This window comes from Alosa pseudoharengus, unplaced genomic scaffold (assembly GCF_046254945.1).
Source record: "Alosa pseudoharengus isolate Yale_2024_CS ecotype anadromous, Long Island Sound unplaced genomic scaffold, YU_APseudo_1.1 YU_APseudo_1.1_scf_2, whole genome shotgun sequence".
NCBI classification, from domain to species: Eukaryota; Metazoa; Chordata; class Actinopteri; order Clupeiformes; family Clupeidae; genus Alosa; species Alosa pseudoharengus.
Genome location: NW_027468663.1, coordinates 49819629 through 49963807, shown reverse-complemented (window position 1 = coordinate 49963807; position 144179 = coordinate 49819629). Strand labels below are relative to the sequence as shown.

The window sequence follows — 144179 nt, the reverse complement described above, 5'->3', positions numbered from 1 at the left end:
TGTAACAGCCTATGTGACGGGTTCGCTCCCCCTTGCTTTATGGTAGTTCACATCCCACGGGCGTTTTAAGTGGAAATACTGCCTTGAAGTAGCCTAGGCTACAAGCTACTGTCGCTTCGAAATGGCAGTGGGTAAAATTGCCGCCTGACGCTGAGGTTGCCACCAATAACGCATTTGGCTGTAATTCGTTGTGATTATACAATATCGACGCACATGCCTACAGAAAAAAATACAACAGTGAAATCACACTATATGCGTAGAATAGTAGGGCTATCCGAATGAAGAAAGATATCTGCCTCATCCCTTCACCTAGGCTCCTTTTCCTATCGCCTACAGCATCGAGAAGCCCGAGCATCTTCTGGACAGCTCCTATACGAATAAAGCTCGCAATAGCAAAGGCAACCATGTCCTAGCAAAAAAACACATTGGTATGTGATCGTGCGTAAAACAGCTGTTGTACCATACCTTTTCCTGGGCTCGATTGAGCCGTTTCTGGACGTTTTTGGCGAAAATGCCCGTTTTAATTTCGGCCATGGCTGGTACTGAAACTGAAAGGGACGCTTCAGCACCAACAGATCCGCTCACAGTCGGAGCAGGAGGGGGAGGTACACTTGCTCTTAAAGTCACAGCTCTATGGAATAGGTTAGTAGAATTATTCTTGAATAGCCATTACCGTTTATTAACGAATTAGTCTATTTGAATAATTTACTTAAGAGCCCGGGATATGCATAACCTATCTTTGATGTGATCCGATTTGCATGAGAGAAACTGATTTCTGACAGAATTTCTATGGCTGCGTCAACGTCAAAACACTGATCTTCATCAACATGGATAGCCTGTCACTCTGATGATATTGACATGAAAAAGCCCACACTGTTTTTTACATATCAGTGAGCGCACTCGGTTGAATAGCCTGTGTTCAGGACCTGAAAATAAGCATGCCTCGTTCCAGCATATTTATTCACATTTAGGCCTATAGGCTATCTATATGTCTCACTTTTCACTTATTTAGCCTACTAATCTATTTTCCACTGTTGATACAGTTCCTTTATCTTCATGGGCACACATAGGACGCTCTCTGCAGTGCTTTGAGTGTGAGTGCTGCAGTTATTAGCACTGTTGAAGGCAGATTGAAATAGTCAGAGGTATTTGTCATTAATCAAATATTTAATCATTTTCAAATATTTTCAGTGGTTGCATATACAATAGGCCAAGCCCATATAGTTTCCTGAAATGGCTTTAGGCCTGGCCAGTGTATGGATGTGACATATCTTTTATCAACTTGAATCTAAACACATGTTTTATTTAATCATTGACATTTAATTGTCTATATGATAAAACATGAGTAAAATCAAGCTTGAAAGCGATAAATAGTGATGGAAGAGGCAGCGTGTATAATACTAGGGAGACAGCAGCCTAAATAAGCCTAAATAAGGTTTTGCTAAGAAGCACACATCCTGTTTGATTGTCTGGATGGGAGACGTTAAAAATTCAAAATAAAACCCCGAGAATATACATATACACGTATAAAAGGTATAAATCGCTACTCGCGATGGGAAAGCATAATAGCACAAAATAGCGTGATGGTCTCTTGACATTGACATCAACAATACTCGCGCTAAAAGGTATAGGCTTGCCTGCTCAAAGTGAGTAACACATACATGAATTCATCATCAGCATTATATTTTATAATAATTTTATAAAAATAGCAGTGGATGAAACAGTTATTTGTTGATGAGTGGGTGTCAGAGCAGGGGCACAGAAAAAGCCTTGAATTATGCCTTAAATTCAATATTAAATTCTGCAGTATTAACCCTGTGTGTGTGTGTGTGTTCACCACCTCCTAGGACACTGTACCCGCCATGTGTTTCATGCTGCCCCCCACCGTCTTCATGCTACCAGCCCCAGCCCGATGCCAACCGCCTTGTGCTGCCCATCACCCTCTCCTACAGCATCTTTAAACCTTTACAAAGTTGTATCTGTTGCTGTTCATTCCACTCATTTCCCTCAATAATGGCTGATGCTGATGTGTTTTATACCTACTTCTGTTTCTCTGTCCTTATGGTGCATAGTAGCATTTTAGTGTATGCTTGTATTACTGCTCATAGTAGTAAAATGTAGAAAATGTAAAGCCATGTTGGATGTTGTCTTTTTTTCTTATTGGGGGGTTTTGGGGTATTGTCGTCTGTGGTATAACCAAACAATAAACCAAACTGACCTGTATTGGCATAATGGAATTACACAATGGAATTATTATTGAAAAAAAAATGGGGGGATTGTCGTCTGTGTGGCACCAGCAGGCCTCAAACCGAATGACCTATTGACCTGTATTGGTACAATGCAATTACACTGTCAATTCAAAAGTTGTTAGGCTAAGAAAACTAAAAAATGTCTATCTCCCATATCGGTGTCATCTATTCATCAGAGTTAGGTGAACCGCATTCTGAAAAAAAATTGGGGGGGATTGTCGTCCGCGTGGCATCAGCAGGCCTCAAACCGAATTACCTTTTGAACTGTATTGGCACAATGCAATTACACTGTCAATGCAAAAGTTGTTAGGCTAATAAAACTAAAAAATGTCTATCTCCCAAATCGGTGTCATCTATTCATCAGAGGGAGGGGAACCGCATTCTGAAAAAAAAAATTGGGGGGATTGTCGTCCGCGTGGCACCAGCAGGCCTCAAACCGAATGACCTATTGAACTGTATTGGCACAATGCAATTACACTGTCAATGCAAAAGTTGTTAGGCTAAGAAAACTAAAAAATGTCTATCTCCCATATCGGTGTCATCTGTTCATCAGAGGTAGGTGATGGGTTTTGGTTTGGTCTGAGCTTTGGTGGGGACACTACCCACTAACACCACCATAGATATATAAAATGATTAAAATGTGCTATTGTCCAACTACTATCCATGATTAAAATGTGCTACTGTCCAACTTGATCTAACTATACTGTGTAGCCTACATAATCTGATTTTAATATGTACAGATATGTAGGCTATATTTAACATTTAACATTTATTTTCTATTTGGTCTGTTATGAAATCATGCATTGACCCATTTAAGCACAGCTCAGTTTTAAGAAACTTAAATACATGCATGCTTATTTTGTGAAAAGAAAACATTAAGGCTACATTGACAAACTCTTAACCGTGAGCTGCCTGTATATTCTCTGATTCTAATAATTACAGATATCTAGGCGATGTAAGCACAGCTCAGTTTTAAGAAATGCTTAAAGCCGAAAGACCATGTTGAATTTTGCTACAATTTATTTCAAAACCGGATTACTCTGGAACAGCTAACTATACACGGGAATGCATTACACCTTTGTGTTCGGTAAGGTCTGCTGTTTATTCTGATATAGGCCTATGGTTTGTCATGTGTTGCGTGAAGAGTGTGTAGGCCTACGATATTCCACCGAGACGAATGGATGTGGAGATGGCGCAGAGAATAATTATTAAATCTCTTGAAGTTATTTTTCTTGCGAACTGTTCATCACAGCAAATAGTGGCTAGCTAGCACCTTTTAAAAGCTGAGAAATGGCTCTTTCGTGTGACACATAATGAGTAGCCTACTTCTCGAGAAGTTCCACAGAGAAAAATGGGTGAATTTGGACTCACTTCATATGCCTTGTAGTGCGCCATGCTGCGCAGGAGACTGCGGCTCACTGGTAGTTATTATAGGTAACTTCAAATTAGCGCGATTTACCCTTATAGGCTGCACATTACAATATATGTACGAGATGATCCGCAGCACGAAGTGAGAAATGATTTAACTCTTTGTGTAGCGCATGTGAGCGCTTTTTTCCACATTTCCACCTAAATATTGGTGGGGACATTTCAGTCGTAATTTGACATTGGTGTGGACACGTCCTTCGGTCCCCACGCAAATCTACGCCCCTGTGAACCGCATTCTGAAAAAACATTGGGGGGATTATCGTCCGCGTGGCACCAGCAGGCCTCAAAGCGAATGACCTTTTGAACTGTATTGGCACAATGCAATTACACTGTCAATGCAAAAGTTGTTAGGCTAAGAAAACGAAAAAATGTCTATCTCCCATATCGGTGTCATCTATTCATCAGAGGGAGGGGAACCGCATTCTGAAAAAAAAATTGGGGGGATTGTCGTCCGCGTGGCACCAGCAGGCCTCAAATCGAATGACCTTTTGAACTGTATTGGCACAATGCAATTACACTGTCAATGCAAAAGTTGTTAGGCTAAGAAAACGAAAAAATGTCTATCTCCCATATCGGTGTCATCTGTTCATCAGAGGTAGGTGAACCGCATTCTGAAAAAACATTGGGGGGATTGTCGTCCGCGTGGCACCAGCAGGCCTCAAACCGAATGACCTATTGACCTGTATTGGCACAATGCAATTACACTGTCAATGCAAAAGTTGTAAGGCTAAGAAAACTAAAAAATGTCTATCTCCCATATCGGTGTCATCTGTTCATCAGAGGTAGGTGAACCGCATTCTAAAAAAACATTGGGGGGATTATCGTCCACGTGGCACCAGCAGGCCTCAAAGCGAATGACCTTTTGAACTGTATTGGCACAATGCAATTACACTGTCAATGCAAACGTTGTTAGGCTAAGAAAACTAAAAAATGTCTATCTCCCATATCGGTTTCATCTATTCATCAGAGGGAGGGGAACCGCATTCTGAAAAAACATTGGGGGGATTATCGTCCGCGTGGCACCAGCAGGCCTCAAACCGAATTACCTTTTGAACTGTATTGGCACAATGCAATTACACTGTCAATGCAAAAGTTGTTAGGCTAAGAAAACTAAAAAATGTCTATCTCCCATATCGGTGTCATCTGTTCATCAGAGGTAGGTGAACCGCATTCTGAAAAAAAAATTGGGGGAATGTCGTCCGCGTGGCACCAGCAGGCCTCAAAGCGAATGACCTATTGACATATTTGTGACCGATGTTGACCAACAAAAGCACAAACCATTAAAACATCCATATTTTCATTGATTGTGATACACAGAGGTGTGTTGTGCTGAAATAAACCCAATTTCACTTATCTTAGATGCTGTGGGAATTTTGATGGACAAAAAAGCTTCAGAAACCGCCATTTAGAGAGCATATTTTTGACAAATGTTGATCAACAAAAGTTCTTAAATCATACTCAAACCATCAAAACATCCATAGTTTGATTGATTATGATACACAGAGGTGTGCTGTGCTGAAATAAACACAATTTCACTTATCTTAGATGCTGTGGGAATTTTGAGGCACAAGAAATCCTCAGAAATCACTGTTCAGAAAGCATATTTTTGACCGATGTTGACCAACAAAAGTTCTTAAATCATACACAAACCATTAAAACATCCATATTTTCATTGATTATGATACAGAGAGGTGTGCTGTTCTGAAATAATCCCAGTTTCACTGACCTTACCTGCCATGGCAAGTTTGATGCAACGGACATACTCAGAAACTACAATTTAGATATGTTGGCCAGACAGGCCTAGGTAAGTGTCACACCCATTATTTCCTGAAATGTCAACACGTGGCACACATTTCAGTACAGGGAATGATAACAAACTTGTTTGTGAAATTTGAGACCTCCAGCTGCTTGTATGTTGTCAGGAGGCGGAGCCAAAGATTGGAAAATGTAGATTTCTAGGGGGCGCTATAGAGTCTGTGAATGTGTGAGTTGTGATTTTACTTAGCTCATGTATTTTATGTCATACATAGATGTCACATGCCAAATTTAGTCTGTCTATGAGCTATACAAGTTAGAAATGCTAACCCTAGGTTTAGATAGCCATGTCACCGCCATATTGAAGATAGAATTTTTTTAGTGTAGCGTTGACAGTGTAATTGCATTGTGCCAATACAGGTCAAAAGGTCATTCGCTTTGAGGCCTGCTGGTGCCACGCGGACGATAATCCCCCCAATGTTTTTTTCAGAATGTGGTTCCCCTCCCTCTGATGAACAGATGACACCGATATGGGAGATAGACATTTTTTAGTTTTCTCAGCCTAACAACTTTTGCGTTGACAGTGTAATTTCACTGTGCCAATACAGGTCAATAGGTCATTCGCTTTAATGCCTGCTGGTGCCACCCAGACGACAATTCCCCAATTTTTATTTTTTAATGTCATTCCTGTCCCTCTGGTGAACAGATGACCCCCATATTGAAGATAGACATTTTTTAGTTTTTTCAGCCTAACATTTTTTTTGCGTTGACAGTGTAATTCCATTGTGCCAATACAGGTCAATAGGTCATTCGCTTTATCTCCTGCTAGTGCCACCCAGACGACAATTCCCCAATTTTTATTTCAGAATGTGGTTCCCCTCCCTCTGCTGAACAGATTTGACCCCCATATTGAAGGTATCTTGCACCTTCTCTGTGCAAGCATCCTCTAACCTGGCCTTTTTAGGAGGCTTTCCTGTCAAGGCGAATGAGAGGATTGCTCTTTTATTTTTCAAAGACAGATGCAATGATTAATGCATTCATGGCCAGGATATAATTATGCAATATGACAAAATTTTAAAAGTGACCTATAACACCGACTATGCAATTCACTTTAATTTATTTAGCCTACTATTTATTAACTTTTATTATGACCGCCGCTAGCGAAGCTAGCGAAGCGGTCATATAGGGATTGTCAAAGTTTTTTTTTTTTTTTTTTTTCCCCGTCATCTACTTCCTGAAATTTTGGTCAACGATACCCGGGGCACCGAAACACCGGGGCACATGAAATTTGGTGGGTATGTAGCCCCACTAGACTTTTACGGAAAAATTTCGTTTGGTCCCCGGGGGCCACTCCCCCTCCGCGCTGGGCCCCCCGAAACCCAAAAAATGCAGTTTTTCCTAAATAACTACCTGAACCGTGGCACCGAGGATGAAAAAATTTTCATGGTAAGTTGGTCTCAAGGGCCCACATCAACCTAGCCCATAATCACTCATTTGTGATTTGCACCCCCCCGGTAAAAAATGAAAAATGCAATATCATTCTGCTTTAATCGCCCCTTTCTTCAGTAAAGACATTCAGAACTGTACCATTTTATGTGTATGATTAACCTGACATTCTCTGGGGGTATGCCAAGTTTCGTAGAATTTCATCCTTGGGGGGGTCTAAAAAATTAAGTTATGTGTACATTTAGTGACTGTACACTCATTGGCCTGTAGATGGTGGTGCACACATATACACATGCACACACACACACAGGCACCCACATACTATCGGTATTAGAACAGCCGATACATAATTACAAATTCAGTAGGATTAAAAGAAAGCCAAAATAAATATTCATCATCATCATCATCATGGCTGCATTTCCAGTATTGGCGATAAGTAGTCGTTTGTCCACTAGATGGCGCATCGTTGCAGTGAGACGTAATTTTGTTGGAAGTTAATCTAAAGTGGGTTGGAAAGACACTACGCTTCCTACAAGGACAAGACTGTAGGCTACAGTAGGCCTGTCAAACTCGATTCCTTTTAAGGATCCGGGTTATTCTGAGTCACTCACTAAACTGATCCGGGTTGAACGAGTCACTTGAGTCACTTGGGTCAGTATTGCTAAATCGCAAAGAAATTCAGTCCTACGTTCAAGCAGTGCAGTGGGGTGCTTCATTTCGTTAAGTGCCTTCTCATGTTGGATGTGGATCCTCCATGATTTGAAACCAGGTTTTTGCAGTACTTGCATTTAGCCTAAGAGTTTTGCTCTCCTGGTCAAAGTGCATCCACACATTGTTCATCTTTTTGGTGCTCATGTTCAGAAACTTCGATCTTATTGACAGAGAGGGTAGCCTATATTATAATAATTAATTATTTGTTGTTGTTTTGTTAACAATAGAAAATTTGCCTAGGTCTAATGCTACTCTGCTACAATGTTTATTACCACTACTATATACTAATAGTAGGCTACTAGGAATCTATTCTAATAGGTATTATATGCAGCTAATACTAGGCAACTAATATTATTAGCCTATTAATCATAGCTATATATATATATATATATATATATCATGTTAGGTAGCCTAATATAATATCATATAATATAATATAAAATAGCCTAATATAGCATCAAAACCTCCACCCACTCACGGGAAAGAAAGCAGTTTGAGCCAGACTGTTTATTTATTGTCTTAACCTAGCCTAAGCAATTGACTTTCAATGTAGACATAGAAACAGGATCGTAGAAATGCCCTGCAGTGAATACATTATTATTATTATTATTATTATTATTATTATTACTACTACTACTAGCCTACTATTCTCATTAGGCCTATATTATTATCACCTTGACACGAGTAGAAACTAGGCTACAGATCCACTCATGACAATGTAGCCGGCTGATTCGACTGACTCGCACTCATAACAACATAATGTAACCGGTCCGCTCGGCTGATCCAAATCACCCAGGTAGGCTACCCAGATAGCAAGCATACGTTGGCACAACGGCATATCATCCGTTGGCATGACGTTGTTTACTGACGTTGTGCCAACTTCATTTTGTCCGGTGGGGTAACGTTGTTTTGACGTTGGCACGGAGAAAATCGTCGTGCGTCACAATAGGCCTACAAAAATCCGTTTATTGCAAAACGTTGGCTTATAACCAATTGCCAACATTTTGTTTTTATTTTCCATTGCTAGTCCATACCGTGAAAATGAATGAACATTATACTTTTATTATCATGAGCAATGACTTGTTCTCCAGTAGCCTACAAGCCTGTATGGAAATGATTGCTTCCGCAATTGCGCAGCATGCCTAACAGCTGTTCTAAAACCAGTGGCCTCTCGGGGCTTGTTGCTTAATTCAAGACAGGCAGGCAATATGTTATAAATGTTAATATTATTTATAATATTTATTGACAATAACAAAAATAACAAAGAAATAAATTAATAAAAAAAAAAAAAAAAAAAAACACCAACAAGGAATTGGGGGGTGGGCTGCTCCGGTTCCTCCAGATCATGGAACTATTCTGGAAAAACAAAAGAGTTTGCTCATCGATCCATTTATCAAAACAATGCAAAGTATGTGGGGTTTGCCATATGTGCTTCTTTACTTACTCGGAGTCAGAATCGCTGGAATCCGAATCACTGAATTCCAATTGACGCAGACGCTGGCGCTGAGTAGCTGTGGAGAAAAGGAGACAACCATCAGTGACAGATTGCCCATTTAGGAGGTTATCACTGAAACTAGGCCTAGGAGGTAAGAATGTTTTTTTTTAATTATTTTTTAAAAAATGTTTACTGTCCCCATCTATTATATGAAAATGCGTTGTAACGATCTGAATTGCGTTGTATTGAGGCATGCTAGGCTATATTTTTAGTTGAAAATGCATCTCCATTTGCAAATAGCATTTTCATATTGCAATCAATCGTGAAATGCACAGCATGCACAGGCCTACTAAAGCCACACGACAAAATGTTACCTGAGAATGAATGCACGTGATGTTTGCATGAACCACGCGACATTAGGGGTGGGTTGCACCAACAAGGATTAAGTCTTAACCTGGATTAAATCAAGGTTTATCCATTAATCCAGTTGCACCAAACTTTAAATCTAGTTTAAAAGTAATCAAGATTACATTTAAACCATCCTTTTAATCTTGGCTTAGAAATTAATATAAACCTGGATTAATTTTAACCCTGTTGCTCAACTGCTTTAAACTCAGATTTAAATTTCAGTTAGGGATTAATTTTAAACCTACTGCTGAGGTGGTTTACATTTCTGAAATGGCTGCATATATCAGATGGTTTGAAGAAAATAGAGTCCCACGAAGGAAAATTAGAGACCGTCTCAACCCAATGGAGTTTTATGATGATGAGGAATTTTCAAAGAGGTACCGTTTTAACAAGGAATCTGTCCTAAGGTTAAATGAAAAAACCATGTACGCAATCAAACATGGCAGTGACCGGAATGCAGCTATACCACCTTTGCTCCAACTACTGATAGCCCTGCGGTTTTATGCTACCGGTTGCTTCCAGATGGTGGATAAATCAACCGTGAGTAGGATTGTTGAAAGGGTATCAGAAGCCATTGCAGCTTTAAAAGACCAGTATGTCAGATTTGGCCCAACAGGAGAAACATCAGCTGGTTTTTATAGAAGAGCTGGTTTTCCTGGAGTGCTGGGAGCAATTGACTGCACTCATATCCCCATTAAAAACCCTGGTGGAGAAAATGGTGAGCTTTTTCGCAACAGAAAGGGCTACTTCTCTATTAATGTTCAGGTTGTGTGTGATGAGAAGGCCCTTATCACCAACATTGTAGCCCGGTGGCCAGGATCAACTCACGACAGCAGGATCTTTGATAATAGCCACCTCTGTGCTCTAATGGAGAGAAATGCATTTCAAGGCCACCTAGTAGGTGACAACGGATATCCCTGTCGCACATACTTGATGACGCCTCTTTTAAACCCTCAAACACCAGCGGAGAGACGATACAATGCCAGCCACATTGAAGCAAGAGGTCTTGTGGAGAGAGTGTTTGGAATTTGGAAACGAAGGTTTCCTTGCTTACATGATGGACTTCGAACAAAGCTAGAGACAACATTAAAAGTCATTGTGGCAGTAGCAGTGCTGTACAATTTCGGAAAGAGAGTTTGAGCTGCCAGAGGAGGCTGAAGAGGATCCCCATGAGGACCGTGCACATGGCCAAGAGGAGCATGCCACGGCTAATGGAAATGCTGTTCGAAGAACCTTGATAGATAACCATTTCACTGCATAGTTAAGGTGTGTATGATCAGGTTTATAACTAGATGTACCGCGTAGCGGTACAAAATATGACCGCCGCTCAGTCCTGCACATCCATTCCGCGAAAATAAATCATATTAATGAATTTGTCTCCATCTTCTACTCCATCCCCCACTCTTGAAACTTTTGTGTATGCTTGTTTGGAATGTGTGTTTGCACACATTCCGCACACAAAGTAGCCTACTGGCGCTGCAAAGGTGAATAGATTTGTTTCTGGGCCAAAAAATCTGTAACATTGTTATAAAACCTTTAAAATCTCTAAACAATCACAAGTAGGGCAGTTCATCATAGTCCATCCATTGCAACTGGACTGATGAAAGGTACACCTGTAGGCTACATTGTATTTGGGAAAAGCAGAAGGTAGCAGCATAATGTATTTATTTATTTATTATTAAACTAAAACAATCCCTGTCAGTTCCATGCAGTTTTCAACAGCTATCAAGAAGAGAGGTCATGTCATGGATTTTTGTGAATGTTTCTTCTTCTACATATGCATAGGTTTAGTCATCTAGTTCAAATTATATTCAGCTTTATTGTCAATGCACAAATTAAATACCAGTAGTCTAAAACAAAATGCCGTTTTACCCAGTGGTGCAAATAACTGACATGTCCAAAAGGGCCTTCATGAAATGCGTTGCGAGACTGTTCATACACATTTTAACGGGCAAAGTTGAAGAGCTACTCTCCGTTATTGTTTGTGCAAATAATATGCTGATTCATGTTCCCTTGCATTTTGCAACCATGAGGTCCATGGTTAAGCTCAATCTTTTGACGCAATCTTTTGATTTTCACCCAGCCTAGTCCATGGTAGGCGCCCGATAGAAATATTGTTTAATTTTGCGATTGAGATATCCACGCACTGGCGCCCCCCCTGCGACGTGTTCGCCCCCCGGTTTTAGAGCTATTCTAAATGCAAAAATGCATAGACATTGCATGACAAAACCGTGACTGTTAACAAACTATAAGCTATATAAGGTAGGCCCTATGCTAGGCCTATTACACAACACAAATTGTCACCAGGCTATGCTGGCGACCCAAATAAAATATCCGTTGGAACCAATGGCTTACACCTTACAGTATCAAGCTGCCACCTCTTGGCGAAAAGTTAATAGTTTTGCATATCAGTAGTAATACATTTCACGTAGCTGTGAATCACGGAAAGGGCGAATGAAGTGGACACTTCTAAATGGAACCCAACCCACTGTACAGTAACTCAAGGTCTGTGGCTAAAGCAGCCATAATGAAAGCGTTATCATTGTTTGGATACTTCACACACACGTGTTTTTTAATCGCATAGACTACAACTACCAAGCTGGAATCAAAGCACATCGACTCCCCTCTCACACCCTAAACACGCACTTCGAACAAACAAAAAGCGCCTCAGTCTCACGGAATAGCCATAGGCAAAACTGTATCTGACCGGTGTAACGTTGGTATTAAATCATCCATCGCAAAGAATGATTTTTGTAGCACGTGCAACAAATATGTGTAGGTACAGCCCTGCCCTGAATACATCTCAACGTGCGCTCTAAAACATCTGGTTTAAATGGAGATGTAGATCATCACGGGATCATAGACAGGTTATCTTTCAGGTAGCCTAGGCCTATATATTTTCCATTAAAAAACCATCACGTAGCGAACGTGTTGTGGCTAACTCACTTAGCTCCTGTTAGTAGCCTAGGTTATGGTCATAAGCAAATGAGATGACAGTCGAAAGATACAATTAGTGCTGTTATCGATTTGCTTGGTAGCCTATAAACGCATTTATGGTTTTCTACAAATACATCAATAATCAAATTGGCCTCCATCACTCAACCATGCTAACGGTAACATTATTTTACCTACGTTCTGCTATTGATAGGATTAACGTAGCCTACCTGCAGTAAAAAACAAGCATGTCCGATAAACATTCTCAGATTTATTTCGGCTTCAAGAGGAAATGGGAATTACATTTCATGCAGAAATCATCCTACCCTTAGACGTTCTCTGCGGTAAACTACTGTAGCCTACAGTCTTGTCCTTATAGGAAGCATAGTGTCTTTCTAACCCACTTTAGATTAACTTCCAACAAAATTACGTCTCACTGCAACGATGCGCCATCTAGTGGACAAACGACTACTTATCGCCAATACTGGAAATGCAGCCATGATGATGATGATGAATATTTATTTTGGCTTTCTTTTAATCCTACTGAATTTGTAATTATGTATCAGCCGTTCTAATACCGATAGTATGTGGGTGCCTGTGTGTGTGTGTGCATGTGTATATGTGTGCACCACCATCTACAGGCCAATGAGTGTAGAGTCACTAAATGTACACATAACTTAATTTTTTAGACCCCCCCATGGATGAAATTCTACGAAACTTGGCATACCCCCAGAGAATGTCAGGTTAATCATACACATAAAATTTGGTGCAGTTCTGAACGTCTTTACTGAAGAGAGGGGCGATTAAAGCAGAATGATATTGCATTTTCATTTTTTACCGGGGGGGTGCAAATCACAAATGAGTGATTATGGGCTAAGTTGATGTGGGCCCTTGAGACCAACATACCATAAAAATTTCTTCATCCTCGGTGCCACGGTTCAGGTAGTTATTTAGGAAAAACTGCATTTTTTGGGTTTCGGGGGGCCCAGCGCGGAGGGGGAGTGGCCCCCGGGGACCAAACGAAATTTTTCCGTAAAAGTCTAGTGGGGCTACATACCCACCAAATTTCATGTGCTCCGGTGTTTCGGTGCCCCAGGTATCGTTGACCAAAATTTCAGGAAGTAGATGACGGGAAAAAAAAAAAAAAAAAAAAAAAAAAAAAACTTTGACAATCCCTATATGACCGCTTCGCTAGCTTCGCTAGCGGCGGTCATAATAAATCTATGTTCATATAACATATATAATCTTAAAATAATCATGTGCATATTCAAGCAGTTTAATGCAATAGTAGTACAGTGTTAACTTTATGTTCTTGTGTGTTCTTTTTGTTTAGGTCATGGGATTCAGCACTCATGTAGCCACCTATGCAGCCTACCTGCCTCTTACAAACATTTGCAGCCCAGCCACCTAACCACCTGCTGGCTGATATGCAGACATCTATTGTTTTCATTTATTACTGACCATTGATTAAAGACAGGAATCTGTCTACGAAGTCTAAAGAGAGAGTTACATGTTTTTTTTTTCACCTTAAAAATATGCTCTGATATGGTTGCCTTCATTTCACTGCAATTAATATAAGAACAGAGGTGTAGTATATTGAAATTCACAGAGTAATTAGAACTGTTCAATCAATAAAAATATTTAATTATTTTAAACAGGTCAGATAAATAAATAAAACAACACATTCTCAATTGATATACATAGGCCTACACTTCATTGAAAAGCATCTCCACTGGTTGTAAACCTGTCTTGAGTGTATCTTTTTGAAGCTGCAGTACTTCCTTCTGTAAAACAAGCACTTCTCTCTGCAATATTGCATTTTTAATTTGAATCATATTTTTCTCTTTCTCCAATTTCAATACTTCAAAATGATATTCAGTTAAGTCTCTCTTATGCCTCTTGCTGTTTGAGGGGCTGATTGGAGCTGAACAGACTGATTTCGGGGACAGGGTTGGTCCCTCGCAGATACTTTGTGTCATGATGGCAGGAGCAGAGAGGGCAGGCATCGTATCTCCATCATTGAGTTCTGAAATACAAACACGTTTGAAACTTAACAGTTTGGTACGGCACAATAAATAAATGAAGAAAACGTTAGCTGTAGCCTAGGCTACTGTTAGATGTAACGTCAGGTGGCGACACAGATGAAACATTGTTACACTGAACTAGCCTAGCCTAGTCAAAGTTACAGTTAGGTCTAACGTTACATTTGCGTAGCCAAAACGTTAGGCTAAATTAGGCTACATCGTTAACGTTAAGCACACACATTAAACATAACGTTATTTCGCAAGCTATGTATGCCTACAGCTACATTTGCTAAAACGGTAGCATTAGCCTACAATTATTATATGATAATAATAACGTTACATAGTTGTGTGAACAAGCTCGGCGACTCACCTTCGAAGCTGGATGTTGCTAGCACTGGCTGATCAGCAATGGCATCGTCGTCAAAGGGATTTGGTAAGGGGGTTATTTGCTGTGGAATCATCTGGACTATCTTTGCTGACAACACATCCATTTCTCCAGATGGGGGGCCTCTTCCGGTGAGAAAAGTGTCCCTTCTTTCCTTGGCAGCGTCTTTTTTCGCCTTTGCTTTCAGGTTTTTCCAGCAGGCTTTTAGGTTGTTCACATCACGCTTGTCCTTGATCCCCACAGAGCCATTGAAACTTGTGCAGAGCTTGACCCATGTCTCTTCTTTTTTTGTCAGAGTGTAATTATCGGTTCGTTTGTCTTCAATTATTTTTGCCTGTTGTTCCATTAATTGATATAATAAGTGTTTTTCGTGAGTTGTGAAATTTGAGCTCCGTACTCGCTGCGACATTTTCCTTAGGACAGGCGTTAACGTTAGTCCATAGAACGTTTTAAATATTTAAAATGTATGCGATCTTTGGCTTCGCGAGCGTTTGCTTGCTACTTATGAGACCGTTTACAAAAGTAGGCTTATGATTCAAGAGAATAGCCTAAAATTGTCGCTCGCTTATGTACACTGATCCATCATGGCGGACTATAATCACCGATCAAGGTTTTAATCGCAGGTTAAGGTTTTTATCGTGGATTTGTTAAATCATGCTTAAAATTAAGTGGTGCAACATAGCTTGAATTAAATTTAAACCTAGATTTACAAAACCTTGATTAGGCCTAAACCAAGATTAATTTAATCCTTGTTGGTGCAACCCACCCTAAATTAGCTTAGCTTAAGTGCTTGTCCTGTATTTCTGTTGATATCAGGCAGTTCATCACTCCAAAATGAACATAAGCTCTTTTTCCATCATATATGTATTTATAATACCCTTTCCACGGGTAAAGAGACAGGAATCAGAACTTACCAATGAAGAAATTGAGGAGTTTGCGGCAAATTAAAATGAATGTTAACATTGCAAACCCTCTGTCACTTTGCTTATTGGCTAACTAGGATAACGTTAGCATTCATGGGTTTCATCAGGTCCCTTTCCACAGGTGTATTAATCAAGCACCATGCAGTCTGCATTCATAATCATGGTGCTTAATGTTATACACCTGTGGAAAGGGACCTGGTGAAACCCATGAATAGATGCACATACTCACACAGATGGTAATGTCAACGGCTAACGAGGATAGCGTATCCATAGAAAGATCGGCTCTTCGCCCTCTCGCTATTACTTGTTCCTACCTGTTGATTAACGTTAACATGAAGGGAAGGGGAAATCAGAACTTACCAATGAGTGAATTGAGGAGTTCACTGCCGGTGTTGTGGACTGAAGAGCCGCCCTCACCCCTGCTGCGACAGCTCGCTCGATGGCTCCTGCTATATCCTCTGATACAATCGCCATTTTATCCGCTGGTTCGCTACAGGCAGAGACGGTTGATAAAGCTAGTTCTAGCCTTTGCTACAGGCTTCGTGTTTTTCCTTGGGGAGGAGAACGTCGTGTAGTCGTAGGCTACTGGAGGCGGGGTTAATGATCCATTTCGACATTTAAGTCCAACATTTATATTTATATTTAAATATAAATGTCAGACTATATATATATATATATATAAATATAAATATAAATGTATATATTTAAATATAAATGTCAGTGTGTGTATATATATATATATATAGCCTATATATATATATTTATATGTGTGCTAACATTTAAATTTGATATTTATATTTAGCATTTATATTTAACATTTATATTTATATTTAACATTTATATTTAATATTTCACTTCATATTTTTCCCTTGTACAAAATCTTATCCTAGAAAAATATATTGTAATTTTTACACCAATCTGTCTGTAAATGTGTGAAAAAGAGATCATTTAAAATTGTGGCACTCTTTTTTTACATGTTTTGATGCTAAATGTGCTGAAACTGTGCTGGATAAAACAATATGCCTTAATTTACAAACGGCACCCCATACTGTGACAATTTGTGTTGTGTAATAGGCCTAGCATAGGGCCTACCTTATTATATAGCCTAGCTTATAGTTTGTTAACAGTCACGGTTTTGTCATAACTCCCTCTATGCATTTTTGCATTTAGAATAGCTCTAAAACCGGGGGGCGAACACGTCGCAGGGGGGGCGCCAGTGCGTGGATATCTCAATCGCAAAATTAAACAATATTTCTATCGGGCGCCTACCATGGACTAGGCTGGGTGAAAATAAAAGATTGCGTCAAAAGATTGAGCTTAACCATGGACCTCATGGTTGCAAAATGCAAGGGAACATGAATCAGCATATTATTTGCACAAACAATAACGGACAGTAGCTCTTCAACTTTGCCCGTTAAAATGTGTATGAACAGTCTCGCAACGCATTTCATGAAGGCCCTTTTGGACATGTCAGTTATTTGCACCACTGGGTAAAACGGCATTTTGTTTTAGACTACTGGTATTTAATTTGTGCATTGACAATAAAGCTGAATATCATTTGAACTAGATGACTAAACTTATGCATATGTAGAAGAAGAAACATTCACAAAAATCCATGACATGACCTCTCTTCTTGATAGCTGTTGAAAACTGCATGGAACTGACAGGGATTGTTTTGTTTAATAATAAATAAATAAATACATACCTTTTGCTTTTCCCAAATACAATGTAGCCTACAGGTGTACCTTTCATCAGTCCAGTTGCAATGGATGGACTGTGATGAACTGCCCTACTTGTGATTGTTTAGAGATTTTAAAGGTTGTATAACAATGTTACAGATTTTTTGGCCCATGAACAAATCTATTCACCTTTGCAGCGCCAGTAGGCTGCTTTGTGTGCGGAATTCCAAACAAGCATACACAAAAGTTTCAAGAGTGGGGGATGGAGTAGAAGATGGAGACAAATTCATTAATATGATTTATTTTCGCGGAATGGATGTGCAGGACTGAGCGGCGGTCATATTTTGTACCGCTATGCGGTACATCTAGTGCTAATAAAATTATTAAGCCTATTTGGAGAGAGAGAGATGTTTATAGCCTAAAGCAAGACTTAAAGCAATAAAAATGTATGTGCCTGAAGTTATCAGACATTTATGAGGACGTCATATACTGTTGTCTCATTGCCTATTTTCAAATCTTAAGCATACCAGCTCACGCCTGAATTTAGGCACGGTGCCTGAACACTTTAAGCCTGATAATGTGACAATATGTCTGTCATCGTGTGATAACGAAAATATGACTAGACTGTTCTGAGCAGGTGTTGTCGGTGAACAGGCTGTAACTATTGGATAAGTTCAGACACTCATGAACAACTGATGCAAATTATCTGGGCAACATTTCTCTAACAGCAGTCAAGTTGTCATTGTTTGTGTCAAACAATTTGTGAATTTGTTGTAACATTAAAGGGGTGGTTCAGGATTTTGGACATAAGACCTCATTTCCAAGTAAGCAAGTGTGATATTTATCAGTGGAGACCGTTTTCAACACGTTTCATCCAGCCCTTCTAATTGCAGAGTTCGCAGGTGCTAGGCTAGCGCAAGTCAACGGTATGTGCTAGCCTGCCACTAAAGACAGTCTTACCCACTCTAAACTATATTGTCTTAAGTGAAATCTCATTGTTAAGTAATGATTTTGACATAAATAGATATGTTTTCTTAGAAAATATAAGTATTTTATCATTGTCCCTTAATTTCATCTCAGTCCTGTTACTTTCACCAAATCCCCCTATAAAATAATGGTACAAACTAGAAGTGACATAATTTCAAGGAAGTGACATCATTTAGAAGAAGCAGATTCCACAGTGTAAGAAAGGGTAACTTTCTCTCTTCTTAAATGTCCTATTTTTCATGTTGTATCAGGGTTGTGAGAGAGGGGCAAGCATACAACATCAGTCCTGTTACCATTTTATAAACAATTATTTAGCAATACTGATATTACCAATATCTAGAAGTAATAACCTTTCAGATTACATACCATGTGCCTTCCTAACCTTGACCTGTTAGCTAGAAATGAGCAATTTAGCATGAAATCATCAGTCCTGTTACCATCAGTCCTGTTACTATCCTACAATATTCTATGTAATAAGTGAATGGTAAAAAAAAAATGCATAGCTTGAGATGGCCCAACACAATTTCTTGTCATGTTAAGATGTGTTAATTAAATGGGCATTGAAAAAAATCAGTTTAAAACAATTATATTTTTCACATTTTTAAAGTTGAAAAGGCACCGATTTCGTGGAATGACCCTTGAAACTCTGAGCCTAACTAGTATAACTTTGTATACACTTGTTACTTAGGCCTACTTTGATAAATATAAAATATTTCTGAGTCTGACTATGGCATAGCTTTAGCTCCCCACCCAAGTAGGCTAATGATTAGAAGAAGAAAAAAAAAACAAGCTTGATCAAGGACCCGGTCCGGCCCGGCCCGAGGATAGTGGCTGGAAAGTTCGGGCTCGGGCTCGGGCAGAGAATCTAAACTCTAGCCTATAGCCATGATGAAATAAACGGCCACATGCGCTGGTACTTATGTAAAAATAAAATAGCATTTTGTCAATCATCATAAATAACACATTGGAGACATACCGTTGAGTATTTACTAAAATAATTGTCAACATTCATGCCGTTCGTAGCCTTCAATCTCCATACATAACACAGTGGAGACATACGGTCGAATATTTAATTGTTTATTTTTCAACACGCCAGTCAAAACAGCGAAATCGCAAACAGACTATTATTTTGATAAGCTTTGTACTACTTTTCGGCCGTCATTGCCAAAAGCCGGAAGTAAACCGGAAACATAATTTTGCTTATTTAGGCCAGAGAATGTCTAATAAGGGACTGTCCGTAGACGGGCTCTGTTTAGGCTTAGGCTGCCGTCTCCCAACTGTGTATAATACGACTCCAGGAAGAGGCAGATACGGCTCTGGGAAGAGGTGACTGCTGCTGCCATCTAGTGGATCAAAATGACTTTTCCAGGGCCCAGTTAAAACTTGCAGGGTCAGATATCACATGGGGTTATTTCAGTCATATTCTATTTTAGGAGCCTTGTTCCAGGCAGCCTGAGGAGTATACATGGTATACACATATTCAGAGTGACCTGAAACAATCAGAGCAGAAAGGTCATGTAATCATCATGGGTAGACTGAAAATGGACACAAGTGGTGTGCAGTCTCTCCTGTAGCCAAAAAGAACAGGTGGCAGGAAATGGGGAACTGCTGCGGAGTCCAGTCTGAAAATAACCTCATGAACAAAAATGTTCTGGTGAAAGAAAAAGCGGAGAACCCTGGAGTTGTCGGAAAGAGTGATGGCACACCTCGGGCGAGTGTGGAAGAAGGGTACAAAAGCAATGCAATGCCTGGGAATGGTTCAGAGAGAACACAAGTGAAAAGGTAAATAATAACACATTGTTTATTAACGCACAATATGTCATTTAACTGCCTGAATAATCTTTAAATAGGTCTGCATAAATTATGTTGCCAAAACACTGTCAGCTCACTATGTCCAATGTAAACAACATTTCCCACAATGCGTCTGCACCAGGAAGTGTTTGAAATCGTTAGTATTTTCTGGGATTAGTAGTAGGTGGATTAGCTGACATGCTTTCTATTTTTCACGACTGATTTTTGTGTAAATAACAGAAAATGCATTACCCCGGTAAGACGACACTTTGATACCCCTTACAGTTGCTCTACCCAGTCAAATGCCAAGTTACCTAGATGAATCCAACTAGCTAGATAGCTAGCTAGTCTGCCATGTTTATGCTACAAAAACAGCAAATCTGCAGCAGCAGCCACCGCTAAGAAACAGACAAAACACTAAATAGCCTAACGTTACCTCTCTAATTGTTACAAATGTATATTGTCAAGCCCATTTTAAAATCTGCAAAAATGTAGTGTAATGTAGCTATAGTTGTGAGCTATACGGTTAATGCCAGCGTTTCTAGTTAAGTGAACATTGTGCAAGTCGGTGACGTTTTGTATTGATGCCTGTGGTGATGACAGCGCCGTCCCTAGGAATGAGGTCCATCCGGTGCCTGTGAGGACTATGCCTGCGGTTCATCTGGATCCAGATGGTCGAACAGATTCTGTCAAACAAAATACATGCCTACAAAAGTCAACATTAGGCCTGCCATCTACTTCCCACTTGGACTGTCTGGCCAAAAGAGCTAAAATACAAGAGTGTAACCGGTATTATCTCTGAACAAATATCCTACTTTTGTGTGTTACTTTTGTGTGACAAGTGAAAGTACATTAATGTGTAACCTGTGAAAGAGTTTTTTTTCTCTGCAGAACTACAGTCCAACTCTTTGTTTTTAACCACAGTCTAAGATTTAGGGATGACCCCAACGTGAATTGTTCATCACTGAGAGAGGGCGATGCTGTAGAGAGCTGCAAAGAGACTGCTGGACCAAATAATGAAAACCTGCTTAGACTGGCGAGAAGCATGGACAAGACTACCCCAGCACCGCTGTCAACATCTCAGGACAAAGCCGCTGAACAGATGCGCTCAGAGGAACAGGAGACGAACAAACTGAAGGTTCCCGTCAGCTCCGTAATGCCAGAAGATGACAATAGGTATTCCTGAAACACAGTATAAGTATAAGTATATATACTTTTTTGATCCCGTGAGGGAAATTTGGTCTCTGCATTTAACCCAATTGGTGAATTAGTGAAACACAAACAGCACACAGTGAACACACAGTGAGGTGAAGCACACACTAATCCCGGCGCAGTGAGCTGCCTGCTTCAACGGCGGCGCTCGGGGAGCAGTGAGGGGTTAGGTGCCTTGCTCAAGGGCACTTCAGCCGCGGCCCACTGGTCGGGGCTCGAACCGGCAACCCTCCGGTTACAAGTCCAGAGTGCTAACCAGTGGGCCACGGCTGCCCAGTTGGGTGCTTGAATCTGTGTGAGAACAAACAAAGTGGTTACTCAAAGATTTAAATGTTTTTGTTGTTGTTCTTAATGTTGTTTCCTAGTGAAGAAGACCTGTACAGGGGAGAGGATGAAATTGAGAAGGAGCGAAATGCAAAAGACGACACGTGTCCCAGGATTCAGGCAGAGTGTGGGTGAAACAGTTTCATAGCTCAATGTCTCTCATAAGCTCCACATTTGTTTTAGAAGATATTTTCCTCACTCACTCTTACTCACACTTACCTTTCTAAGTTCTTCTACATAGGACTTCAGTTTTGCCACTAGTAGATTCACTGAACCAATAGCGAATTGCCTAGGATAACAGCATGAAAAAGACTGAAACTCAAACTGTTGGTGTCTTCCTCATGAAGAGTCTGTGTTTCTTTTTGCCAGTGGTTTCAGAGGGTCAGTGCAGTGTGGAAGGCCCAGTGGAACTCCTGTCCTATAGTCAAAGAGAGTGGAGGGGAAACACCGCCAAAAGTGTCCTTATCAGAAAGGTCAGTGCAGACAGAGGGTGTAACATCTTGGGAGGAATGAATGCAATTCATTTTTATTCAATACATTTTGTCTTTTCACAGTTTTTCTGATACCAGAAAAATGAGAAAGAAAAGGCACAGGCACAGGCATTTTGTTGTCCAGTGTGTAATGATTGATTGAAATTACACAGTGATTTGACTACAAGATGTGTTGTTTGAAGGCAAAATTTGCTTTTGCTGCATGTTTTAAATGTTTTGAGAGGGTATGAGCCTTTTGCAAGCAACATGTGTTATTGTGGTCAGAGTGCTTTTGTTTAGACCTGCGTGTTAATTGTTTTGAAAACATGATGTCAGAGTTGACAAAAACATTAAAGGAATCAAGAAAAACTGCAATACTATGTCATGTGAAGATATTCTAGTGGTGAAACCTTGCTATGCTTTTTTCTTTTGGATCCTAGGGTTATGAGATGATATCCTATGATTTTGAGTATCTACGCAGGGTGAGGGGGGACAACTACTGTGCACTAAGGGCCACCCTCTTTCAGCTTCTCACTCAGTCCACTCAACTTCCAGCCTGTATAGCAGACCATGACTTCAGCCTGGTGTGTATCATTTGTAATGACAAGTCAAGTCAAGTTTATTTATATACTGCATTTCCTACACAGAGGTCATTCAATGTGCTTTACATAAACATAAAGCAAACAGTAATAGCAAATAAAAGCATAGGGAGGGCAATACTCAAAGAATAATTTAAAAAGTAAAGATCATAATAAAAAAGAAATCATAAAACACACAAGGAAAAAACATTGAAAAAATAAAGAATAATTCAAAAGACAAAATGAAAGACACAAGATAGAATAATTTAAAGGCAGATTCAGAATTTGTAACTTTTATGCAGTTAGCAGAAGTATAGTATAGTATAGAGTCTTTATTGTCCTATAAGGATATTGTTTTTCACACACATCATTAGATTCCATGCAGGATATACACAGCCTCACACATATCACATATAACATATAACATAACAACCCCCCCCCCCCCCCCCCGCCCCCTCTAGTTTCCCTCCCTCCTCAACACAATACAAGCAAAAAGGTGGACAGTGCAGACAAACATAAACACAAAGAATAGGGGGGATGGATGAGAAGGCATCTGAGAACAGTTTGGTCTTAAGTCTAGATTTAGAACTGGCTACAGTTGGGGCCTTTTTGATACCATCCGAAAGTTGGTTCCAGAGCTGACAGTGTTGCTCTGCATTGAGATAGATGGGAAGACTTATATTCTGTATTTTTCTTTCATTGTACAGTGGCCTAAACAGCTTCTATCGGTAAAGGATCTGGTAGATCAGTGGAGATTCCCCTTTGCTAGTGGTAGAAGCACCACGGGAGGCGTGGAACAACTGGAGCATTATCTACAGCTCCTCAAGAGACGGGTCAGTGCTATATCTGTGTCTTATCAAACACTCTAGTCTCATTCCATTGTGAAGTCGAACAACGTTGCATAGCACGTAAGTGCCTACTATTCTTAGATAGATAGATAGATAGATAGATACTTTATTGATCCCCAGGGGAAATTCAAGCAAATCGCAACATCTTGGTATCCATCTGTAACAATTTCACTTGGATGATGATGGTGATGGGGGCTGTTTATTTAAAAATTCTGATAAAAGACGCTTCTTTCAGCCCGTGTCTCCCTCTCTCTCCTCAGTGGCAGGGGGCAGTGGAGGCCCGCGGGCAGCAGGACAGGGAGGCTCTATGCCAGCAGGTCTTCCAGGGTGGGGAGGAGGAGTACGGGTTGCTGGAGGCCGTCAAGTTCCTCATGCTGCGGACCGCCGTGGAGCTGCACGGCGCCAGCGAGCGCGGCGAGAGCGTGCCCGAGTTCTGCTGGCTCCTGTTTGCCAGAGACTCCTCCCGTTGCCCCAGGACCCTTCTGACCAACCACCTGCTGCATGTGGGCTCCAGCGGAGGGCTAGAGCAGGTCAGAGCCCCCCTGTGTTGGACAGCGAGCTGACGGTTCTCTCCTAGGCATAAGAAACTATTAGAACGATTGGAAATACATAGAATAACTAAATAGTACAAATGGGGATATTCATGGATGTAGAACATTGCTGTTCTGTTTCAGAACCCTGGCCAGTGACAGCTGTGCTTACTGCACCGCTGAACCATCTTGTATTAGTACAAGAGAAGAAAACTGTATGATTCATAAACATTTATAGCATTTTAATTACATGCTAACATTTAAGCAGAAAGAGAATACAATAGTCCATGCTTTTAAAGTGGGTGGTAGTAATAATGATAGAGGCTAGGGGGAGAGAAGGCATCCCTGACTGTGGACTCCTTGTGCTGAGGGCACGAGGGCGTAATGTTAGGTTATTATGGGTCGATGTGCATGTACAAAGGTGTTGTAAAGAGTTTGAGTGGGTTGATGGAGTTAAAGACAGAGCTGAAGTCTATGAACAGGATATATGTGTAGGTGTTTGGTGATTTCAGGTGTTGCAAACAGGGGCGTAGCAAGCGTGGGGGTTATGGATGTTATAACATGCACACTTTTGCTGAAACACGATTCTACTAGCAACAATATGTTAAACAACAATGTGGTTTCCTGTAACTATCAATGGAAACAGCATAGAAACTGCATATAATCATAGTCTTTAAATTGACATTAAGTTGGCTATATGCAACACAATTTATTTATATATTCCCTTTGCATATGTTTGGGTAGACTTCAAATGAGCTTACAGTTCTGTCATTATTCTGTGTCCTTTACATTTATTTAATAGGCATTATAGTTAGGCATATTAATAGCTCAGTGATACCTCGAAATTAGGCTGTTGTCTGTTAGGCAATTTATTGTAGCCTGCTAAACCCATGTGTACAAAACATAATTTCTGAAATGTTTTCTTCATTTATAACATGAGATATGTCTCCATGTAGGGTAGTGTCAAGTAGTGAAGTGATAGCAGGTAGATAATGTAGGCCTACATGTCACATGAGCCACATAGATGAGGGGCGCTGCTTGTTCTGTCCCTCCCAAACTGCATTAAAATGGTGTTACTTATGGAGGTTACTTATTTTGTCATTTAGCCTTATTATCCATATTTAAAGATATTATCTTCCCTTGTTTGCACTGCAGGTGGAGATGTTTCTCCTTGGCTACTCCCTGCAGCAGACTATTCAGGTCTACCGGCTCTATAAAGCAGACACAGAGGAGTTTGTCACCTACTATCCTGATGACCACATAGAGGACTGGCCTCACCTTTGCCTACTGACGGAGGACGACAGGCACTACAATGTTCCAGTCCCTAGAGCACAGAAAGTATCTAAGCGGAACTCCGCAAGCAGGCCTGTATGGCGTGAGCCCTCAGGGACAACACCTATGCATGGACACTCCAACAACACAGGGAAGACCTACGTCTAACTTATTATACCATATATGCCCAACTCTGACAATCAAGAGTGTGGAACTAAATTATCCGATGCAAATCTTCCTTTTAGGATAGGTATGTGTATGTAAGATGCAATGATATGTTTTCGGTTTTAATTATGTGGTTGTATAAATGTATTAGTAGTATTCTGGTAGTGATGGTTTAATCATATGTTTTGTGCTGTAGTTTTAATGTTTACAATGCTCCTTTAATCCGAAACAGATTATTTTTATCCTTTTATTATCATTTTTAAATCTGTTTTTTTTTTTTATTAAGTTGTACTGATAGATACAATATATTGCTGCCAGGAGCCTGGATCTCTTTCAGTGAATGAGTAACAAGAATAAATCAATTTGTTTACCTCTGAGATGAAAATCTATTTCTTCAATTGTGCATATTTGTTGTTGTTGGTCAGTGTTTTTATGTGGGGAGTTCAAGTACTAAATTCATGTAATGTCACCTGCAGTCAGATACTCCATTCCTCACTTTTTGGTTTAACTTTTCTGTCATCGTTATTTTGAAAAAGTAGAACTGCTTTGAAATGCCAGTGAACTTAATCATTAAGGTCACAACTTATCTGGATGCCAACACAGAGGATTGCCACATGCCCCCTAGCAGATATTCTCCCACACTGTAACCTTAACCTGATGGGTCCAGGATATGGTGGAATGTCAAGAGCAGTTGTTGCGAAACTCTGTGTGTGTTAGTGTGCGTTGTAGTCTATGTGCAGTCAACGGTGTGTTTATGAAAGGTTTGGCTCTGTACTTCGGAGAGGCGGTAGTAACAAAAACTGTCCTGTCCTGTTAGTAGTGTCCCGAGACACCCAGCCACAGTCATTGGACAGTGTCTGAGTGTCACAGGACAGTGTCTGAGTGTCACAGGACAGTGGCTAGGTGTCTGGGGACACTACTAATAGGCAGTGTTGGGCAAGTTACTTCAAAAGTGTAATGCATTATTTATTACTTGTTACAGTCCTCTCAAAGTAATTTGTTACATTATAATATTACTGTCTTTGAATTGTAAGGCATTACACTACGTTTACATTACTTCACCAAAATAACAGGAAATATGGATTTGGTGTTCTCAATAGATCTTCATGTGTTCAATGCAGCTCATTACACGGCAGGAGGTGATGTGGTATGGCATAATGACTGAGATAGGCTTAAGGCTAACAAAAGAACAATATAATGGTTGCAGTAATGGCTCATGGGACAATGTAGGTAGGCCCCAAAGGCCAAAGGTCACTCACAACTTAATATAGTAAAATATAGCCATAGTGAAATTGTATGTTGACTTTAAATGGTTCTCATCATTGCTGGTTGCCTTTCCTTCCACTTACAGTGGTGTAGACTTAATGCAAATAGTTTGAGAATAATGCCTATGATCTTTGTCTGTAAAAGCAACATTTTAGTTATTCTCACTGCTTGAAATGAGAAGTATAGCCTAACCATGTTAGATCTGTTGCATGAATGGCAGAGATAACTCAAATTCCCTTTCTACAGTCATCTAAACAAGGCAATCAAATTCTAGGACCAGCATAGATTACTTTTTTAATTCTTGGATAATCTTCTCTGGTGCCAATTGAGCATTTCTCAATTTTGGATTAAAAAGCAAAGTAACTTCAGCTACTGAGAATTGTACCGAGTAAAATATTACTGAAATTGTATTGGTAATGCCTTACATTACTGCATTACAGCAAAAAGCAATGCATTACTGTAATTACATTACTTTTTTAATGCATTACTTCCAACACTGCTAATAGGACAGTACAGTCATGGGACAGTGTCTGACCTAGCTTTCATGGACTTCGGAAAAACCTTTCTCCGAGTGAAAAAATCATCATTCCGCGTCATTCACGTCACTTAATGTGTGAATCAGAGGTCGGAAACTAGGGCTAGATTTTGCTAACAGAGTTGCCCAGTTAGGGGCTCGTCATCACTTTTGTCGTCATGTTGTAGTTCGTTTGTAGTCCATGTGGCCTTTCATGTCCAACAGTTTTAATGTGAACTTGGGAATTTGCCGTTTTTGTCACTTGAAAGCTGCATATCTTTCTTTCACGAGCATCTTACACTATATTTTAAGCAAATACAGTTGTTTGTTTAGGATTAGTGAGTGTATGTTTTAACCTTTGTTGTGGCATCCGTGTTTGTCACACATTCCGATGGCAAAGCACATGAACACTTGCTGTCGGAAAAACAAAGTAGCCATGGGGGCGGTCCTTGTCATTCCGAGGTGCTCTGAATGCATCATGAGCAGTGTTGGGCAAGTTACTTCAAAATCATAATGTATTATGTATTACTTATTACTGTCTTTAAAAGTAATTTGTTACATTATAATATTACTGTCTCTGAATTGTAAGGCATTACACTACTATTGCATTACTTTTAAGTTACTTTCACCAAAATATCTAGAAATATGAATTTGCCATTCTAAATGCAGTTTATTACGCTCAATGCAGCTTGCTCTTCCAATAGAGGGAGATGTGGTTTAGCATAATGAGTGAGCTAGGCTTAAGGCTAACAACAGTAGAATGCAATAGGCGCAGTGCTCATGATGCAATAGAAGGAACAATCATAGTCAGAATTTTGTTAAAAACCGACAAAAGGTCAAAGTCTGCTAAATTGTGATAGAAATACTGTAACTTTAAGGCCTAGGCCTACTCATTAAAATCAATAGAGAGCCTACTATATTGTAAATCAAAGCTTAAAGGAACCGTATGTAAGATTGTGGCCAAAACTGGTACTACAATCACTTTCAAATTACTGTAGAGCGGTGTATCCCCTTCCCCTCCCCTCTGACTGGCAGAGTTGGCAACCGGATGACGAAACACTACTGACTTTGTGATTAGTAGATAGGTGGAGGGTGGCGCATTAGGCCAAAACACAACATGACAACATCACAACTTCACTTTTTAAATGACAATATCCTGGCCAGACTACTGTTGTCAGTGATATAAGTATTTGAAATGAACATGATATCTTAATGTCTAGTGACATATCAGGGCAATTTTATGATTAATTGAAATACATTTTTTACATACGGTTCCTTTAATAAAGACATGTCAAGATGGTGGCCTGCTGGCCATTTCGGTGCCCTAAGTGAGTGGCTTTGAGTGAGTGACATTTAAATGATAACTCAAACACTCAAACACCTGTGTGTTTTTAAACATTAATTTCTGAAGAAATTATGTTTTACCTATATATGGTGCACTGTCACTTTAAGAGCATTGATCTTTACGTTGTCATAATGCCCTTTTGCCAGCTCTTGTTTACAAGCCTTATTTGTTTGAGTTACATTGATAGCACAATATTAACAATAATATGCACAATGTTAAGTTGTTTGAAGCAACCTTCATTGCTTTGGAAATGGAAGTATGCAATGACATGTTGCTTCACATTTCGTTTTGCGAATACAAGTGAATTATGAGCCTGGTATCCACCTAGCTATCTGAATGGAATGCGTTTCAGTCGACTCAGAATATCATGTGCTTCATGTAGCCTAAATGCTTGGAAAACGAATGATTGAAGACCCACCAATTCTAGTACTACGTGGTGATTGAGAGAACCCAAAAGGTATCAAACTTGCATGTAACATCGTGTTAGTGCATTTTGACATTGTAAACGTTATTGATGAAGAGTGAAACGCAGTTTGCAATAAAGCTACTATTCATTGGTTACATTTGGGTGCCCCCTCTGTCCTTTGGTGCCCAACGCAAAGTGCGTGATGCGCGTGGTGGGAGCGGTAGCACTGCCAGGCTACACAATCTTTTTCTGCATTTCTATCCCGTTATTCTCTTCAATTCAAGTTCACAGCACAAAGCTGACATGCACAACAGCATAGTTTGTGTTTTATCAAGAATCAAAAAGATTAGCGTGGCACTACTTTAGATGTTTCATTAATTTACTTGTGCTATTTCGCGAGGCATAGAGAGATCTTTCGGTTTCGCACACAAAGTGCACTAACTATTATGTTCTTCATAGCCTTGTCTCTGACAAGCTGAAAATAATGAGCGTAGGCTTATGTCCATCCCGCAAATAGAGTCCGCCTGCGAGTCTGCTGCAGTCATATTCAACCAGTATCAGGAGATAATGTTCTACTATTTTGCGCTGATTTTTTCTCCTCTGTTGTTCTCCCGTGGTGTTTGCGAATATGTATCAAAACAAAACACCACTTAATTTCGGGTTAAATGCATTGTAACGCGCGTTACTGAAGTTTGTACCGAGTAAAATATTACCCAATTTTTTTTTGTAATGCCTTACATTACCACGTTACCGCAAACAGCAATATATTACAGTAATTACATTACTTTTGTAACGCGTTACACCCAACACTGATCATGAGTGTCACAGGACAGTGCCTGGGTACCTCGGGACACTTCTAATCATGTCATGGGACAGTGTCTGAGTGTCACAGTGTTTCGGGACACTGCTGACAGGACAGTTTTCGCTGCAACTGCTACTTGAGCAGGGTTGATACTGCCTCTTAGTATAAGTATATATTTAAGTAATATAGCACGAGTGAGAGTGGGGTTGGTCATGGATATTCCCACGGGTGTTGTTCGGCCGTAGCCACGAGGCCGGAGGCCGAGTGGCGCAGGCAACAACAGCCGTGGGAATATCCACGACCAATCCCATGATCACGAGTGCTATATTGCTTTTATACAACAATTCTACCACAAACTAAATAATCTGAATACACCCCATTATTGTTTAAAAATGTTAATTTCGACATCTTTCTGCTGTCTGCTATTCCAATGGATGCATGCCCATTATTAATCCTTGGCGATTTTAATATTCATTTGGATAACTCGTCTGCAATTGACTTCCTGTCCTTACTCTCCTCATTTAATATCACACGTGTCCACAGTCCTCCTACTCACAAGGCTGGTAAAGATCTTGATTTAATTCTGGTACGTAACTGTAATACAGACAACGTTTTGGTTAATCCATTACATGTATCGGATCATCACTTTATCAGATTCTCTGTGCGTCTCCTGGATAACCCAGCAGCTCCTCCTCCGATAATTTCGTTCCGGCGTAATCTCAGAAGCCTCTCAAGTGACCATTTTGCAACATTAGTAACATCTGCTTTACCTACTCCTAGCTCATTCTTGACACTTGAGGTTAATGACGCTACAAAGACTCTCTGCTCTACACTGGCATCTTGTCTGAATGCAGCATGTCCTCTTTCCTCAAGACCTACTCGTTCTAAACCTCGCCATCCATGGATGACGAACAGTATAGTCTCAGTACGAAAGGAACTTAGAGCTGCTGAGAGGAAATGGCGTAAATCCAAAGATGGAAATGATGTTAGTAACTACCAGTCTTTGCTGTCATCCTTTTCATCCACTGTTACACTTGCAAAAAAGGCATTCTATCAAAGCAAGATTGAGAGCGCCACTGACAGTAGACAACTTTTTTCTACTTTCAAATCTCTCCTCAATCCTCCACCACCACCATCAACTACTTCACTGTCAGCAAATGACTTTGCAACATTTTTCACTGAAAAAGTTGCTAAAATACGTGCTCAGTTTGATGCTCCTATAAGGAGGGCTTTGCCTTGTGTTAGTATGACCCCATCATTTGACTCTTTCTCTCCTCTTGATGAGGAAGCAGTCTCTCAATTGCTTCAGCGATGTCGTCCAACAACATGCCCATTAGATCCTGTCCCGTCCACTCTTCTACAGTCTATCTCACCCGCTGTTCTACCAGCAGTCACACATGTATTTAATGCTTCTCTCAGTTCTGGAATAGTTCCTTATTCTTTTAAACAGGCTAGGGTTACACCTCTGCTAAAGAAAAGTACACTTAATCCAACTGAGGTGAAGAACTACAGACCTGTCTCCCTTCTTCCTTTCTTGTCAAAGGTTTTGGAGAAAGTGGTCTTCAAGCAAGTTTGTGACTTTCTTCATCAGAATAATCTACTAGACCCTATGCAGTCTGGTTTCAAGAGTGGTCATTCTACTGAAACTGCTCTTCTGTCTGTGACTGAAGCATTGAGAGTAGCTAAGTCCTCTGCTCAGTCATCAGTATTAATTCTACTAGATTTATCTGCAGCCTTTGATACTGTTAACCATGACATTCTCCTATCTGAACTGGGAATTTCTGGAAAAGCTCTTGACTGGTTTGAATCTTACCTTAAAGGGCGTTCTTTCAACGTGTCTTGGCAGGGACAGGTATCTAAGTCTCATGCCCTCACCACAGGTGTGCCTCAGGGATCAGTATTAGGACCCTTGCTTTTCTCTATTTACACCACTTCCTTAGGTGATACCATTCGCTCCCATGGATTTGACTATCACTGTTATGCAGACGACACTCAACTTTACCTGTCTTTCCCACCTGATGACTCTAGTGTTTCCCACCGGATTTCTGCATGCCTTAAGGATATTTCAGCCTGGATGAAAGATCGGCACCTTCAGCTTAATCTCTCAAAAACAGAGTTTTTGGTGTTTCCAGCTAAAACAGCTATTCCCCAACAGATTAACATCCAGCTTGACTCAACTTCACTGACCCCAACTAGATCGGCACGAAACTTGGGCGTTGTAATTGATGACCGACTTAACTTCTCTGAGCATATAGCTTCTATTGCAAAATCATGCCGGTTTATGCTTTACAACATTAGGAAGATCAGACCTTATCTGACACAAGATTCCACACAACTTCTTGTTCAGACCATGGTCATCTTTAAGCTGGACTATTGTAATTCACTATTAGCTGGCTTACCCGCTTGTGTAACAAGATCATTACAGCTGATTCAAAATGCTGGAGCACGCCTGGTCTTCAATCAGCCAAAGAGGACACATGTAAGTCCTCTCCTAGTTACTCTCCATTGGCTCCCTATAGTAGCCAGAATTAAATTTAAATCTCTCACTTTGGCCTATAGGACACTGACTAGATCTGCTCCTAGTTATTTTAATTCAATAATCAAGCCTTACATCCCCAACCGCCCACTGCGGTCTTCTGGTGAGCGTATGTTGTGTCGACCAGTCATAAAAACTGGGTCTAATTCCAGACTCTTTTCTTCAGTGGTTCCATGTTGGTGGAATGAACTGCCCAGTGCTCTCCGTTCCTGTGGTAGTTTTGGGTCGTTTAAGAGGGGTCTAAAGACATTCCTATTCAACATATACTTAGTTGTTTAAGCGCTTATGTGTTATGGTTTATATAATGTTGTTTTATTTTAATTGGGCTGTTAATTAATTTGACATTATTGTTTATTATTGATATTCTCCTTAATGTAGTCTTAGCATGTTATTGTTTTTATATTATTGATTGAATTGACATTATTGTTTTATTATTGCCTTTCCCCTTTTTTACATTGCTTTTTTTTATTAGGCTATTGATTGAATTGATATTATTGTGTACTACAACTATTCTCCTTACTATATTTGACCTAGATTTTAATCTGTTCCCTGTTCATTTTTAAATATTATTATGTTGTTTTGTATTTATATGTCGCTTTGGACAAAGGCGTCTGCTAAATCCATAACCATAACCATAACCATAACCATCTTTCTTACGCATCAAAACATAGTTCCCTTTTCAATAGACAGCGTCTTGGTTGCTAGGTAACCAACATTCCAGATCCCTCCTTACGGGTCTTTGTGGTTTAAATGTCTTCTTGAAAGAAATGTTAAAAGTCGGGCTGAAATCACATTCATATCTAGGTTTGCTGCATGCATGTTACAAGGACACTGCAAAAAACGGAAACATAGTCTACATTGCAGAACCACTCAACTTTATTAATTTATGGTTAATAAATGTTACACTACTGTGCACAGCCTGACGTGACGATGCTAGCACGTTAGCAGCGGTTAGCTAATTATGCTAACGTTAGTTATCTACAAGTCTCCTCCAAGTGACAATTGTATTATACACAATGCTGGCAATGCTGAGAGCATCCTCGTTTATCTTACTTACATTGAGTTGACTGTGTGGCTTAATCCACAGATGTGGTGAAGCACTGTTTTGTTATGGTTTGCTAAGGAGTAACCCATTGCTTGAAATAGTGGAGAGCTGGGATGCTGGGAAACAAATAAATAGTTCCATAGAACCCAATTGTTGTATAAACTCTTTTGATCCCGTGAGGGTTATCCCAATCCGGGAAACACACTCAGCACACAGTGAACACCCTCAGCACACAGTGAAGCACACTAATCCCGGCGCAGTGAGCTGCCTGCAACAACAGCGGCGCTTGGAGAGCAGTGAGGGGTTTAGGTGCCTCGCTCAAGGGCACTCCGGTTACAAGGCGGAAGTGCTAACCAGTAGGCCACAGCTGCCTCTTTTTGAGCGTTGGAAGATATTTTATTTAATATTTGAAATGTGATATATAAATTATTTGATTATTTGTCTGATCATACAAGGGGTAGCTGAGAAAATCAGTTTGATATTGAAATCCAGAATTTTCCATCAGATCTTTGTCATGATGACGAATAGGGATGATATCATTTTTATTTTGATAACACTCAAAAGTTATATTATTCTAAGACTGACTTCATCCAAATTCCATCAGGATTGGTAGGCTACCGCTTCTTTTACTGAAGATAAGCCAAGGCCAGTGTGACTATTCTGGGAGGAAAACGGGTATAACCACTGTTGTGAATTCTTTATTTCAAACCAAAATCTAAATAGACATCAGATAGAGACAGAATAGGCTATTAGATATTATACTGCAATGCAGCTGCAGAAGGCACCTTTACATTCGCATTTTCAGATGTGGATTAACTGCTGTAAGTCTACTTCATTTAGTTTTCTGTCAAAATATCAGTAATTGGTGCATCAAATATCTTGTATGCAATTCCAAGAGGCTTGAGTTACAATGGTCTCCTGGCTGTTGGACATTGTATAATGCTCCTAGTAATGGGAAGTGTATTTCATTAAGCCTAAGAGCAGTGTCCTGTGAATCACTTGTTCCATACCTTATATGATTCTGTCCCTGAGGAATCACATTTCACGCGTTAGTCATATGGGCCACTTGGAATTGAGTGTATTTGAACAGGGTGGGCTGGCAAATCACACACTCATTCACACTTCTGTAGTCCAGAACAAAAACGACTCAACATGAATGTTGTCCCACGAATAGAACAACTATGTAGCATTTACATCTTGCATTTGTAATTGTTTTGTGCATTGTTTTGTGCGAGGTACCGCGCTCTGTTGAGTTTGGTATCTTTTTCTATACGCAGCTAGTGACGTCCAGAAGAGGAGTGGCTTTCCTGTGCCGACCCCCACGTGTTGTCAGGGAAGGTTGATGATTTAAGAAGAGTTAACCATGAAGCCAGCTATGGCAGAATAGCAGCAAGCCGACGGAAGCACGGCCTACGAATTATCCTCACCGACTAATCTGTCGTGAGAGTGAGAGAGATATAGAGTGAGCGAGGAACGCCTGCGCGTAATCACAGCGGCTTCAGAGCTCGATTTTATGTATATATTTTTCTCTCCACCGATGGATGAACAATGGAGAAGCCGTCAGCAGAAAATTCTGGTGACCCTCCTCTTTTCCCCTGCAGTAGATCATTGTTTTTGATGCTGTTGTTGTGTAGGAGGGCAGGGACGGACCTGATCTCGTTGGATTTCTGCTAGAAAACACCGAGAGCACCATCGCGCTGCGACTCAGTTTTTCATCTCTCAGCTTCAAGCAGCAGATGTTCGCAGTGCTGTCAGCCCGGCGAAACCATGGTGAAATTTCCGGCTCTCACACACTACTGGCCTCTCATCCGATTCTTGGTACCACTGGCAATCACAAACATTGCCATCGACTTCGGCGAACAGGTATGTTTTTTGTTTATAACATCGTTATTAAACACGGACACTATGGATTTAGCCTACTGCATTTATATTTGGTTGGGTGACCATTGCTGTTTCACGCCCAGAATAGACATAGGCTACGCATTTTATTTGGCTCGTGTAGCTTACTGCAGCAATTGCACCTTACTCAAATGTCCCAGAAGAATTAGTGACAGAGACTACATGTAAACAGCCGTCCCTTGCCTTCCCATGATGCCTGACGGTATTCCGCCGCTCTTCATCGCCACAACACAGGGATAGAAGTCAAATTGTATGCAGGGACCTCCAAAATGGGCAGAAATGCGGTTGGCCTTCCGGTGCATCACAAACAACATACATGAGGTGATCACCTGGGTGGACGTCAGCAGCTGGTCATACAGTGCACCTGCTAACATGTGTCAAGTTGTATTCAGGGGGGGAACAATGAGAGGCAAAATTTTTGAGCGAGGTGATTGTGCAGTTTTGGATGGGCTGATTTTTTTGTAGCCATGCATGTAGTAACCTCGCTGTGAACTTGTTGTCGTTGTCAGACAATGATTTAGGGCCGAAATGCAAGCTGTCATGTGTCCTGTTGTTATTTGGTGTGGAATAAATAAAACCAAGGGTCACATTATTTACCTGACACAATGACAGATATTGCCATGATTTTACAGATTAAGGTAACATACGTTTTGTGCACTTTCATGATTGCACAAACAACATTCAGGCCAAAGTATTTACGTAGGCCTGCCTTATAGTCTAAATGTAGCTAACATGTCTGAGATCACTGGGCTACATTTCAGGTCTTTGAAAGTATGTTTTCCTTGGGAGCTTTAAGCTTTGAGCTTTCTTGTTGAATATTATAGTCTCTCTCTGTGATAGTATCCCCTCTATTATTTGTCTGGTTATTTTTATATAATATTCACCCAAGGTACTTTCAAAATGCTGCAAGTTGGAGACATGAAATGGGATCAACTATTTGGGCACACAATCCACACATATTACCTATTCTTGATTTTTAAGTAAGGGAACCTGGCATTAAAATTCCTAAAATGAGCTCAACACCCACAGTCATCTGAAATGCAACCTGCCAATCAGCCTAAAATAGTCACATGACTTCACTCACCATAATAATTTCATGAGCATTTAAGCCACTGGAAATGTAGGTTATGATAAATTGGCTGAACAACATAAGTCTCAAAATTAGGATTTATTTTGAGGATGGGTTTGGGACTTTTTTTCCGTCAGTGATTATGGAAAGAAACCAGTCTGGTTTCAGCATGTCTCTTGCAGAAGCAAATAAATAGCCTATTGAGGTGACTTCCTCCAGTACATGTGGTGTCATTCATACCACAAGGAGAAGAGTGAGCAGAGAACTCTCAGCAAAATGAGGTCACAGTTTCCTCCAACAGCCGCCGTTTATCTACTCTACACATTGTCGTAAGGCACTAGAGATTAACTGGCTTGTTTCCCAGTCTGGCTACATTGGGTGCCTAGAATGGTGTTAATGCACAGCAGCTGAGTGCTAAGCTAACTTTAAGATCACCACTTTATATGACCTCCTTCTGCTTGACATTGGTATTTAATCTGGCATTGTTAGTGTTGCTAACTACTGGCCTGTGATTTGGCCGGTGGCAAGGACTGGTCCTTATTTGTGTGTGTGTGTGTGTGGTGTGTGTGTGTTTGTGTGTGTGTGTGTGTGTGTGTGTGTGTGTGTGTGTGTGTTGCGTGTGAGTGTGCGCGTGAGTGTGTCATACGTGTGTGTGCATGCATAAGTGCATATCCCTAATAGAAACAGAAGTTCCATGACACAGTTGTCATGCGGTGTGTTGGGATATTGATACCTAGATGTGCTGCCCCATCTGTGGGATTTCTGCTGACTGGTGCAGTGACGGCCCAAAACAGATCCTGACACAGTGCCTGAGATTCCCCGTCAGCTGATGAGAGTTACTGTTTTCACCCGCACCATCAACTCAATATTCACCTTGTGCACCTGACATCTTAGAAGCATTTTCAGCATTATCAGGAGAGTTTGTAGAGATGAAAGTGAATGACCCTTAACCAAAGCCACCCATGAATAGCATTTCCTGATTAGGGGTGGGACACAATATTGACACAGCAATATATTGTGTGACTTGTTTTTGCTGTATGTATATTGTCGATATGTTGCCACCAACTATTGATTTCAACTTTCACTGAAATGTAAACACAGAAATATTATATTCATACATACATTAGCATAAACACTGAAATGAGTCTAGGAACACTGAAATATACATTTAAGAAAGAGAGGTTCTTTTTATATATATAGAGAGAGATTTTCAAGAGTCACTAAGCTAAAATTCTATGCACTTTGTACACTGTTCCAAATCTGTTGTGAATTGTAGTGAATAAAAACATAATTCCAGGTTTTGCCATTTATTCATTAACACAGATATTGTGATGTATTGAAGATTAATCTTTTGCAAGGTATTGAGTTTTGCAGAATCGCTGAACTGTGATATCGTTATCGTGGGCAAATTTTCAGTATCGATTTGTGAGTTACTCTGTGATTCCCAACCCTATTCCTGATGTCTTTTCATTCAGCCACTGCTAGCAATATCGCACAGAAAAACTGCTCATGGCCCACTATGCAAAAATATGCAAGAAATTATAAACATGAATATAACTCTTAGAAGCAAACAGACTAAAAGAATGATACATATACAGTAGACATTGTTTTGTACTAGAATGACAAATACTAGGGGTGTAACGGTACACAGAAGTCACGGTTCGGTTCATACCTCGGTTCGGACATCACGGTTCGGTACGAGTTCGGTACAATGGAGGGAAAAGCAAAACAAAAATGCAGAAAGCATTTTTTTTTGTACATGTCTCAGGCTGTACCACCTAGTGTCATACAGTCTCTTCCCTGAGTTATCTGCAACAGCCTGAAGTGTGTAAGATGTAGGCTAAACAGTACAATAAGTGCCCAGACTCCATCTGTAACTTGTAAACAAAATAAGACAATCAGCTATAAAACTGAAAATAGGCCTACAGCATCTCTTATTTCTGAAAGTGCAAATTACATAGAAAATTATTTTTAAAAATCCACTTAAGCAAGACCTTCAACATCTGTGTTTAGTTGTATATGGAAGGGTCTACAATTTGCCTCAATATTTTTCATTGTGTGTAAAGTAATAATCTAGCCTACTAACTGTGAAAATATCACACTATTTTGCCTTTTTTTTAAAAAAAAACGAAATTGCTCCTTTCATTTCATAAACAGACTACAACTAGAAGTCACGTGACTTTGCCCTTTGACGTTAACTCACCGTAGCATGGTTTGTTTATTAGCCTGGTTAGCATTGTCACTTTATTTTACTGTCTATGCACTTAACACTACCAGCTCCTCATGTGAGAAGTTACAAGTTACCCCAACATAAAGGTAATTACCACGCGATTTACATAGCTTTCTGTCCTTACGAAATCATTTAATTTAAGCCATAGGTTTTGGCCCTATTTGTATGTGTATCCAAAGGCTGCTGAAGCGCAGGGGAAGTTTTTTCCCCCTCGTTTCAGTGATTGGTAGCCTACATCATCTGGGTGATGGCTTCGAATATGTGTAGCATTTTTTCCACTCACATACCCAATGCTGAACAACGCCAATCAGAGCTTCCGAGCTAAGGCGAGGCTACAGATTAGCGTTAGGTGTCGCTAAAGAACTCCCGTAACTCTCGCTACTTAACAGTAATTGCGCATGACATGAATTAATCCGCACACAAGTTTTATGTATTTTTATACCGTGTATTCTCCGTGTAAATTCATGCACCGAACCGTGACGCCCGTACCGTTTCGGTTCAATACGAATACATGAACCGTTACACCCCTAACAAATACCGTAAAAACTGGATTAAAAGCCCCTATTAGACCCTGACCCCTTTAACTGGCCTGGTCTGGCTACAGGTTTGGACAAAGGATGGCAGGTCTCAATTAAAAGCATAGTCTGGTTTTTATTTAAGTTTTTTGGTTGTGTAGAATAAAACCACTTGAAACTCACCAGATCGCCCACTTGAGCCAATCTATGCTGCTTAGACTATACACACAAAAGTTAGAGTAGACCGCCCTGCTTAAAACACACATTCTCCACTGATGAAAGGCAGGCAATATTAACCAGAGTTCCTAAATGTCTAAACGTCTGTCAGTATGGACAAGCTATTGTTAGATTAGTTAAATTCTCCGCAATTCAGTTCATATGACAGATACCATGCGCACCAAAGTAGGCTTTGGTCAAATTCTTTCAGATTTACCAGCAAAGAGAGATTTATCAAATCTGTAAAGTGATAGTGGTGACTTCCTGCCTTTGGTGGCCTTGAAGTCCGAATATGTGTCTACTCCTCGATTATTTATACCGTAATCAATTTGATAGTATTGAGCAAAAGTTTTGCAAGGCCTGGCCCATGGAAAAGAAGTCCTTCCTTTTTCTCTCTTTCTCAACCCACTAGTATTGCATGGACTTCCCTAATTGCAATTGCCCTTAATTGTAATTTCCTGTGGAAGTATACGTCATCTGCAGTAATATTATGCAGCTCTGAAGCACATGACCATAGCCATGCCAGAGGCCTTTGCTGTACTGTGCTGTGCCGTGCCGTGCTGTGAAAGAGCCTTTTGGAGGCGATCCAGTGTCTGCACATACATACATACATACAAACATACATTGGCCACAAGAAAGAGCAGCGCTCTTTAGAATGCATCTGTAAGTGAGGGAGAGCCTGGTAATTGGAGACCACTGTTAGAGACACTACAATTGAGATTAGAAGTTTGTGAAGCAAGGGATGTCATGAAAGACATGCATTGTCAAACGAAAGACAGGTAGGTTATAAACAACAAAGCCCCCATTGTTACAGGACAGTTGGATTCTCCCAAGGGTACGATGAGGATTTTGTTTGGATGTACAGTACGTACAAAGTAGGAGATTAACCAAAAAAGTCCATTTTGAATGTCATTCTAAAATATGCTTAAGCTAATTTTATTCTAAATCCTCTTTGCCACAAAGAAAGACATTTAATACTCAGAGAACTCACTTTAAATCAACCTGGGCTATGTTTCCAATTATTTTCATTATGTTCAATTTTGTTTCATTACTTCATCACCATGACCTTGTGTTTGCCCTGAAGAGAATCTTTGTACACTGGAGGTTCACACCTGTCTAGCTCCTGCAGAGAGGTTGCAGGCTTTGCTTCATCCCTAGAAACATTGTTGAGCAACAACAACCACTGCCAGTGCACTGATCCCTGAGTGAATATGTGTCTTTGCAGGCTCTAAACAGAGGCATCGCAGCGGTCAAGGAAGATGCCGTGGAGATGTTGGCCAGCTATGGCCTGGCTTACTCGCTGATGAAGTTCTTTACGGGCCCCATGAGCGACTTCAAGAACGTGGGGCTGGTGTTCGTCAACAGCAAACGCGACCGGACCAAGGCAGTCCTGTGCATGGTCGCCGCCGGGACTATAGCCATTATTTTCCACACCCTCATAGGTAAGGTTGGCTTTGCTCATCGTTTTCCCCACTGTGCCATTCCTCCTCCATGTTGCCCCACCTGCAACAACTCTCTCCCTGGGGCAGCGGTCCGGGCTGTGGCCGTAGTCAGACTGCCAGCTTCTGTGCACATTGTTTTGGAAGTGAAACCACATGGGGCCTGGGTTTTGGTTTATGCTTCTCCAAACAGCAGCTACTCAGAGGAAGGGTGGTGAGTGGTGTTATAATTGGAAGGGAAGGGTTTTCCCCCCTATCAGCTGCATTTGGTGTGGTCAGGACAGCCCCAGGAATCAGACCAGATGTGCTCAGCATCTGTATTTCCCCCTCTCCGCTCACTGGAACCAGCGCTGGAGTAATGGTGCCACAGAATGAACAGAGTTGTCTGTGCACAGCACGCACAAAAGCCCATTTTGTTTGCTTTGAGATTTTCCCCACTGAATTTCCCCGCTTTGTCATCCTGAATAGTTGAAGGGCACTCAGGAATAAAGTCTTCTTCCACAAAATGACCATACGTAGGCGCTTTTATGCACACTGTGTAATTACCCAGGCAGTACGCTTAGGCTCTTAATCATTCTGCCCACCCTGAACCCTTTCTGTTTATGCGCTCATTACTATCACCCGTTTACATAACTACAGAACTCTGGGAGGTTCTTTTCTCTTGCAGCTGAGAATAACTTGAATAATCTCTCAACATTTTAAAAAAATTACCAGGCTTAAAAATAATATGTGTCTTGGCTAAAAGCAAGGGTCTGTTTGGTGGACTTGGAGCCTACGCTGCCTTAATTTGGTCTTTGGTGCAGGCCGTTGTCCTGACTCAGTGTTGGCAGTAAAGGTAATGTTAATACCTGCACCTCCAGCCAGCAGAGTGGTCAGTGTATGATGTCATGACAGAATGATTAGAACATTAAGAGCATGTTTTAATAACATTTAATGTGACTGATGGAACAAAGGATGTTTGTGATCGAAGACTGGATGCATACCCTGTGTTTTAAGAGCACACTCATAACTGTCATATTATTTTTGTTGTTTGTCTGTCAGTTGATAGACGTAACATAACCTAATAACCTTCTGTTGCCCTCTGCCCTTTAGCCTACACTGATCTGGGATATTACATAATCAACAAACTCCACCATGTGGATGACTCTGTGGGCAATAAGACCAGGAAGGCCTTCCTCTACCTGGCAGCTTTCCCACTACTGGATGCAATGGTCTGTATGTCTCTGCATGCCTTGTATGCATTTACTTAGATCTTGTATGTTGACAGGACCCTATATTCATATTACAGCTGTTCTCTGACTGGACTTAATCTTCACGGGCAGTAGCATTTGAATTGCATGCCACCTGTAGCTCCATAATGCTATGGTTTTAAAATGTCTTCCAAATGGTCATAGCACAAATCGGTTGTTGTTTCAGGCCTGGACACATGCAGGTATACTATTGAAGCACAAACACAGTCTCCTGGTGGGATGTGCCTCTATCTCTGATGTCATTGCTCAGGTAAGAACCATACCTATGTCATTTTCACTATAGAAAGTCGGTACACCATGTGGTACGTTACAGTTGGACTGGGCCCACATCATTAACAGCTTTTCAATAGATTTGTGAAGATAAACTGTTGTAAAGTCAGCCGTGCTAATGAGCTTGACTTTATCACCACTTTGAATTAATAAGCTTTTGCTGAAGGGAAATGGGGAAAGCACTACTCGTGTTTTCCTCTGTTGCAATAAATACTGTTCCAATTTGGGTCATCTCATCCATCTCCCTCTGAGTGTGTGCACAGACGTCTACTGCTCTACTAGTCTCTCTCCCCCTGCCTTTTAAACTCACACACAGGCTTTCACTCAGCACTCTTCCTTCCTTCCTCCCTGTGTTTTTTTCTCAAACACACACACACAGACACGTGCATGTTGACTAACTATGTTTTCCTTCACCCTCCCTACAGATTGTGTTTGTGGCCATCTTGCTTCACAGCCATCTTGAATGCCTGGAGCCCCTGTTGATCCCCATCCTGTCCCTATACATGGGAGCGCTGGTGCGCTTCACCATCGTGGGCCTGGGTTACTACAGAAACATCCACGACAGCATCCCCGACTCCAGCGGGCCAGAAGTGGGGGTAGGTGACCCTGAGGAGACCCAGTGGCCAGGGGCCAGATCCCTGTAGGGCTAAATAGCTGCAGCAGTGCCACATCTAATAATGATGAAGGTGCACTTCTGAAGAGGGCATCTCTTGGCCATGTTGTTGAATAACAGAAAGGAATGCTGTGTATTATTAATGCTGGGAAAGTATTTGCATTGTTTTTTCCTTGCTTGTTTCCCTTGCTTTCCTATATTGTTATGCCTCTTTCTCTCTCCCTCCCTCTCTCTCTCTCCCTCCTTCTCTCCCCCATGCTGACTTACTGTCCTGTGTCCAGGGAGATGCCACCATTAAAAAGATGCTGAGTTTCTGGTGGCCCCTGGCCCTCATCCTGGCCACACAGCGCATCAGCAGGCCCATCGTCAATCTGTTTGTGTCCCGCGACCTCAAAGGGAGCTCGGCCGCCACAGAGGTCAGCTTTTCACACACACACACACACACAAACACACTTTCTCTCTGTGTCTTTCTCTCTCACACGCACACAAACACATACACATACACATGCATCCTCTTTCTCTCTTTCACACGCACACACACCCACACACGCACACACACACACACACAAATACACATTCTCTCTCTCTCTTTCTCTCACACATACACAGACACATACACACATACATCCTCTTTCTCTTTTTCACACGCACACACACACACACACACACACACACACACACAAACAACCACACTCCCATAAACCACACTTGTTGCCACAGGCAGCAATATATGTTTGAGGTGTATTAGTAGCAGCAGTTACAGTACTAGTAATAGTAATAGCAGCAATATTATTGCAATGTTGAAAAAGAGCTACAGCAGTATTAGTATTAGTACTAAAACCCATCAGAAGCATTTCAGTGGCCTGACATTTACAACTTATGAATGAGTGTGAATACACAGTGCTCCTGCTAAGTGCTCTTAGCGGTATAGTAACCTGGAGCTAGTTGTTCAACCACCTGGAATTCAGCCATAGACATTGACAAATGTATGCTGATATGTTGACATCTTAAGCTTGATTTATTCTGAATTGGCATATAAAATGAACTTATTAGACTTGAATTAGAAATTCATTAGATTAATGAAGTGTTGATATAGCCATGCACCCCACTGGAGCATGATGGCAGGTGTAGATCTGCAGTAGCCTGCAGTCAGAATTTGCCAAGTGAATTTACATAAAAAACTAATTCCCAGGCTTGTATCATCACATTACTGAATAGCATTTCATCACTTTGAAGCTCAGAAAATTGCAGATGTAGTTAGATGAGCCATCACGGTTTAGTCAGCAGAGCAGTTGGCTGCCAGGGATGAGGTTGCTGTAAAAGTCCACTCCCCCGATGCTATCTGCCCACAGCGCTATCTCAAATATGTAAACAGAGACATTGTTGTGTCCTCTTGACGTTCGCTCCTTGGTTTGTTTGGAGAAAAGGCCCTACTCACATATTTACGAAGAGGTTTCATTCTGTTCCCTACTGCTTAGACAAAATACTTGGTCAATATTAGTTCACAGAGACACAAAATAAAACAGATTCACAATCACAGATGTATTCACTGGTTTGTTTTGATGAGATTTGAATGTCCCCAGTAGTGCACTTCAGGATATGACGTGACGAAAGCCCTGGGCCGTATCACCAAGGTGGCCATAACTTTGATCAAGTACAGGCTTGTTCGCCCGTCTGCCAGGGTTGTCAGAAACACAGCACTTCTCAATACATTCAGCACTCCTCCTCTCCTGTCCCCACATTCATTTCACCCTATCTGATCCCTTTGAGATCAGTGTGAGCTAAGGCTGTTCTTGACTCTTGTGATGTGTGTTTTGTTTTCAGGCAGTGGCTGTTTTGACGGCGACATACCCGGTTGGTCATATGCCGTATGGATGGCTGACAGAGCTGCGAGCAGTGTACCCAGCTTTCGACAAGGTAGCCAAGTTCATCTATTCACATTATTATCGTGTGCTCTGTTCCATTCCATATCAGATATGCATGGATTGAAGATAGCTGCTCAAATTGGTTCCCGTAAGGGAATCACAGTACACTACAGGCTTACTTTGAATGCAGGATCAACATGCAACCCCCTCAACCTCCCTGCCCCCAACCTGTTTTCCTGATGTTGGAACTGCTTGTGCTTTGAGTCTGCTCTGTGGCCTATAGTGATGTTTATGGGTAAACACAAGCTTAGCTCAACAGAGACAAACCTGCAGCGGGAGCTTCAGGGACTGTAATTTGAAGAAATGCAGTGTGTGCTTAACTGTTGGTCAGTCACTGCTTACCATATAGACAGAAGATACACTGGCAGACAGGGGGTCCCCAACAGTACAACCACTTTGCCCCCCCCCTCTCCCCCCCCAACAATATCTGTATTTTTATGTGAAATTAAATTTAAGATTGTGACTTTATTTATTTATATGTTCCTTCTCTTCTTTTTGCCTTAGAACAATCCCAGCAACAAGCTCATGAACACCGGCACCACAGTCACCAAGTCTGACATCAAGAAATTCACGTTTGTTTGCCTGGCGTTGTCAGTCACGGTATGACCATCCCTACCATCCTTGCTCACTGTCTGAGCAGACCCATCAGTCTGCACACGTTATTGGCCACTTGGTTTTCCTAAAGTGCCAAGAGGTGTGGAATTCCTAGAGGTATTCTTGTTTCCATCAGCAAGGTTTGCCACTGACGCCGCATGTTTTTATGGCTGTTTTTGGCAGAGGTATGTGGGTGGCGACTGTTGTTGGCCGCCATTGTGCTGATGTTGATCTAATTGTCAGCCTGTCTTTATCTGTCAGTCGCAATGAATTAGTAATAAGCAATAAAACCCTCATTAGCAGCACGGATAGAGCCATGGCTTCTGTGGAGGCAAAGGGCAAATTGGCTCAGAGATGATTGGCTGAGGGTGGCATGGAGAAAGTGCAGAGGATCCCTTGGCTTGCTGCATTAAGCACTTCTGCAGTGGATCTAAATGATTCATTGGTGTACTTTGCTTCGGTGGTAATCGAGCTCACCATCAGCTGTCCTAGAAAAGAAGGGTTTAGAGATGTGGTCTCTAACCCTGAGTATAGACCCATGTTCCAGATGGTCTTCACACACAAGGCACGTTTTGTTTTTGCTTTTATGGTGGCATTAAATCTTGGTGTGGTTCTCTTACAGTATCTGATTAACTTTTTTTAAGAAGCCTGTTTGACCTAGTTTTCACATGTTATTGTACATTTTATAGCAACACCAAAGAGTTTTTTTTTACCTTAAAATAATGTTTCCAAAATCGTTTCAGTGGTTCATCAACTCGTAACAGGGTGAACGGGACTTCTGCATTCGCTTCGCGACCCTCTATTGGCTATAACCGCACTATGCAAGTTTGCCAGATCGGGTAGGGGATCTGTAGTTCGATGGAATGAGACATAAGAAACTACAAGTTTGACTTGCTTCTGATGTTGCAATACATGATACTTTCATAAAATCACGCAACATACTCTACCTTGTCTGTGGACATTGTTATTTCCAAAGCCGGTGCTGGATAAACAAATAGCATGCGTGCAACAGAGGAAAAGTGCTTTGGTGTTGCTTTAATGTTTTATGTTTTTTGTATACTTTTTGTAAGTGACATTCTGGTGGAAGTGGTCTTCCATTGTCCACATAGTGACAGAGAGTGTCATGGGTGTTGCTGGTCATTATTAAGTTCAGTTGTTTTAGAGGTTAAAAACATAGCTACAGATGTTTCCTGACAACATCTGCAGACACATGTACATTTATACACAGACAGGGAATATTTTCTCCATCTCTCACTTTCTCTCTCTCTTTCTCGCTGTTTTTTTTTGTGTGTATTTGTGTGTGTTTGAAAAGTGAAGCACCCAAACGAAGCATAATGACTTAACAGGGTTACACTGAGTGGTCACTACTTTCTTCCAGATGTAGGGCAGACTTACTGTAAACAAGCGTGCAAATGGTACCACTGGCAAGGCATGACCTGATCACTTCACTCATGCAACTGTGTGTGTCTGTGTATGTGTGTGTGTGTGTGTTTACTGTATATATCTGGATTTTATGTAAACTTTGTTTCTTTTTTGTTTGTCCAGCTTTGCTTCCTGGTGTTCTGGACCCCACATATCTCTGAAAAGATTCTGGTGGACATCATTGGGGTGGACCATGCCTTCGCTGAGCTTTGTGTGGCTCCGTTGCAGATCTTCTCCTTCTTTCCATTACCAGGTATGGTCTTCACCATATATATGTTTTTTTAATGACAAATGAGTAACAGGCTACGCAATTATTGGCAAACTTTTACATAGCCTCCTTCTAGCAATTAGTTAGCAGTTAGCTCACATCATGTTTGCTTATCAAATACTCACCAGAAATTAACATTGCATGACACTCCTCTGCGATTTGACAGGTTATTTGGGTTTTGGTCAATATTTAACTCAGACATGCACAGACAGTTTCCACAAAAAAGTTCTTATCACCACAGATGTCAACAGACATACAGTTGACACATAGATAAAAAGGCACATGTTTATACATGCTCTCTGACTCTGGTAGTAGCCTACATCAGTTATTTTGTTGTCATGCTGTGTCTGTTGCATTGTAGTGGTTGTAGTGTCCTCCTGGGACTTTACTTTGTTGTCAGTCACACACAGCTACTGCCACAAAAAGTAACAACAATAAGCCTGATTCAGGGTTTGTAGTTACATAAGGTCGGGGTCAGAGGCAGAGCATTGGCTGCATTGGAGAGAATCCTCCCATAGGGAAAGACAACAGGGACTGTGTGGGGTGAGGCTCCAGATGGGACCCCCCACTGTCTAAAGAGGCTCTCATGCGCATAGCGAGAGACACACACAGAGAGAGAAATTCCAGAAAGACTTTCCAGAAAGCAAAAGCTCTCCTGTCATCTCTTATTCACTTGCAAATGTGTGGTGAGAAATGAGAAAAAGCTTTTACCAAATTGGATGAATTTTGTAACATTCTCCCCTGTAGTAGCTTCATGTTCCTCTACAGTGGTTGGAGCCATTGGTTAGGAACTAAAAATGTGTGTGCTACACCAGTGAGAGATAATCTGAAATGACCTCCCTGATATTGAAGTGAATAAACTGCCAGTGAGCAGTGACCTGATTCCTGTCTCACTCTCTCTCTTTTCTGTCTTCCCACAGTGACCATCCGTGCCCACTTGACTGGCTGGCTCATGACCCTGAAGAAGACCTTTGTCCTTGCGCCCAGCTCCGTGCTGCGCATCATTGTCCTTATCACCAGCCTCATCGTGCTCCCTTACATGGGGTGAGTGCATAGGACTTTCTATGTGGTCTTGTACATGGGGGGAGTGTGTACTCTTCCAGGCTTATTGGGCTCCTTTACTTAGGATGAGTGCATACTACTACAGGTTTATTGGGCTCCTTCACGTAGGATGAGTGCATACTATTACAGGTTTATTGGGCTCCTTTACTTAGGATGAGTGCATACTACTACAGGTTTATTCGGTCCTTTACTTAGGATGAGTGCATACTACTACAGGTTTATGGCGCCCCCCTGTGTGGGATGAGTGTGCATACTCTAAGTTTGTAGCGCTCCCTTTCTTGGGATGAGTGCGTACTACTTCAAAATTATAGCACTTGCTTACATGGGGTAAATGCTTACTACTCCAGCCTTGTAGTGCTCCTATACATAGAATGAGTACACACTTCATTAGCCTTGTAGACCTCTATTATATGGGATGCATCTCAGATTTTCTCACAAAGAAAATTGGAGTATAAATTGGAGCTTGTTACATCCTTAGATTATATTATGACTGTTAATAATAACACATGAAGCTCTGATTGGATATTATTTGGACTATGTATTTTATGTAGTGGCAAATAAGTCACAACTCAGTGTTTATAGTCTTTATCTATATTGTCTTTCTGGGTGACTTGATGTGTTCTATTTCATAGTGAACACTCACACTGTCTCTCTCTCTCTCTCTCTCTCTCTCTCTCTCTCTCTGTATCTCTCCGTGTGTGTGTGTGTGTGTGTGTGTGTGTGTGTGTGTGTGTGTGTGTGTGTGTGTGACAGGGTTCATGGGGCAACTCTGGGCGTGGGTTCTCTCTTGGCTGGGTTCCTGGGTGAGTCTACTATGGTGGCCATTGCCGCCTGTTACGTCTATCGAAAACAGGTGAGTATTTTAACAGCATCTCAGCTACTACTGTGTTATGACTATTACAAAACAATATTACACATTTTACACCTTACCCATAAAGCACTGATTTTAACAATCTATCTATTCAAATCTATTTTAAAGCTACCCAACCTCTGATAACAGGAGTAATAGGAAAATGATAAATCAGTCGAGTGCCTAGCGCACTCTATATGTTTTTCAAAATGAACACGGCTCTCTTTCAGCAGTTGTACACCATACTGAATGTGCGGCAGCAATACACATAGTGAGGTTTAATATGTATTCTTCCTTTTGATCTTTGCTCTCAGAAGAAAAAGAAAGATTCTGAGGGAGAGGTAGTCATCGAAGGAGAAGACTCTGCCCCCATGAACGAGGTGCGCCGCACTGGCCGAATGGATGACATTGTGGAGTTGAGGGAGGAAGAAGAAGATGAGGAAGAGGAGTGAGGCGCGGTCCTTCTGAGGACGCATGTACAGGGGCTGCCAGGACTCTCCTTGCATCCTTTGCTGAGGCAGGTTTATTCCACTGGCTGCAGCCTGGCTCCCCCTGCTGGGCAGAGTCAGTATGGTCGCCCCCCCTTCCTATGTACAGTGCAACCTAGAGGAACCTTTGAGTATCTGCAGCAATCACGTGGAAGAAAATTACTTTTCTGCCTGGACATATCCTCATAATAATATTATTAATCAAACACTCACACACAGACACACACATACGCAAAAGTACATATTCACGTCTTCCCGCTGTTCCCTGGTAGCCACCAGGGCAGTGGATAGTGAAGATATTAACTCGTACCAAAGCAATGTTGTGTATTAATTAACTAGTTCCTTTTTGCTGACATTTTATGTGCTGCCGTCCTTAACATTCACGAACCCCCGAAAGAGGAAGAAGATGGTTATAATCGACTAAAATTTTATCTGCTTGGAATATTTTTTTCTCTTTCTCTCTCTCTTTCTCTCTCTCTCGCTCTATCACTCTTCAGACCACATCTCCGAATGTACCGTGGAATTGATCGACAATGAGGTCCCAGTGCTGTAACCTCTGAATTTTTACTTTGCTGTACAAAAAGGACAAGGTTTTCGGCTTTTATTATGAGAAGAAATGTGTACAAAACAAGAAAAATTACAAAATATTTATCTGCAGATTTCTACAGGATTTAAATATAAGTTAGTGGGGAAATCGGATTGATTCTATTGTGAGTGAGGAGTTGGTGAGTTTGGGCCATTTAGATGACTTATTTTTTTATTATACTACAATGTACTAGATGTATACAATGTTATATAAAATTTTGTATGAGCGTGTCAAACGCTAAACTGTGGGGTGAGAGGGTTAACTTAAACTGGACCACAAGTATTTTATTTATCTTCTTTTTTATTGAATTTGGGCACTTTTGTTTGTTTGTTTGTTTGTTTTATCTCAGGATGTACAGTGCAGTAAACCAGTGATGCAGAAAGTACAGTGAAGTCCACTTTCAGACCTACCTTTCTGTTCCAAACCTGTATTACAAGTTTTCTCCATTGACAACAATGCACAACATATTTAAGGTGTCTTATGCCTCTGTATGTTTTCTATAGACTGTAATGAGTAGTGAGGTCTGGTCAAGTTTGTGGGGAGGTATGGCTTTGTATTTTAAAACCCCTGCTGAAGACAGAGCGGGTATCGTACATAGAAAAAAACAAATTCTTGTCATCATTGTCTTCGGTATGATGAAGAAAGGGACAGCTTTATTCTTCAGTGATTAAAGAGTGGTTATGTGATTTGAAACCCGACTGTTATCATACTTTTTATTCCCACCAACTGTTGGTTAATATTTCCAAATGCACATCATATCAGCCTGTTACCATGACTTCTCATGGAAAGGCGATTTGAGACTTTGGTGCCAGGTCTTCACAACTTTCTGAAATGATCGCTGACAGATGGGGTTTAAAAGAAAAATAATAATCCTTTGGTCCCAAAGGATCACTGATCCTCTAGATATAACTGATGATGTTCAGCCATCATCTAGCTGATTACTGTATTTCCAATCAAAATTAGTGTTAATGGCATTCCTTTGTCTATTACTGACAAAACATGTTCTTTATACTTGATAATTGTTTTTCTCTTTATGGTTACATTATTCCATGTACCATATCATTAGTCATGTTTACATGGACATTTTTTTTGTTATTCTGATTAAACTATAGGCTACTGACTGAAGAAAATTTGTGCCGTCTGTTTACATGGGGTACGTTCTATTCCGATCAGGTGCTCTCAAGTGCTTTAGAATCTTTGATCGGAATAGCCGTTGTTGCCAAATCTTCCTTGAGAAGATACAGCAGTCAATCCGAATGACCATATACATGGCTGTTCATTCGAAATAGGAACGGACTACACCACCTCTTTCATTCTGATTAAAATTCTGATCGGATCAGGAATTTCCACTCCGATTGAGGTGTATATATTTTTATTCCGATTGAGACGTTTTTCCGTTTCTGTTTTGGAATAGAAGTGTCCATGTAAACGTGGCTAATAATAATTGACTGTTTGCCAAATTACATAGGTTTAGGTGTTGTGGCCAGTCGATAACAGTAGCTACTCATATTGTGGGTGATAGCAGTAATTACACATTTTGGCACTGATTATTTAGTATTTTATCAAGCCTATATTTACTTGATGCATTCTTTACACCTGTTTTTATTTAAATTATAATAAATTGGCAACATATCAACCAGAGTTCATTTTAAAGAGTGTGTCATTCAAGGGCGTAGGTTTGGTCTGAGCTTTGGTGGGGACACTACCCACTACCCATTATAAGCAATTCCTAATTGTTTTTTCCACACTGTGTTCTTTTTTGTTCTTTAACATTTATGAACCACACTATTTTAATTTGGAATGTAGTAAATGAAGTATACAACCCTACAGCTCCACAAAATTAATAATAATATTGATAGACTTTTTTGGGCGTCCTTATCTTTGGGTTTGTCTATATGTGTTACAACAATTCAACATTAAATCAATTCACCTTAAATATAATAAGTCATAAAAGTACAATGTAAGGCAAATGTTTCCCATGCCCCATGCCAGAAGAGAGAATTTGTACAAGCTAATATGACTATTTAATTAATAATTAATTAATTATCCAGGTCAGATCCATAGTCCATGTCTTTCTATATATTTTGTCTTATATGTATTGGTCTTGATACATTATCCTGGTAATGAGCAGTATTGTTGAGTTAAATTTGTGCGTACACACATACACATGCATGCACACACACACACTGTGCACATGTCTATGTGGTATAATTGAAAAACACATCCTACTGCTTGTGGATTTACATTTCTGTTCTGGCCTGCCAGGAGGTGCTGATCTCAGCAGCGTATTTAAAAGCGGTGCAAATATAGCCTGCTGCCAAACCTCCTGCAGCCAGACCCGTCCAGCACTGCTGCTCTCTCCCACACTGACCTTTCCCCCACAGCTCCACATCCCTTGCGGCAGCAGAGGGAGCTGTGCACTCTCACCCTTCATTAGCATGTGCCTCCACCGCAGCATTAGCCTACCGCAGCATGGGTAGTGGAGAGTAAAGGGTTGCATTGCTAACATTGATAAATCAATGTGATTATCATGTAGTCATGTGTGTGTTTGTAGGTGTGCCAAAGTGCTCCCAAGCTGTCAGTTTAGCTTTATTAAATTCTAGCAAGCATTTATGTAAATATTTCTTCCGGGTACGATGAAACCCAAAAAGACAGTTTCTATTTTGTGAGGCCTGCTGGTGTACATTTCATACACGGCTATTTTTAACCTGGCTATCAGCCATAGCAATAGTTCTATGTGCACCCAGAAAAGGCCATGATAACCCCCCCACCACCACACCCCTAACTGCAACATGCTTCCCCTGACCCTTCCTAAAGTGCCTCATGCAGGCTGAGACCTGGGTATGTGTGGTGTAGTGCATTCACACAGGCTCATGTTTCCAACGTGGTCGCAGCGTCTGGCTTCCCCTTGTACCCACTTGGCCTGCGGACAAACGCTCGAATTGTACCACCTCAGGGAAAACCACCCCTGCTCACGCTCCTGCTCAACCTCCACCCCTCCCAGTTCTCCATCACGTCTTAACGTGGCCCGTGGTCACATGGCATTCTGTAGCAGGCCATGGACCATTCCATCACAACACCTCCACTTCAAGGCGTGGTAAGTGAGATCCTGCCGCTTCAGACATTATAATTATGGCAGTGGTTTGGTTTTGTCCATATGTTTCTTTTTTGCATGTAGCACCCTAGGTTTCTTTCTTTCTCTCTCTCTCTCTCTCTCTCTCTCTCTCTCTCTCTCTCACACACACACACACATTCATAAACAAGTATACATAGTGCACTAAGACACACTCTCCCTCTTTCTCTCTCTCACTCTCTCTCTCACACACACACACTGGTACTAAAAATCGAGATGTACAGCAATGTGTAAAATGACCACTGCATAATGGCAGAAGTATACTTGTGCAATGCAGATACAGATGTGCATTTAGGTTTTACCAAAGTATAGTTGTTGTAGACTCTCTCTCTCTCTCTCACACAAACACACACACTGTGGTTATTTTGTTTTGCAGTATAAGTTGTACATACTGTGCACAATCTCATACTGTGTACTCATACTGTGTGTGTATGCATTGCCAAATCAAATCAGTGATTGAAAGGCAAGCATATGATTCTAATAATCTCTTTTTAGATTATAAAGCATAATGTTGGTCTTTAATCTGTCATGAATTTGTTACATTCCCTCTAGAAAGTCATTATGAATGTTATGCATCCCTTTGCTACTACCAATAGTAATAAAAAAACAGTTTAGGGAAAAGAAACAACAGTTACATTTTGCTATTGCCCTTAAGGGCTGCTGGAAAACAAATACTGAATGGTAGCATCACTACAACGCTAATTTACACTTTTTCAAATAATTGGTTTTCTTTAATTTGCTTAAACATTATAGACGCACCCTAGCGGCAGCAAATTACATTTGCTTCCAGGGCTAGTCTAGCAACTCTCCGTTGGCTTGTGAGCTCGAAAAATTCAACTTCTATCAGGCCAATCAAATCGTGTATAGAGTCGTTAGGCGGGCTTAACATAATGATTGATGGCAGAGTTGCAACGGTTTGGCTTGAATTCCCTGCTACTTGAAAACAAAGAAGATGGATGTTGCTGTTGGCCAACAGTGTGACACGAGTTAAGCTTGTTTTAAGATGGCAAAAGTTTGAACTAGCCAACTAGCTCCGCTGGTGGGAAAACGCATGGGACTCAGCGCTGTCCTATTGCGTGCAGAGGGAATTTGAAAGACAACCATTAGACAAAGATTATCCCGCCCCTCGGACTGAGCACTGCGAACGGTGAGTGCCCAGACCCTACATTTTAATGTGGGTCTGGCTCGTCAGGCTATAAAAATTATACATTTCTATAACATTCAGTTTGCAGGTCTTGGCTCTTTTGACTGGTTGTTTCTACTTCAACCAACTAAATATAAATAAGCCTAAGTATCTTGCCTGTTATATCTTTTAAATACAACCTATTGGTAGATGATGAATGGAAACAAAAGTTGTATCAGGGAATATATACTAACCAGCCTGGTCTGTTTATGATCTGATATCCTGAACATATGCTGTACTGAATCAGGTTACAGTAGTCTGTGCACGTGTAAAAAGACATCTGCCTGTATACGCTACAGTTATAATGGGGTCCATAATATGGGTCTTCCATATTGAAGAGCACACATTCTTTTGTACCCAAAACCCAGTGATACACACAGTGCACAGGACTGACAAAAGACTGAATGTAACTCTCACTGTGAACAAAATAAACACATTTCATATGGCTGTGCCATATCATTTTGCATATCGTATATTAAGATGCCTCTATATCATAACAGTTTTTCATGGTGCAATGTTGACAATATAGTTGGCTGGCTGGTGATGTTTTTGCATTGTGTTGTGTGGAATGTGCATATTTTTTCCCATATGCAATAAGGTGCCAATGTGCAATCTATTTTTAGGGTTTTGCCTTTACCTTTCTGATAGGACAGTGAATTGTGACAGGAAATGAGTGGGAAAGAGAGACAGGGTGGGATGATAGAATTACTATCGGATTCGAACCCAGGTCTCCGTGGGCATTAATGTATAAATATATAGGTATAGATACTGCAGTAACTTGTGTCAGCCACTTTTTCACCGCCAATAGCAGGCAAACTTTGTGCAACAAATCACAGCCAGATTTTCACTCCAAAAGGATTGGCATGTTTCTGACATAGTACACACAGGGAATCCCTCTTATGTATGCTGCTGAGACCTTGAATTTCCCCTGGGGATCAATAAAGTATCTATCTATCTATCTATCTATATATCTATCTCTTTTCCCTGAATGAGTTATGAGTTAAAACATTCATTTTAAAGCTGGAAGCAATCTCATTGGATCTTCAAACTTTCTCATTATGTTACATCCCAAGGTGTTTTTGCCATTATGTGTTGCATCTTAACTTGTGTGGGCTTTGCTGTTTGATCTTTCTCTAGTGATTTTGTCCCATTCCTTTGAGCAGGTATAGTGCTGTTATTGCCACATGAGATCAGATTAGATTCAACTTTATTGTCATTGTGCAGAGTACAAGTACAAAGACAACGAAATGCAGTTTGTGTCTAACCAGAAGTGCAAAAAAGCAGAAAAGTGCAATGTGATATCAAAGTCAAAGTCAAAGTCTGCTTTATTGTCAATTTCTTCACATGCCCAGACATACAAAGAGATCGAAATTACGTTTCTCACTATCCCACGGTGAAGACAAGACATATTTTACCAATTAAGTCCACAGACAAACATAACATTCAAGTAAACAATAAATGAGTAAATAAGAAGGCACATACAATGAAGAAATAAGAGCATCAAAATTGGGTTGAAATTGTGCATAGACAGTCAATATAATAGTGCAAAGTCAGGCCAATAAATGGCTGAGATAGTTCTGTTTGACCTAAGTAAGCAAGTGGCATAGTGGTGCAAGTTATGTAAGAGCAGCAGAAGTGTTGTGTTTTCAGGACAACAGGACAACAACAACAAGTTGCAAAGTGTGCAAGTGTACAAGTGGAGTAGTGCAAGTGGAGTAGTGCAGTATTGGATCCAATATAAGTATAAACAGGTGGTGTATAGACAGGATAATAAATATAGTGCAGTGTAGACAGTAGTATACAGTTGGTTTACAGAAGGTGGTTTACAGTAGTATAAATTAAATATAAATGCAGTGTATTAGCGGTTACCTTATAAGAGCAGAATATGTAGTATGAACAATGTATGAACAACATGTACAGATATGTACAATGTAATGGCAGTACCATTATAGTAGTAAGAACAATATAGATGCAGTGTATTAACAGATGACGTTCATGATGACGTTTTTACTGGGAAATTCTTTTCTCCCATGTGCATGCACAGCTGTGTTGACACAATTTTCGTCAAGAACTCACCTAGCACCACATGTGCGGAACGCAGACACAGGAGCATCCCTTTGAGTGGGGGGGGGGGGTGTGTTATTTCATGAAAATGTTCAGATTCAACTTTAGCCCAGATTTTCTAATGCTCCCATGTCTTGGGAATACATTGATGTGTAAAAATTTCAAATCAAGCCCGAAACCCCCCCCCCCCTACCCTGAAAATTACTTTTTCAACCCTGAAAATGTGTGTTTTTTGCCAACTTTCAAAGTACATAGTGGATTTATGTTCATGCTGGGTCCTTTAAAGGTATTTCATGTGGCATGCAATGCCGTAAGAGCACTTTGCACTACAAAGGGTATAGTGTCAAGGTCATATTTTAGGTCAAAGGTCACAAAAATGGCTCAAAATGCCTATTTTTTGCACCAAAAAACACAATATTCTAACATTTTGTTAAGTTCAATGTAGAGAAATGTTCATTATGGGCCCTTTGATGGTCTTTCGTGTGGTATGTCATGCCATGAGAATAGTTTGCATTATAAAATATCCTATTTCAAGGTCATATTAAAGGTCAAAGGTCACCCAAAATGATCCAGAATTACATTCAACAAGAAACATTAAGCAGAGATCATTACAATGCACAATGTAAAACAAAGTTGACCTCAGTCATAATGTTCTGCATGGTTCACTTCAGCTTGAGCAGTGGAGATGTTTTACGAGCAGATTTACGCAAATGCTGATAACTTCTCTATCACTGTCATTGCTTTCAGTGTCCGTGGCAACGTGTACTTTTCTCCTTTTGGACTGGAGTTGCTCAGTTGCAGGGTTGTATGTATCATCAAAGTCCTTTTAGGCAAGTCCCTCCACTCGGCGGCCATATTGCAACGCTTTTTGGGCACTCATTGGGCATCCTATTCGGCAGAAATGCGCGTGCGCAAGGCTTCACGACACCAACCTTGCTCCAGCGGCGAGTTCACAACACATGATTGGCACGATGTCTTCACAACACACCATATGATTGGCTCAATGTATTCACATCACACCACATGATTGGCTCAATGTATTCACATGTCAACGTTTTGCCGAGGAAGGGGTGGGATATGTGTAGACAACGGCCATGTTGGCGTACATGCATTTCTATGGAGGATTTTTTGAGTGCTGTGTCTCCTCATTAGAAAGTCTCTGGTATCATCTGCTGTATTTACCTGCTCTGAGATACTATCAGTAGATTCAGTGGTGGTGTCTATGGTTGCCTCCCCCATAGCTTCTTCGTATGTTGACCCAACCAATGCTGTATCAGCCCTCTTCCGTTCCTCTTCCTTGTTCTGCATGGCCTGCAGGGCCTTTTCCCTCGCATTCTTTCGTTCCATTGTTCGCTCCCACTTTCTATCAACCTGCTCCTCACAGTAACCTTTGCGACCATTACGCATGGAATGCAAGAACTGCCATTTCTCATCCCCCATCTTGACCCCAAAAGGGTTTTCTTGGGACACTTGTGCCGATTTGTTCTCATAAAAAATGTCAACAGATTTTCCATATCCCCATTGTACTCCTTCATGTCAGTTTTCCATTTCTCACTTTGTTTGGACTGTGGCCAATTCATATTGGCGAGGAAGCGGGTATAACGGCTTCTACACACAGTTGCAAGCTATGCAAATTACTTGAAGTATAACCGTAATTTGATTGGTTGGTGTCGTCCGTCGATTGGCTTGATTGGCCGGTGCCGTCTGTCGGTGCAGCAACAGCTGAACTTCTCAATGCGAGCGACGGGAGAAACGTGACGCAACGGACCCACAATTCAGTTCAGCAACGGATGACGTAAGCCCATGTAAAGGGAATGGGATGCGTCTCCAGCACTGCAACACACGCAACTGTGTGTAGGAGCCGGAGGCTTCAATTCTGCTGGCAATGTATTGCTCCCCAATGGTGTATATGTTGCAGAACAACCAGTGGTCTTTTAAAACAGAGGCGAGAATCTTTGCCGCCATAGACCTGGTTCGCAGGACTTTACCGGCCCTTGCAGGGCGAAGAAGATACATCATGCATTCAATGATATCCTTCTTACGGGGCAAGACACCATGAGGGAGGTCAGATTCTTCCGTATAGGCCACATCTTCAAGTTCCTTCTTGGATTTTGACCATGTACCATGAATACAAATCGCCATTGTTAATTTGTTCGTCAGTACTGGACATGCCAAACTTCAATTATGGTGAATGTGGGTTTTGTCACTGAATAAAAGCCACATCACATGAGACTGTTTTTTAGAAACAAAATATCTTAAGTTGTATGACACTTAACTTTTTCTGCCAGTACAGTGACACATTTCGACAAGAATCATGATTTGATAAAGTGTGGGAATGTTATTGATTTTTTTGGGGAAAAAGGCATTTCGGTGACCTTTCACCTACAATATGACCTTGACATTAGACTTTTCATTGTGCAAAGTACTCTTACGATATAACATGACACATGTGAGATCATTAAATGGTCCAACATGATAATATTTGTCGGTTGTAATAGGCCAAAAGTGGAAAAGTTGTGAAATATGGAAAAAAACACGCATTTTCAGGGTTAAAAAAGTAATTTTGGGGGTGGGGGGGTTTGGAAGAAAATTTCAAAAAAATTACACAGGAGTGCTTAAAACATCTTGTTGCATCAGGAAATCAGGGCTATTGTGGTATTTGGTATTAACACCCCCCCCCCCTACGAGAGTTAAGTGAGCTGGTGGACAAACCCCAGAAAGTACAACATCCTGCCATGTATCCTTTATACTTGTGTATTTAACACAGTTGATCTCAATAGCCAATTTACTTACTGCCTAAAGAACTAATTAGGATTAGCTGTGACTAGATGGAACAAGAATGTGGTAGTGGTGTGTTCATGCACATGGGAAAAACATTTTCCCCAGTGAAAACATAATTGTGAACGTCATCTCATGTGGGTATAATTGGTGGGAAACTGGGAGAAGAGTTTGCTTACAAAGTTTCTCAGGTGTGGGCTTGTTGTCACTTTTGTCATCACGTTGTAGTTCATTTGTAGTCCATGTGGACTCTCATGTCCAACTATGTGAACTTGGGAATTTGACATTTTTTGTAATTTGAAAGCTGCATATCTTCTTTCACAAGCATCTTACATACTTTTAAACAAAGTTGTTTATTTAAAGAAGAAATCGAGTTTTCACACATATCTTTTCCGCTAGCCTGGCCCCGCCCACCTAGATCTTTTAGGGAAATCTGGTCTGGAACACCATCATAACCGTTTCCCATAGACAAGAGGGCAGTCCCAGATGGCATGAACGCACCATAGGATTCTTCAATCTTTGTGAATGAGTTAGGCCACAACAGAGAAGGTTCATGTTCAAAGTGTTTGCCTGTCCAGAGGCAAACACTTTACCATGCCTTCATTAAATAGATGTATCTTCCCTGCCAGAATTTTAAATATCCTGTAAACCAAACTCTGAGATTTGTTTGCAAACACCTTACTAGTTTTGCAAAACATCAGCTTTTTGCAGTAAATTAGCAAAAGATGCATATTTTGTGCACTTAACACAGATCTGTTCATTAATTACAATAGGCTAGTATTAATTATAAGCTGGTTTAAGAGAATGGCTGGAATAAATATGTGTTAGGACAGTTGAGAGGGAAGGCACCTCTATCCCTATTGGGCGTGGCTTTAGCACATGAAGCCAAGAACATACTAAATGGAAGATTGAATTCCATTTGAATATAAAACCTGAATTATTAGAAAGGGATATGGGACAATATAATGCATTAAAAATATATTGTGATATTGAGCAGTTAACTGCTTTAATTGTTTGATAATAAAAACAGTGATTTCAAAACAAAAAATAGGCCTACCGTCAGGTAATCAGTGTAACAATATTCTGAATAGCCTGCCACCTATTTAAATATCTGTATTTAAATACAGTTACTTATATTTTGTATTTTAATACTTCATCCTGTTACAGGCTACTACAACACTCCCCTGTTTCTTTGCGAGCCTACCTGGCAGCTGTCATAATACTGTCAGCCAGCAGGGGGAGATATTGTAATGCTACATCTCGTTTTGTAATTCCAGCGAGTGGTTCGTTGATTACTGTCTGATTCGTTCACCTGTCAGTGCAATGCGCAAACGTACTGGCGGCTGGCGCTATTGTAATGATCTGTGATACACACAACACAACAGGCAGTGCACAATAGAAAAGCATCTTGGTGAGTCAAAAGATGTAACGTCAACGCATGGTTATAGGCTAAATCTTAATTGCATAGTATGTGTATCTCTCTCTCTCTCTCTCTTTAAATGCAGCCACACACTGGCATACAAGGCACTAGATTTAAACACTTCCAGGACACACACGTGCTAGGTTTCGCCAGGAGAGGAGTACAGGCGTAGGCTACATAGACAGTAAAAGAAAGGGTAGCCTACAGACGACTTTGCCGGGAAGCGTATGACGCGGAGGAAGTCTTAAAGAGATAAAAAAAACAAAAAACGTAGACTATAATTGCAAATGGTTAGCCTATGTGGTGTGCATATTTCAATGTTTCGCTCTTTTATATCGAATTCTGTGCTCATGTCATTGTAATTAACCAGTAGTTACATATCCAGGCACTACTGAACGTAACAGTAAACAGGAATCGTTCAGCCAAGCACCTAATCAGACCTATCGTAGCCTACTCTGATACAACCGCGCTGGATTCAATGTGCGTTTTACTATGCCCCGCCCACCAAGTCACGCACACAAAGTCGCTGCCGCCGCCATATAAAGTAGTTCTATATTAAAGATGATTTTACTCCGTGACATAAATATCCAAATATTTAAAACATATTTATTGAGTCGTTCGTCCCTTAAAGTGATACTGTTTTAAAACAAGATTTTTTTTTGACGTTGCTAGATCTGTTTGGCCGGAACCACTGCGGATGGATACAGCAAGGAGAAAAAAAACAATCCGTAGTATTAAAACCCGCGGGAGCAGCTGTTGGTAATATTGCAGCAGTCTAAGCGCGAATTGGTAGAGGTACACTCACAGAGTTTGAAATGCCACTTGAAATGCAGTCCATCTTCTGAAACCGGTGCAGTCAACTCCCACTTTGGAATATTACTTTCACTCGGAATCAACAAGACTTTTTTTTACTTATCTGATATACCTCAATCCTTCAGGTTTACTTGACGTATTTAAATTGATTCTGGTAAGTTTCCCCCCCAATGAAATAGGTATTTTCTAATCATTTAATTTATTGAGTCTGAGGCGTCTTGAATTTTCTTTAAATTGTTGATTATATGGTGCATAGTTTTGGCATTTTGATTACAATCAAACATTTTAAGTAGTAGACTAGCGGGTTAGGTATAGACAATAATACATAAATAAAGTGAACCCTGTGGAGACAGCCCATGCAGTCATGCTTGTGGTGACACTCGCATTTAAATGCCGGTGCTTGCACTGACAGCTTTGCTTCGAGTTAAGTTCCATCCGCTACTTTTGGAGCTGAACAAATGCAATGATTTTTACTTGTAGCATTTTACTAACGCAACCTACAGCTTACCATTGGTGTATAAACACTGTTAACCTTTACAACTTAATTAATGTTGTCTTTCATTTGCAGGCAGTCATGCCACAAAGTCCGAGCATGGCGAGCAAGAATTATGACTATGACTACGACTCCTATCAACCCTATTTTTACTACGACAACGAGGACGAGGATTTCTACTATCAACAGCATGGTCAAACACAGCCCCCGGCTCCAAGCGAGGATATATGGAAGAAATTTGAGTTGCTACCAACACCGCCACTCTCGCCTAGCCGGCGACCCTCTCTCGCGAGTCTCTATCCCTCAACAGCAGACCAGTTGGAGATGGTTACTGAGCTTCTTGGGGACGACACAATGATTAACCATAGTTTGATTTGCGATGAGGACAACGCAAAGTCTATTATTATCCGAGACTGCATGTGGAGCGGTTTTTCAGCGGCCGCTAAACTTGAAAAAGTCGTTTCTGAACGTCTGGCATCATTTCAAGCTGCAAGAAAAGAAGCCGTTGTCACGACTGAATCTACGGGGAGCGGTTCAAATCGACTGAAGTCTAACGTTTGCTACTTGCAGGATATCAATACCCCAGCGTCGGAATGTATTGACCCTTCAGTCGTGTTTCCCTACCCACTGACGGAAACCCCCAAACCCAGCAAAACATCACAGTCGTTGGCTGTGGGCCTACCTCTTGATACTCCACCCAATAGTGGAAGTAGCAGCAGTAGCGACAGTGATTCGGGTAAGGGAACATTTCACTGCTGTAACATTATTAACATTAGCCTACATTACTTCTGACACGTCCCCCTTTTACGCTCTATGTGTATATTTGTGTAGTCTGGCAAGTAGTGTGAGAGAATTTGTAATGTGGCGTGACTGAGTAATTTACTGGCAAATAACGTGTTAAATCCTGGGCTGTCGATGATGGTAGTTGCATAAGGTGCCCCCCCCCCAGAGCTGCGTTTGTCTGGATGAAGATGAGCTCAATGCTGCAATGCTCTCATGGAGGAGAGGGCGGGGACGCATTGTAGGCTGTAGCTTAGTTTGAACAGTGATCAATGTGCAATATTTGACAGTGTATCCTTCTTATTTTAGACGACGACGATGACGACGACGACGAGGAGGAGGACGAGGAAGAAATCGACGTTGTGACTGTGGAAAAGAGGAAATATGTGAAGCGGTCGGAATCAAATTCTTCAGATGCTGCTTGCAGATCGCATCACAGTCCGGTAGTTCTGAAACGATGTCACGTCAATGTTCACCAACACAATTACGCAGCACACCCATCTACCCGAAACGAGCAGCCTGCGGTCAAGAGGATTAAGTTCGAGAGCAACGGCAGCAGGGTGCTTAAACAAATCAGCAACAATCGAAAATGCACGAGCCCCAGGACGTCTGACTCGGAGGATAACGACAAGCGCAGGACTCATAACGTGCTTGAGCGACAGCGACGGAATGAGCTCAAGCGCAGTTTTTTTGCGTTGCGCGACGAGATCCCAGACGTGGCCAATAACGAGAAGGCCGCCAAAGTAGTCATACTCAAAAAAGCGACAGAGTGCATCGTCAGAATGCAGACAGAGGAGCAAAAACTAATTTCTGTTAAGGAACAGTTAAGGAGAAAAATGGACCAGCTCAATCACAGGCTTGACCTACTGAAGAGTTCGTAGTAATGGACAAAGGATGAGGGGTTCCATGCCCTCTGGACTACTGCCTGAAAATACAGTTGCCTCAAGACTGTTCCTCGAAAGCTCTGGCCACTCATGACATTGAAGCAATCTGATCTTTTTTGTATACAGTTTCACTGCCTTGTTTAAACATGGGCTACTGGAAGTCATCACCTCGTTTATTTTGTATTTAATTTTATTTTTAGTATACAATGGCAAGAAGATTTGCTACTGCCCTAAATAAATATTGTGTTTTTGTAAGATTTGTACATATTTGCTCAGATGTATTTCAGATGTTGTATTGATTCTGAATCATAAATGCATTTGTCTATGAAACCTCTTTGACTCATTCGTGACTCACTTTATTTTTAAACATCTCCTGAGGCCATTTTATTCACTGATTACAAACAGGGAATCCGTCTTCGAAGTGTGTCAGATGTGTTTTCCTGACTTGCCTGATAATAATATGCAAACTAGGCTATTGTGCTAATGAACATCCCATTCCTGGCCCGACCCATTGAAATTGTGATTTAGTGGTGGGCAGTTGATGCAACTGACTTTACCATCAAAAAAAGCCTGTCCCTTGGGCTTACATACATGCAGATCATCATACAGTGCTATTTATTATGGACTCTACATTGTGACATTGTGCCTAAAATACAGTGCACCTCATCTTCAACTAGGATAATGCTTTTATCATTTTACGTCACATACAGGTAAGGACAGACAGGCAGATAACTTGTTTCAGAAGAGAAGTTCAACTGCATTTTGGACGTTGAACTGATGCTTGTCAAAAAGGTAAAGGTTAGGCTATCATACAGTGTGTGTTACCAAATAGCACAATTTAAATAAACCAACAATCCTGAATGACCTTAGAGGGACATGCATTCATTTCAACCTTGCTCAAACCCTACATTTTTATCAAAGCTTAGCCTATAGAAAGCTATGCTGGCAATAAACTGCTAATTTTAACATTATAAGAAAGAACATAAACTGTTCTTTTAACATTATGATGAATCCTAGTCCTGAACAGGTACAGGCCATGTCAAATAGACTAGGCTATAAACCTTACTAGAAGACCAGATATGATAATTATGCCTGGTAAACATACAGTACATTAACCTTAACATGCACAGGTGTGCAAACATATACATCATCTTTCAGGCAGAGTAGGATCTCTCTGCCCTATTTCTCTGCATGAGACAGCATCACAACCTAACCCATAACCTGGCATCTCCTTGCATAACAGACTGATACTTTTGTCACTTAGCATGTAGCAATGACTTTGACCAAAGTGCTTGATCAAGTCTCCACTTTTACTCTGGTAGGGCTATCTGAAGCAGTAACTTAAACAATCTATAGGCCTGTGATGCAAATCATAACCAAGGCAGTTGCACTGCATGGATATATCCCTTCCGTATAGTGAAAGATGCAGAGGAGATCAAGAAATATTAAGGCATGACAATAAAGTGAATAGCTTATGCCTAATATAAAATCAAATTCTGAATAATCAAATGTGAAAAAGTTATTCAACTTGACAATGTCCAACTTGCCTGTTATTCATTAAAACCATGACTATACACATGGCCACTATCCCAGGTCTGGTGGTTCAAGTTCAGCACAGCAGACTTGTGACGTCAAGTATCAGACTATGCAAAACGTGCTACAATGCGCATGCTGAGAGAGCACATGGAGGAGAGGACGTGATTTAGCTGCTAGGTAGCTATGTTTCTCAGATCAGATATCTTACCTTTCTGCCGGGGATTCCTTAACAACTATGAATGCAAGAGGTGAAGATATTCCGAATAAAATGGTAGGTAATCAAGTATTATTATTATACTTAAACTGGCGTAGTGTACAACTGCACATGTTACTCTGTATCATTAGAGAGCTGCTAGCTATGGGCTACAGTTGAACAGAAGTATGCTGCTGCCACAGGTGTAACATTAACGTTATTGCTACAGAAACTTGTATGGTTACTTTGTTTGATATCTATTATAACTATCTTTAAATATTGTTAAACTACCAAGTATAAACGAACATACATTGTGACTCACCTGTCTGTCTTTTTATCAGGCGACAACTTTACCTAATGTGTAAAGTTAACGTTAGGATTACATTGAAGGTGATAGTGAGGATTAACGTTGATTTGAAATGTAAAGTTAATAAGTGTGTGTCCTACACATAAGCAGCGGTGTTCGTGTTCGTGACAATGTTTCTAGTATATCTCAAAATGTAAGTGGTAACGTTAACGTTAAGTGTCGAAGCATAACCTCACCGCCCATGTACATTAACTGGAGAGGTATTATTTATATATATATATATATATATATATATATATATATATATATATATATATATATATATATTATATATCCTACCGTTGTACCCCAGTGCTGTAGTGTATTCTTAAACTCACGAGGAGGCATTTCCAAATTAGAACGCAGACCTGGTATCTCAAGGTAGATTGCAGAGCTGAAATGATGGGGGACTCAACGTTTAATTGTCTCTGTAAACTACTTTTTTACAGACTGTTTTTTGCTTGGACTGCTGTCAGTCTCAGCTCTGTGACTATGGGTGTACTGTAGCTCATAAATCTGTAAGGGGAGGAAGACTGGTCTATCATTAGGTGTCCTCACTGAGAGATTTACAAGGGATTTATGATGATGGGGAGCACTACAGAGCTGGACTGCAACTCTTTCACCCCCACTCCCCATCACCAAACTCTGTCACCTCCTGCAGAGATGCCCAGAGCTCACTGGACCTGGCAGTCAGTAGTGCTGCTCACCCCTTGCCCTGGTGTCTCTCCGTAACACACACCAGTCACCTCGTACAGTGGGGCTCTACTGCTACGGGTCGGTGGTTGTGGTGCTGAGCTTGAGTGGCTTTTGTTTTTGCAAGTTGTGTTAATACTCATTTAGTTTTAGGCAACAATCGAAAGAGCTCCTACATCTCTTCACCTCTAAAATGTTCATATGTCCTTTATATGTGAGTACTGCCCTGGGTTGTGTTTATCTTTTGATGTCTGGTCGTCAATGAGGTCACCAGATTATGCTCCCATTTTCTCTCCACGTTATGTATGAGACAGGGTGCTCCAGTGGGATTGCAGTGTCTGTTAGCTGCTGATGTTGTACTGGGTACAGAGGTCATGGCTTCTGAGTCTGGGGCGATCGCATGCATGCATGTGGACCTCGTACAGCGGCTACATAATCCACCCCTGGCTATTAGTCATCGTGCAGGAGGCACGTGTTGTCATGCACACCCAGTCAGCTTTGGCAGGTGTCTCTGCATGCACAACTGATTAGGCTACTCTTTCGCTTGTGCTGGATTGGTCCAGATAACATACTGAGAGTGTGAAACTGGTCAAAAACCGGTCCCATATATGTAAGTCTCAAGAGATGATTGATCTTGTCCTTTCAGTGTGATAAATGGTCATGGCGTGATGTCATGCTGGTCATGGCCCCGCCCTCCTTTGTTTTGTTTTCCCCCAAGCAGTGTTGTGGGGCCCATCACAGGTCAACTGGGTTCAGAGCTGTCTATGTTTAACCTGCACACTGGCCCCTGCAGAATGGATGACTAGCAGTCCGCTCCTGGCAGCAGCAGTGAGGCAGTAAGGGCTGCCAGAGCGGGCTCTAAACATGGCTACTCATGGAAAGCTTGTTCCTAACATGCTACTAATGTGATACACGCACCTCCTATCCTTTTATCGCTGGGGTCACCGGGGCCGCCTGCAGCTGCTTGGTGTGTTACCCTTGCCCCCCCCCCCCCCCCCCCAGCAATAAAACCCATTGCTGGTTTTATTTTCTCTCTCTCTCTCTCTCTCTCTCTCTCTCTCTCTCTCTCTCTCTCTCTCTCTCTCTCTCTCTCTCTCTCTCTCTCTCTCTCTCTTCCAAGTGCTGAGTGGCACCATAGAAGGTACTAGGCAGGAGTGGGTGTGTAATCCTGTGTGATGTCAGGCCTGTGATGGCATGCTTGTCACCAGGCTCTCACATGTTGTGATGTCGCAGATACCTCACACCCAGAATTGAGGTTTAAATTAAGAGTCTACTCAGTTAGCCTGACACTCTACTTCAGTTTCTAGGGTTAAATACATTTAACCCAATTGAGAGCTAGAGAGTGGAAACGGAATCCTCTCAAAGAACTCTATTTGAGGACGGCAGGAGAACATAAAGCCATAAACCCTGTCTCAATTTCATAGCATGCTAACACCTGGAAAAGTTTTACACTATTATTGGGGAGAACTGATCAGAATAGCCAACTCAGTTCTTTACAACCATACCTAGGGCTGGGCGATATATCGGTATTACGACTACGACCGATATATTTTTGAAAACGATATGTAGTTTAGACAATATCGTAATACCGGTATTATGTCAAATAATGGGCCATTTTATCAAAGCCACTTGCTCTTCTGTGTTCAGACCATTCAGATAGCCGCAGCTCTGCTCAACTGCGCCCCTTGCGTGTGCACGTTCTCCCTCGCAGCACTACAAACTTTCAAACATGACGGACACTGAGTCAGATTTTGTTTACCTTGATCAGAGGTTGGTGCTGATGCCTATTCCGTCGGCACATCAACGGCTAGACCGAGAATTCTCGTTGTGAAATCAAAATTCCACTGGAGCTCCAAGCGGTTTTGTACACGCAGATTTAAGTTACAACACTGTTTAGCAGCTACAGCTCTTCACTCACGGTAAAATGTCATTTTTGGTACATAGCCTAGCTAATTTAAATACACTGATGAATGCTTGCGTTTAGCGACAGTAGCAGATCTAAAGTCCTCAGGGAGGCAACCTAAACGCTGATTTTATTAAGAGGATATGCACGCGACTCGCGAGCAGTTAGGGCATAATTTTTTATGATTCCTGAAACCCCATTCAATCGTGCATAGGGATTTTTCTTACGAACCGGAACATGCAAAAATGAACGCATACAAAACGTCGGTAGCGTCTATCACACTCTTGATGAGTGACTCAGTTACGTTGTTTAAGTAGCCTAATTTTTTAAAACTTTTTTTGTTGTTAATAGCAACATGTCTAGGCCATCATAATCTACATTTGCTTGTCATCTAGGCCCTATCAAACCCTTACAGGTAAAAAAACTGCATTGTGTGACAAAACTGCAGGTTTTTTCAATATTGTTGTGCCCAAAATAGCCTATTGCATTGTGCAGTACAATGTAGGCCTGCGTTGTCAGTCTGGGTCAACTTTTGGTCTTTTGTTATTTGCGCAGCTTTATCAGAGCAACTGTAGCCTGCCTATTGTAGGCCTATGTTATTGTTTACACTTTTTTGCACAGCTCTGTTAGAGCAGTCTGAAATTAATATAATTAAAACTGGCTGTGTTGTCATAATTGTTGTGTTGAGTGAATATATGAAGCACTTCGCTCTTTCTGCTTGAAATATCAATATCGTATCGATATCGTATATTGCCAATCAGCCCCAAAATATCGGGATATCAGTTTTGGTCCATATCGCCCAGCCCTAACCATACCTCTGTTTACACTTAAATCCACTTGGCCACAGTTGCTAGCCTGGGGACAGCCAGACATTTCACAATTGGGAGTGGGTCTGGAAAAGGTTCATTGACTTACGACTTCCAGCAGAGGCGTAACTAGCAGTGAAATTAAACTTAAATTGGTACATTAAACTCTTACCAAATTGTTTCGAAAGTGTAGCAATCTTGTAAACGAAGGTTTTACATGCAATTGTTTAATCAATTCCAAAGAAATACACGTCCATGTCGGATTAGCGATTGTATTGGCGTGCCTGTGTTTTAGGGACATTGGAAATGGCCTTCAATGGCCTCTTGGCCAGACAGACCTGTAGAGCAAATCCCAAATTTGCCAAAAGTTTGTATGGGTCAGTGTTTCCCACAGAATTGGGGGGGGGGGGGTAGTGGTAGTGTATAAATTCTACATCCAAACAGTATTACGTTAGCTTTGAGATACTGCCTGATTGCATAACTTAACTTTAAGTTTAGTCTCTTCAATGTAGCCTACTATGTTGTGATAAGACCTTAGCAGAGTTAACTTCAATGCAGCAGTTTTGAACAAATTTGCGCAGCATGGTCATGATGCTAAGCGGATTTAATAGCAATTTAGCCAGACGTCTTCTATGCAATGCTTCTATGTGACAACAACAATCCTTCAACAATCGTGATTATTTTGTTAAATGCATGCAGAGGAGGGGCAGCAGGCTACGACAGAGAGCGGGGTGGGGTAAGGAAAGGCTGCGTGCGTAAAAAGCGCAGCTCAATGGCAATGCAAGGATTTGATCTTATATTTAAATTAATCTGTGGCGGCCGATTTTGATTTTGTGGCGCCCCGCCACAGATTAGTCAATGTATGGGAAACACTGTGGGTATTCCCAGGCTACACAGTTGCCTCTCAAGCAGTCCCAAAGCCTAAAGGTGGAAAGGTGATGTGCCAAGTTTGCATCAGCAGGTGGATCAGTAGACTGTATTTTAATGAACACATGAATGGTAAGTTTATTTGTACACAAAGTGCATCTGCACTGTGGCAGCCGCCGATCATTCCAGACCAAAGTGGCCGCGGTGTGGATGTGTGCTGGCTCGTTGCCTTTCTGCCTGCTGTGATGAGTAACGCTGGACTCCTCGGCCTTGTCCCCTCCTGTCCTGAAGAGCTGCATGTCCCCAAGGGACGTTTGGATTGCTCCCGCTCCCCCACTCTGTTGTAAAAGAGCAGAAGATAGCTGGCCATCTGGAGAAAACGATACTATCACTACTGATTCCTGCCATTTCAAGTGGCCCTTTGGTCTCCGCACACCCCAACCCCCAATCCAACTCCCAGCTCCCTCAGTGGCCTTGACTGCGGCCCTAAGAGGCTTGTGTCTTCATTAGTTGAAATATTAGATGCTACTTTTACATGTTGTTACACTCATAATGGTCACAGACATGTTGTATATGCTGCATTGTTTAAAGTCTCTCTATTTGTCATCTCCTGCTGTGTCTGTATTGGTTGTGTGGTGAGGCGTCTGACGAAGGTGTATCATATTATCCATACGCTTACGGTACACACCCGTGAGCAACATCCATGAATCATTTAGGCCAGATCATGTTGTGTCTAACAGACATAGGCAGAAGTACACCATGTTGATTATTTGCAATAGGGTATAATGTGACTACATTTTACCTTTCAGTCAAAACATTCCATATTCTATTCCAATGAATTCAGAAAAAGAAAGACTTAATGTTTTTATTCTAAAGACAATATCTCTTTACTCTGTGAATGTGTGTAAACAAGAAATTGGTGGAACTGTGAGTTCACAGGCACGCACTGTAAACACACAGAGGTTTGTTAAGTAAATTGAGCACCCCTGCGACTGATTTACTGCCATGTTTTTTGGGGGAGGTCCTTGTGGTGATGGGTGATAGCCCTTTGATGGATGCAAGTTTGTGTAACTGGCGGGGGCTTTCAGAGAACAGATGGGCTGTGGAGCAAGGAGGGGCACAGACCTGCTATTCACACTCAGTCCCTGACAATGTGCCACAGCACAGAGCAGATGCCTTTGGAGCTGTGTCTTTGTTGTGAGGTACAGTCAAAGGGTCTTCTCTTTCATAAAGCGGAAGGCAATGATCTTGATCACCAAGGACCAATTCGTTGGACGATTGCTACACTCTGCAGTAGTTACTCCAGTTGGCCTTCACTTAATGGCTTATCTGGTCATGTCAAAGATTTCTATGTGAAGAAAACATATGTAGGAAAATTGTGTCTCTGTTGCCATTCAATATGTAATAATTACTTCCTGTTTTGAATTAGATTCCTTCATTATCTAAGCAGTTTAACCTTTGTTAGTGTCTTCTTTGTTGCTTGACGTCAAGAATCTATCAATGTTGCTGATCTCAGGATGGTGTGTAAGGAACAGCAGGCTTTTTATGAACAAACTACAAAACAGACCATAGGCATTTCTGTAACAACAGCAATATAACAGCAATACTCCCTTATACTTACTTAGTATTTTATTGAAGTGTTCTTCAAGTTTCCATGGATTTGAAAATTCTCTAGACTCTTGAGTTAAATATGAACGGTATGTTTGATGCCTCATGTATTGGCAGTCTTAATTTAGTGGCAGACATCGCATCAATGCCATTTGCATCATATGAATCAGAACCAGTTTTCACAGAGTGGGATCTAAATCCCTCTCATCATTGCCCTTGGGAACTTTGAGCACATTCTCCCACAGTCTGACAATTCAAATATAGACTGACTTCTCTTAATTAGTCATGAGAGTGGGATAAATGCTCGGAAGGCAAAGATGTGAGTCATGGCAATTTCTCTAATGGATTTTATCCGATTAAGAGTGTGTGTGTGTGTGTGTGTGTGTGTGTGTGTGTGTGTGTGTGTGTGTGAGAGAGAGAGCCCTCAAGCTTTATAAAGAGCTGTGACATTGCATAGACTCCATGGTTTCATGAGGTTTTGATCTGGCAAACAAATCATGAGGCAGATTGTACAACATCACAAATTATTAAAGAAATTATCCAGAGTAAAAACAATGTAGGGTCCATTTATGGATCAGAGGAGCTAACAACGCAATAGCTTACATTGAAAGCACGAGGGGCGTGATGCTATATCAAAACTAATTTTTAACCACTGACAAGACTCAAAGTATTATAAATTTGGTTAGTGCATTACCTTAACTTATCATCTGGTCGCCGCCGCCTTGAAAAAAAAGTCTGTACAAGTCAGTGGCAACAATTCAAGATTGCGGCAACCGGAAGAAGAGAGCACCCTCTCGCATCTAAAAACAAGTCACATATTTTATAGTCACAGACTGATTTTGCAACGACTAGGAATCTTGCAGGATCACTATTTACAAGACTAACTAGATTATTTCCCATTGTGCAGACGATATCAATAGGAACAAAGATCGTTGTATAATTTACCAGTATAACCTAGTCATATCAGTCATATTTTCATACTTCTGCAACATTGGTTTATATCTGACATCCCCAACCTGCGGTGTATATAAAGACATCAAATTAGATCATGTTACGTCTCCATATGCATGAGCAGGTGAAAGTGAAGTGTTCCGTAGTGATCCGTAGAAGTCTTGCTCTGTCACGTGGAATACTAATCATTTATGTAAAAATGATCACACAGGCTACGGCTGCCTACCCACTTTGCCCCTTCCTGCTGGTGCTGAAGAGGGCTCACAATTGGTTTATATATCGTCCACGCTAGGGCTGAAACAATTCATCGAGTTACTCGAATAACTCGATTACAAAAATTACTCGAGGCAAAAACCCTGCATCGAAGCCTCGTTAAATTCCTATGACGCGCACTATACGCGCAGGGATCTGATTGTTCCACACGGACCGTTGTTCAGGAAGCACACCACTAGCGCGTGAATTGTGATACGTTCTGAATTTAGCTGGCGCGATGGCGGAGTCAAGATATCCATAAATGGCAGAGAATGTCTAAAGTTTTCAAGTAAAGTTTTGGGATCATTACATACTCAAAAAGGAAAAGAACAAGCATCTGAACCTAAATATCCACTCCATGCTGTTTCACCAAGCGTCAATAAAGTAGGCTAGGCTATTTATCAATCTATCTAGCCTATCTATCATCTATCTATGTAGCCTATAGCCTACATTGATGTTGGCTGATTTTAATCACATACTGTATTTGTAGCGATGTCGTGATAGCTTGTTTAGCTTTGATGTTTTTAAGTAAGTAAACGTATTCACGTTCAATTGCAAGACAGTATGCCTAAAAAAGAACCCCTCACACACATGCATGCACCCTCATCTTTCCTCACGCACCGCACGCGTGCACACACACACACACACACACACACACACACACACACACACACAGGTTGCTAGGTTACCATAGCAAATAGGCTCACCCCAGAAATGATTTTTTAGTAGCCTAATGGTAAAATTATTTGTTAGTAGCCTAATGGTAGGCTATGTTTTAGTAGCCTAATGGTAAAATTATTTGTTAGTAGCCTAATGGTAAATGCTGCAGGTGTAGAAATCTACATAAAACAGATATTTATGTTGATGTCAGGTCTAGATTACAGCATGAAACTTGTTGTAGGCTACATATTAATACATTAAATTGCTTTCCCTCTTCTCCCTCCCAGCACTTCACAACATAGCTGGGCGAACAAAGCTGTCCATTCTAAGTCATGCACAAGAGGCTGCAATTTTACAGAGAGCATTTTGAACATTATTTAATTGATGGCACTGGCACTTAAAAACACTAAATGGGTAAATTGCAATTAATGGGCTTAGTTTTGTAGCCTAATCTTGGAGTTAGAATAAATACCTCTGTGCCAATTGCTTGATCATTTTACAGCTATGTCATTTTCGTTATGCATTATGTGTTTTGGTTGTTTAAAAATGCAAAAGAAAAATTATCCGATTAATCGATCGATAAAGTGCTAGATTAATCGATTACAAAAAGAATCGATAGCTGCAGCCCTAGTCCACGCCACTTATGAGCCAAGACTAAAATCAGTATGCTCTAGCCAACTTATGCAGTCCAATCATGTTCTGCAAAACAATTTCACAGCCATTCACAAACAATTTCACGATACATCATTTATTTATTTTTATACTTATTTTCTTGAATTTCCCCTGGGGATCAATAAAGTATCTATCTATCTCTATCTATTAGGGGTGTGAATCTCTCATGTAAAAGACGATACGATTCGCATCTAGATACATGGGCACGATTCGATACAAGAAAAGATACATGTTTATAAAAAACGATTCAGTACGATTCGATGCAATGCGATTCGATGCAATTCGATGCAGTTCAAGAATGGAAAGCATTCGGAAAGATTTTTTATCATTTGCTCAAGGTGCACATTCATTTTATATTATCAATTATCATGGTCATGGTTGTCAATTAGGCAACAAAATGTGTGAATATGATTATATAAACTGAGGTTTGTTTCATATACTGTATTGAAATGAAAAAAGAATAGTCTACATTTCAGTCAAACACAGCAGCCAAATACAACATAAAAATACATTTTTATAGACTTTACAGATTTTATAGAGTTATATCTGATTGTTTTCATGGAGCTGTAGCCTTGTTGAGGTAAGACAATACCGAAATACAATATAACAGTGCTTAAGACACTCTTGGCCTTTTCTCATATAGGCCTAGCCTACCCTACAAGAATAAAATAGGGCTACAAATCAATGAACTCTCTGGGCTTATTTTGTTCCAACAGTAGACCTAATGCAGAAACCTAAAATGCCACAAGTCTGAGTGAATATGAACAAAAACATTGGCTAATAATGTATGCATCGTTTTAGCAGCAAGGGCCAAATTATTATTTAACATTAAGGAAATCCCTTCATCAAAGGTAATGCTATTCTACAGACTATCGTTGCTGTTTAGGAATGCTATAAGTGCTTAATTTCGCGCTGGATTTTGAAAAACAAAAGCCGACCGAGTGCAAGTTGTCACATGCTTAAGTTGCAATAGATGTATGGGTAATGAGGTCATTTGACAACTTTGGGCAATGAATGTAACCAAAAACGAACTGCATTACCCACAATTCCGTGCCACGTATAGTTTCAAAACCGGAAGTGGGATGAACGCGCTGCTTGGAACGTAAATGAGTCTGAGCGAGCAGAAAAGGTTGTGCACCCATTCATAAGTAAATCGATCGAAATTCTGATACGGGGCTTCACGTATCGATGTAGCCATATCTTACACGTTAAAAACGGATACCGATACGTATCGGTTAATCTTTACACCCCTACTATCTATCTATCTATATATCTATCGAGTCTTTTATCTGCAAATATCTACATATTTTCAAATATTGGAGGAAACATTTGGAAAAATTGGAAACATTTAAACTGTTATCCATTGTATTTGAGGTTGTTAGGTATCACAAAACGGAATATAATACGAAAAAGCAGGTACTATTTCACAGCGGTTTGAAGTGATTCTGCTTTCCCCCACAGTGCATTGCATTACGTCACCTTGGGGAGGCTACAGACCAAAGCCCACCTTGAGACCCTTGAGAGTAAAGAGAGGAGTAAGGGAGTCTTCAGCAGCATTATATCATGGATTCCAATGGGAAAGACAGCTAGTAATCACACGATGTTACATCTAGTTATATGTAACTTACATGTCGAAACTTTGTACATTACCAACCTAATTCGTTTGCAATACCCATGCAAAACGGTTAGCTTCCTAGCTAGCTAACTGTGGAACTTCAGTATAACATAGCCAATTATCTCACCTAGTTGTAGGAAATAGGCTAAGCTGATATTACAAGTGATAGAATGAATGTGTGACTTATGTTTAGTTGATGTTATGACATGTAAAGTTAAGCTTGCCGAACTTAGTTATTGTCAGCCACGGGCAGTTTGACTGTGCCTACATTCGTGACACTCCTGTTAGTAAACTGGAAAGAGCACAAAAATAGGAACATAATTGTCACATTAATCCCATAAACACACAGATAACTCTTACACCAACCTTATTTTGTGCCTTTTATTCACGTTTGTTTCAAGATTTAGTAAGTATAAGCCCTTTTCGCTCCCCACTTCAATGCAGCATAAGTTTCCATTATATCAGTCATCTTTCCCCTGAAAGGGGGCGTGTACGTGCAGCTCATACAACATTCCATTCCATTCGTCAGTGCATATTTAGTTTCCAGGTACTAGTTGTTGCAACAGCATGTGAAAAAACTACAAAGTTTGTTACACCAAAAAGAGCGTTAATGATTTAAGATATCACTTATTTGTATAAGTTGTTATAGCAACCCGTTGCACAGGAAAGTAATTTAGTACAAAGAAATCCCTTTGATATTAATCAATTAAAATAGACACCAACCACACTCCTCATCCACCCTCCCCCTACTTATTGTATCAAATGAGTCAGAAAGCATTGATAAACATGATCATGACTGCTCTTCCTGCAGGCAGAGAGCAGTTGCAGTGTTTCTCACTAGCCTGGTGAGTCTGCTGCGTTCTCATCTACATTGCTGCCCGCTGGACCATCCCTTCCTGTTTTTCCTTCTCTTACACACCAGCCGAGTCCTCTTCAGCCCAGGTCCTAAAAACCAGCCTTTTGGCGGCACCGTTATCACTTCCTGTTAGTTAGTCAGCTCTTGGCTGGCAGATGGGCATTGTCTCAGATCTAGAGAACACCACACTCCTGAGACAGCTGATCTGTCCACTGGGACCTCAGCTCTCCAGCAGCAGCTGCCCGAAACACTTCTGGCCTTTCCTGCTGGTGAGGAGACACAAGCACTCTTTGTGCCAGGTACCTTTTCCAAAAGGAAGGGTCTGCTGTTAGAGATCACAGCGTGGGGTCACCATTCAAGCGGTGTGTCAAAGTCTTAAAGAGCTAACAGCAGGCCTTCACTCACACTTATTGTGATGTCAAAAGCTGCATTTTAAATGAAACTGAGGAAGTCTTTGTGATGAATAAGCTAGCTGCTCAGTTAACTAGAATCCTCACCAGGAGTCTGGACTTGAGACTGATTCTTTCTCTTAACCCTTAGAACCCAATTGACGCAAAGTGCGTCAAAAAACACACCCTTTCTTCTCTGTTACAGAGTCTTCTCTGTAACTGTTCATTGCAGCGATATGAAAACTTTATTGCGTGACAGAGCAGAAGTGGGGCTTTCCAACGAGACTACACACTTGTCTGTACGATCAAGTATGAAAATTAAAAAAATCATGAAATGAAATCAAATTGCAGCATATTTACAGTCTACTTCTCTGCGTTCACCTGCGCACCCATTACTCTCGTTCAAATTACTCGCGAACCCGTGATCGCATAGATATAGCACGCATATCAGATGAAAGAGGAGACACAGGGCTATCCATTAGTACCAAGTATATTGATCCTTCTTGGTTATAAAAACAGATGAAGTGACTGCAAAATAATAAAATTATAATATAAAAATTATAATTACAAAAAAATATTTTCATAATCCAACACATGTGTTTCTCTATGGCAAAGCATGTTCATAATCCGGTTTTGAGATCCTAGCAAATTCAGGACAGTCTGTCCTACACATACATGTAAGTCATGTCCAGCTGGCAGCTTGCTGTGGTGAGATGCATTTCAAAATGTAAGATTTGTATAATACACTTTTTGTCTTTGTATAATTTAAAAATATCAAATCAATGCAAGTATTTATATATGAAATGGTGGCAGATCTGGGTAGCCTAGACTGTCCTAAAAATATAGCATGTGTAAATGGCACTTACAATGACCAGGATAAATGCTTATAACTAAAGGTAGTGAGAATGGCCAAAAATAGAGTAGGGCTCATAGGGCTAAATAAAAATGTATTTCCGTAAGGCACACACCACATATTTTTCACATTTGCTCAGCCCCAGAGAATCCCTCCACTCTGGCAATGATATTGCCAGTTTCAGGACAGTCGGCCCTACATACACATGAAAGGCAAGTTGAGCTGCCAGCTTGCAGTGGTGAGATACATGTCAAAATATAAGACTTTTTATAATACGCCTTTTTTTGTATTTTTATTATTTAATTTTTATTTTCATAACTAAATCAATGTGAGTATTAATACATGACATTGTGGCAGATCTGGGTAGCCTAGACTCTGCTGAAAAAAGCAATATATAGCATGCATGTATGGCACTTACAATGACCAGGATTAATGCTTCTAACTAAAGGTAGTGAGAATGCCCTTAAAACAGTCTAGGGTTCTAAGGGTTAATACCCTGACTGTCATTCCATGACTCTGGTGCCAAAAGTCTTCATGACCCTGGAGACTTGACCCTAGGACAATTGACCTGCAGTGGACAGTTGTGTATAGGGCTGCAGCTATCGATTCTTTTTGTAATCGATTAATCTAGCACTTTATCGATCAATTAATTGATTAATCGGATAATTTTTTTTTGCATTTTTAAACAACCAAAACACATAATGCATAACGAAAATGACATGGCTGTAAAATGATCAAGCAATTGGCACAGAGGTATTTATTCTAACTCCAACATTAGGCTACAAAACTAAGCCCATTTATTGCAATTTACCCATTTAGTGTTTTTAAGTGCCAGTGCCATCAATTAAATAATGTTCAAAATGCTCTCTGTAAAATTGCAGCCTCTTGTGCATGACTTAGCTGGGCGAACAAAGCTGTCCATACTATGTTGTGAAGTGCTGGGAGGGAGAAGAGGGAAACCAATTTAATGTATTAATATGTAGCCTACAACAAGTTTCATGCTGTAATCTAGACCTGACATCAACATAAATATCTGTTTTATGTAGATTTCTACACCTGCAGCATTTACCATTAGGCTACTAACAAATAATTTTACCATTAGGCTACTAAAAAATAGCCTACCATTAGGCTACTAAAAAATCATTTCTGGGGTGAGCCTATTTGCTATGGTAACCTAGCAACCTGTGTGTGTGTGTGCACGCGTGCGGTGCGTGAGGAAAGATGAGGGTGCATGCATGTGTGAGGGGTTCTTTTTTAGGCATACTGTCTTGCAATTGAACGTGAATACGTTTACTTACTTAAAAACATCAAAGCTAAACAAGCTATCATGACATCGCTACAAATACAGTATGTGATTAAAATCAGCCAACATCAATGTAGGCTATAGGCTACGTAGATAGATGATAGATAGGCTAGATAGATTGATAAATAGCCTAGCCTACTTTATTGACGCTTGATGAAACAGCATTAAGTGGATATTTAGGTTCAGATGCTTGTTCTTTTCCTTTTTGAGTATGTAATGATCCCAAAACTTTACTAGACATTCTCTGCCATTTATGGATATCTTGACTCCGCCATCTAAATTCAGAATGTATCACGATTCACGTGCTAGTGGTGTGCTTCCTGAACAACGGTCCGTGTGGAACAATCAGATCCCTGCGCGTATAGTGCGCGTCATAGGAATTTAACGAGGCTTCGAGGCAGGGTTTTTGCCTCGAGTAATTTTTGTAATCGAGTTATTCGAGTAACTCGATGAATCGTTTAAGCCCTACATGCTAAAGGTTTCAAACATAATTGGATATCAGGCAAGGTGATTCTCATCTAATCTTAGCTTCTCTAACCTTACCTTCGGCGTAAAAGCTAAACATGACCCGTAGCAGAGTTCAGGTGGCGGGTCTTTCAAGCGAAGTATTGAGCTTTTCTTGTTATTCTGATCTTGTTTTGGAGGTTTCGGATCACCTTATTCCTCCATTGCCTATCCATGGTTTTTGAAACGGTCTTTAAAGGCCCCAGTTAGCCTTCTGGTTTTCCTCATCAACCCATCCCCACCCCTTGTGTGTTCCATTTCCTTTCGATGTTTTTGCCAGTGGGAAGGCTGATCATGAACCGTCTAACAATGGTGTGCCATTTCTATGGAAAGAAAAGCATCTTGACACTTGGCTTGAAGCCATTATTATCCAAGTCAATTCGGTCTGTATTTTTAGGTTCTATTTCTGTTCCTGTTACTTAACTTCCATAGCCCACTCTGGCGGCTGATGACTGACAAAAGACAGTTCCTGAAATGACATAGATGGCTGAAAATAAAATGAATAGTTTTATATACACACAAGGCACTGCGATGTAATGCGTAAATGAAACCATATGGTATGTCAAAGCTTGCCTCTGCCCCCAAACTTGGCGACAGACAGAACCTTTGGCTGAAGTCTGACATCCCCACCCAGATGAAGGCACAGCAGACACAAAACCTCCAATGAAAGGCCTGAATTGTGTACAGGCTCTAGTTTTGTATGTCAAGCATCTACCAGCCTGATTCCAACCCATATTATATAATTTAATTGAAAACAGTCTCCCTAAAATAGTACTGGTCGAAATCCACACACATACTAATTCTAAATGCCCAATGGGCAAGACTTCAGCTTGCGAGGGGGGAAAAAGACTTGCCATTAAATGTCATGTTACTTTCCTGTCTGTAATGGGCAGACCTTAGGCCGGGAACCAGACATAGACGATAACACATTCTGTCCACCTCTTCTCTGCCCCCTTCTCTCCCACGGATGTTGTTTTATCACTGAATTCTCAAAGCGAGGACTGTGTGAAACAGCAACACTCATTGGTGCTGACTTCCTGTGAAAATGGGGTATCTCTCTCTCCCCTTCCCCCTCCACGTCCCCCCATACACTGCAGAGATGAAGTGGGTTCACAGTCAGTCTGTGCCTAATCTGAGTGAGTGATTGAGAACCCCATGACCCAGTATCAGCCCTTTTGCTGACTCACTTTGCTAGTGGTGGTTATTTACTACTATGGTCTGAAGTAGTCATGACCCCCACTTTTGTATTTTTGGATGCTGCTGTGTAGGGATGATGCAAGGAATGTGTAATGTAATGAAGGAACATGTCGCTCTTCAGGGTGAAATGGAGGCAACAGTCCCCTGTCAGCTATTCTGGATTTGAATTCTGTAATGTACACACACAAGCTGCCAGATGTCTTAAAATACCCCCCCCCCCCCCCCACACACACACACACACGCCCCTCGCCTTTCCCTTCTCACTTTCTAGAAGCTTCCATGTTCTGAGTCCACGTCTTCAGCTGACAGAGCAGTGAGATCAGCCTAGAGTCTCTGGTCAGTTCAGCACCAGTAGACTGACTCACCCCTATTTCTTTCCCGCTCTCTCTGTCCTGTATCTCTCTCTCTCTCTCTCACTTTAAATGCTTTAATACGCGCCCTTGGCTGCTCTCCCAGTCTATGCTGTAAATGGCCGGGGAAGAGCGAGTGAGGAATGAAGCCATGAACAGAGAGAGAGAGGGGGGGAAAAAAGGAGACCTTGGAAGTTTTAAATAAATAGCGTCTGTCTCCAGTAAATAAGACCCACTAAACAATCAAGGACTTGAAATTCAGGGTTCTGGTGAAAAAATGTCGGTGCTGTGCCAGGGCCCAGCCCAGAGGGCCCGGTGCCAGAGAGGCTTAACACACTTTTACCGTAAACAAGCTGGAATCCTGGCATCTGTTTGAACAATGCGATGGCCGCTCTGCCAGCGAAGCACAAGCCTGTGTTTCATGACTAACCCCCCCCCCCCCTTCCAGAAGAAAGTCAGTGTTGAGTAATAGAATAAGTGTTGTGTAATACACGGTAATAGGCAGATAACATTGACTCTTGGGCTCGGTTGGAAAATCGTTTTGGCTCAGTCTGGCGGTAGCATCTCTGAAACACTTAATCTGCTCTTGCTACAAGAGTGTCGCTTACTGGCAGGCGCACTGTTAGGTTGGCTTATTCCATCCGGACTTTGTACTGAGCGGAGTGCCAAATTGTATGGTTTGTGTGAATTTTACTTGGAGTGAGAAAGAGGAGTTCTGGGCAGTTATTTTCTTCTGGTATAATCTGGCCAGTCAGAGACTTGAATGCCAAGGACTGGGGTGTAATGGGTTTGATGATATCTCCAGCTAATGATGAACCAAATGCCCTCTGTCCACACCCCCACCTCACCCCAGCCTCTCTCTGCGGTTGCACCTGTCGTGTTGGCTATCTGAGTCCACTTTTACATTCTAATTTATGAAGCACAGCTGTAGCATGAGTGGCTTGTGCTGACCTTTCAACTCATGTGTTTGTGTTCCTCATCTGTGGGGCCATGGAGCAGTCCCGCTGCACCCGACCATTGGGGCGTCCAGTTACAGCAAGGGGTGAGCTCTCAAAAGTTAAAGTGGTGTGATGTAAGTGTTATTAGATTACACAAAAGTGATGTACTGGGGACTTTTAAATGATGATTATGTACAGTATAAGGAGCAGAGGGTTCAATACATGTGAAAAAAAGTTAACTTCTCCACTTTGCTTAATACCATCAAGTAATGGGTTCAAATTGAAGGGGGAGAGCTATTTTGGTTGTGTGTGTGTGCGCGCCTGCCAGGCCTGGAGAAGGAGTGGTTGTTTTAGTTCTAGGAAGCCAGGGAGACTTGCTTTCTTGTGACATGTTCCCGCCCTTTTGTAGCCATGCCCCAGGAATGGAATCGGACGCAATGTCAGCATGTGTGAGGGGGATCAGGACACCCTGGCACTGTTGCTACGGAAACCAGAGGTTACATTCTGACTGCTGCCCCCTCTTTTATGGCCTGTGTGAAATGGTCCCCAACTAAATTGTCCCTCCCTCCTGACAAGTCACCTGTCTGTGTGAGATTACCAGCATGTGGATATGAGATTTCAGTGGTGCAGTTCTCATTAGTGTCTCTGCAGTAGTGTTGCACGGTGCACAAATATTACACAAGTATCGCAACGCCCTGAAATTAAAAACGCCACAATACATAATTTTATTAATATTGATACTTGTAAGAATGACAGTGGGGTCATTTCACGCCAACTCAGCCACCCATGTACATGACACCTCTCAGATTTTGCTGAAAAGCGGTGAAAATATGCCTTATGTTACAAAACAAATGAATCTGAAGTTTCAGGTCAATATCTCAAACGGTTTGCCCGTGGCGTCCATTTGAAATTCGGGTGCCATGGCCCTAATTGACACATTGGAATTTCACATTTCATCCTTTGCCATTTTAGGAAGCCCATAATGTCTGTTCTAATAGTGGTAGAGGGCTGGAAACTGGTGTGGTAGTTCATTGTAGCCTGGAATTTCACCATTCTGGGGGCAAGGCCACTTGGCCTTCAGTTGGGCATATTTGGTGGGGGGCACAAAGGCCACATGTCAGGGCACCAAGGCCAAAGTTAACTAGTAGGCTATAAAAATTATCAAAGTTGTATTTAGCCTATTCACTGCAGTAGACCTGCATCACTGTATGAAACATTACAAAAACATGAAACATGACATATTACATAGAACTGTAAATCATCTGATCATCTAATATTTACAGATATCTAGGCTATATATAACATTTATTTTATATTTGGCCTGTTATGAAATCATGTATTGAACAATTTAAGCACAGCTCAGCTTTAAGAAACTCAAATAGCCTAGATGCATGCTTAGCATTTTGTGATGATTAAGGCTACTTTCACAAACTCTTAGTCAGCTGTCCTCTGATTTACCAATATCTAGGCGATATTTGTAACATTTATTTTGTATTTGGCCCGTTATGAAATCATGTGGAACAATTTAAACACATTGTAAAACTTAAAGCCCAAATTTGGAGACATCCATGTATGTCGAACTTTACTGCAAATTCAAAACGGGATTGCTCTGGAACGGCTAACTGTACAGGGGACTGCTTTACACCTTTGTGTTCGGTAAGGTCTGCTGTTTATTCTGATATATGGTTTGTCATGTGTTAAAAGAAGGGTTGCCAGTTCGATCCCTGACTAGTAGGAATGGCTGAAGTGCCCTTGAGCAAGGCACCTAACCTCACTGCTCCCAGAGCGCCGCTGAAGCAAGGCAGCTCTCTGCTCTGGGTTAGTGTGTGCTTCACCTCACTGTGTGTTGACAGTGTGCTCTGTTTGTTCACTAATTCACAGATGGGATAAATGCAGAAACCAAGTATTAAGCTTACAATTACAGCTATTAGGCTAACTTAAATAAAACCATGTCAATCTCTAGGTACTGTATGTAATGATGTGGGGCTGTTTTCTAATTCCAAAGGCCAAGGGAACTTTATCAGGATGCATAGTATCTTGGATCCATGAAATAACTGGCCTTTAAAAAGGAAAAATCTGCCTGCCTGTAACGAAGAACATTTATTTATTTACAATACATTATTCATTCACAAAGAAAATTGGTGTCCTTTAAGGTTGGATTTTTACTCTTTCTTTTTTAATTAAGGCATTAAGATCAATTTCCAAAAGATTTTTTAGCATGGGTGCACAAACTTTTTTATATGAGGTCATGGAAATTCAGTTTTTTTTTTTGTCAGGGAAAAGTCATGGAATTTTCCATTTCACTTAGAGTGGGAACCCTGGTCTTTTCTCCTCACACACACTCACATGCAGTTTTCAACATGCAGCCGCTAAGCGATGCTGTCGCTGCACAGCAACAACTAATAGTAGGCTAATGTTTAAACCGTCTTATGTCTTTATTTGACAATCAATGTGTTTTCAATGTTGTAGCCTATAGCTCGCCACGCTGTGGCGCCCCTGGTAGTTTGGCACCCAGGGCAATTGCCCAGAATGCCCATGCCTTCCGCCGGCCCTGGAGACATGGCTTCTAAGACCCGATATGGAAAATAGGGATGGCGAAATTTAAAAAAAATCTGAGCCTCATTAACCGGTTAAAGTCGGTCACCGAAAATTCTATAACTGCCATTTATGATACCCGTGTCCTGTCGCGCGTCTTTCTCTGCCCGTGAAACAAGTTATCCCCCCATTTTAGAATGGTTAGGCTGCCATCACACAATGTTAGTTTGTGCCCTGTGTATTATACATTTTCCCCAATCAGTGGAGGAATAAGGGTTTTGTTTTGGGGAGGAAAATAATTGCTACATAATGGGTAACATGCTTCACATAAGCTTTATTTAGGTTAATAGTGGCGATTTTTCTTTTTTTTTTTTTTTTTAGCTTCGCAGACAGGACCTGTCATGTAAGGCGTACAAATAGTCACTATAGTAACCGGTATAAACTGTTTTCGGAATGGCTATGTGAGCTCTCCTGCGGCAGAGCCATGGCTCTGTGCTGTGGTTGTGCTTAATAAATTCCGCCGTGGGACGGCTCATGCTCACGTTTATCATTTTTAGATATTGAGTGATCATATTGCCCCATACAATACAACACCAATAACACATGTGTGCACAGTGTAATAACAGACGCTGGCTGGCATTCGGGAGCTTTAAAAATAGTGTTTTTTTTTTTTTGCTTTTTTTTTAACCGGTGGCAGAAAATTTTAACCGGTCAACGTTGATTCGGTCAACCACCGGTTAAACGGCTACCGGTTAACATCCCTAATGGAAAATGCATATTATTTAACCCTTAGAACCCGATTGACGCAAAGTGCGTCAAAAAACACACCCTTTCTTCTCTGTTACATTGCTCCGGATATGTTCATCGCAGCAAGATGAAACCTTTATTGCGTGACAGAGCAGAAGTGGGGCTTTCCAAAGAGACTACACACTTGGCTGTACGATCAAGTATGAAAATTAAAAAAAATCATGAAATTAAATCAAATTGCATCATATTTACAGTCTATACTTCGCTGCGTTCACCTGCGCACCCATTACTCTCGTTTGAATTACTCGCGAACCCGTGATCGTATTGATTTGATTGCAAGCATATCAGATGAAAGAGGGGACACGGGGCTATCCATTGGTACCATGTTTATCGATCTTTCTGGCTTATAAAAACAGACGAAGTGATTGCAAAATAATAACGTCATGTACACAAACCAACGCTGCAGACCCATTACTCTCGTTTGAATTACTCGCGGACCCGTGATCGGATAGATATGCCACATATGTCAGATGAAAGAGGAGGCACAGAGCTATCATTTTATACCAAGTACATCCTTCTGGGTTATAAAACAGACGAAGTGACCGCAAAATAATAACTTCATATAGCTGGACTTACCCCACGTTTTTGTCTGTTCTTGTGGCAAAGCATGTTTATAATCCAACGCTATAGTGTGTTTCTCTATGGCAAAGCATGTTCATAATCCGGTTTTGAGATCCTAGTAAATTCCTGCAGGGCATCCAATTCAAGGCTCACATTGCATCCCAATTTCTTCAACTAAGAAACACCTTTTTTGCCTTTACTTTGTTCATGGCAATCCAGTAAAAAGTTGAGAATCATTACCCCATATGCACACATGCTAACACGCAACCTCGGGTCAAGTCAGGTCAGATCAGTTCATGTCACAGATATGGAGCGCAGAAAAGGTCATTTTTCATCACTAAATAAAAAATGGCATTTATTTCCGTAAATCACACACCACATATTTCTGTAAATTGCTCAGCCCCAGAGTATCCCTCCAACATGGCAATTATATTGCCCGATTCAGGACAGTCTGCCCTACACACAAATGAAATGCATGTAGAGCTATGAGCTTGCTGTGGTGAGATACATGTCGAAATATAAGAATTTTTATAATACGCTTTTTATATTTTAATTATTTAAAAATCAAAATAAAATCAATGCTAGTACTAATACATGAAATGATGGCAGTAAACAATATATAATATGTGTGTGTAGCACTTACAATGACCAGAATAAATCCTTATGAATAAAGGTAGTGAAAATGCCCTAAAAACAGCTTAGGGGTCATTCCACGTCAGTTCAACCAGGGCCCACGCACTTAGGTCTCAAAAAATTCAGAAAAAATTACCAGGTGTACCTATGTTACCCAGGAGACACACTGTAAAATTACTCTTATGTAAGAACAATACTTTCCAAGATACAGCCAGTTTTACAGGGGGAGGGGGGTGTTGATTTTGTTCGGCCTCTTTTTTTTTGTCAAAGTTCACAAGCCCACAGCGCAAGAACTAAACCATGTAGGAGGCTCAAATTTTGCATGCTGGTACATAAATAGGAATAGTATGTAGCAAAATCGTCACGTTTGGTCTGGATAATCCTGCATGGTCATAGCTGTCCCTCAAAGTTGATACAAAATTTATTGGAGTTTTTGGCTGGGCTCTGTTTAAGCCTTTAGAAGACATATTTGTACTCAACATAGGCTCTTGATTTATTTTCCTTACTGAGATAAGTAGAAACACTCTCACAAAAAGCAATGAACAGAAAACAAATCCCTTCAGGGTCTGAACAGCAGACCTCACAAGTCTGAAAAATAATTTTGGTTATCATTTTCAGAGCACCCAAACACCTTGTGGGAATATACAAAGAGTTTTTAAATATGTTTTTCTTTATTCTCCATGATCCCTTCTTTTTGAAAACACCAATTTAACTTGTCTTATGCAAATCTTTCTTTTTTATTTTCCACCCTGAACATGGGCAAAATGCCCCATTGACATAAATATGTTTTATATAGTCACCACACTGCCACCTGTGGTTGTATAGAGTAACCTGTGGTAGCTCTATACAAAACATATTGATGTCAATGGTGCATTTTGCCCATGTTCAGGGTGGAAAGTGAAAAAGAAAGATTCATTTATTTATTCATTTATTCATTATCAGTTTAAAAACGGACGTGATATAGGCTATCAGTTTTTTTCTTATAGCCTACCCTACTACGTATCTCTTAGATTTCGCTAATGAGTGTTGTAGGAGATATTGACGGCACATAACTTTTACAAAAGACCAGAAAACAATGTTAAGGCATTTGTGGAGAAGGATGGTTTGTGTGTTGTTCCTACACCTTCGTCCTCTGATTGGTTAGGTCTATCCAATTGAGTGCAGAGGCATTCCCCCCCTCGGTTAAAACACGCCCCATAATTACGTCCCAATGGAGCAGTATCAGACTCATCTTCTGACTAGAATTGAGTATGGCTACGTCAGGCTAGTAAAACATTGTGATGGATGATGATAGTCTTCAAGTCTGTCAACTTAAGATACGCTGATTCCAGTACTATTGATATTCTTAACATTAATTCTAAATGTAAGGATCGCTACTAGGATGATTCAACACCCTTCCACTCCACCACTTCTGTTTACGCCCCCCACCCCCTTCGGAAACAGTGGGTGCTTTATGTTCGCTCTCAATACAGCAGGCGGCCCTAAGATGAAAATTAGTGCCCAGGAGTTTTCTCCACCGTGCACGCTATTTATACAACCCCTCCTCTCGCTCCTTTTCCTTCTGTGTTTCTCTCTTCTCTCCTCTATCTCCATCCTTCTCTCTCTCTCTCTCTCTCTCTCTCTCTCTCTCTCTCTCTCTCTCTCTCTCTCTCTCTCTCTCTCTCTCGCACACACAGCCTATTCATCCAATCCCACACACATACTCATAGTTACCCTATTTATAGAGACACACACACACACTCAAACGGTGTCTATTTAGGTGGCTGTGGGCTTGACTGCTTCTGCTGTGTCAGGGTGATGGACGGTGGGGGGGTGTGTGTGTGGGGGGTCAGTGTGATCGTGTGTGTGTGGGGGGGGGGGGTGGTGGTTAAACAGCGTGTGTGTCGGGATTGCCTTACACTAGGGAAAGGCCAGCTCAGCCAGCTGCAGAGTCATGTCACAGGGATGCTGTCAGACGGCTGCCACTTCCTCTCTTCACACACGTTTCCATCGCTCATCTCTCTCAGAACAAGGCTCGCAGGATAATGTGTTCGCTCTCTGGCTTGGTTTGTTTTGAACTTGCCATCGTCCGAAAGCTGTCCAGTTTGTTTTGGTTTAGTTTAGTTTAACATTCACAAGAGCAAATCAGAAGGTGGCTTGATATCAAATGTAAGGCTACGCTGGCAATGGCGATGACTTGTCAGTCAACACTGATTGGATGCGAATTTCTGTGATGTGTAACAGATGCTTATCGCCAAGTTGATAAAACTGCTGATTAGTTCTCTGCATCGGCACCTCGGCTACAACTAAAGTTTTTACAGCACACCACTAGTCTGTAAACTGCCAACCATCAACACAGATAAGCAAGCTGCAAACCAAGATAGCCTCAATGGATGATAAGCAAAGTATGCACTTTTTGGTGGCAAATTTTACAGACTAATGTAAGCTATTTGATCAAGTGAAGCTTGTTATCAGGTTATAACAAACATATGTTAGGCATAAGGCTAGAATCATCATTAGATTTGACATGGTGTGAAGCAACCATTAGATTTTACTGAGTGAAGCAGGCAAAAAAAGTTGGGGAGTTGAATATTAAGCGGAGTGAATTTCACTGGTGGCAGCCAGGCAGATTGTTGCGGCCTTTGATGGTTGAAAATGTGGCATTGTTCGATGGGTTAATTTGATTGGAGGGCATGGTATCTCATCATGTCTTATAATGAAAATCAGACCAAGCTGATCTGTCTTCGCTTCTCATGTGGTTTGTGGATGTTTTTCTATTTTTGTATGTTTTCCTATTTCTGCTCATGTTATGTTAATATGCAGCCACACAGACGAGAATTCAGCTTTGCATTTTAAAAATAATCAGCTGGCAAAGAGCACATCTCTCTCTGGTGATTCAATCATCTTTGGAGAAATGTTACAGACCACAGTACTTGCAGGGGAGGCAGTGGCCTGTGAAGTCCAGGGACTCTGTTGAGAATGGAAGCAGCACTCTAAATCCGTGCACTATGCAGGTACCGTTTGACCGATGAAAGACATAGGATAGGACATGGGCTATGAGTGCACACGCGCTAATCATAATGAGTGATCTCAGCCCTAATTGGGACAGGGGTGCACTCTGTATCTGCAGCAAAGCCTGTCTCCTGAGTGGGCTCCGGTGTCTGGTCGTGTCTGCGGGCTTCTTTCTGTGTGAGTGCAAGATAACTTCCTGTGTCATGTCTTGTGCCATGCCTCCTGGGGGGGGGGCTGCTGCTGTCGTCTCCTAGTAACCTTGCCACCGGGTAACCGTGAGTAACCAGAGTCGTTTGATCAGCTGGCTTGATAAAGAGAGCAGACGGCTACCAGGGGCTCTCTGCGTGCTGTGCCGGCTGCAAACGATCCGTGCCCGTGCTGTAATCCTGTACGGCAAAGAGCCTTGGCTCGACAATACCCGCCCTGCCCAGTGAGACTCCCCTCACAGAGCCCACTGCCCACTTATCTCACAAACTTCCTCGGTTTCTCAAAGAAGCAGAGGGAGCTCTATGCCACATCTGCTCCAAATCCTCTTCTTTTGTTGTTCTTGATGGAGTTCTTTTCTTCCACCCCTCATACAATCTCCTGTTCCACCATCCTGTCTGTCAGTTCAGTGGAATGGAATCCAGGGGGCGGGCGGGGGGGGGACTTACTGTAGCAGTTTTGTGGCCCCTAAGAGCAAAGCTCTGCTTTTGTAGTGGTGTTTCTCTAGCAGAGTTGTTTCTACAGGCCAGCGGCGAACACCCTGCTGAGGTGGGTTTAGCAGTGAACACACAGACAGGAAGCGCTCACACTCATACCCATAGCAGACAAGAGGAGTCAGCTGAGATGGGGATGAGGCCCGGGGGGTGGGTGGGTGGGTGGGTTGGGGTGTGTGGTGGGCAGGCGGGGGAGGGTAGAGTGGAGTGCATTTAACTGCTTCACAGCTGAAGGAGTAACGGGGGTTGGGTGGGGGATGGAGGCAGGCCTTGTGGTGAGTGAGTTCATGGAGTTCATACGCACACACACCACTCTACTACAGAGCATCCTGCTGGTGGCTGAGAGATATCAAGCAAGCAGGTAGCACACAAGCTCAATACCATTTTAAAGCTCTTATCATATCGCTCTCTAAGCGCTTTCAGATATAACCTCCGGAGTACATGCGGAGGTTTGTCAAACGGAGGTCCTACCCTTCGGATGATTCAGATATGATGCTAACCTGCGGACCTAATACTGACCTTATACGGACGTATGTGTGAACGACATACACGCACATTACAGAATCTCCGTGTGGTTGTCGAGTGAGGAGTGGGGGCTTGTAGAGTTCACAAGATGCGAGATATGCGAGACGCTGCCTGTCACAGCTGCTTTTTGTTTACAACGTGTAGCCTATGCATTATGTAGGCTAAAGAAGACAAATCTATTGTGCGTAGACTAATACTTGAAGTAGGCTAGTCAAGTAAGCAAACAGTATTTGTATGTGTGCTTCGAATAAACACATTTATCTGTTTTCAACGTTATGTACCAGAATTACTTGGCTATAGAACCCCACATCTGGTTTGCGTTGGAGAGAGAGCATGCACAAACTTTATGGTAGGCTACCAGCCAATTCAGTAGGCTAACTCAAGACTGCAAGGCCATCATACAACGTTTTTAAGCAATAAACAAAATACTAACATAACAGTGAAGTTGTTTTTCATGGTTTATTTTTTCCAAAAGCATCCTCTCCCCATGTGTCTATTGCTGATAGACTTGGTGATTCAGTCTTCTGAATTCGTTTGGCCTTGCCATGTAGTTGTAGGCTACAACGTCTCTTGCCGTTCCCTTCATGTGTTCTATCAAAATGTTGTATGCCCTCATGGACAGAAGCTCCGTGATGTCTGCATCTTTCCAGGTCGGAGATTTTCTGGACAGCATTATGCCACTCCATCATAACACTGGCATTTAAGTCAGATCTAACCACATGGACGCACGAAAGAAACGTCACCAAGACGCCCTCTCACTAGGTGTGATCTTAACCGCATGTTCTACGCTTCATTCAGACACAGCACATTTACATAATGTCCGGAGGAAATACTAGGGGGGGGAGTAGTATAAACACCGGGTGAATTCGGACTTCCACATGACCGGTTATGTCGTTCAGATATACGGCCCCACCGTTTAACATCGGCAGAACCTCCGGTCTTACACGTATATCTGAAAGCGCTTTCTGCCTCTGTCAAGGTAAGGCATATTCGGTTAATTGAAAAGTATTTTCATATGAGATTTGTTGGTCAATGTACAACACTAGTCAAAACTACAACCCATATTCCCAGTCGAGATGCTGTTTAAAATGTAAATAAACAGATTTGCAAATGATTTTCAAATATGGTTAAAATGGTGCAAATGCAACACAACTTGAAACACATCAATTTTATTGTTACAATGCCTTTCCAGATGTGCTGGCACCACTTATTGACAATGAGAAGTGGTAGGTGTTTGAGGCTACAAAGCCCTTAGAGAGCAACTTGCAGGTTGGAGACTCATATAAAGCATAGTGTAGATAAATGATGGAGGAACTAGATTCCCAGAAATAAAAAAATGCGACAGAAAAACATATTGTGAGAAAAGAACGTCCGCATCTATAAACCACTAACCGGAAGTGAGGTAACAGAAAGCAAACAGGTCAAGTTCAATGAATGGTACGGATGTTACGAGATCTCATGGGCCGTGATATCTTGCGAGAACATATCAAGATATTCTTGTCAAAGTAAAAATCTGACGATCACAAACACAAAAAAGTAAAAGTGGCTGGGGAATCTTCTATGCTAATTTAGTCACACTTGTCAGTCAGGCTGGTTACAGCTGAATACTTCTCCATGAGAATGCACGAGACAGATCTTCACCTTGATGAGAAATGTCGCGGACCACACGAGATCTCGTCACACCCCTATTCTACACAAGACAGATTTTTACCTTGACGAGAAATATTGTGACATTTTTGTATAGCCAGATCTTGTGGCACGAGATTTCGTCACACCCCTAAAGAATGGTGTAATGGATCCGGACACAGAGAAAGCGGTAGAGTTTTGGTGGGTGTCTCAGTGATAACGGTGGCTAACACAGTGTCTGTGTCTTTATTCATTATCTTGATATCGTTTAATAAATCTGCTTTAGCAATCATACTTTTGATGTTGCTGTTCAAACATCCATGTAGATTGCTTTTATTTGAAGTCCTATTGGAATATTCACAATATTTCACGACAATTGAACATCAAACATCAAACTGTAGGCCCAAGTTTATTCGGTCATAACATTCTGGCAAAAAGTTTATGAGCGGATCTACGTATGTAGGCTACAGCTTCAGAAAAGATGTCGGGAATGAAGAAGAAGGTAGGCTACACTTTTGGGGTGAGAAAGAAAGAAACCCATTTAACCCTCTAACCGCCCATGTCGCAATATTGCGACAAGCGTCATTACTGAATAAAACAGACGATAGACGCGAGTACAGTGTAAAATCTCATTTGTACTCTTAACCACTAGTTGGCAGACACCCAGAGCTTCGATTCAAGCTCAACCTTTTTTTTCAAAGTTTTCAGGAAGCTCGCGAAAACACGCGAGAAACACACGAAGAAGACGTGCATTTCCTCCATAACGCGGAAGTGATGCGGGCCTTAGTTTTGCACAAATTGAAGCAGAAATACACCAAATGTTGAAAAAAAAATTCACGTGTGATTAAGTCTTGGATCTGTTATTCACCTATTCTGATTCTGAAGGAGAATATCTGCCTTTTGGAGAATATGATCGATCGTCTATTGACTGATACTCACGGTGCGTCTGTGAATGGAGGTACGTCTTTGCGACAGTGTCCACTAAGCATACCATGCTTATTTCGACCCTTTGCCCAACATAGCTGGAGGTGCCAGTGGCAATAGTGATAATAGTGTCCGTAATGGACGTGGTATAGACAGCAGGGGTTGTAAAAATAGGGCTCTGAAGAACTACAAAGTCACCCGCGGTATGGAATAGATTTGACCAGGCTACTTTATTGTATAGTAGCATAGGGTTTGTGATTTATAGTAATAGTTTACTATTGTTGGTTTACATGTGACTGTATTCCTGTTCATTTGTTATGTCGATGAAATGACAAAAAAAGAAAGTATAACTGCTCAAATATGTTCAACATCTAGTATTTACTGAAATGTACATAATTCACGGTGGTTACCATCCAGTGACGTCATAATATGCAAATTAGATGAGTCAATTTACCCCCTTCATAAACTTCTGTTCATACTAAATGATTTTTACATTTACATTAGGACTTTATCTCTGACCACTTGCAAGCCATGGCCTTTTGAAATTTTGATGTACAAATCCAATTTATTCTTTTTAAACCCTGGCGGCTAAAGGGTTAAGACAGCTTAGTAGTGACATAAGTGGTAGTGGTGACATAAGTGATAGCTTAGGCAGCTGCTGCCAGATTAACTACAAGTGCAAGTGTCAAAACGGTAGCCTACACTAGTGAACCTGCAAGGCATAACATAACCACAAGCCTAATTATAACTAAATTACACGCATTTGCATTCATACCGCAGCCGCTAAACAAACATTCATGTTCTAACAACGCATTTACAGAATGAAATGCCACTGGCAATGTCAGATATGTAACAAACACAATGTATCAATACATACAGATATCTGAACGCACACAATAAAAACATTCACGGAAGGAATGCTACGTAATAATAGCGGCGGGAGACTCATAATTAGGAGCCTGCTTAAAATGGGTACACTTTCTTCTGAATTACTGTCTGAAGGTTTTCATTTCATTTCATTCATACACACATTCGTATACATTTTTATGGCATGGAACTATACTCTCATTCAGGCGTAATAATCCAGTCACTAACCAATTCGTCTGCTGCAGCTCAACCGTTGCTGGAAGTTAGCCTACGGGGACTATTTTCAGGTGCTGCATGATATCATTTTGCCCCTGCGCCCATGGTGTTCCTTGATTATTACACTAGAATGAGAGTATAGTTCCATGTCACATCAGCCTAGAAAATGGCCACGTTTCATTTTCCATTGGTCTTATTACACTTTCTGACTTGAGAGGAGACAAGGTTTAAATAGTAAAATTACTGGAAATCTTAGTCACTTTTAAACGTGATGCTAGCAGGCGAGATGCTAATGGTCTAATCCGATTCAATTATCTATTCTAGGCTAGAGCTAAAAGTGATATTGCCAAACTCAGAGAACGGCTGGATGAACTGGAGAAAAGTAAATATCAATTGTTTAACTCAAGGGGAGGTGGAAATGAGTGTAATTCCCCAAATGGTGGAATATCCCTTTAATAGATTTGCCTGGATATGTAGCAATACTGAAAACTCAGCACTCAAAACATACTGTTTGACCCTAAATGGCATCTGTACCTAATTTGTAGCATCTCTGTGCTTCATTTGCAAATTAAACTGGATCCCAGAAGTTCCTTGAAGGTGTTCCTGTAATTGGAATGTTTGCCAGTGCTTTGCCCAGGTGACAAAGCTCTCATCCACACACTTTTTTGCATGCTTGATCTTTGTGAGTTTTCATATGTGGTTACCTATGAATAATTATAATGGCACTGCTTAGAGAGTGTGAGAGGTTAGCTCTTTAGGCACTGTTTAGAAGGTCAACTCTCTTAGCCTTCATGCAAATTAGCCAGTCATGAATAGCAGTTGTTGTGGGTGATGGTGACTGTGAATGAAACTGTTGCTTGTGACTTGCAGTATGTTTCTCACTTGTTTTCTTTTTTGTCCTGCCTATTTCATGGTAACGGTTCTGGGGGGTTTTTTTGTCTTTAATTTTGACTGATAATTTACCAAGGTGGTGCTTTCCAGATAAAAAGTTTCCATACGAATTCCAGCTATCTGTTGTAACCTGTATTTCATGCCTGCTCGGAGTTCAAGTGTAGACTCTGGCAGTTAAGAAATTTGCATTGCAAATTAGACAACTTATTTTTTGGTGAGGTGTTGTTATCATTAACTCGTCCCCATAACTGTCAAATGCTTACCATGGAAATGTTGTTTTGATTTCTCCTGGAGACAAAATAAAGTGAATCACTGCTTGTCTTAACCATGTTTCTTCAACCATACCTCTCATGGACTAAAGGAGCATAATGGCCTGAGGACAGGCATGAAGTCATCCTCCTCACAATGTAAATTGTGTTATCTGTACATCTGACTGCTAACGGTATCATGTCAGCTGCTTTTAACATTTAACTCTTACCTGGGTGGGTCAGCAGCAAAACAAACCCGTAACAACAAAAGCCGTTTTTATATGGATAATTTGTTCAGCAGTTTTAATATGGATTGGTTAATTTGCGTTCTCCATTATGAATGAGTGACTGAGTGCGGGAGGTGACCTTCCTGGATGTGATGCATGTCCCTTAGTTCTCTGCCCTACTGTGGTCACTGTGATCGTTGTTGTAGGACCCATGTTATTATTTAATCATTATTGGAAACAATGGTTTTCATCATTTTTTGTGTCCTGTTTTTCAACTTCCAGTCACAGCACCTGCATCCTTGGTACAGCTCACTGTTCCTTGTTTCCTTTTGTTGGCTCGTTTGGGCCTCTTTCTCCTTCCTTTTTCCACTTCCTTTCTCTGCCCTCTTCCGTCAGAAGGACTGCTGCTGTTTTACCAAAGTGGTCTTAACAGTGTACAATTACGATTGGCTCGGAGAAAGGCCCATTATTTGTTTTAGTTCTCTTTGTGGTGTGAAAGTGTTACCCACAGAAAAAAGACCCTATTCATCCTGGTCAGTGGGACGTCTTTTGCGCAATGAAATGCTTAAGTCTGTCATTGTTGATATGTATGCGACCCTGTCATTATGAGCCAGTACCACCTCCTAATGAATTCCTAATGGATTATCATGACTCACTAGAGCACCAATCATTACAAAAGGAGCTAAGTCAGTTCCCCACTGATACTAGTAGGCATGGTCACCTCTAATAACTCTCCAAGCTGCTTTTAGAAGAGGTAAAAATAAGTCAGAGTTTTATGGCCATAAGTGTGTCAACTTAAAAGGCAGTCTCATTAGATGGCTTGCAACTGAGGTAGCCCTGTACCCTGTTGCATGGTCAGTGTATTTGTTTCTTTTTCATATATTTTGTTGTGAGTAAGAAATGGTCCACCTGGCAAAAGAACATGCACAAGCAATAACATGGAGAGGCATGTTGATATCGGAATAGCCCAGAGGCTCCGACAGCAAATACATCACAACCAGCACATCCATGATTTAAGGTACCAGAGAGGAACGTGACCAGGTGGATATTGCCTATTTAAAGTGTCTGTCTGCCCGTTTTCATATCTATATGGCTATTATCCTTTCTCCCTTCCCCTTTTGATTCCTTTGTCTGCCCAGCTGGCATCACCAGCATTATGACATATTATCTAGTTCCTCTATCACACAGAATAACGCCAAGAATACTGACTGCAGCAGACACTTGGACACCTGCCAAAAGACCTCATCAATGATTAATCTGAGTAAAGAGGAACTTGGTGTATATTTGAATATGACTACTGTTTTTATATGAGAGCTTTTCCTCTTATTATTTTGAGTCTTCCCTCTGTTCAACATCTGCCTTTGGTAATCACATTTTTGGGGGAAAACAAAGACAAATCCCTCCATGAATCACAAAAGCTGACAGCTGGCCTTTGGGCTGTCGTCTGTGGGACACCCAGTGACTTCCTTCAGCTGCCTTCCAAGACCCTGCCCATGTGCAGAACCACGTGGACACTGTTCTGCTTCAAGCATGTCTGGTTAGACTCAGACTTAACCATATTTAGACTGTGGCCTAGTCCAATCATCCTTGATAGAATAGAGCTGCTGATATCCTGAAGACCTCTGTCTATGAAAGACGTTGTACTGCTCTCTGCAATGAATGTAAACTTGCCAAGACACTGTAACATAGACTTATAATATAAACTATAGTGACATGGAAAAATATCATTTTGGAATAGCTTTATGATGCAGAATGCGGTATATTTGTTTGAATGTCCATATAATATTTGTCCTTTGTGCTGAACTGCAAAGATTCATCCCCATTCACTTCAGTCAAATGGGTGATTCGTTTGCAGAAAGTGTACACTTTCATGTTTGTTTTATTCATGGTTGTTAAAAAATCTGGACTCCTGAAACGGTATTTGTCTGCTGAATGGTTATTCCTGCAAACGTCCATCCGTGCACCCTTTTCTCTGCACCCCTTGGTTTTTGTGTGTTCCCCTCTCCATTCCTTCTCTGGATGGAAGCCAGGTGTGGGTGGTGAAACCCACACCGGTGCATCATCAGAGCGCAGCGCTGGAGTTTCTTTCCGCGCTTGTCAAAGCCGCGCTACCTTGAAGAGGAACACCTGATCCGACCTCCTGCGCCGGGAAACCAAACCTTACTACAAGCAGCGTGTAGGGTAAGGGAAACAAATGCTAGCATTGAGACAATGGTAGATTCCTTTCACTCTTTCATTCATTAAATGCTGCTGAAACTCTGGGCTGGGGAGGTGGTATTGACGTGTTCGCTACAAGTGGGTTGTGGTGGATTTGTCTTGCCTGACCCCCCCGCCCCATACTTTCTTTCCACAGCTGAAGCTCTGCTTAAAAGATTTTGCCCCAAGTCAAGGCATCTCTCTGAGGCCCTTGTCTCAGCGGAACAGTATGGACCATTTCATATGTAGCTGCAAGTGTGTGTGTGTGTGTGTGTGTGTGTTAATAATTCAGTGCTGTTGGTGTTGGAATCTTGTCTAGATAGGCACCTCCCCACAGTGCAGCGACCTGCCTCTGCATGTGTTTGTTTGTCTTTATGCACATTCCCAATACCACTGTAAGCACTTGAGCCATAATAATCCTACAAGCCCTTAGGAGGCTAGTGTGCCGTTATATGAATATCATAATGTAGGAAGAGGATGTTTTTCTATGTAATCCTATAATGAATCATACCCCAAATGTTTGCCTATAGCTTGAGTCCATCACAAGCAGGATGAAAGGAGGCTACATGTGACTTAAATCACACCCCCGTGCTCTTTGCTTCTTTGCTGCCACGGTAACCTTTCTCCTGCAACCCCCCCCCCCCCTTAGCTCACCAAGGTAGCTAAGCTAATCCTGATTGATGCGAGTGGCATGAGAGACATGCTGGGAGAGCTAGGCCTGCGATGGGCCTGTGTGAAGCCTGGCACTGGGCAGCTGACAAGACCCTGAGCTCATTGGAGTATTGCTGACGTCAGCTGGGCAGGAAAAGTTGAGCGTCATCGCTGCTGGCGTTCCTGGCCCCGCTGCCGCTGCTACTCAAGCGAAGCGTGAGGCCCTTGGCAGTAGGCCAGTAGTCCCAAAATGGTAGGAGCACCGTGTGGAATGGCTCACCTTGCCAAGGGAAAGCGCAGCCCGGATCCCCCTCACGCGCTGTCAGGGAGCAGGATGACGCACACACAGGAGTCCCCAATCCCAGAGCAAATTTCAGAGCTCATAATCATGTCTGCTTTTTTGAAGACCCATATTTTGAATACCTTAAGCATGAAAATAGAGCCTAACTAACAGCAACAACTCTGAGGGCCAGTGTCCCTTACCAGGAGTAAGCCTAGTCCTAGACTAAAAGTTTTTTCTCAATGTAGAGCTCCTTTGAAATTCTCTTTTAGTCCAGGACTCAGGGTTATGGCCTATGCAGATTTCACAGTTTCAGCCCGATTTTGTCGGTAGTCGACGACTTTTCAGTGTCGTGCCCAAATATAGGACATCATTTTTAGTGTTACATTGTTTTGGGCGGTCCTAAAAGGGTATTTTGATGATGTAATGATTTCCCAGGTGGACAAACTCCAAAAAGGTAATTTGCCATGTATTCCTTCTGTCTGGGTACTTAACACAGGTGATTTCACTAATTAGCTGATTTACTGGCTGAAGAGTTGTGCTAATTAGGAAAAGCTGGTTTAGGAGGAAAGACTTAGGGTTGCATCTCGCCTTGACACAAAAGGGTTGAAGGCAAAGGATACAGTTAAAAATATTGGTGTATTAATTGACAGTGATCTAAATTTCAACAGCCACATGAAAGCGACAACTAAATCAGCTTTTTACCACCTCAAAAATATTGCCAGACTCAGAGGGCTGATGTCAAAATATGACTTAGAAAAACTCATTCATGCATTTATCTCCAGCAGGGTTGATTACTGCAATGGACTGTTCACAGGCCTTCCTAAAAAGACTATTAAACAGCTTCAGATGATACAAAATGCAGCAGCTAGGATTCTAACAAAAACTAAAAGAACTGACCACATTACTCCAATTCTTAAGTCCTTGCACTGGCTTCCAGTAAGTCACAGAATTGACTTTAAAGCTCAATTGCTTGTTTATAAATCAGTTAATGGAGCAGGACCTAAATACCTGTCAGACATGTTGATCAGCAGTACACACCTTCTCGTCCTCTCAGGTCCCAGGTGAAAAACCTGCTAGTAAAACCTACTGTTAGAACTAAACATGGTGAAGCAGCTTTTAGCTGCGGAATCAACTTTCGGATGACATCAAAAAGGCCCCAACAGTAGCCAGTTTTAAATCTAGACTTAAGACCAAACTGTTCTCAGATGCTTTCTGCTAACTGTGCCGAGTTACAAATTCTGAATCTGCCTTGATAATTATTCTACTTTATCTTTTATTACTTTTTTTACTACTTTTGCCTTTGTTTTTTGCTTACTAATTATCCTTTATTTTTAAATTATTTTACCTTGTGTTTTATGTTTTCTTTTTATTATGATCTTTACCTTTTAACTATTCTTTGACTATATTGCCTTTCTATGCTTTTTATTTGTTATTATTGTTTGGTTTTGTTTATGTAAAGCACATTGAATGTAACCTGAACCTGCCAGATGAATTTCGCTCCGCCTAGTTCCACTCATCTATCTAGAACCGATCCATTGAAGTGTTGCTTCAGAAGGCTGGGCCTAATCAAAAAATGCTTGCATATGATTGAATAAGCCACTTGTCCGTCATCTATTGACGTGCTACTTCAACCACTCACATCAAAGCCAACCCGTGACGCTAATAACAGTCTCACAGTCGCTTCTACGCTATGTCACATCTATGAAACTCCCGCCCTGCGTCCTGATTGGCTGTACCATAAAATCGGTTGCAGAAATCACTCTCAATGTAAGAGGTCCCAGATGGATGTGAGTGAAGCTAGGCAGAGCTTAGCGGAACGAAATTCATCTGGCTAGGGTCAGGTTACATTGAATGACCTCTGTGTATGAAATGCGCTATATAAATAAACTTGACTTGACTAGTGAATAGTTGGAGCAAATATGTGGTAGGAATTGTCCACCTCCTGTGAGGTGTCCTGTGCCCAGTTTGAGAGCAGAATATACCCCTCACGTTTTCATGATTTTGAAGTCTAGTTTAGCTTTACTTGTCAATGTTTTTATTCATTCAGATTTATATGAATGATTTAATGGTACCCTTTTCTGTGATGTGACAAAGTGAAAACACATTTATTTTTGGTTTACATGGATTTTAAGCCGCAGGGCAGTGATCTCTGCAGAGCTATTTACTACTGTTGGCCCCGGCGCTTGGCTGAGGGCGTCAGGCCTGACTGATAGCAGGGGCTTAATCTCCTGCAGCAGCATTAATGTGTAATGGCACGCCTAGGCTCCTGCCCAGGTGAGCAGCCTCTCAGGTGTCAGTGTGCCGGAGGTTTATCACTCCACTCATTCACTCGCTCGCTCACCGTGTCCCAGAGAACTACAGCTACAGTCAGCCAGCCAACTCACCGCTGCCAACACTCGCACCTGTGACTAGCAACCGTATACCTGTCAATAAGAATCATTTTAGTGGTTAAAAAAATGTCTTGATGACTGAATGAAACACAACAGTGGTAATTTACATCACACACCTACATCACATGTGTATGCACATGTAACGGATGCCAGCTAGCATAACTGTGTGTGTGGAACATTAGTAAACCTCACTCCCCGACGCCTCAAGAGTAGTGCTGGCATGAAAGCTCACTCCCCGACACCTCAAGAGAAGTGCTGGCATGAAAGCTAGCAGCCTGGGCTTTTAGTTCGACTGTCAGCACGCTCAACTCCCGATCCGAGGTGCTGCTGTTCGTGGGTTCGAGTCCGGGCGTGTGCAGGGCTGAACCACGCAGGTTCAACACGATGCAAGTTACACACACACACACACACACACACGCACAGCGGCAGCTGCAAGAGCCAAGTGAACACAGATTTTCATGTTTTATTGTGTATAGGTGATAGATTTCTGTTCAGATGATTTGTTGAGAACACCTCCTCTGATATCTGAAGGAATTATGTAGATGATCTTTTGTTGTAGCCTTGAGTCTATAAAGTATTACTCTAAATGAGCATACTGGATGCATACTAGACACTAGATTAAACAATGAACATATTCTGGTGCAACAAAGCCTATTCTGTGAATGTTGATCTGCAGTCCTAGCCACTGGCTGTGCTGCCTCCAAGGGTTCCTCACCTCGGGAGCGGGAGGAGATGCTCAGAGTAGTGTCAGCCGGAGGGAGCTAGAAGCCTCTGCCCCCACCCCTTACCGGCCTGCGCATCACTCTGGCTGGGTATCACATGATCCGCCTGGGAAGGGGAGGAGAGGATAAGGGAGGACGGAAGGGGAGGAGGAGGGAGGACGGTGTGCCCCACTGACCCTGGCTCAGTACTGCATCGTGCAATGCTTCAGGCTAGAGTAACACTACCCCCAATGCTTCAGCGCATCCTCAACACAGACTTCTGTTTGTCTCAGCCATGCACAGCTATTTTTAGGCCTCTCATATTTTTACCACTCTCAAAAGATTTTTTTTTTTTTCGTTGTCTTTTGTTCTCTGCTAGCTCTCTTACTAGGAAAGGGCTGTCTTTTGAATTTCTTTTTGCTCTTTCATTCTTTTTGACTACCATGGAAAATTTGCCTTCAGCTGACTTTTACCTGTCAGGATTCTTTTTCCTCTTCTCAGCCTTTTTGTCTTGAGTGCCCATCACCAAAGGGAAGTGCTGGAAATGCATTCCACTTCATTCAGACAGGTGAATTTAGTGCATCTGTCATACATGTGATAGCAGCACCATTCTCACCCGTTGTTCCCACTGGTCATGCTTTCTGACAGACATGCATTAGCTCTGACCCTGACCTGTTGGATTTTCTTGGTGTTTTTCCAGAGATTGTTCATTTTAAACACACCCATAAAAGTCAGCATAAATGTCTCCCCAAACATGCATCATCCGAGACTGCTTCTTTCGCCATCAGTCGCTTTTTGAAATGTCACAGTTTATAGCCTGACCCATAAATGGTACTTTGAGTATCTGCTTTTGTGAAAAGAAATGTCATTTTAACAGTGCTTCAGCAGTCCTTTGATGTGTGCCCAGCCAGCTTATCTGAACCAGGCTGAGAGAAGAACGTCAGCTACTTCAGCTGAGCGCTGAGCGTCAGCATCTGATAGAGATCTGTGTTTGCAGAGCAACATCCGCATCATCCGTCTGTGCTGCCTGGCTGGCTTGGTGCATTCAGGGTACACGAGTTCACTCGGTCACTCAAGGTAGAGCCCATCGTCCATCCACTCTCTCCCCTGCCCGCCCCACCCTGCTGTGTCCCTCAACGCCTTCAGCATCAGCTTGTCTGGCACTCATCCCAACATGCTCTTACCGAGGCTATGAGAGGCTGCATTAGCTTCGCTCTGCATTCCTGATGCCTCCATGAATCCTGTCTGACAGTGTGTATATTTGCTGAGTCCACACTTGCAGTCTTTTGCTTGTGTGCTCGTTCCTGTTTGGACACTTTTACCACTAATCCCCAAGTCCATAGGATTACTTCTCTGCAGCATTTTAAATCATAGTTGTTTTTTTGTGTGTGTCTGCTGCTAAGTTTGCATTTATTCGTCAATTCACTGGATGTTCTGCTTTCCTAATTTGGAACAGGAGACGCTTTTTAGCCAAGATACTGACAATTTAGGAGTGTTTGCCAGGAGCCGATGGGGGCAAAGCACTTAAAAATTTAAACATTTTCTTTGTCAGATGTGTGCTCTTTTACCCCAAGATCTCTCAAATTGCCTTTGCTCTAAAAGCCAACTCATTATCACGGTTCACATTAGCAATTTTTCCCCACTCAAAATACTGAGATGTCATAACTTGTTTCTCTTGCTGGTACTCTGCCAGCTTCAAGGCTGTAAAACCCTGAATGCTGATCCAAGAGGTAATTAAATGTGTCGACATCCCACAAGTCTTCACAGATTTTGTAAGCTAATGAATTGAACTCACACTCTTGACTATCCGATGAATTATGTAGCACAATAATTTACAGAGCTCAGCATTTTAAATACGCTCTCTTGAGCAAACTGCATAAATGGTTTGGAGGTGAACAGAGTGCTGCTCTTTACATTAATCACTTTCACATTAAAAGCTACCTTTTGTCTTCTCTACCTAAATATATACTTTTACCTACTTTTTAAGATGTAGCTCAGTTGCTTGTCAATAAAGCAACTGTGGTCTCATTTTGAGCAACCCCTTACCAGAAAATGGCCAACTGGCATTACTGCTGACTGAATCTGGGAAAACAGGACTTTTTAGCCTTTTGTTGGCAACTGTGACATTCTCCGATTTCACATCAGCTGTAGGACAGCTGGTGGGCTGATGCCAGCTCTGCTTTGTGTCATGACTCACCTGACCTCCATGTGGGGGGTAGCGATACTGTCAGCATGGTTGAATAAACACTGGTCTGGATGGCAATGGATGGAAAAGTGTGTGTGTGTGTGTGAGGGAGAGAGAGACAGAGAACAACAAGCCTCATTCATGTTCAAGTTTCTGGCAGTAAACATATGGGGTGTTGTGAGCATGCCCAGTTGTCATATGTCTTTGTTTGCCGCGTCATCTCCATTGACGTGGGTCATGCATTTCTAAAGGTCAGAGAATGATTTATCATCTCGAGATGGTATTCCCTTCAGCATTATTTTTTTTATGTTCAATCTGCTCACATGTATGTGTAGTCGTGCACTGATAGAAACATGGCAAATGGCGGGTCAAAGTTCAGGAATGAGAGGTGTGCCATCTGCCCCTCAGTATGGCCCCTCCCTTCTCAGGGCCCCACAGTACGGCTGGTGAGTCCTCATGCCACCAAAGACGCTTGTCGGCATCCTGCCAAATTTTGCTCAAGTGCCTTGGATGGGGCTTTTTTTTCATCGATCATAAGATGCATTCCACCCATGAGAAGTGGACGCTACATCTCCTGGGTCCTTCTTTCTCTAACAGATAAATGGTGGGCAAAGTGTCAAAGAGTTCATCAACATGCAAAGTTCTCATGCATGAACTACAGCAAACGTGAGTTAACCCTTTAGCCGCCAGGATTTAAAAAAAATAAATTGGATTTTTACATAAAAATTTCAAAAGGCCATGGCTTGCAAGTGGTCATAGATAAAGTCCTACTGTAAATGTGAAAATCATTGAGTATGAACAGAAGTTTATGAAGGGGGTAAATTTACTCATCTAATTTGCATATTATGACGTCACTGGATGGGAACCACCGTTTTACTTTCTTTTTTTTCCATTTCACCCAAATAACAAATGAACAGGAAAACAGTCACATGTAAACCAACAATAGTAAACTATTACTATAATCACAAACCCTATGCTACTATACAATAAAGTGGCCTGGTCAAATCAGTTCCTATCGCGGGTGACTTTGTAGTTCTTCAGAGCCCTATTTTTACAACCCCTGCTGTCCATGTCCATTACGGACACTATCATCACTATTGCCACTGGCACCTCCAGCTATGTTGGGCAGAGGGTTGAAATAAGCATGGTATGCTTAGTGGACACTGTCGCAAAGACGCACCTCCATTCACAGACGCACCGTAACTATCAGTCAATAGACGATCGATCATATTCTCCAAAAGGCAGATATTCTCCTTCAGAATAGGTGAATAACAGATCCAAGACGTCATCAAACGTGATTTTTTTTCCCCCCAACATTTGGTGTATTTCTGCTTCAATTTGTGCAAAACTATGGCCCGCATCGCTTCCGCGTTATGGAGGAAATGCACGTCTTATTCGTGCGTTTCTCGCGTGTTTCTCACGAGCTTGAATCGAAGCTCTGGGTGTCTGCCAACTAGTGGTCAAGAGTACAAATTAGATTTTACACTGTACTCCGGTCTATCGTCTGTTTTATTCAGTAATGACGCCTGTCGCAATATTGCGACATGGGCGGTTAGAGGGTTAAGACTTGCACATTGCCCATTATTCAAATTGAGGCCCAATGTGTCCATTCCTAAATCAACTCCACTCGCTAACTCGCTCCCATTTGTTTATTTATGTTAAGGAAACACGACAACATTTTGGGAAATTAGCTTACTCACTGTCTCCACCAGAGTTAGATAAGATGATACATATCCATGTTGGAGTTCTTTTATTACTTTTGGGTGCTATGGGCTAGTTGGAACTGCCCACCTCAATGAGCTATGCTAACGGTGGGTGTTTCAGATGGAGTTATTGCTCGAACAGAGACGAGAAGGGATGTGTCAACTTATCTAACTCTGGAGGAGATGGTGAATAAGCTAATTTCCCCAAAATGTTGGCCTGTTCCTTTAAGAACAGAGGAAATAAGAAAAATTGAATACAGTATGTGAACATTTTCAGATATAATGTACAAGAGTATAATGTAAAAGTGTAATAATGTGCTCCCCTATGGCAATTTTAAATGAGATAATCTATGCTGATAGAATAAGGCCCTTAAGAGGAAGAGCTGCTTTACTACTGTGTGTCTGTGTGAGTGAATGAGTTTGACCACAAAGGCCTACATGCATACAGTACTTTAGTTTGTTTACTTATACATGCAAGGTGATCATGCCCAGGTTTGCGCTTTCTGAATGTGAACCTGAGGTCAGGTGACTACAGTTTCACTGTAAACATGCGGTCTCCTTGGGTCAACCCTCGCATATCATGTGTTTGGTTACATATTAGTCCATGTGTGGCTGTTTGCCACAGTAAGCCACATGGCACTGTCCACAGGTGGGCGCATGCAAGTGACAGGCCCGTCTCTAGGCCTAAAACCCACAGGACTCTGGTTATCATATCTGTCCCTATCAGCTGAATGCTGAATCAGCTGTACATATGGCTGGGGCACACGTGAGCCCAAGCACTGACAAACACAGAATAAAGACACACACAGAATGAAGACGCACACACACACACACACACACACACACACAGAATGAGGACACACACATACACAGAATGAAGACACACACACACACAGAATAAAGACAGACACACACACACACACACACAGAATAAAGACACACACACACACACACACATAATGAAGACACACACACATAATGAAGACACACATACACACAGAATGAAGATACACGCGCACACACACAGAATGAAGATACACGCGCACACACACAGAATGAAGATACACGCGCACACACACAGAATGAAGATACACGCACACACACATAATGAAGACACACACACACAGAGAATGAAGGCACATACATACACACAGAATAAAGATACACGCACACACACAGAAGACACAGAATGAAGATACACACACACACACACACACACACACACACACACACACTCACATACACAGAATGATGATACACACACACAGAACACACACACACACACACACACACACACACACACACACACACACACACACAGAAGACAGTCATTCTCTCAAACAAGAATAATTTACCAGACTTTTTAAGAGAAGTATTGATGGCTTTGGGAACAAAACCGCCTCAATGGAGACACAAACAAGGCCCATAATTTCTTGCTCCTACACTCCCCTTTACTTCAGAGAAATATCATGCTCATTTTTTGTGAAAGCTGGAGATCTGAATGTCAGACTTGCAAACACTCCAATGAGGCCATACCTCATTACCCACATCACCTCATAAAACACATCTACAAAAAAAGGACGGTCGTGGTAGATGGCAACTAAATGTCTTTGTCTGTTTGACATCCAGGTTAACTGCTGACAAATTTGTTCCGGGGGGAGGTGTTTGGGGTGAAAGGTTGAGCTCTGGTTCAGAGGGAAGCCAGTGGGGTATGTTACTCATTTTTATGGAGGTATATTTAATAGACGCTTCCGCTCTCATGTCTAGACGGATGCAAGAGGATCCTGCTCCCCAAGTATCATGTGTGCTGCGCCGGAGCATGTCTGCAGTAAGATTATATGTCCTCCCTGACCATCTAATTTTCCCTCCTTCCTTTTGTGGAATAGACACGTGCACAATAGCTTATATACATGCATACACATTCACAGCATGACAGATAATTCCTGGCAGGTTGGTTGTTGGTTTTGCGACTTCAGTTAAAATGTCAATCTCAGTCCTCTTTCAGTTTCATAACCATACATATTTCTAACTGTTAAAGAAACTAGCTTTGTTTAGCTCCTTACCTATGTTCAAACAAACATGTTCAGCGTAAACCTGTTACGCCGGCTAAGTCTGAAATCAGACATTTCTATTCCGCTCCATTATGTAAGGGATAATGTATAGAACGCCGGTCATTATTAGGAAAATAAGTCCCGACAGGGCGAACCGGACCCCGACGTGCCTGTGGTCTTGCTTCGCCCTGAAGGGACTTATTTTCCCAATAATGACCGGCGTTCTATTAGAACACAGCTGATCAACCGTCTGCCTTCACTTTTGAATGAAAAACCGTTGCCATTGACAGCGGTTATTATTTGGAGGTCCTTAGGTAAGGGATAACGGCCGCCGAGGTGTCCTGTTATACGGAATTAATGGACGATGGCGAGGGGCAAAGATGCCTCCGCCCACTAGTTCAGCTTGTTGTAGGCTAAAACTTTCGTTGGCCCTATAACAGCGATAGACAGTTAGCTTGTTTTACAGTAAGATTCCATTGTTGCGAAGCCTGCCTCCAGGCTCAACCGTCGTCTTACTATGGTTGTTATAGTTACCATTCATAAGCATTGATATGGAACGGCGATTCCTGTTCCTGTTGGTCATAAATGCCTGACATGATTTGCAGTTAAAATTCATTCATTAACTTCTTACACTAACTATGAAAAAATATTTGGAGACCTTTGGAGAAGGAGGGTGGTTGGGTGATCATAATGTATTTGTCGATTGAATTTGATTTCTTGTAAACATAAACCCAGCTAGACAAGAAGACATTTAGTAGACGTCCCCCGCCCCCAGTCAATGGCAAGATCCAGCTCACCTCTACCCCCATGCCCACGGAGAAAAAAAACAGCAACAACCCCAAGCTGCTGTTGAGGTAAACACATGTAGTAATGCTCGTCTCTTACGCTCCTGTACGAGAAGTGTGTGGGTGCTAGAAGAGACACTTCTGTGAAAGGGCAGAGGGATTCCCTTATCAACTGCCCCAATTGCTCACTCCTGCTCATTCGCTCTCTCTTTCTTTCTCTCCCTCTCTCACGTTTACTTTCTCACCCTCTTTTTCAGAGTGACCTGTGTGTGCATTTTTGGCAGGCGTGCCAAAGCTGGCTGGTTGGCAGGCAGCGGCAGACCTGGTTGGCCGAGGCCCGATGGCAGTTTGGCCCACTCTCCTCGCACTTGGCTGCAGCTCCTTCTCTCATGTGGCCGTGGTGTTTGTTTACCCGCACCAGTGGTCTGCTCCCCTGGCCCACTGTCAGACGTAAGACTGGTCTGTCATTTACTCCAGACACACCTCACCTTATCCCAGTACACAGCAGTGTGTGCACTGCATGCAGGGAATGATGTGGGTGGTTAGGGGAGGGGAGGGTGTACAGTACTCTCCCCTATCCCCCACCATGACGGAAATATCTGCCTTTATATGGTTATTACATCTTTTTTCTTGTGGCCAGGACTGTTTCTACAGAACATGTGTAGCCTAGCGCTAATTGTGAAATCACTAATCTTATCAGACCTTTTTGATCAGGAGCCTGTCGTGCCTTTTATATCAGATCTGGTTTATCTGATGAGCCGCTGCCATGTGGTTTCATTGCTGCAGTGCTTGTTTGACAGATAGAAAAGCTTTACTGTATTAGGCTACCCCCCCCCCCTTCCCTTCTAATATCAGCTTCTGCAAGGTATGCTCTTTACCATAGAATGCCTTCACCTATGGCTCAAGTGATCAGACAGTACATCAGAGAGGACGTGATTACGACATAGTCACCCTCGGAAGGGAATGCCTCTCGAGGGGACCGATTCAGCTTGGATCATGTCACATATGTTTCATCTCATGAGAGACTCAATCTACAAGCTTGTTTGTGGATGTTTTTTTCTTCCCCTGTTGGAGAACGGAAGGCATTCCTGTTTTGTGCTGGAAGTTGTCCCAGAGGGAACCGTGTGAACGGGGCCACGCTTATTACTCACGATCCACTGTGGTCTAGCTGGGCAAGATGAGACATTTTGTAAATTTGTTGCTCTTGTCATTTCCATCTTCATCTGAATGTATTGTACAATGTACAAAAAGCCCCTTTGGGAATCATTGTCAAGCATGTTTTAAGAGCGCAGTGTGGCTGTTGACGTGAAACACCTTTATCACAGTATCATGGAAGGAGAGACAAAGGACGGGAGGATGGTGAATGGGGAAGAGGGGTGACTGAGCTTGCTTGCTCTCTCTCTCTCCCTCTCTCTCTCTCTCTCGCTTGCTCGCTCTCTCTCTCCCTCTCTCTCTCGCTCTCTCTCTCTGGTCACTGAGGGAAGAGGTTTCATGCAACTCTGTCATTGAGCTGATGAGAGAAGACCCATCACGCTTCAGAGACCACCGTTTTAAAAATACTCGGGCCTATACTCTGCTCTGCACTTACTGTGAACGGTGGCTTTAGAAAACAAGCATTTCTAAGAATGTTTGGTCAGGTAGTTAAATAGGGCCCTTGTTTTTAGCTGTGCTTCTGAGGTAATTTATAGTTAATAGGCTTCATTTGTACTTTTACCATGCATGCTTCCGGTTTTCAATGAAACTCTTTCAAAGGTAGTTTCTCTATTTCACTTGCAGCTCAAGGCCACTACAGTAAATACTGTTAGCAGACACTGCAGTTTCATATTTGTGAGGAAAATAAAAAAACGGATTAAAAGGTGCGTCTGCTGCATCTGTGACTGACTTGGGTAAGGTAGAGTGATCCAGTGCTACCCGAGGGCAGTCTGGGGGCTGTGAGGAGTTTCCAGAGTGTGCTAGTGGTTCACTCATGGTATGTGTGTGTGCGTGTCTGTGTGTGGGAGGACTGCAGCATTTCAGTGAGCAGGGCTTGTGTAAAGGAGAGCTGTGTGGTAAGGTGAGGAGGAGGGGGTGGAGGAGGAGGAGGGGGTGGAGGAGGTGGAAGTGGAGGAAGAGATGGAGGGAGGGTCAACTTTCCGTTGAGAGGTCAGAACAGGAAGTTTTTCCCACCCAGATACAGAGCCTAGTGGCAGATGGAGATAGGCCTGGGTGGTGGTGGATGAGGGGGGTGAGCAGTTAAGGCCAGCAGGGCAATGTTGCCTACTCACCCCTCCAGTGGCAGGGGGGCTGTGTGAGCTGAGCGATATGGGCAGTCGATCAGGCCTAATCTCGGTGGACCAAGCAGTGACCTGGCAGCTGGCTGACAGAACATCCCCAGTGCATTCCTCACTATCAAATCTCAGGGCTTGGCCTGCTCAGACAAACGCAAGTATGTGGGGGGAAAAACGGGGGCTACGTTATCCTTTTGAGCCACACGTGAAGCTGTTGGGCAATAACCGCCAGAACGGCAGAGGTAACCGAACTGCTCCACACTCTGTCCTTGGCTGTAAACTAAGTTTACACTGTGGTGCTTGTTTGGGCTTCAGGCTGATTTATGAAAAACTGTCAAATATTCCAGCCTTCCTCACGTCAGGTGTTTTTTTTTAATCTTTTGGTGGGATTTTATTAAATCAGATAACACAAAAGGAATTCACATCTGAAAATTGCTGGGTTAGTCATGCAAATGCACACCCACATGTTCCGTTTATTTTATTTGCCAATTGCACAACACTGCTGTTTGCTTTTTTACACAGTGTTAACCGTTTCCTGGTTATATTTGTTATTACTTTATACAATGAGATTGTTCTAGACCAGCTAACTGAGTGAGCTAGCTGTCATGTTGAACCAGAGAAGGGCAGGACTTTCAATTTGTTTATGTCCGACGGAGGTCATTTTCAATTCTGCCAGCCACACACACCACACACACACACACACACACACAGAGTGTAATGTGTTAATTAGCATTGGCCCCACATTTCCACCACAAAGAAAAGCCAATTGACGTTTACGGTCCTCCTGCCCCTTCCAGAAATCAAGGCTCAACCACAAGGTCACGTCCTCCTGGTCACGTCCTCCTGGTCACGTCCTCCTGGTCACGTCCTCCTGGTCACGTCCTCCTTTCTCTCAATGGACTAGAGACTGGCTCTATAGAGACTGGCTCTAGCATATCTGTCAAGTGTCATGTGAGGCACTAGACAGATTTCCAACATTTGTCATCTGTACATTTATTCGACAGATGTACGTATGCAGAGACACAGCCATTGTGCCTTGCTATATTAAGTTGAATTTACTAAGCTATCATTACATCAGGTAAACCGCACTCGTCACAGCCCTTAAACTGTGATTTGCAGGGCCCACAACTGAACGGTATAATTTCATCTCAAGTAGAGTTGAATGGAGTTGACCAGTGACCGTGTTAAGAATTCTTTTGTTAAGCTACAAAAGAATCAAAAGTTTAGTGATTACGAAGAAATCATAGGACTAGGCTTAACTCATTGGACAATGAGGAGAAAGGTATGGTGAAAACAGCAGGAAGACAAAACTTCTGGTAGGGTATGTGAATTCAACAACACAACAGTCATGTCTCAACATTAGCTCAGTTTTGAGGTTTAATGTTAGCGATGTAATAATACAAGTGGAATAAGCAATAAATCGCCAAGCCTTCATGCATATCATGCCATTTGGTAAGAAGTTCAATTGGGCTAATTTTAGCATGACTGCTCACCTTCAGTAGCCTGGAAATCCAGACCCAAATCCGAAAGATTAAGGGTCTGGCTACAAGTAATGAAAATGGCCCAACTCGAGGGCTGGCACCAAGCATGCATTTGAATATCACTGCAAGCAATTGGATAACACTACAACCAATGTTTACTGACCGATTCCGGATGTCGACGCAATTGGGTAACACTACCAATGTTTCTGGACTTCGACGTCGCAACACTGTCGTCATCTGTTTAGCTCGCCTCTGGCCCGCCTATATCAGATACACCGATGTGATTGGTGCAGCTCGGCTCCATGGGCATAGGTAATAAGCATCATTACTCATCGCCAGAGTCATAGCTGAGCAAATTCAAATTGTGCTCTCGCGAGAGCCAGGGTACACCTTCAGGGCACCTAACTTCAAATCTCTTCCTTGCAAGTGATCGGTCGGTAGCTTATGAGTACAGACGTAGGCCTGTCTGCATGCCATTGTAGGCTAGAGATGCAATCGATCTTGAATCAGAGACGGTTGATGAAAAATCTTTGCTAGATTGTCATGAAAGAGCGAGCCTTTACATGCATCTGGATAGGAGCATGCAGCAAGCCCACACACTGTCCAAAATGATGAATGACTGGCAGTAAAAAATAAATATTTCCCTACCTACAAACTATATATTTTTTTTTTTGATGTTACAGCAAACAAATATCTTAAAGGACGACCCAAAAAGGCACAGCTCACCATTCTGCCCCTCTGGCAGGCAGAATGTGCTTTCATTCATGTGCACTCTCTGGCAGGCAGAATGTGCTTTCATTCATGTGCCCTCTCTCTGTTGTATGTTTAAGGCGCACACAGTGAGAGACAGTGCCCACTGCCCATAGAAAGTATTCACCCCTCCCCCCTTGGATATTTCCACTTTTACTGCTTTTATAAATGGAATTGATTCATTTAATTTGGCCTTTTTTACAATAATTTACAAAAATCCCCTCTATTTAATATCAGTGAAAGACGATTTTTTTTACAAAATAATGTTAATTAATAAAAAATATATATATGCAAAATAATCCTCTTAAAGTCAGCATTGGCAGCATTGGCTATTAAAACATGGAGTCTGCATGGATAGGTCTCAGGCTTATACATCTGGATACTGCAGTTTTACTCATTTTTTCTTAGCAAAACTGCTCAAGCTCTGCCAGGTTGGAAGGGGATCAAGTGTGAACAGCCCTTTTTAAGTCCAGCCACAGATTTTCTATAGGATTGAGGTTTTGACTCGGCCACTCCAGAACCTTCAACTTGTTGTCTTTTAAACTATTTCTGTGTAGTTTGCGCTGTAGGCTTTGGCTCATTGTCTTGCTGGAGAGTAAATCTTCTCTCCTCGTAGTTCTTTTGCAGACTGAATCAGATTGTCTGCACTGTATGTGTGTATCCCCGCAGCATGATGCTACTAACCTGACTCTCGCCAGATGAATTTCGTTCCGCCTAGCTCACCTCACCTATCTGGGATCGATCCATTGGAGCAGTGTTTTTCAACCTTTTTTGTGCCACGGCACACTTTTGACACTTAAAATGTCCAACGGCACACTAACATCCTGTGTGAAGAAAAAATAAACGTACCATAGCCTAAAACTTCAAATAATGCACAAATAGCCTTAGTATGGCTTCTATGCAAGACCTGCTCAATAAAACAAGCGCCCTCTGTTTCATTTGTAGGTGACTATATCTAATTTAATTGTTGTTATGAACTGGATATGTGATTCTGTGAATACTGGATATGGGGCCCCCGTTGTACAATGCCTGCATACCACAAATAGTGCAATCATACAATCAATGAGAGCATGTGGTTATAAATTCTTTGATGCAACATTTGCTTTTCTGGACCAGTGAGTGACATTTGGGTAAATTTCTGCGGCACACCTGATGATCTCTCACGGCACACTAGTGTGCCCCGGCACAGTGGTTGAAAAACACTGCATTGGAGAGGTGTTTCAGAAGGCTGGGCCCAGATGGATGTGAGTGGAGCTAGGCAGAGCTAGGCGTAACGAAATTCATCTGGCGAGAGTCAGGTTATGATGCTACCACCATCATCATGCTTTAGATTAACGATGGTGCGTTTTTGGTGTTTTGTGTTCAGTGTTTTGTGTCCGCCGAAAATAGCATCTAATCAGATGGTCAAAAAGCTAAATTTTGGTTTCATCAGACTAACGAACCTTCTTCCATTTGACCTTGGAGTCTCCCACATGTCTTTGGGTGAACTTCAGTTAAGATTTAGTGAGATCTTTGCCATTCATAGAGCTTTGACTTGTGAAGAACTCGGACACGAATGTTGCAAACTCCAGTGAATGTGTGTGTCTCTTTACTTTCTCATTCCACGAGTCCTAAATATTATTATGACCGTTCCATTTAGGAAGGCTAACTTATATTATGGCCACAGGCTCTTAGCAGTTTGGTAGGATGTCGGTATGGGCACGATTGAATCCAGAATTATTTGATACTGCCCTTTAAAATGGCCCTTAACTCTGAAATGTATGTGATGAGAAGCCAAACATGTTTGGGAGCACAGCTGTCCTAAAGCCCTATTTTGGCTGGGAGCTTTCAGGCTTTGTGCTTGTTCCACAGACCTGAGGTCATCATGACCCAGTGCCTTATGGGAAATTTCAGGTTGTTCTTTTAAAAGCAAATATGATATCAGAGTGAAGTGAAGGGCCTGTAAGGATGCTTCAGAGAGATATTGCCTGTCAATCAGACAGATACAGCTGGACAGGCCGATGGAGTCACAGGAGAACGAGCAGGAGCTGAAATTTGGACTTCCTCTCAGCTGGGCCAGTCTGTCACTGATTGGTCGAAAGGTAGCCTATAAGTCTACAGATGGAGCTCTGGAGTAATTTTTACTAAGGGACCGTTCGTTATTTATGGAAAGGACCACCGGAGGAAAAAAGGGGAGGGTCATGTATTTTTATTCTTTGTTGAGGTGAGGGTCACAAAACTTTTTTTACTCTAGGAGAGAGGGTCACCTAACTTTTGCATTCATGAAAACAGCAAAATTTGGGCCGTCGCCCATGCAGGGCCTCGCGTCTGATGGGCCTCGCACCTGGCCAAAGATGACATTAAGCGTTTATTCTTCTTTAAAGCAACACCAAAGAGTTTTTTGTACCTTAAAATAATGTTTCCAAAATCGTTTCAATGGTTCATCAACTCGTAATTGAGTGAATAGCACTTTCTGCATTCGCTTCGCGGCCCTCTATCGGCTATAACCGCACTATGTAAGTTTGCCGGATCGGGTAGCGGATCTGTAGTTCGATGGAATGAGACATGAGAAACTACAAATTTGACTTGCATCTGATGTCGCAATACATCCTACTTTCATAAAATCATGCAACATATTCTACATTGTCTGTGGACATTGTTATTTGCAAAGCTGGTGCTGGATAAACAAATGCGTGCGACAGAGGAAAAGTTCTTTGGTGTTGCTTTAACGCCTATTGTAGCCTAAGCAAAAAGCTTAACATGGCTTAATGTTCAGTGATCACCAAATGTATCTAATACTGTTCCTCATAATCACTAAAAGCCTGCATTAAGTCATATTAGGCCTGACGTGACGGCATGTTTCGTTAATCTCCTTCACTGATGCTTATGGAAAAGGCTTAACGTCCCAAAACAACGATCAATGATCATCAAATTTCTCTCGTATTGCTCCTCATAACCATCTATAAAAAATCTAGCCCGAAGTTCTTTTTCTTTTTAAGCACGTCCGAATTCAGAACGCAATGGACCTTAGGCTCGAGATAGCCTAGGGGCAGATAGGCTACGGCACTTAAAAAGATTGAACGAAGCTTCCCGAACTTTGAAATTGCGATCAGTGACTGGCATCGGGTGAACGAAGCTTATCGAAGTTGAACAGGCTATTAAAAACTATTTGCGCACCTCCATGAGAGACTAGTGGGCCCGCCCTTCTAGGAATTGAAAAAGACGCTACCCTGCAAGCTGGCCTATGATTTCATTGCTGAGTTTGCGGCAAAATAAGCAAGAAAATGTTTTTTTTTTTCTGAGTCAGGATATGGCGAGTCAATGTAATTTATTTGTCCAATGTTAGCCTACAGACCAGTTTCCATAGTGCACATCTTATCAACAGTTTGAATGTCGTGTGTGTTTCTGCTCATTGACAAATAGCGTTCAGCACAATGATTCATGCCCAATTAATTCCCCCTGTTAAAGTGTTCGCCTTTGTTACACTAGTTTGTCTTCGTGATGTAGCCTATTATAAACAGCATATGGCCAAATATGTGACTCAGCTAAGGCTATACAATTTCCCCTCTTAAAGACAAGCTGGTGTAGCTTATTAGACTAGCCTACTATTAAAAAGCACCGACGGTAGCCTTGGCTATGTGTAAAGTAGGCTATCGCATGATGGCATGCACCTAAGTGAAAAGGGCCTCACATCTGTCAAGTTCGCACAGGGCCTCGCACCCCCTTGCGATGGCCCTGCAGCTCCTCCTAACACAGCGGGGAAAAAGTTAAAATACGTGATAAACCCGGAAAAAGTTGACAGGTTTGTTTCGGTCCCGGTGATTAATTGTGAAATTGTGCAAACGACAGCCTTTTCAAGGCATAAGGAGTGGTAGCATGCAAGCTCTGAAATTGACCCAGAAGGCATCAATAAAATGCGTTTTTTCTCAATCACTTTGGAGGGTCATAGAAAAATTTCTTGCTGGCGAGGGAGGGTCACGTCTTTTTTGACTAACGCTCCCAAAACTCCTCCGGTAGCCCTTTAAATAAATAACGAACAGTCCCTAAAAGAGACAGAATGTCTCAGTGCTCAATAATTTTTGATTCCTACAAATTATTCATTATTTATTATTCATTGCCAATAATAAATTCTACTAGAACCTTCAGTAACTGCACAAGGGAGTGTTTCTATTTGCTTGTTCAAGGTGCCCTGATGAGACATCAGAAACCTGAACACTTCAGAATACTCTCTTACTTGTACTCTGTCATTATGTTGGATTACGAGTTGACTTATGTTAGTCAACTCGTACCCCAGTGAGACTGAACAGACACAGACGTGTACATACACAAAGCCACATTCCCACACCCTGTGAACATGCACTGAGCCTGTACACCCGGTTGTCTAGTAGTTTAATTCTGATACCATCATTGTTTTGATCTGAGCATGTTCTCACTCCATTGGCCTGCATGGTCTCTCTGTGTGTGTGTGTGAGAGGTGTTCTATCTGATGCAGGCCAGCTGTTGCGCCCCACACCTCTCCCTCTGTGGGCTGTGTGTGCCTACCGGAGGTCCTCATGTGAGATGTGCGGGCCAGTGAGATGTGCGGGCCCTACGGCTCGAGACTGCCTCCCTGCCGCCGGGTAATGAGAAGCAGGGCTGTGAGTTAGCCCATAATAAGGTGCTGAGGGATGCCACGATTGAGGGACGTTGGGGGAGGGGGGCTAGGGCTGTGTTTATAAATGAGGCCGGCGTGCTGAGTAGGCTGGAAGCACTCCTGATGCTCTGTGATGTTGATGCGGTGTTGTTGACATTATAGCTTTGTTTATTTAGAGTAAAGTTCAGGTGTATTGTGATTGTGTGGTATGCTGGGTGGATGGTTATGAACTCCTTAATTATTCTTCATCTTCTCAAGGTAAATGGTAAATATTGCAACAAAGTAGTACATACAGAGTAGTCATTGGAAAATAACCCGAAACCCCTCATAACACCCCCCCCCCACCCACCCACACCCACACCCACCCACACACACACACACCCACACACACATACAGTACATACGGAAAGTATTCACAGCGCTTCACTTTTTCCACATTTTGTTATGTTTCAGACTCATCTTAAAATAGATTCAATTATTTTTCACATCAATCTACACACAATACTCCAACACTGTCCTTTACGCTTCTTTTATCCTCTTAAAGGAACACGCCACCCAAAATCAGTAGTAATATATGTTCTTACCTTAACTTTCACGAGTTGAGTCATACCTCTCCCGCGCCGGTAGGTGCACTCAAAAGCTCTGTCGCGCGGCGCGAATGTGTTAGCATGTTGCTATGCTAGCGGGCTCTGCCGTGGCCGTAGAGAGAGGAACATAGCAGTAATCAAACACCTCAATTTTTTCCCTACTTAAATACAGTTGCACGAGTAGTTGATAAAAATGTGTACGTCACACAACATGAAACGTGGCGATTTTCCAAGCGAATAAACAGGAGAACTACAATGTGTGGCGCAATAGCACTTGGGAGTACTTCGACCTAGCGTGGTAATATTATTAACACCTAATTGTAGATCCTATCCACCACAGAGTTTAGAATCCATGCTGGATCGACCCTCAGCCTCTCCCTCCCCTCTGAGCGAGAGATAGGCACACACACTAGAGATGCGCTGATGGGCTATTATTTCAACCATAACTGCCTAGCAAAACTTATCATCCATCAGCACCAAAGTTTGTTGACCAATTTTCAAAGAAAGACTGATCTAATGCAGCAAATATATTAAAAGGCTGAAGTCGTACATTGGCTAGGCCTATCCCCAGAATATCAGCAGCAAACTCAGTCTCTGTCGCGCAAAACAGTCTCCAAATAAAACGCACATCGGCCTGTTGCCTATTCTGCCAGCTTGTGACAATATATCGTCCAAAATGCTTGATTGCATTGCATTCTCCACATTTTTAGCTAAATTTTCATGTACCACATCAGCATTTTTGTTCAGTGAATCTTTTGTAAATTGCTTTACAATTACCGTCGGGCCTATAGGCCTATTGCCTGGCTTGCCTCAGCTTCGGTCACGTCCTTTTACAATTTTATCATTGTAATAAAAAACGCAATTTGCCACATAATTTCAGCATGCTCCTGGCCTACTAATTAATGCCTATTGTACTTTATTTTTTGCAAAAAGAAAGAAATCCTTGATAAAATAACAAGTCATTCACATTATAGGCTACTTTACACATATGTCAGGTTGACTGACAAGCCTGTTCTGAAGACTCCCATTCATTTTGACTGCACGAGCGCATCTTTTTCAGACAGACATCGCAATTCATTTTATAGCAGGCCATCGGACAAATATGACGCCTCGATATTAAAGAAACTCCGACTCCATTCATTCTGAATTCCACCGCACAACAGTGCAACGTGCATGTTTACATTTTTAGTAACAACCGCCAAACTTGCTTGCTTGCCTTACACATCTAAGTTTTCCGACTATTTTTCTTACCTTCTTTTTCCGCTGTGGATGTTATTGAGTTTGTAGAAGTTTTAGCTCTTACGTTCTGAACATCTCGCACTGCCATCGCCCGATGTCATTTCTGAGTCATATCACTCTCTGTCTCTCTTTTAAATGCCTATTCCCTGAATGGTAGGCTACAATTATGTGTTTTATATATAGGCTAATATCTAAACAAAATAACCAAGGCAGTCTCATGTAGGATATAACACAGGTTGAAGTCAACGTCAAGTTGGTTCTATTTAGGGAAGTGAATGTGTGTAAACATCTGTAGATGACTCAGAAATGACATCGGAAGACAAGGAGTGAATAGTGGCAAGAGGCAAGCCGAAGTCTGCTGACAAGGACCCGACGGTAATTGTAAAGCAATTTAGAAAAGATTCACTGAACAAAAATGCTGATGTGGTACATGAAAATTTAGCTAAAAATGTGGAGAATGCAATGCAATCAAGCATTTTGGACGATATATTGTCACAAGCTGGCAGAATAGGCAACAGGCCGATGTGCGTTTTATTTGGAGACTGTTTTGCGCGACAGAGACTGAGTTTGCTGCTGATATTCTGGGGATAGGCCTAGCCAATGTACGACTTCAGCCTTTTAATATATTTGCTGCATTAGATCAGTCTTTCTAGAACAGGCAAGGGCTTTCTAGCCTCACGTCAGCAGCGCTGCATCACCCATATAGCCTACAATAAAACAACCAACGGATGGTGGGCGGGTGCAACTGCATTGGTCAACAAACTTTGGTGCTGATGGATGGCTGATGGATGATAAGTTATGCAGTTATGGTTGAAATAATAGCCCATCAGCGCATCTCTAGTGTGTGTGCCTCTCTCGCTCAGAGGGGAGGGAGAGGCTGAGGGTCGATCCAGCATGGATTCTAAACTCTGTGGTGGATAGGATCTACAATTAGGTGTTAATAATATTACCACGCTAGGTCGAAGTACTCCCAAGTGCTATTGCGCCACACATTGTAGTTCTCCTGTTTATTCGCTTGGAAAATCGTCACGTTTCATGTTGTGTGACGTACACATTTTTATCAACTACTCGTGCAACTGTATTTAAGTAGGGAAAAAATGGAGGTGTTTGATTACTGCTATGTTCCTCTCTCTACGGCCACGGCAGAGCCCGCTAGCATAGCAACATGCTAACACATTCGCGCCGCGCGACAGAGCGTTTGAGTGCACCTACCGGCGCGGGAGAGGTATGACTCAACTCGTGAAAGTTAAGGTAAGAACATATATTACTACTGATTTTGGGTGGCGTGTTCCTTTAAAAGAACTCTGGATCTCATTCATAGTGACCATTGGGTCCTTGGTTACCTGTCTGACCAAGGTCCTTTGTCCCGGATTACTCAGTTTGGCTGAGCGGTCGGATCTAGGAAGACTGTTGGTTGTTACAAACTTTTCCATTTGAGAATGGTGGAGGCTACTGTGGTCTTGGACACTTTCAATGCTGCAGAAATTATCTTGTATCTCTCCCCAAATCTGTGTCTTCACACAACCCTAGCAGGTCTCGCAGGTCTACGGGCAATTCTCTCGACCTCGTGGCTAGGTTTTTACTCTTGACATACACCATCAACTGTGAGACCTTATATAAAGAGATCCAGTGAATTAATTTAGTCACAGGTGGACTCCAATCAAATTGTAGAAGCATCTCAAGGACCATTGATAGAAGTAGGATGCACCAGAGCGTCATAACAAAGGGTCTGAATACTTGAATTTGAATATTTCAGTCTTTTATTTTTATAAATTTACAAAACACTCCAATCACCTGTTTTTTTGTGGAGTATTGGAGTATTGTGTGTAGATTGATGTGAAAAAAATTATTGAATCCATATTAAGATGAGTCTGAAACATAACAAAATGTGTACAAAGTAGAAAAGCTGTGATCACGTTCCATTTGCACTGTACACACAGCCCTACCTTAGTTTAGAAGAACGCACAAGTTCTAGATAATAGAGATGGTGCAGATAATTCTGTTGCTCTGAGCCCGTGAGGTCCATGTAATCTCTCAGGTGATAACAGAAGATAGCACAGTGCAGGAGCCCTGCCTCACGCTGCTGATAGGAACTGGGTCAGTGCAATATCCCCCCTCCTCACTGGAATAGTTCCATATTCCCACACAAGGACAGGACAGGGGCGTGGCTAAGCTAGATGGCCGTAAGTCATTTCTGATTTGTTTCAGTTTAGGAGGCCAACAGTAAAATCCCATTGATACAAAATGAGACCAGCAAAAGTCAAACATGCTCACTAAAGGATGAATGCTTCAGTCCTCCTTTTCTACTCCAGCACCAGGGTGTTGACTGAATCTTAGATGCCCCAGTAGACGGATCATGGTCACCTGAGATACACCTGTGCTTTGTGCTCTGCTGAATTAATAGTCAAACATGGTCAGTAGGTTAGGGGGTTTGGAGTAGTGATGGGCAAATTAAGCTTTGTTGAACCACTAAACCACAGCAGTGTGAAGCTAGCAACACTAATGAAAAAATCCAATATGAAAAAATACAATTATGTTGAAAAATGTATGTGTGGCGGCCATCTTTTTGCTTTTCAGCTAGTGTCGCTAGGTTCACACTGCTGTGGTTCAGTGGTTCAACAAAGCTTCATTTGCCCATCACTAGTTTGGAGGCCATTGCTCATCTCCATGCAAGAACACCACAGGTTGCACCAATCAATAAGCAGTGTGACACCAGTGTGATTTGTGAGAAATGTGATGAAACATATTCCCCATGTAAGTTAACAGTGCTATATCTCCTGGTTTGTGATCTGTGGTACATTGTAGAATGTGAACTATACTGCACATGCTTTGACACAACATGTCTGACTGAAGAGCCCAGAGAGAGAGAGAGAGAGAGAGAGAGAGAGAGAGAGAGAGAGAGAAAGAATTAAGCACAGCACAGCACAGCAGCTCAGACACCATAAAGCATATTGCTGCTGTGCTGATTTGATAATTCCCCCCAGCTGGCTCCAGGCCAGCTGCCACCATCCCCCTGATGAGCTGCTGTCATCAGCCAAATGAGAGCGCTCACACCCATACTAGAGTGAGAGAGAGCTACATCTCTTCTCATACTAGTACTATGCTCAACATACACTACCACTATGCACACACACACACACACACTCAGCACTGCAGCTCTACGCACATCACAATGTAAGTCGAGTCACATAAACAAAGCCCTGCATTATATTAACATACATGCACACATCTCAGCATATATCAATTGTTTTCATTGATCCACTTTCATTTTCTTTTGTTCTTGTGTTATGTTGATGCTGGGAGAGCCCAAACATGGCATGGTAAGGGCAAAGTTTCAATTGCATTTGGCCAATCTGATAAAGTAGTCATGCTCATCCATCACAGTTAAGTGACATGATCCAAAATAAGGGAATAGGAGGCTGACGTTGCTCAATGTGGAGTTCAAGGTATATAGTATATAAGTATAAGTATATATACTCTTTTGATCCCGTGAGGGAAATTTGGTCTCTGCATTTAACCCAATCCATGAACTAGTGAAACACACACAGCAAGGTGAAGCACACACTAATCCCGGCGCAGTGAGCTGCCTGCTACAACAGCGGCACTCGGGGAGCAGTGAGGGGTTAGGTGCCTTGCTCAAGGGCACTTCAGCCGTGGCCCACTGGTCAGGGCTCGAACCGGCAACCCTCCGGTTACAAGTCCAGAGTGCTAACCAGTGGGCCACAGCTGTTTATGGGACGTTTTGTGCTATTGTAGTTCATTGGATGCTCAGTTTCAGACTTCACCATTAAGCTCACTTTTTTTGTTGGTTGTTGTTGTTGTGTTTTCCCAGAGGCCACATGCCACACAGCTCTTGCGGCCAACGTTGTTTCTGGAGACTGACAGCGGATGAGCGATGAAGTTGATCAAGTAAAGGACAAAGTTAAGCTGGAGGATGACCTCGAGGAACCTCGAACCTGGTGATGTGGGCCAGGTGTGTCTTTAAACCAATCACCAGTTGGGAAGTGGAGTCGACCCCCTGAAAGAGAGGGGTGAGATGGTTTTTGGGTTACAAACGGAGAAGAGGAGCCACACAAGTGGTTCAGGTCGCCTCTACCTCCTGCCAGCTGATCAGAGGTGTCAGTCACGTTTTTAAATACCTCAACATAGTTATCTTATCAACGCCTGGACTCATTGGCACCAAGACAACTGGACTTTGAACAAACAGCCTTAGATGAATGAAACCTCTCCTAATACCCTGACAGTTGTAATCAAAATGCTTATAATCACACAGATTGAGGTTAATTCTCAAACATAGGTTTTCCATCAAAGCCTTTTAAAACCAACAATGTAATCATTACTTCAAGGTGAACAAATGCTTGCCCATATGTGTGTAATGATTAAACAGGAGCACAGAAATGAAATTGCTTTTGTTAAACTGCCGTGTGGTGTCATTTCATGGGAATTGAGGATAGTGGAATGTCTGGCTGCTTGAAGTAAGCAGGTTAATGGAATTGCATGGGGGGAGGGGTAGTGGTGAGTTGGGGACAGAGAGGGTCATGTTTAAATGGGGGTGGTGGGGATGAGTTGAGATTAACCCACAGAGCATGTGAGGGAAGGAGACACTTCCAGCCCCCCTTCTTCCTCCTCCACGATCACGAGTCACCTGAGGACAGTCAGTCTGGTTCCACCAAAACAGCCCCATGTAGAGGCCCCATAATCCTCTTTTTTGCAACCTGTTCCTAACTTACTTCACCTCAGAGGCCAGAGGTACCCAGGAGCATGAATATCAGTCATGGCAGAGAAGTGAAAAGGGCATGTTTTCACAGAACACATTAAGAAATAGAAAGCTGTCTGTAGGACTAAAAGCAAACCAGAAAGACGAATATGTTCCTCAATTTGGATACCATGGGTTCACAAAATGATTAACATTGTGTATCAGTTTTGTAGCAGTGACCTGAATGAGTCTGCCCAGTTTTTCTTTTGATCCTGCCATTTGTTCTGAAGGTCATGCTCCTCGTGCCTTGTCAAACACTTTTTTCCCCCACAATTTCTCCTCCCCGAAAGCCTCTCTGAGGGTCATAACAGGCCAAGCAAATGTACCAGCAGCTCAGCACTGAGTAGTTAACTGGAAAACTTACCGCGGGCAAACTCCTGACAAAAGACGTAAGTTCCCCGCTTAGCGGCCAGCAAATATTTGCTCATGACTTCAAAACAGTGACTGCTGTGACGGTGCATTGCTGAGAGAAACGCACCATTGATCTCCTGCCTCGATGGAATGTGGAATATGTGGGCAGCTGATTATGACTGGCCGCAGTGTTTGATAGTGCCCACACAGTTCTGAGTAGAGTGGGAATGGTGCTAGAGTCCGCTGGTACAATGCAAACTTTGGTATCTGATTGTGTGTTGTTCAAACGGCACAATTCTGAAAGAAGGTAATTAAATATGCCAGGCTGTTCATTCACTCAAGCTCTGAGCTTCATTCAGAGCAGTGCTCAAAGTCACGTGTGTGTGTGTAATTTTGAGACCTTGTGGCTTGTTTCCTTGGTGTTTGGGGCAAATGTCTGCAAGTAGAAGAGGAGGTGATATTGCATTAATCGAATCTCAGTCACCTGCTATCGGCTCCGTCTCAATGGAACAAATGACTTCTTGGGAAGGAATGTAAGACTAGCGGGTAACAGGGTTACTGGATACAATAAGTGATTCATTCAACCGCAGCTATAATTAGTCCTTTGTATTTTTAGTTGAGTGGATTTCATGCCTCTGATACACTTACAATAGATGGCAGTCATCTATTGATAACTGAACAGCCGATTAACTGCCTCTCGTGGATAAATGGCTCATTTTGTACCATCTGTTTCTCTCCAGGGCCAGGAGGAAATAGAACATATCAAACGGTTGTTTCATCATCTGCTGCTGTCAGATCTGTTGTCTTCCTTATTTCGAGTGGCTGCGTTGTTCCCATCCCTGAGGTCTAAACATTGTAAGGTGTTCAATTATTTGTCAGCATGTACAGATTTAGTCATGAATGTCCACAGAAACCTAATGTGAAATGTGACACTGTCGGGAATTAGCCTGTCCAAGCCGTCTCTTGGTCGATGACTGGGCCTGGATTTTTGACCCCACTCTTTCCCAGACTGAACAGATGTGGTAGCCTTGAATCCCCTTGGGATTGCATGACATTGCATCATTCACCTGCTGACGTTTGTTAGTGGACGCTAGTGCTAATCCCACACACTCTTAGTTGGAACAGGCAGTGGACAGGACTTGGCAGGCTGGTGTTTCTCATTAAACTGGGTGTTCTCCTTCCTCCTGTTTTGTCTACTCTCCAGAGTGATCACAAACAGCTGACACTTTCCTTTTATTTCTTTTTTACACTGGATGAATTCCTATGATTCAATGAAACCATATTCTACAGTAGGGAAGTATATAGCAAGACACGGCCCTCTCAACTGTACTGTCCAGTACATCTTCCCAAGTCCATTCCAACTGTCTCCTTTTTCATTCCTGTAACACTCCCCCCCCCCCAACACCACCACCTCACCCAGAACACTTAAAAGCAGACAGACACTTCTCATGAATAATAAACCACCTAGTGTCTTCACTGGGCCATTAAAATGGACCTTGCCTCGTTATTGATTGGTCCACATGATGACATCTCTGACCCCTATTAGAACCGGTCTGTGTCTTCCAGGAAGATTGCGTTTCATGTCCAAGACCGCATCCTCAAACTCCTCACTGAGTGTTACTAATGGATTATCACTATGGTTACAAACATGATTGGCAGCAGAGCATAAGAAGGCTTTTAATAGATATAAAGTGATGAAGGTCTCCAGAATAAAAAGGATACTGTCTAGTACCTACCAACCTTCCACCCCAACAAATGCCTTGCACACACCATCATACAGCCACATTTATAATTCCTCCCCGTTGTGATTGCTCATCTTGTTTATAGTCTTGGCCTAAGTGTAACCTATGAAAGCCTGTCTTGCTTTCAGTGAGGGAATCCGATGAGTCCTAGAGAAAATATTATTAGCAGATCAATCCATTTTTGATTCATCACCCCTCTGATACGGTGCTTCAGACCCTCCCATCCCTTAAAGCATGCCTGATATTGACCTGCAGCCACTGGTGACCTGGCCCTCTGTAGATGGTAGATGCAACGGAAAGGGGAAATATGTCGTTTGTTTGTCACTTTAGCCTTCTCTTGACCTTCTCTGGCAGGTTCACACTGTCCTTTGGCCTCTTTGACAGCCCACTGGCATTGATCTGAGGTGATCAGGCAAGTTTAATCAGACAGAGAGGCCGTTGTATGCTAATCTGAGGTTGATTATTCTAGCCTTGATGGTACAAGGCCAGGGCAGGGATTTAAAGATGTTGCAGCATTGACTGGAGCATTTTTATATGGAGATGTATTCTGTACTATGCAGTGGCCTGTGGGATGTCTCTTAAAGGAATAGTCTGTGATTCATACACATTTTGTCAGATTTAGTTAATTGCTCCTCAAAGCTCTTTTTGTGATTTCTACTATCTGTGTTTGCACTAAAAAAACCCTCTAATGTTCATACATTGTCCTTTCTCTGTAAAGGGAAAATGTAGTGAAACAGAATGGGCCATAAACAACTCCACAGCACCTCAGAAGGGTGCTGTGGAGTTGTTTGCTGGGACATTGATGAAGCTCTGTGGATATATGCAGTGTCATTCTGTCGACACTGACCAAACGTGATGTCAGACACTGCTGAACAGCTTTTTACGGGAAGCCATGGTGAAATTATTAGTTCATTTAAAAGAAAAGCAGAGGGTTCCATTTAACAACATGTAAAGCATTTGCATAGGGAGAACATATCAGGACACAGGTACCCCTGTGATTCTTATGTGACTTGATGGAGCGGAGTGGCGCTTGCGTCAGGTTCCCATCCCCCCTCGCCCGGAGCCTGTCAGAATGTGCTGACATCCCTGCCCCTCACGGCCTCAGCGTGGGGACTAGAAAGGCCCTGCTGAGTAGACACTATCTCAGCGCCACCCCCGCCCCTCCCCTCCTCTCCTGTCCCCTCCGCTCATCTCGTCTCGTCTCGTCTCGACTCGACTCTCACCTCGCCTTCCCCCCCGTCTGGGCCCTCCCGTCCGCCCCATGCTTTGACTTCTGCTCGCTTTGAGAGAGTCGTCGTCATTTGTCATGACAAGAATCGGACCTTGCCTCTCCATGTACTTTTTTTTTATGTATTCCATGTATGAGATGTTTAATCTGTTGAGGCCAGATTTGAGAGAGGGTGTGGTGTTGGACTCTGAAAAAAACATCCACTGATGCAGTTGGACACAATCATTCACACTGACACACATTCACATAATGACTAATAATTAACACTGACTACGTTTACATGCACAGCAACAATCTATCTCACGACTATTGACCTCATTCAGAATAAGACAATATTGTGATTATGATGTTTAAATTAGTTTTTAATACAATATTCCATTCATATTCCTGTTAACATGTAACACAGCATAGTGTGATAATAACTAGCAAAGATGGTTGATCAAAATGCTAAAGAATCTTTTTAATTAGCATCCCACATTCCTTCAATCTAATTGTTTTTGCACAGACAATTTGGTTAGTTGTGTTAGTCAGGGATGGATTACTGCACGGGCCTACCGGGCCCAGGCCCAGGGGCCCAAGGGGTCAGGGGGCCCTAAAGCTCAAGCCTTTGCAGGGAATCATTGCCTCAATATCAACAAATCAGGATGTAGGCTATGAATCTGATTGAATTTAGTATTGGCCATCCCCAAAATGCACCAGAATACAGGAAATCACATCAAACAAATTCAAAAAATTCTGGGACCCCCCAAACCCCCCCTCCCACATATACGACAATAAGTGGGGGGCCCTTAATACATCTGGGCCCAGGGGCCCAAAAGTTCATAATCCGCCCATGGGGTTAGTATCAGAATATACATTTTCAGGTAAACATACTCAGTGTAGCTAGCTTCTGTAGATAATCTGAAGCAAAGATCAACATAGTATTACAATCTCTCAGCATCACCCTGCCTTCAGAAGTGGTCTTGCTGTACTGGGCACTTGGCAATGTTGGTAGGCGATGGACATCGAAAGCCTAATCAATAGTGTCTAGACCTTTCCTGTCCACACCAGCGGTGTGCGTGTGTCCTCTAGTGATGTGCCGACCTCTAGGCAGATAAATGCAGAGGAAGAGACCAAGTCCAGGGGGGGAAATCTGTGGCAAGGCAGCCATGTTTAGTTTACACTTAAGATGTAGGATTAGCTGATACTAGGGGTGTTCGACATGGGCTTGCGGCTGACTTGACGGCTAACGTGATCTTACATCATCTGCCAGTGTCAGCAGGTATAAAAGACGGCAGACAGGCCCCTACACCTCCAGTCTACACCTGACGTGACTGATGGGAGGTGTCGCAGAATTTTGTTTGCGTCGAATAAATCCCCTTCTTATTCATTCAAAATGAACAAGATGACTGACTAAATAAATGATGATGTTTTACTAAACCATTGTTGGCATACATTCAACAGGTCAGCATTGTAGCACATACATTCAGTAATAAGTTTTTTTCTGTATACTTGTGTCACATAGAAATATTAATGTTTTCAGTACTGTTACAGAAATCGCAAATAAGAAGGTATCCCTTTAATTTTTTAAAACATTCACATTCTAGCATACGGAAGCACCATGGGAAACATGTCATTTTTGTCATGGGAGATTCCCGCCATTAAGGGTGATGTTTTGAAGACATAAGGGCGGGATCTAGCTCATGCAGTTAACTGGTGAGCAACCGCACAAGCTGATTGCAAGCGCCTTGCTATTCAAGCTCATGTCACATGGTAACATCCTAGTGACTTCCTGCTGTGCCAGAGGAAGTCAGACAACATTTCTAACCAGCATGTATTGTGTTCAACCCAGAATGCATCACGTCGAGCCAGATCTGTGCAGTGCTGCATGAAGTCAAATAAACCTATTGGTTAAGTGTCCACAAGGCCATTCGGCAATGTCCTTGGGAGGCAGTGTCCTTGAGAATCATGATGAAATGATAGATGAAGACTTGGCATCAGCAGAGTCTGCCGGCAGACTCCCCTGTCGGTTTATTTACCTTGGCTGGTTTTTATACCGGGCAGTGACAGTTTGGTTTAGTAAGCAGCAGAACAAGCATAGGATGACTTGCCAGGTCAGGTCTCCTGTCCCAAAAGTCTTATGCACCATTCTCTATCTCTCTCTCTCTCTCTCTCTCTCTCTCTCTCTCTCTCTCTCTCTCTCTCTCTCTCTCTCTCTCTCTCTCTCTCTCTCTCTCTCTCTCTCTCTCTCTCTCTCTCTCTCTCTCCCTCTCCCATCCCTAGCCTTCACCAGTATGTTTTGTCTCTTCCCGCCCTTCCTCTCTGTGTCCCTCTCTCTCTCTCTTCTCTCATCCCACTTTCTGTTTTCTTCAGATTCTTCCCCCTCCACCCCCGCCCCCATCCTACCCTCCCTTCACAGCACCTGAGCCTGGTCCAGTGGTGATGGATTGCCACAGCAGTTTCCTGCTGACCCCTCCTTTCCAATATGGACATCTATCACCCCCCCCCTCCCCCCCCTCTCTCTCTCCCTCTGCCTTTATCCATCCCCCTGTATCTGTCTGTATCACTTCATCACAGCCTCAGTCCCCCAATTCACTCTGTGTTTTAGGCCCAGATGGGACAAGCTCTTCCATCAAATTCAGTAGTCTGTTGGAGCTGACAGCTCCCTTCCTCACTCCACCAGTTTATCTGCTCTTTGTTCGTGTTGCTTAAAATAGCCTTGCTGCTGTCTAAGAAATGTGTGAAAGTGTTTGTGCATATGTGAATGTTTTTGCGTGTGTGTGTGTGTTTCTATGTGTGAGATTGATGTAGAATCTTTAAAGTCTTCTGGAGTGTGTCCCTGCCTCAGTGAAGTTTGTCCCTTTCATGTAACTGTGCTTGATGTTTGAGGTTTTGTCTTGAGCGCCGCTCCCCAGGCAAGCCAAAAATATAACTGGAAATATTCTCTGAATAAAATCAGAGCGCTGTAGCCCGGTGCTCACATGAATTGACATTCATCTTCAATAACAATCCAGTCGGTAGAAGTTCTATGTAGTCCTCTATCAAGACTGTGACTTTAACAGAGGGGCCTCACTCCACCTACCACCAGGGTATATTTAATTTATATTTACAGCACTGTGGAACCAGTTTAAGGGAGGTCATTACAGATGACCTGCTCTTCATCCATCTGCATGTCTGGAGGTCCTACCGGGACTTAGATAGGAGGAAAGTGTTTAAATGGGGGATAGGATGGTGTCTGTTGGTCTCTCAATCATCTTGTCATACACAGGGTGTGAAAGGTCACAGTTCAGCTCATTGGGACATCCAGTCTGGGGGAATATGTTTGACCTTCTCGCATTGAGGTCACGCTCCCTCTTGTAATATGGAGGACATCAAGCCTCAAGGGTAAGTAAACAGCCATAAGAGCAGTTCCCTGTTTTACACACGAGCGCACACACACGGACACCATACGAGTGGTTATGTTCTGTTAGTAGTCTGGTTACAGTTTTAGAGGTGTCTGAGAATAGAAGGACAGCTAATTTTCTAATGTTGGACTGGTTGTTTGTTTATATCTGGGAAGCATTTTTCATAAGCACATCCTAAGTATCTTTCCGAGGGCCTCAAGCACTTAACTTCATGATTGTTGGCATAATGTTCAAAGCAAATATTATCCATAAAAAACGTTTGAATGACTTCTATTTTGCGTAGCCTTGAGTTGTCTGGAATGTGCAGGATGCATTAGGGAAATAAATGTCCCCGATTTTGATTGCATTTACATGCTTTCTTTAAACAAACGTTTGGATAAGTCGGTCTGTAAAGCAATGTCTCTAGAAACATATGTATGCCTCCAAAAGAAGATATTTAGTCTGAATCTCTGCCCTGTTTATTAATTATCTACAGTCGAGACTATTACAGTCAAAAATATTTTCAGGTGAAGGCTACTCTCCGTGATGCTTTGCAAGCCATGCACACACAGCCCATTTCACTGACTGGTGAAGAGATTTGTCTGTGCTACTGTAGTCCTCAGCCACTGAGCAGGTGCAAGTCAGCTGGACTTGCACCCCCCCCCTCTTACGAAGGGGGAATAAATGAACGAAGTGGACTCTAAGAGGGAAAATATATGGTGAAAGAGAGTGAGAGTCACAGAGAAGAAGAGCGAAGAGAGAGAGAGAGAGGGAGAAAGTCACAGAGAGATCTTTAATCTTCTGCCCTCCACAAAAAGACGGCATCTCATTAGCATCAGCGAAGCGGCAAGGGGGGCAGCAGCTGCTGCTGGATGCTGTGTGTGTGTGTATGTGTGTGTGTGTAGCGAGGGAGGTCTGGGCTGGCAGGCTGGACAGAGAGTGCTGTGTGGGCCTGGAGGCCAGCCAAACTCCAGCCCAGCCTCCGAGAAGACAACTCCACTGCCATTATATAACAGTGGATAACACCGTATAGAAACACACTCACACACACATTGGTGTGATGTATAACCAGAGAGAGGGGTATGCTTTGAATCAGAACTGGCCAATTGAGTTGGAGAAGAAAAAGCACTCTGCACCAGAGAGCAGTAAAACAGGAGTGGCAAATGGGCCACTCTATTTAACCCGGGAGAGGGTGTGAAATAAAATCTTTCCACATAATAAAATGCTTTATTTTGCCGCCGTCAACTGTTCGCCCTGATTAAAAGTAGTTTTTCTTGCCATATCTTATATTTATACACGCCATATAATGGTAATGGAAGCTCTGTCTTCCCAGAGTAGATTCATGGTGGAAAACTCTCTCCATGTAATGAATTGAATTGAGCCATTGGCTTTGATAGTCAGAGTGAAGAAGTGTCCACATGGGCTGTGCTTTTGTTATTAGTTGCACACACACATCTCTAAGCTGTTTGAGGCTGGCTTACATCTCCTCTTGTGTCTGGCCTTTCGCTGTTTCCCACTCACAGTGTAATTTCATCTGTTTACATGTGTTGTAGATCTGTTTTGTTTTGCTCAGAACAGTAGTTGCCTTTCACCTTGAGTGAACTGCGGTAAACTAAAGTTTTTTTTCACAAGGGGGCCTGAGGCAGGGACAAAACTTTTGTCTCAGCGTAAATGCCTCCACTCAAAATGGTCATATATTTTCTTCATCCCATCTATCTATTTTCAAAACGAGCAATTTTGCCATCGCAATTTACTCAACATCGGTCAAAAATTAAATTTTCTTCAGCCGCGTCGCTTTCAAACCATTCATAAAATTAATCCCCCTGAGTCGGACAGAAGAGCCACCCCAATGTATATCTAACTCTGAATAAAGAGATACCCATATGTATATCTAAGCTGACATTTTTGCTGAGCGCATTTAACTTCCTCAGTTCGGTGACAATAGCGGGATTACCCGCTGCTCCCACCCTCTCCACATTTTTTTTCCTGTCAGAGTGCTGCGCTCATCAGTTATCCCTCTGCTCATCCGCAGGGGCATGTCCAGGCTCGTCCCGTGGCAGTGCCCCTCCGGGACGGGAAAAACTCCCTGGAGCGGCCTTCCACTGAGCACAACTCCATGGAATGTCAAATCCAATCACTCCGTGTTGGCCGCTGAGGGGATTCAAACCCTTTCCATTAGGCGCCTTAATTTAATATGTTGCACCTCCATAGGCTGAGTGTTTTTTTTCATATGTTTGTTTTACATCTGGTTGCTGATGCAATGTTGAGCTATATAGTAGACTCTGTGTATGCTGCAGGTACAACTACAGCCAACTGTTTGTATGGAGAGCGTTCCATTTTTATGTGCTTCAGTAAATTGCTGTCCTGAAAGGTATGTTAGAGTTTATGTTTACACTTCACCTATAGGCTATAGGCTAGGGGGATGTTGGGGATGATGGCCATTGATGACATGCCACCGAACCCTGAGTCTGCACGATGGGCGTTTTTCCCTTAGTTTCCCTCACCCCCATGAGTGTCTCGGTGAGGACTGATTTGTCGGCCCGTGGCCGCCGCTTGCAGGAGGTGATTGAGCCCAGGCTGGGCAGCTGTCCTGAGGCAGCACGTCCCCCAGGCCCTTGTGACTGATGGCATCTGTCTCTCGTGGAGTACACCAGAGCCCCTGGGGGTGAAACCCCTATGCTGAGGACCTATAGCTTGGCCCCTGTTCTCAAACCCCATTCTTCTCCCTGTTCCTTATCTCTCTCTCTCTCTCTCTCTCTCTCTCTCTCTCTCTCTCGGTGGAGAGATGTATTGAGTTGGCAATAAAAGTGACAGATGTATACAGACGGTTGTGTGACTGATTTATAAGGCAGAATGATGTATGGCTTTTTCAAGGCGTGCAACACCACTACATACACTTCCCAGTGCTGCACAAGCCTTACATTTTTACTGAGGCCCTGACTTGCCCAGCCTTTGCGTTTTTACTCATTTGTCTTCTTCACCATCTTATTAGCCACATAAAGTCAATTTAATACACTGCCAGTGCAACGTGGCTGTCTGTAGGATGCAGATAAAGATTTGCTGACTAAAATATGTCAGAGCGGTTTGTCACTGGTTCGATCAGTTCACAACTTTTTATTTTTTAAAACACTGGATGATTTTAAGCTCTTTGGAGGCTTATTCAAAACATAAAGGCATTGATTTCCATGATGGGGTGATGGCACACTGAGGCTTTTCTCCCTTATCAGGGCTCGTTTTTTGGGAGGCCTCGGGCAGTCGCGAGACAGGCTTCACCTTTAGAACAGAGGGATTGGGGGTGGGGTGGGGGCTCGTGACTGAGGCTTCCCCTGCCTCTCTCAGGGGAGAGTGGCCCCCAGGAGGCAGTGGCAATTTTTAAGCAGGACCCCCCTCTGGTGAGACGGATCACTCCGGCGGACCCCGTCCCTTCCTCCCAAATGTCACTAAGAAGGATGAAGCCGCACTGCAGGGCTACCCCGCGCCTCTGTAGATAAACTCCAGCCCATCACAGCGCTTTACTCACTCTGAAACAGCACTTGACTTTTTTTTTTTACCTTTCGGTTATGTTTCTTATGTATGCGAGTATTGTATGTGTTTTTGTGGTACATTCGCCTTGTAGAGGATGTAGCTAGCAAATGTTAGACAATGGGTTCATTGAAGACGGTGGAAGTTGCTAAATAACGTGTGTAATTGTTGTTAATGTAAATGGTGGAGGGTTTCTAATCTGCCTGGCCAAGTGAAGTGTAGTGGGATCTCTGTGGAAGGTCTGCTGAATGAGAGAGGCCACAGAGTGTAGGACAAGACCAAACATCTGACCGCTGCATGCCAAGACTGGCAGGGATAACCAGGGATAAGGAAAAAACATGAAAACAAAAAGAAAAGACGCCTCATTTGCGGTAAAACCTGCTCCTCCCTTGTGCCCCCACCCTAACTCATTATATGATCTCAAAGTGTTTATCTCCTCTGTGTATATGGCCCTCCTCCTCGTCTCTCCAATGTAACAGATTGGCCTTTATGCCCGTGTCCCTGGCTGGTGCGATGAGGGCAGCATGCGGGTGTGTGTGTGCCCGCCTGCCTGCCCGCTCACTCTGCTCCCGCGCTCTGTGTGGTGGCTGTGCCCATCTCCCCTCCCATCCCTTCTCTTCCCGTCCACCAGCTGCTCCTCTGCCATCCTGGCATTTAGCAACTCCGCTGTGATGCCCAGCCTGGCTCGGCCCGCACGGCTGGCATGAATGGCCTGGCACTGAGTCAGGGGAGTCACATGTTGGGCTGTCGCTCTGCTGTCTTGGTGTATCACTCTCTCTCTCTCTCTCTCTCTCTCTCTCTCTCTCTCTCTCTCTCCCTCCCTCTCTCTTTCTCTCTCTCCCTCATACACACACACACACTCACTCACTCACTCACTCTCTTTCTCTCTCTTTCTCTACTCTCTTTGTCTCTCTCTCTCTCCCTCATACACACACACATTCAATCACTCTCTTTCTCTCTTTCTCTACTCTCTGTCTCTCTGTCTCTCTCTCTCTCTCTCTCTCTCTCTCTCTCTCTCTTACACACACACCCACCCATACTTGCTCTCCCTCTCTCTGCCTCCTGGGTGTCTTTGTTTGGGGAGAAGAAGGCAGGGCCTTGTTTGCGAGCTCCTGTTGCTGAAGAAGGGCAGGTTTGAAGCTTAAAAGCCAAGTGGCATGCTCAGTTAACTGCCCCGGCCAGCTGTTCATGGGCCTGTGCCAACCCCACACTGTAGCTAAACAGAGTCTCTGTGTGGCATTGTGTTCAGTGTGTGTGTGTGTGTGTGTGTGTGTGTGTTTGAAACAGAGGGAGTGTTTGTGCTGCAAACACTTTCCTGTCAGTGTCTTATTACCAGCATATCTCTGCTGAATAGCCGCAGGACTCTGCTATAGGACAGTTTTGTTCTTCTCGGTCTGGTTTGTGTACAACACTCAGTCCCCACGCGGTAAAAGCTACTGTACTACTCCGCTGTGGTTGCCAAGATATTCTGTGCTTTCGTGTCAGTCGCTGTCATTAGCTGAAGAATGAGAAACCAACGGAAGGAATATTTTTAGTGTTTTTATTACTGCTGTCATATCTGTCCATCTTTCAGAGCGCTTCAAAGGCAAGCATGAGGCAATGTGCTACAGATTCCAGGCCTGCCATTCTGTTACGTGTGTGTGTGTGTGTCTGTGTGTGTGGGGGACCATGTGGATTCAGCTGTGCCGTAATCATCAACTTTAAAAAGCACATAGTGTACCACACTTCATGTATTCATGTACATGTGTGTACGTATGTGTATGTTTGTTTGAGTGTGTAGGAATGGGGTGGGGTGGTGTGGACATGAGAAACAGATTGGTCCATAATCGGTGCCCAGTCACCAAGTGGCACATCCAAAAATATCAGCAGCCTCTCCTTGGTTACTAAGGACACCGTGTGGTAATGTGGGGAAGTTTGGAGGAACTGTGAGGGGGCAAGGGGGGGCTGGTAAGTGCTGCTCACCACATTGGTATGCACCAATCTAATTATAATAACACATAGATTTATTTACTATTTTACTATTTTATTGAGTTGTGTTATACTCCTTTTATGATCTCTCAAAAAAAGGAAAATATCCACCTTTATGTTCATCCAATTACCATTGGCACTGTCAGAAGCACACGGCACAGTGATAAAAATGTATGTGCATTTTATGGCGGGAGGCCTCACACCTGTTCACACACACACATGTCAAGCGAAGGTGCATCCTGTATTATGTAGGTTCATGAGGTGGTAAGGCATTCTCAAGTGCACCTTCAGTGTCTGTGTCTGTCTACTGTATAAATAGCTTTTCTGTCATCAAACAGAATACCTAGATAGTGACAACACAGGATTGTGGTTTTGCGAGCACTCATACAAACATCAAAGTGCAGGTTTGTGGGGAAGATTTCATCAGAAGAGACAGATATCAGAGCAAACGAAATGGCTTTTTTTTTCTCTCTCTCTCTCTCTCAGTAGGCGTTGCTATGGGAGACTGTGAGAATGCGTGCCAACTGCAGCCCAGGAAAAGAGTGTGGTGGCACGTTCAGCAGCAGAGTGGTGAGAGCTGCTCTGGGCATTATCAGTCTCAAACCACCTGCAATGCTATGTCTAGTGCCCTGTGGTGTGTGTGTCTGTGCGCGCACGCTTGTCTTTTTGTTTTTGTCATTCTTGGCTCGCAGGTGAGAGGAAGACGTTTGTCTGAGCATCACTGTGTTCTTGAAACAATCTTTTCTCAGAAATGCCTCAAAGCACCACCACCTGCACTGGGCCTCATATACTGTACATCGTCACATAACGCGTGCATACTGCTTATCCACGCACACGCCACCTTTTACTTCTGAAGTAAGGAAGCACGCACCCAGAATGGCAGCGGAGCGTTGACGATGGCCTCAGGTGGAGTGAACGCAGATGAGGTGGGAGGCTGCAGTCCAGAGGTGCCTGATGGAAACGCTGAAGCTCGGCATGTTCTCCGTGCGCCACAGACAGACAGCATGTGCAGGAAGCACATGGGTACAACTCCATGTCCCAACGCATAGCTGCAACGACAACAGTACATAGAGTGCATGAAGAACTGTTCCTGGGTGATTCTCCAACTATGGTACTTTTTCTGTCCTTGACATATATTTAAAAAAATAAAAAACATTTCTACTTTTTTTTTTTTTTCACACTTACTACATATTTAGGGGAACCCATATATAAAAAATCATTGTTCAATTATGTTGTTTTTTATAAAATATAAGACATTTTATATGCGTTTTTTACTATTTTGCCTCTGTCCCTAGGCCAGACTTTGGGTCTTCGACCTTATCTCACTTAAAATCTAATACTGATATAATTTTAAATTCAAACAGAAAGTATGCATTATAACCCAATTCATTCAAATCTACTATTTGTTTTTATATTTCTTTTCGATTTGGCATATTTTAAACATGTTAAACACTTGTCCCATGGGTTCACCGTCATTTCCACACCTCTGCATAAAATGCAATCCCAGGCTCAGTATTCTAGATTTGTATACTCATTAACCATAGCAACTGACACTCCAGAGGGATCCACATGGCTGAATGAAAGAATGATCCCAGCAGAGGTTAATACATAGGAGATATATCAAGGTAAATATGAGAAATACCGCGAGTATGTTTATTGTACGTCATTTCTGAACCGCTCATAATTCATTCCGATGGGAAAAATTCTGGATTTTTACCATTTCATTAGGTGTAATTTGAGATTATTTAATGCTAACTCTAAAACTAACACTAACAGGCTAGTCAAACATGAGATATTAGAGGAAAAGTGGAAAAATGTCATTTCCACGACCGTCTTTTCCACATCTGTCTCCATGGTAGTGATAGGTAGACAGGTTGGCTTGTTTTTGTTCGGTTGTGGAAATGACCATTGCTTTTGCCATTGTCTGGAAAAATGTCAAAAAATACATATTATTGCATAAAAATCAGCACAGCCAACTTCAGGGCAGGTATCTAGGCATACTGGGGAAACAAATTATGCCAGTAATATTTTAATTAAAAATGTTTCATTTTCTGAAAATGTTCAGGTCCAAAAAGTACCATAGTTGGAGAATCACCCAAGACAGCAAAAGCCGGTGTCATGCATGAATAGGGACACTCATGTTTTAATGTGACCTGTTTACAAAATATCTGTTTACAGTGCTTGCACAACAGCGCCTTAGTAGACACCTTTCCTGTTTGTTTCTGAGAAACATAATACAGTGTTTGTGTGCGTGCACTCATGTTTGTCTTGGATTGGAATTGGAATTGGAAATGACAGCACTTCTTTGTATAGTCTGATACTATACCAGATGATTCATAATTCACTCATGTATGTCAGCGTACAGTTTCATATTTCAGGCAGACTAAAGTAAAAAAAAAAGAATAATTCACAACATGCAGTGTGCATATATAGATAAGAACATATGTTCGCTCACACCTTCTATTCAGAGGGTTTTCTGTACCTTTTAAGGACGTACAAGTACAGTACAATGCCTCCATTGTGCATCCCAGGGCAAAGCTTCTCAGGGCAGGCTCACATATTGTACATCAAACCGTACACAACAGTGTTGCTGACTTCTCTGAAGGCTCCCATGCCACCTCAGCTCTGGCTCAGCTGTGGATCTACGCGGCTGTATTTGTTTTGCTAATGAGCTGATGCTGACAGCCTCCTCAGAGTGTTATACACGTGCCTCCAGAATTAGGTTTCAGACACCTCATCATCACCACCTTAAGATGAGATTTGTAATTGTTCTCAAAGGTCTTCAATGCCTGTTGTTCTAGTGGTGAATCATGGAGTGCTCTTATAGCCTACTGATTGTTCTAATCATGCTTGTTGGAGTACATACTTATGCACAGCCAACCAAGCTGCAGTAATGCATTTAGGAGTGCATTGTAAAGGAGTGATGTATGTCAAGCTAATTACTTCAGAAGGCATAAAATGGCTTACAGAAGAATGGCCCTTGGGTCAGAGAGAACAATATTGTTAGAAGTAAACCGCAAACATACCTCTCTGCTTTCTCAGGGTGTGTTAATGAGTGCATTACATAACCACGCACACACACACACACACACACACACACACACACACACACACACACACACACACACACACACACACACACACACACACACACACACACACACACACCACTTCTCAGTTACCCTCTTGAGAGGAGGAGGTGTGCCCCATGCCACACCTTTGTGAAAGGCGGTGTGGGTGAACAGCCAGCACGCCGTTCCCACCGCTGTCTTAAATGTATAGCTCTAATGTACATGACGTCTTATGTAATCCTCACGCCTTGAATGAATGGATCTCCACACCCCCCCGTCACCCTGTCTCCCCCACTTCCCCCTCCTCCATCCAGGCCCCTGAGGAGTGGGTCTCCATCAGGACAAAGGCTCTGTGACGGGGCCACACCACCCTCTGCTCTCTCTCTCTCTCCAGCCAGGCTGGGAGCCTCTCCCTCTCTTTCTCACCCCCTGAACCCCAGATCCAGAGAAGGGGCTCCTATTTTGCCTGTTAGACCCCCCCCCCCCCCCATTCACCCACCACTCCCCTCCTCCTAATTGTTTCCTACCCTGCTTTGGCCCCATGCGGGACACCCTGTGAGGTCTGGGCACGTTTCCCAAACTGTTTCTGAAGGACTGAAGCTCAAGCGGAAAGGGAGCAGCAATAAGTCCTACATGACACACACACACACACACACACACACAGGGAAGTCAACAAGTATCCATGCTTGACCATGCTCAAACCAACAAAAGCAAACAAACAGAGGATGTGTAAAGAGCAGTCTGGCAAGGGGTTACGGTATGCTATGGATCTCCGCTGGTGTAAATATGGATGGCCATCCATATGAATCCATACATATTTATATCATCCATATGAATCCATACATATTTATATTTATATCAGCAGTTCAAGAGGAGACTAAGCTCCCAAATGACTAGGAGAATGAGAAGGATACCAAGTCAATGAAATCAATTTTTAATAGATGATACACTTAATATATGGATAGTGGTAAATATTTAATATTATGAATTTACATTGTTCAGATGGCATCAGTTTTATTAGGTCCTATGTAAATTACATCATAGCACCTTTGTCAACATTTGTTGAATGTGAATGTGCTTCTTGAATACATTTTCTTTTGCCTTTGAATGAGAGAAGAGACTGACAAACGGAAATCAGTGGGATTATTATTACAGTCATATGCATATACACATTGAGATAGGGCTAAGCTGATTATGAAGTGATCATAAACATTTTGTGAGTGTACTTGTACTGTGTGTGTGTGTGTCTGTGTGTGTGTGTGTGTGTGTGTGTGTGTGTGTGTAGAGAATCTCGAGCAGCAGCAGAATCCATCTTCCCTCCTCCCATTATCTAGTCTCCTGGGGCCTAGTGTTGACACTCTCTCTAACTGAAACCTGATTTCCGTGGCATTCCTCTCCCAGTTTGAGCTGTCAGGCTGTGTGTGGACGTGGGGCCTGAGAGCGCCGCCGTGTCTTTGGGCTCAGGGGGCTCTGTCTTGGTAATGAGCCCGGGGGAACAATGCCCTCCCTGGACAACCCTGGCATAGGCGGACCCCCCCCCCCTTGACCACAACGGAGATTTGGGGGCTGATTCGGCTGGACAGGGCAAGCAGAGCGGCATGGCCGAGAGCGGGAGAAAAACAAACGAGGGGTCGCCGTGCTAACAGCCCATTTCTCTTGCTTTGGGCTCGGCGGAGAGGAGGTGGCAGACAATGGGATGAAAGGCTTCTCTGCAGCCATTTGAGTGGGAGGGCATGATGGAAGCACATTGTCACAGAGAGAATGCAAGGGTCCTTAAGGTGGGAGGCTCCCCCTTCCTCCTCTCACAAAGAGCCGTGCAGAACCCATTATCAAAACTGCGGTTGGACCCTCCCTGGTCCACACACACACACACACACACATTTCCCCAGTCCCACGTCTGCACACTAATATGCACCAATATTTATGCACTATTCATCTTTCACTTCCCAATATGCACCCCCCCCCCCCCCCCCGACACACACACACACACACAAATACACAAATACACACATACACACACACATAATCCCCATAGACTTCCACATGAAATGAAATCGGAAATGCTTAACCCTGTGACAACCCCGGCAAACTTCCTCCAGGTTAGGGCCTGGGAGGAGATGAGAGATGTCAAATCCCACTTGACATGGTGTCAGGGCGGCCGTATTCAGACGCGCTCCCCTCCGAGGGAGGCTTTGTCACACACATTGTGCTCGTCCCATAATAGGGGAGAAGCACGGGTCCCTCACTGCTCTGGGTGAAACTGGCAGGCCATTGTTCTTCTTGTCTGTGACCAGCGCTTTGAAGTTTTTTATGTTTTTAATTTTTAATTTTTTTTTTTTTTTTTTTAGGCAGTCGTAGCGAGGACTCCGAGGCCTTCGGGCATGACGTGCCTGTGAACGTTGTGATTTTCATCCTGTCATTCGTTTTTTCTCCTCACACATTTTTCTCATCCAGAAGAGGGAGGACGCACAGTGAGAGGAGTATAGGGTCTCGCTGAAAGCGAGTGCTTTGGGTTGGGGGGGGGGGGGTGCTGGAGGGCTATGTCGGCGGGGAATCAGATAGTGTTTGAAGCGAGTGTGGTCACATGAACCTGTAACTGAATATGAGCGACAGGGAAACCAACATGTGGTAGTGGAGCGATGATGAGCAAACCTCAAGCCCTCTCATCTGTGAATTCCAGCACGGGGTGTGTGTATGTGTGTGTGGGGGGGGTTTGGAGATGGAGCCCCCGTGCCAGTAAGCGAACCCTGTCCCCATCTCTGGTCTCCAGCCAGAAACCCATCCTGCCCCAGCGCACTCTCAAACTCACAGCCCTAATGGGAAGCAGGCCTGTTGCTTTACGGCCACCACCTCCTGAAGTGAGCATTGTGTGGCGCAGACCCAGTGATGTGGCTGGGCTGGGGGATCTCCGCAGGGGGAGAGAGAGTCCTCATGGCTCGCACATGCTTGGGCTCCGGCCAGCCCCGGCCACAGCAAAGAGCCACTGTTGTGGAGAGCGTGCTGCGTGGCAGCACCGGCCGCGGTGGTTTGGTGGTCTCCGGTGTTGATTCATCTCCCACCGCCCCGACCATTTCGCTGTCAAGGCAGAGGTCGGACAGAGGTGGTCCACTGGTGCAGTCTTACACTATATTTGTAGGCACGTATTAAAAATCAATATAAACTGAAACAGAAGAGTCACTGGTAGCAAAACATATTAGAAAGTAGGAAAGTGAGAAATGAACAAGCACTCCATTATAGCTGTGTTCGCAAAACTCATTTGGGTTCGTGTTGATGGGTCTCCTGGGCTGTGATGGTGATAGAACACATAGTGCACACAGTGTAGGGTCTCAGCATTTATTTGGACACACAGTCTTGCATTGGAACTCTGCAGGGGAAAAGTCAAGAGGCCACTTCAATCCATCAGGATGTATGTCATAGCCCTCTCCTCCTAAACCCAGAGGCAGGACAACTGGTGTTTAACTTCCACACAGCCCCGCTGGTCAAGCTTCCTTCTCCACTCTGGGCGTCTCCACATGTTGCACGGCCTCGAGAGATACATATTTCAGCTGTCGCGAGGTCACCCGGAATGCTTCGCCTGACTTCACTCCACTTGGGGAAGAAAAGGTAAAGGAGCTCTCTTTCCCCTCCGTCTCTCGGAGGTCCTCAGCTGGCGCCATGAATACCTTTCGCTCCTCCGTCTCTCGGAGGTCCTCAGCTGGCGCCATGAATACCTTTCGCTCCCGCCAGCCTGGCCGGCTGCCTCTGGTGCGTAGCGTGGCGTAGCGCAGCGTGGCGGTGAGCAGGAGCAGCGGTCGGTGGTCGGCACGTGGAGTCTGGGGCTGTGGCCCAGGAATGCGGGGCACGTGAGGACAGACGCTGAGGCTTCTCTTTGCTTTTTTCCCTTTTCCCTCCCCCAGGCGGGCCTGCAGACGCAGTGAGCATGTGTGCTTTTCTGTGTGTGTGTGTGTGTGTGTGTGTGTGTGTGTGTGTGTGTGTGTGTGTGTGTGTGTGTGTGTGTGTGTGTGTCTGTCTGTGTCTGTCTGATCTGATCCTACTGTTTTTCCCACTCACACAACAACTCTTTGTTATTAGTCTCTCTCTCTCTCTCTCTCTCTCTCCATCTCTCTCTCACACACACTCACCTCTCTCTCCTGTCCTTCTACAGACACTTTTTCACCTCGAAATTTCACCTCCTGTAGTCATCGGTCCTCCTCCTACAGTATGTGCATCTACAACTGTGCTTTCTCACTGCAGTGTGTGCTACCTCCCTCTTCAATGCGTGCCCTGCACCACTGTCCCCATACCGGGTGCTCACCAGCCCCAGTGACTTCCTCTTCCATTTAATCTCCCTCTGGGAAAACAATCG

General features: G+C 42.4%; 3 protein-coding genes and 1 long non-coding RNA gene across 10 annotated transcripts; all 4 read left to right on the top strand.

Annotated features, from left to right (window-relative positions):
• Positions 1-19344: 19344 nt before the first annotated feature.
• otulinb (OTU deubiquitinase with linear linkage specificity b) lies at positions 19345-25931 on the top strand. Of its 6 annotated transcripts, none has more exons than XM_076295386.1 (9): positions 19345-20146; positions 20759-20944; positions 21080-21331; positions 21733-21818; positions 22061-22164; positions 22602-22745; positions 23447-23572; positions 23823-24117; positions 25273-25474. In XM_076295386.1, the coding sequence occupies exons 1-9, from the start codon at positions 19962-19964 to the stop codon at positions 25332-25334; spliced, it is 1440 nt and encodes a 479-aa protein (XP_076151501.1). In that variant the 5' UTR covers positions 19345-19961; the 3' UTR covers positions 25335-25474. The 6 variants fall into 6 exon arrangements, with proteins under 6 accessions (XP_076151501.1, XP_076151499.1, XP_076151500.1 ...); XM_076295384.1 differs by having other exon boundaries at positions 19654-20146; positions 21086-21331; positions 23848-24117; positions 25273-25931; XM_076295385.1 differs by having other exon boundaries at positions 19655-20146; positions 20771-20944; positions 23848-24117; positions 25273-25931.
• Positions 25932-34807: 8876 nt separating this feature from the next.
• Positions 34808-51805, top strand: ankhb (ANKH inorganic pyrophosphate transport regulator b). 2 transcript variants are annotated; one of them, XM_076295381.1, is made up of 12 exons: positions 34808-35331; positions 40623-40839; positions 41929-42047; positions 42253-42336; positions 42782-42952; positions 43251-43385; positions 44794-44886; positions 45399-45494; positions 47034-47163; positions 48099-48222; positions 48994-49093; positions 49408-51805. In XM_076295381.1, exons 1-12 carry the CDS (start codon positions 35236-35238, stop codon positions 49540-49542), a joined length of 1500 nt encoding a protein of 499 aa, XP_076151496.1. In that variant the 5' UTR covers positions 34808-35235; the 3' UTR covers positions 49543-51805. The 2 variants fall into 2 exon arrangements, with proteins under 2 accessions (XP_076151496.1, XP_076151495.1); XM_076295380.1 differs by having other exon boundaries at positions 34809-35331; positions 49405-51805.
• A 9716-nt stretch (positions 51806-61521) lies between these two features.
• On the top strand, positions 61522-64042 carry mycb (MYC proto-oncogene, bHLH transcription factor b). The gene is made up of 3 exons (XM_076295379.1): positions 61522-61709; positions 62124-62784; positions 63138-64042. Exons 2-3 carry the CDS (start codon positions 62130-62132, stop codon positions 63707-63709), a joined length of 1227 nt encoding a protein of 408 aa, XP_076151494.1. The 5' UTR covers positions 61522-61709; positions 62124-62129; the 3' UTR covers positions 63710-64042.
• Positions 64043-65391: 1349 nt separating this feature from the next.
• On the top strand, positions 65392-124251 carry LOC143135368 (uncharacterized). Its single transcript, XR_012988918.1, has 2 exons — positions 65392-65519; positions 123667-124251. It is a non-coding gene; the product is annotated as an uncharacterized LOC143135368 (long non-coding RNA).
• Positions 124252-144179: the final 19928 nt, after the last annotated feature.

Bases quoted from the DNA above. Each gene is read 5' to 3' on its own strand.
- otulinb (XM_076295383.1), top strand. From the start codon at position 19,962: ATGGGGAACTGCTGCGGAGTCCAGTCTGAAAATAACCTCATGAACAAA. The intron at 20,147-20,758 runs GTAAATAATAAC...TGGTGATGACAG, and splicing joins GAGAGAACACAAGTGAAAAG to CGCCGTCCCTAGGAATGAGG. The intron at 24,118-25,272 runs GTCAGAGCCCCC...TTTGCACTGCAG, and splicing joins CCAGCGGAGGGCTAGAGCAG to GTGGAGATGTTTCTCCTTGG.
- mycb (XM_076295379.1), top strand. From the start codon at position 62,130: ATGCCACAAAGTCCGAGCATGGCGAGCAAGAATTATGACTATGACTAC. The intron at 62,785-63,137 runs GTAAGGGAACAT...TTCTTATTTTAG, and splicing joins CAGTAGCGACAGTGATTCGG to ACGACGACGATGACGACGAC.
- ankhb (XM_076295380.1), top strand. From the start codon at position 35,236: ATGGTGAAATTTCCGGCTCTCACACACTACTGGCCTCTCATCCGATTC. The intron at 42,337-42,781 runs GTAAGAACCATA...CCCTCCCTACAG, and splicing joins TCTCTGATGTCATTGCTCAG to ATTGTGTTTGTGGCCATCTT. The intron at 42,953-43,250 runs GTAGGTGACCCT...TCCTGTGTCCAG, and splicing joins CCAGCGGGCCAGAAGTGGGG to GGAGATGCCACCATTAAAAA.